The following is a 144,179-nucleotide window of genomic DNA, read 5'->3' as shown; positions in this document are numbered from 1 at the left end:
GTCATTATGAAATTCAGTTTCAAGAGAAATGAGAAGGCTTTTGTTATTCAGTTTTCAATCATGGGATTTTCTTCCATTTGTCTAAAATGTAAGGCACAATGTGAGTCTGTCAAATTTTGACATGTTTCAAAGTCCAGTCTTTTACAGACATAAAAATAACCTGTAAAATATGAGAGAGGCTGAAACTTTTCAGATATCATTTTTTGCCAAAATTTAAATCCATTGGCACAGTCTATGCACACTCGTGGCACAAATCAATGAAAAGGGCAGTTAGTGGTTGAAACGTTACAGTTTTAGACTACTAGTGAGAAGTGACTTTTGGGTATCTGAGCAGAGAACATTATGACCTCAATCACTTATTGTCTATACTGCTTTATACTATATTCAGGGTCACGGAGGGCCTAGAGCCTATCCCAGGAGACTTAGGGCATGTGGTGGGGTACACCCTGGACAGAGTGCCAATTCATCGCAGGCACACACTACGGGCAATTTGGGAACGCCAATTAGCATAATCTGCATGTTTTTGGACTGTTGAAGGAAACCAGAGTACCCGAAGGACACTCACCAAGCTCTGGGAGAACAGGCAAACTCCATGAACACAGAGAGACGAATTGAACCTGGCCAGAAATCGAACCCAGATCGTGGAGGTGCAAAGTGACAGTGCTAACCACTACACCACCGTGCCGCCCACATCATAACATCTTAAGTCCAAACACTATTGCCAGGCTTTGTTAGGATAATAAGATATGTGCATGTAGGGTCAGTCATAAAACACCACCCCTCATGACCCAGGGTTAAAGGCCTTGCTCAATGGACTTTGTGGACCCGGGACATGAACGGCCAACCTTTTTGACCAGTAACCCACTGTGTTAGTACAGCCACAAAGGGCTTGTAGACATTAATTAAAAACTATTTTGCTGGATCTTTAACTTAATCATTTTTTTTTTTTTTTTACTTTTTTTTGCCATTTTGTGATTAATTCTGCTGAATTATTTAAATGTAGATCATTATTTATTTCGGTACAGATAGACAGCACCTGAATAAAGGGAACAGGACCTGAATTTACCACTGTTAAAAGAATTTTTTCAGACTCATTTCCCTGCAAGACTTTTTTTCACTCTCACAATGGCTCCTGAACCCCCACCCTCCTGGTGTCCTTGCAGCACAAGCGTGCCATGGCCAACTTCTGCCTTTTCCATCCCTCCTGGAAACGTTGGCTTGCAAGAATGTAGAGAACAGGATCCAGACAGCTGCTTACACTGCACAGCGCCTCCAAGAACTCATAGGATGTATAGAGTGTGTTCAGGTTTTCAGTCGTTACCTTGCCAATTAATCGCATAAACACTAAAGTCACAATCATGATGTGGTAGGGAGCATAAGACAACAAGAAAACCACCAAAGTTGCCGTGATAAGAATGAGAGGCTTCCCATTTCTGCGGGGAGCCAAACTCTGCCTTTTGGAGGCCTTATTTCCTGGCATGCTCCTCAACACCTTTACCATCTGAGTGTAAAAAGTGCCCATCACCACAAACGGCAGCAGGAAACCCATCAGCGCCCGCATTATCGAGATGATTGTCACATAAGAGAATGAGGCGTGGATTTGGTCCATGCAGAATGTAATATTTCCAGGGTGACTGACGTCAAAGGTCATGAGCAAATCAGGAATAGACCCCAAAATGAGAATGATCCAGGTAAAAACGGAGCAGAAGCAGGCCTTTTTACCGTTCCACCAGCGCAGGGAGCTGATCGGATGGACCGTACCAGTGTAACGATCAAAACTTATCAAAGCCATGAAGAAGATGCTACCATACACATTGATGTTGAAGAAGGTCTTCTTAAACTGGCAAAAGATATTCATACCTTTTATATGTGACGCAGGCTGAACTACGGTGAAGAAAAGATTAAAGGGCAGCAAAAGTAGCCAGGCTATGTCGCACAGCGCCAAGTTTAGCAGGAAAACCGTCCCTGTGTTCCACGGTCTCCGACAGCATGTGTAGTTCACAATGGCCGCCATGTTACCCAACAACCCTACAGGCAGACCAAGGACAAATAAGACCAGCAGGATAGCGCAGTACCATTTACCATCGCTGAACTGACTGCAGAATGGCGTGGTGTCATTGGGGAAATCCAGGAACGCTTTCTCATCATGTTCTGTAAAGAAATATGGAGATGGAACATGTTCCCATAAGATCTTCCTCCTTCACAGTTTATTTATATTTAGTCACTTATAATTAGAGTTTTAAATATAACAATAGACTGTGATATTTTTTCCTCTTCAGGTTTTGTATCATACCCTTTTACAATATTTTTAACATTGACATTTTAGCAATTTTTCAAAATAAATCTTTATGCTCCATGTAAAATGATGATACAAACTGCAACTCACACTGACACCGATTTCCTAAACGTCAGATTAAAAAGCATACGTTATGTCTGAATTGTATACACTATACATTTGTCTATATTAAAATTTTGACTATCCATGGTCTGTTCTAATTGCTTGCGTGTTTGTAAAAAGTTGAATCCTTACCAGGATTGTAAGAGTTATTGATGAGAAAATGGATCATGCTGACAGACCGCTGCTCTCTTCTCTGTGTCTGTCTACCAGCTCCACCCACCACATCAATCAACAAAGAACTGTGTGCGCATGTGTCGGTGTGTGTTTTAAGGATATGGCACTGGTACTGTATTAATGTGTGAGTGTAAATATTGAGAGGTGTGATCTGTATGTATTGAACCATGAGCATCCACCGTGTTAGTATATATTGTACCATTTTACTCCATACTTAGTTAATCTGAATTTTCAGGACTTACGAGGCATTTATAAGTAATAATCTTGTTTTTAACACACCTCAGTAACCGATTTGTCAATTTTGAAGAGTGTGTTATAGCCAACCACTAGAGGGACCTAGTTGCAAAGGGATCAGTTTTTTTAAATCATTTATTTATTTTTCCAGTCAAGCACAGGATGTCCTGATTCCACCTGTATCATTTGTATTGCATTACAGTATACTAACTTATACTGTGTCACTGTGTCCTTTAACTCCTGTTCTATTATTTCTAGTCAAAGCATCGTCATCTGTCATGTTGTCTTTACAATCTTCTACCACAACTCTGTGCATGTGTGTGCATAGAAACCATGGACCTATACTCATGCAATATAAATATACCAATGGCAAATGAGCCATTTGTCTACCTTTGTCTACATTTCTTTCTTTCTTTTTTTTCACTATGTAGCTTAAAATGCTGATCAGTTCTCATCCTCCAGTCTGGGGTCACACAGAAGGCCAGAATGAATAGAAGCAGATGGCTGATTACTCTACCATCAAAGTGATGTTTGTAATCATATTTAAAATGACAGTGTCCAACACACACACACACACACACACACACACACACACACACACACAGTTTGCCCCCATGGCTTGTTGGAAATTTTTATTTGTTCGCGTTCCCTTCTCTCTTTCTCATCTGTGTGTTCCCCTTTTACACACATTCACACTTAGACAAGTAATCAGTCACATCTACACACATACCGTTCACCTCCACTAGAGCTAAGTCTTTGAACGCCCAAAGCAATTAAGTTCATTCATGCAAATCAGTCCAATTATGCAACTAAGACAGACCTTGAAATTACCCAAACTGGGCTTAGCATAGAATGCAGGGAAATGTTTGGGGAAAAGTTTAGAAGTTAAGAGTTTCAGAGGAAGTGACTTATTACAGTATAGATCATTTTGTTCATAGTGTTTCACAGTCAATAAAAGCACAATAAGATGCACAATTAAATATATTTGAAGTTTCATGGTTGACTAGTGGTTAGTGATGCTGCCTCTCACTTCCAGGGTTGGGGATTTGAATTTTGCCTGCTGTCAGTGAGTGTAATTTGCATGTTCTACCCTACGGGTATTCAGGTTTCCTCTCACAGTCAAAAGACAGGTGGTTGGCACCCCATTCAGGTTGTACCTGGGATAAGCTTCAGGACTCTACACAGAATAAGCAAGATAGAAATTATATCCAATCATGTTTAAAATAAATAAAAATCCTGTGTTTTAGTAAAATACATTTATTTAATACTATTTATGCTGTTCAGAAACTTCTTTATAAATTGCATAAATAAACCCTATAGATCTGGGTGATAGAAGTAATGATGATGTAATGTAAAAATGTAAAATGTGGCACCTATTGAGTTTATATGAAAAAAAATCAGGCTGTACTGTATATGATTTCCCTAAAGGATACAGTTGAACTATTTTTTATGCAAGCGTAATAGAAAATAAATACAGATATTGTTTTTTTCCTTTCTTAAGTTATGAGACAAAAATATTCGGGTAGAAGAGTATCGCAAACTGATAGAGGATATTTTGTGCATGCCTACTTTATATAATTACAAGGAGGTTAAAATGCACAAATGGCAAAATATTAAGCCAAATTGTTTGGGCTATGTAAGTCTGAATTTTGTGTGATTTTGCAAAAAGCTATAACTCTGTCTCCCACAGTTTTGTCACAATGCATAAATCATCCTGAAGTTTGGTTGTAGTTATTAAAGTATGAAGATTAGTATCAATGATATTTTGGTGAAAACAAATATAACTCATGCTTTGATGTGATTTTATAGTAAGTCAGGCAAAACATTGTTGCAGCAAATTAAATCAAGGAAAAAAGTGTTGAGTTTTTGTGCACATCAAATGCTTTTTTGTTACAAAGATGGATGTTCATGAGAAATGTTATAAACAAAACGAAACCTTTACTTTACAGCATCAACAGGACTTCTTTTCTATACTGTTAGTTTTGTTTTCACTTTAGTAGTTGACTGCAGCCTTATCATAGTGTCCTGCTTAATATCATAAACTGCATAAACTGACCGCATATGTCTCCATTTATGGAATGGAGCAGACAACCCCAGATAAAGCAACAACAGCCTCTCACACACAGCAAGTGCATCTCATCTCTCTTGTATGCAAATTGCTCATACATCTTTTAAAGTGTTGTAACGTTATTTCTTTGCTAAATTTTCTTTCGAAATATTACCACAAGTGCATCATGGCAGCAAAACCAGGACTAGTAAATGCAGGACAGGACATTACCACAGTGCTTAGGATTCAGTGGCCCATATAAAGTAACTGTAGGTATATAATATGGTGTCTGAACAACATCCAAATTGCATATTGTCCTATTTCATAAAATTTTTCATGCACATAAAGCGATGCATACCTCTCATTTGGTACTAATGGGGTGACTGCAATGGCAGTAACAGAGTGTAAACAGCTTCATCATTCTCCAAATCTTAATTAAATGCATTTAGCTCACTTACTAGTTCGAACCCACAGGGGGCGCAATCCAGTGTCTTCTTGTGCCAGTCCCAAGTCTGGATAAATGCAGAGGGTTGTGTCAGGAAGGGCATTCGACGTGAAACATTTTCCAAATAAATCAATGATGCGAATCACGAATATAATTCCCATACCGGATCGGCCGTTAACAACGACCGCCACTGGTGCTGTTGACCTACAGGGTGCTGGTGGAAATTAGGCTACTGTTGGTCGAAGAAGCATCCCCAGAGGTGAGAGAGTGGTGATTGGTGCAGACTTCAATGGACATGCTGGGGAAGGGACCAGAGGTGATGAAAATGTGATGGGCAGGTTTGGTCTTCAGGACAGTAATGTAAAAGGACAGATGGTGGTGGACTTTGCAAAGAGGATGGAAATGGCAATAGTAAATCCTTTTTTCTAGAAGAAGCAGGAACATAGGGTGACATATAAGAGTGGAGGCAGAAGCACTCAGGTCGACTACATCTTGTGTCGACGTTGTAATCTGAAAGAGATCAGTGACTGCAAAGTGTTGGTGGGGGAGAGTGTAACCAGACAACACAGAATGGTGGTGTATAAAATAACCCTGGTGGTGAGGAGGGAAGAGGATAAAGGCAGAGCAGTGGGCAAAGTTGTGGAAGCTGAGAAAGGAAGAATGTTGTGAAGTCTTCAGGGAGGAGTTGAGACAGGCTATGGGTGGTCAGGAGGTGCTTTCAGTTGACTGGACAACTACAGCCAGTGTGATCAGGGAGACAGGTAGGAGGGTACTTGGTGTATCATCAGGTAAGGGGAAAGTGGACAAGGAGACTTGGTGGTGGAATAAGGAAGTCCAGGAGTGTATACAGGGAAAGAGGCTAGCTAAGAAGAAGTGGGACACTGAGAGTCTGAAGAGAGAAGACGTGAGTACAGGGAGATGCAGAGTAAGGTGAAGGTAGAGGTGGCAAAGGGCAAACAAAGAGCATATGAGGACTTGTATGCTAGGCTGGACAGTAAGGAGGGAGAGGTGGATCTGTACAGGTTGGCAAGGCAGAAGAGATAGAGATGGGAAGGATGTGCAGCAGGTTAGAGTGATTAAAGATAGAGATAGAAATGTACTGACAGATGCCAGGAGGGTGATGGGAAGATGGAAGGAGTATTTTAAGGAGTTGATAAATGAGGAAAACGAAAGAGAACAAAGAGTAGAAGAGGTGACTGTTGTGGAACAGGAAGTAGCAAATATTAGTAGAAGTGAGGTGAGAAGGGCGTTGAAGAGGATGAAGAGTGGAAAGGCTGTTGGTCCTGATGACATACCTGTGGAGGTATGGAAGTGCTTAGGAGAGGTGGCAGTAGAGTTTCTGACTAGTTTGTTTAACAAGATCTTGGAGAGTAAGTGCCGATTTTTAAGAACAAGGGAGATGTGCAGAGATGTTGCAATTACAGAGGCATAAAGCTAATGAGCCATACAATGAAGCTGTGGGAAAGAGTAGTGGAAGCTAGGTTAAGGGCAGAGGTGAGCATTTGTGAGCAGCAATATGGTTTCATGCCTAGAAAGAGTACATCAGATGCAGTATTTGCTTTGAGGATGCTGGTGGAGAAGTACAGAGAAGGTAATAAAGAGTTGCATTGTGTCTTTGTAGATTTAGAGAAGGCGTACGACAGGGTGCCGAGAGAGGAGCTGTGGTGTTGTATGAGGAAGTCTGGAGTGACAGAGAAGTATGTTAGAGTGGTGCAGGACATGTATGAGAGCTGTAAGACAGTGGTAAGATGTGCTGTAGGTGTGACAGAAGAGTTTAAGGTGGAGGTGGGTCTGCATTAAGGATCGGATCGAGTCCCTTTTTGTTTGCTCTGGTGATGGACAGGATGACAGATGAGGTAAGACAGGAGTCTCCATGGCCTATGATGTTTGCAGATGACATTGTGCTCTGTAGCGAGAGCAGGGAACAGGTGAAGGAAAATTTGGAGAGGTGGAGATATGCTCTAGAAAGCAGAGGAATTAAGCCCGCAGTAAGACGGAATACATGTGTGTGAATGAGAGGAAACCAAGAGGAACGGTAAGGATACAGGGAGCAGATGTAAAAAAGGTGCAGGATTTTAAGTACTTAGCAGCAACGGAGAGTGTGGAAAGGACGTGAAGAGGCGGGTACAGGCAGGTTGGAATGGGTGGAGAAAAGTGTCAGGTGAGTTGTGCGATAAAAGAGTATCAGCGAGAATGAAAGGAAAGGTGTACAGGACAGTGGTGAGACCAGCAATGCTCTACGGCTTAGAGACAGTGGCACTGAAGAAAGGACAGAAGGCAGAGTTGGAGGTAGCAGAGCTGAAGATGTTGAGGTTCTCTTTGGGAGTGACAAGGATGCATAGGATCAAGAATGAGTTTATCAGAGGGTCAACCCATGTTAGATGTTTTGGAGATAAAGTCAGAGAGGCCAGATTGAGGTGGTTTGGACATGTTCAGAGGAGAGATGGTGAATATATCGGTAGAAGGATGCTGAGGTTGGAACTGCCAGGCAGAAGATCTAGAGGAAGACCAAAGAGGAGATTTATGGATGCAGTGAGAGAGGACATGAAGTTAGTTGGTATGAGAGAGGAGGATGCAGAGGATAGGGTTAGATGGAGGCAGATGATTCGCTGTGGCGTCCCCTAAAAGGGAACAGCCGAAAGACAAAGAAGAAGTTCACTTACTAGTTCGCTGTCTTGCATAGCAAGACCTATGCTTCACTGATCCCATGACAGAAAGAAGTGATTTGATTGGCTCATCACATGTCGACTTTTCCTCTAAAAGACAGCATCTACATGCCGTGGTTGTTATAGTGCACATCAAAGAATACTAATTCGCCAGAATGAGTAAGCAATGGCATTAATTACATTTTGCAACATTTTGCATAAATGCTTCCTGTAATCAATACAACATTAATAATATATGGGATGCTTTTTAATGCTCTTTTTTTCATAAATAAATAAATAAATAAAATGGGCAACTTTCAGACCAGTGAATGAGAATGTAACACCTGATGTAGTTCACTCCTGTATAAATAGTTCCATTAGTCACATTTGTGTAGTCAGTGTTTTGGTTTAATAATCATCAATTGCACCAGAATGACCTATCCATATTCTGATGAAATTATAGTTTATATTATACATATATTTTGTTCTTCATAAGACTTCTAAGTGAAGTGAGGATATTAAATAATCCTCAGTCAAATGACTCTGCCAATTCGGAAGATCCTTGCAGGAATAATAACAATAAATCCAAAGGAAGTGCTTGAAGGTACAAGAAAGATACATTAATTCAGAGGCTTGATTACTTTAGATGGTAGTGGACCCCGAGATATCTCTGGCCTCAAACCATCTCTGTAATGGAAGTTGGGTTCACTTTACAGTATAACGCTTCAGTTGAAGTCAACAGCCTCTCAAAGTATAATCCCAGTGACCTCCTTACCAAACTGTCATTAAAGAGATGGTTCAAGGTCAGTGATGGCTTATGGGACACCAGCATTGGAAGTAATAAACCTTCTGATTAAGTGTCCTTTTCTTGGCACTACCCTTAAGTACTTCCTGCACCCTTAAGGACTTTCCAAACTGACAGTTATTATTATTACTCAATTACCTCAGTTTACTTATAACGTATAATCTTCTTTTTTTTTTTGAGAAATAAAAGCCCTGGTGAGAAGGAAATGACACAAAATTCTAAGTGTTATAAGTGGTAATTGTCACAGATTTTATATATATATGTATGTATAAGGTTTTTGAGCCTCCCTGATAATATTATTTTACATGATATTGCTACTTGATGCCCAGACTTTATCATATATAAATCCAACCATCTAGAAACCTCTGTAGTCGAACTCAGAACCATTGTATTTATTCCCATTTTTACAACTGTGGCAGAACCTCCGGTCAACATTCCCAAACTACAGATGATAAACCTAATCTGCATGTACAGTGAGAACATGCACACTCCTTTCACACAGACCCCAATCGAACCCAGACCCTGTAATTGAACCCGGACCCTGGAGGTGCAAGGCGACAGTGTTAACCACTATACCACTGTGCCGCCATATAAAGCTAAGCCATGTATAAATAGGAGCAGGTAGGCACTTTGCTCTTTACAGAGGACCTACAGCATTTTCTGGGCTGAATTGCTATGCACATGACATGACAGGCTCCTGGGAAATTTCTTACTGTCATATAGAGGAAACCCACCATAATTGTGTCAACAACAATGAAATCAGGAAGGAGCAAGACTGGAGGGAGCAAATGCTGTCACCTATTGGTTAAGAAATTAGATCTATTGACAGATTGGAGCTGGGTTGACACAATTTTTGTTGGGTTCCCGGGAATTGTGTTAAAAACATTGTTGAAGAGTAGATTATATAAAACATGCTGGAAGCAGGTATTCATCACATCATTGACTCAGCACTTTGCCCTGTAGGCTGAATCAAGGAAGGGTTTGTGAGTAATTTGAGATGGACCAGTACCAAGCTGGATCCTCAGAGCCCCAGGGTCTCAGTGTAATGGGAAAATAAATGGCCTCATCATGCCTGAATGAAGGCTCGTGGGCTGTGTCTGGGAAAGAGAATAATGCAGGCTATCACTCTGACAGAAAGAAGGCCCAAAGGCTCATGAAGTTAATGCAGGAGGAGAAGTGCAGTGTGGAGGTCAGACAAGAGCAAAAGTACATGCGTTTGCATACACACATACTGAACTCGTGCTTGTCTTGTTGGCTTTAGACAGACACTTTTTCAATGTTCCCACTTTGCTCCTTGTCTTATTGGCTCTTGGAAAAGTAAGAATACACATCTAGTATAGTGGAAGTGTTGTACCACTTGTGTTTTTTATTATTAAAAGATTTTCAGATTTTCTCATAATATAGAAGTCCTTGCAGTTTTTCAGTGTAATTATGTTACTAAATTTAATTTAATTTCAATTCAGTTTTATTTGTATAGCGCTTTTAACAATTGTCACTGTCGCAAAGCAGCTTTACACAATCAAAAGAATTATTTAAATGTGTCTGTGTCTAATTTAATGCTTATTGCTTTATTTAATATTACTTGGCTGGCTGGTACTACAGTCAGATGCTAAACCCAGTGCATAAAAATATGATGTGGTTTTAAACTAACTTTAAATTTCTGCCTACGTGATATTATATGTCCGTTTTCATAATTATGCAGCCAGCTGATTATGCCCAGAAGGTGAGCCCCAAAAATACATGTTTAATTGTAGAAAATAAACATTTTGAGGGGCAATTGTACCGCTTATACTGTGTAGGGTGTTGGCAGCCCAGGGTACAAGCCCCTGGATGGAGTTCCAACCCAACGCACACACACACATACCCAATCATACACTACTGTATGTGCAATTTGAAAACATGAATCAGCCTATGAAGCTCAGGGAGAACATGCAAATTATGCACACACACACACACACACACACACACACACACACACAGCCTGGAGTCAAGATTCAAAACATTATTATTATAAGCAATATTATTGTAAAAGGCAAATATTTCATCATTAATATGAGATAAAGAACACATTTGTATATATTTTAAACTGTTATCAAATCATACATGGAAATTGTTTTCTTACCCAGAAACTCACAATCCAAAATCTGCCCCTAGGGGGCACTAACTGACTGAATGCTGGCCAGAAAAACACGCTTTTCATATCCTTAATATCATTATCATGAATGCTGTTGAAGAGAAGGTGAACAGTTTACAGAGAGACTTCTGATTACATGCTCTTCAGTTTATTTGTTGCTTTTGGATTATAATTTTGGTTATTTTAGTTGTTATGTGAGTCAGCTTCAGGTTTACATCTCTGTTGATAGAAACCTATTTGTCTTAGTAGAGATGACTTAATTTGGGTGTACACACAAAACAGGAGATAAAATCATTAAATGATGAAAATGAAATACAATAAACTTGTGTAAAAAACGTTAAAAAAACAAAACAGTGTAACAAGTTTTTGCATCACTTCAGCATACAGTGTATGTTGTGTTTGTTCTCCTTGGCAACACACTGCATCATTTAATCAGTGCATTAAGAAAGAAATCTAGTAAGAATATAATCAGTTAAGAATGTTGGAAATGTTCTGTATTCATTATTCAGTGCCCAGTAAGAGTTTCATTTTAAACGCCTACTTTGAGCTTAAAGCCAGACCCTACGTAATGGTGCGACTTAAACTCAATTTCCCTGAAACATCAAGGCAGAGGAGAAACAGAAGGACATGATTACACATTCAGAGCAGACACATTCCTATCTGAATCAATCTCATATTCTAAGATAGGGAGTGTGCGTAAGACAGAGTTATCCTGCAATGATTTGATTTTTTTTTCAATAATTTGATTCCCAAGGGAAGAGAAAAGAGAAAGCTTTACAGGTTGTGTGTGTCAGAACAATCTGCGTGAGCGTATTAAGTTAACATGAAACCCATACACCAGATTAGAAAAAGAAAACCGCCCCGCAGACTAGCGAGTAATTTATATTTTCTAAACCCCATTTTACTGCCAAGTTTTTACCATTAAAGCGCACTTAAGGTGATGGACCTGCTTTGTATAAACTTTAAACCTCTTTATTATCGCTTCTGACTCAGCCCATTTTGATGAGAAAAGCTGTGAAATGCAACTATGGTTTGTGCGTGCATGTTTTAAATATTTAGTTTGTGAGGATGATGAGTTTGTTCTTACAGCGGGCTCTTCTCTGTCTACCAGGGCGGTTCCTACGACTGAAGATGTTTCGTGAGGACCATGGCTCCTGGATGACTATGTTCTTCAGCACTATCCTTTTCCTCTTCATCTTCTCTTACATCTACAATCTCTTCCTCCTCATAAATGGAGGCATGAGGTAAGCCCACATTAAGTTATTTGTATTTTGTGCTACCATGTGCCCATATTTTCTTTCATTATGTATGTCTCCGAGAACGTACTGTACCATACTGTGCAAAAGTCTTAAGCATGTGAAAGAAATTAGCTGCTTAGTTTACCGCTTAGTTTTCCTGAACATGCTGCAGAACCAGTCACAATCCTTCTGAGCACTTTGTTGCACATTCTTCTTTTTTTATGCATGTAAAACGAAGCAGCTTGCTTTTTTTTATTTTGTTTTGTTTTGTTTTGTTTTGTCTTGTCTGACCGTGATCTTTTACAAAATATACTGCTATCTCTTCTGGCTTACAGATATTTTCCTGTAAGATTTCTTTAGGTTAATAATGAAGTTATAAAATGGACATGTATAACAAAGTTTGTAGAAAAAAAAGATACAGTGTGCTTAAAACTTATACAATACTGTACAAGGACAAATCCACTAAAGGGGACACTTTGATTAACATTCCCATTTTTAGAAATTCACATGGTTACACTCTGTGCATGTCAAAAAAAGTTTCATTTTCCAGGGCTTAACAAATCCAGGTACATTTTTCCCCCTAATATGACTTCATATAACAACCGCCCCTCTCTTTTTTTGGCTTTTTGCTCGGCTTCACAGTTCTCTGGTGGGTCGTGGCACAGCAGTATCTCATTTACATAAAAACTGATGTAATAGTGTGTTTGGATGAAGAACAGAGGCTGTTTGAAGTATGAAAAAAATGCATTATGTAAGGGGGCATTTCATCTAGAGCAGTAACAGACACATTTTGGGTGAAGACATAGGTTGTTCAAATTGCACATGTTTTTAGAGCAACTCTTCCTCTGTATAGACCCTACTTGACCTAGTCTCCATTACAAGCGATGCATTTGCACTCTTCCAATGCACTACAGAATGTTTACAGAGATGACATCATTTACAAAAGTGCACAAAAGGTTGAAGAAGTTAAAAGAAGGGTAAACTAGCACTGAAGACAAACCATGCAGTGGGAGATCATTTGCAACAAAGGAGGATTCACTTCAACGATGATGCAAACACATTACTTGTGATGGAGACCATGTTAAGTAGTACCTTTGTATAAAGTATAGAACAGGAGCTACTCTACTAACATATGCAATTTGGACTACCTACAGTATGCCAGTTAATATAAAAGTTATGTCCGATTTCTCATTACTTTTGGTTGCAAATAATGCAAACAGGTGATAATTACTGTACAGACTACTTTTGTACCTACTTCTCTGCTAACGAACCTCCAAGTAGCTCAGGGGTGCAGGTGCTTGCCCTATTATCTGAAGATCGCGAGTTCGATTCCCGGGTGATGCTGTAACCTTTCACAGCCAGAGGTCTAGGGAGAGCTGATTGGCCGAGCTCTCTCAGAGGGGAGGGATGAGAGGTACTTAGTGCTCCCACATTAATCACGGCTCTACAGGACTCTGTGAGTTTCACGTCACATGGTTTTAGAGGAAACATGTGACAGTCTTTGGCCCTCTCGACTGAGTGGTAGTAGTACTGTAGCTTCATGTGTCCAGTCAAAAGTTCAGACAAACCTTCTACTTCAACAGTTTTCCTTTCTTATTGTTTGCCCCTTTATATTGTAGAACAATACTGAATTCAGCAAAACTATGCATTAACATACATGTAATTATGCAGTTATGTAAAAAGAAAACAACAGTCCTTTATGACTTAAAGAACTGATGATTGGTTTATTTGGAAAATTGCAAGAACTATAAATGCACACTATATTTAAGTGTGGTCCAAAAAACCATCAAGCACTATGATAACTGGCTCTCATGGAGATCAACCCAGGAAAGGAACACCAAAACTTACCTCTGCTGCAAGGAGAAGTTTATTTATAATTACCAGCCTCAGGAATCACTAATTAACAGCACTTCATGAACTACATGAACACTTCACAGAGCTCAATTAGCAGACACATCTTAACATCAAATGTCTGGAGGAAAGTTGCCCTCTGTATTGTTCTACAATATAAAAAAATAATACATATAAAAACACCATTTATTACATTTTTTTTTTTTTTGCAAAACATGCAAAAAGTTATCGATGATGTTTATTCTGCAGGGAAACCCATTGAATGTTCTTTACTCAGAAGCTAAGCGGCTAATGTTGTTTACTAATATGCTAAATCACCTTCTTTTTCATTTACAAACTAACAAGCAAATATTCTTTATTCATAATTAAATGAGCTGCTACAATTTACGCAAAAGCTAATCAGCTAATATTTACTACTCAGAAGCTAAGAGGTTACGGAGGGGTTCCTTAGCTAATATTCCTTACTCAAAAGCTAATCCAGTTATTTAATTTACTCAGATGCTAATCAGAATTCTTTACTAGGAGGCTTATGACTTGCTATTATTTATTCAGGAGCTAATCAGTTAATATTTTTTACTCAGAAGCTAAGCAGCTAATATTGTTTACTCTTAGCTAATCAGCTAATCTTCTTTACTCAAACTAATCAGCTAATGCTCCTTGCTTTAAGCTACTCAACTAATGTTCTTTACTCGAAAACAATTAGCTGATATTATTAACTCAGAAGCAGTTAGCTAATATTCTTTACTTAGAAGCTAATACAAGATAAAAATTCTTGGATTTATTAAAGATTTATCAAAGTGGCATTTTGTTTTCCATGTGTTACTAATAATACAACACTAAATTTTATCTGCAGTCTGTGGTCTTGAGACGTGTGATTTTTTTTCAGTGTTACCATATGGACAGGCTTTTAAATAGATGATACAGAGTCACCTCTTAAACACAGGTCTTCATTCGATCGTTTAAATATTGCAGTAGCCATTTTGGCTCCGTATCATGAAGCAAGATGTATGTGCCACTTATGGCCTGCTGTTATGCCTGAGCCATGGTTTCACACTGATGTTTTTTGTTTCCGATGTGGGAACAAACAAGGGATTCGAAGATTGAGTGTGTTCGTGACCGTTATGACCACAGTCCATCACTCCAAGGTTACTCTCAGCTGACAGAAAACACCGGTCATTAATGTGCACATGGCCTGATAGCTGTCACCATGTTGTTTTTCAACATAAAAACACACTTAATACCCTGTTGACATGGCTTATAAAATCCCTGGCTGTGTTCATTTATCACACCTAATAATGTGATATATTTTAAATACATAAAAGAACACAGCACTATAGAGATTTTAACTCAATACCTTGTTAAGATAAAGTTGTTCACTATTATTATTATTATTATTATTATTATTATTTGCTATTTCAGTAAAACACTAAAGAAGGTGACTAAATGATTTGTTTCCCATATAATTGATACAAATGCCCATTTTGTTTTTGCCTGACCAACAAATGCCATGTTGTCAAGCTGTATTTTGGTCATTTAGTGTGAATTGTGGGGTCATTCTCGTATGACCAAATAATTTCTCACACGCTCTGAACCGTGACAGTGGCATCCATCATATGCATTCACTCTGATTGGCTTAGAAACAGGAAACGTTGCACTGCATATTATCGGTCAATAAAGAATTGATCTGTGAATGCAGAATGAAATGCATGAGTAGCCAACACAGGGTCATTTTTCAAAAATGTTTCCTCTGTCTTGTGTATTTTTTTGCAGACATGAGGTAAGTACTGTACATGTGCTCATATCTTTTTGCAGTATAGTTTTGTTGAGGTTTTTACAACAGCTCAATTGAATTTAGCACAACCACTGTTATGTTTCTGGTCCCCCTGATAGTATAAAACAGTTAATTTGTTCGGCACACATGGCTGCCAAAGGGTGGTGCTATGCCACAGCAGGCAAATGTATCACGCACAATGAATGTCTCCTGCGTTGCAGAGCCTGTACTCTTTTGAACTGTTTTCCTCCTTATCCATGGTCTATTTTCTCCACCTCCCTCTTATCCTTTACTTTTTGGTTTATCCTGTCAAGCACTCAGTGAGGAATTGTTTAGCTCTGTCATAAGAAATTAATGTTTACACATGTGTAGACAGCAGACAAGTAGGAAGCCCAGCATGCTTTCTACAGGAGGTCTGTTGCAGACACGTGGGTAGTCAGCCACTGCTGAATTCTCCTACTGACGCAATCGCTTTCATGTTACTAAAATATGCTTCTCTAGTTGTATAAAAGTAAAGCAAACACTAGTCTGACTGAATACTATGATAGTATTAATAAAACTCTTTCATTTTGCTTTATTTTATTAGCCAAAAAGCAGTATTACCTGCAATAGAAAATACATATATGTATCATTACATTTTGTTAATAGTTACATGATGGTGAAGTAAGTTGATGGTCAAGTAAGCTGCTGATATACAGTAAATCAAATTCCACTTCCATTTTAATTTAGCTTAATTTTAAAAACCTGTTCTTTTCTTGGTGACCCTGTATAGTGGGATTATAAATTGTAAGGAACAAAAGTGCAGGTCAACAGAACTACAGTACCTGGAGTTAAATCAAACATGTAAATTAGAGACGTTAAACAGGCAATGGTCATCCAGTAAGTAAATACAATTAACTAGGCCATTACGGGAAAACAGGAACAAGGTCAAAAAGTGATATTACTCAGAACAACAAGGCTCAGTAGCAACTGGTATAAACAACACAGCATATATTTTGTAACCTCAGTGTGGAGGTGAGCGTAATTTTATTCCATGACTGTGAGTGTGTGTAATATATTTCAGGTTCATGAGATCAGTAATCAGGTGACAGTAAACATGAGAAAGTTTGTGATGGATGTGAGTTGATTATATAGATATAACCCGATTCATGACTGTCCTATGAGAGGTGTTCAAGCCAAACCGGTTTGCAACTTTTAATTGCGCAGAATAACAGAATATAGTTATGAGAGTAAAAACTCCCTTTATTTCTCTATACTGTATAATTCTCTGCTACACTAATGCACTAATCCCAGCGTTTGACTAGTGCTTGGATACCATTCAAGTAGAAAGTTTTTTCAGATCGGCAGAGCCATGATCGGACTGCCTGTTTCATGTCTGAAATGCTGGCCTTCAAGGAATTGCTTAAATAACCCAGACCTATGTAAATGACTTAGAGCGAGATCAGGACTGTATGGGGGAATTAGCAATAACTTCTAGCTGAGTTCCTGTAATGTGCAGGTGGTGTTCGTGAAAGATTGAGTGTATAGAGCCCACAGATAGATGCATCTTTTTTGCATGTTGGTGACAGGTTATCCATCACTTTTCAAGGGTCAGGCATTCCACTCTCTAATTGTTCATGAGAACAACTGCAGTAGACTTCGAGCCACCTCGACTGGCATCGTCATTAAAGACATATGGCCTCCATTAAAATGTTTGCACCATTTAGATGTTTTACGGTGGCTATGTGGCTTATCATCTTACTGTGTTTAAGGTCTTGTATAAATGTCAATAAATTTTACACCTACTGTACATTTACAAAAAATTTAATCACAAGTTCCATTTTAACTTGAACACAACAAATTGAAAAGTAATATATTACAGTACAGTTAATTTATATTATTCTCAGGACCTAAAAGCTAAAAGGTGTGTAACAATTTTTGTCGACCCCTGTATCCTACTGCACATGCACCAAGGCCATGGAATGGTTGTTAATTCGATGCATCGAATTTTACTTACACAGTGCTTTTAACAATCGACCTTGTCACAAAGCAGCTTAAAAAATAGCCGGATATATATTTAGATTTATCTCTAATGAGCAAGCCAGAGGCAACAATGGGAAGGAAAAACTCCTTGAGACAATGTGAAGAAGAAACTTTAAGAGGAATCAGACTCAAACGAAAACATCAGGATGACACCGAATAGTGAGAATATAAATCATTATCTTCAATGATCTAAACAGTACACTATAGAGTCAAGCAGTTGTAAAGATCCTTATTGTAAGCACCCGGGTCATTTCGGATTTCAGCAACTTTTTTTAATAGGCACATTCATTAGATTGAATGGCTGCTAGAGAGTCTTCCTGCAAGGCAATGACAAAACAGTGATAAAATTGCTAAACAACTGTAATGCTCTCACAGCACACCGCTGCCTCGCATTTAAACACTTTGTTGAGCAAAAAAAAAAAGGTGCATGTCAGATTCCAGTAGCATTCTTATGAGTGATGAGAGAACACCACAGATCGAAGCTGCAACATTAGCAAAAGGCTTTATGCCTTTTTTGTGAAAACCATGTTTTTCATCACAAAAGAAGGATCAAGACTGTGGCTACATAAATAAATCAGAATCCTGTCAAAAATACTGTATGTTATACATGATTATGCACCGTACCATAAAGGTAATATACTCAGCAAAAAAAGAAACGTCCTCTGACTTTCAACTGTTTTTACTTTGAGTAAACTTAATGTGTAAATACTTGTATGAACACTAAAAGAGTCAACACCATAAGACATAAACTAAAAATCTTTCAAAAAAGTACCAGTCAGTATCTGGTGTGGCCACCAGCTGCTTAAAGTACTGCAGTGCATCTCCTCCTCATGGACTGCCTATTGCGGACAGTCTGAGCACTGATGGAGGGATTGTGTGTTCCTGGTGTGACTCGGGCAGTTGTTGTGGCCATCCTGTACCTGTCACGCAGGTGTGATATTCGGATGTACCGATCCTGTGCAGGTGTTGTTACACGTGGTCTTCCACTGCGAGGATGATCAGCTGTCCTTCCTGTAGCGCTGTCTTAGGCGTCTCACAGTGTGGACATGGCAATTTATTGCCCTAGCCACATCAGCAGTCCTCATGCCTCCCTGCAGCATGCCTAATGCACGTTCACGCAGATGAGCAGGGACCCTGAGCATCTTTCTTTGGGTGTTTTTCACAGTCGGTAGACAAGTCTCTTTAGTGTCCAGCATTTTTAGAACTGTGACCTTAAATGCCTACTTTCTGTAAGCTGTTAAGGTCTTAACGACCATTCCACAGGTGCATGTTAATTAATTGATTATGGTAAACATTGTTTAAACCCATTACAATGAAGATCTGTAAAGTTATCTGGATTTTTACAACATTATTGTTGAAATACACAGTCCTGAAAAGGGGACGTTTCTTTTTTTGCTGAGTATATTTATATAGTATAGTACCATTGCATATACTGTATGTAACATTAACTAAATACCATACTGTTGAAACTTAAATATTGCATATAATTACGTGTTACTGTCTGGACTATAAAATACCAGTGTTAACATATCTAATATGGTACAAATATACCATGGTACAAACATACCATTTTAGATAACCGCTGAATTTTCGTAGCCACTATGGTACCCAATAAGTAACATGGTATTCACCACAGTGTTGTGGTACACACCATAGTATTAACATGATGCCCACAGTACCTATCCTGGTACTATATTAAGACCTATGGTGCCTACCACTGTAATTTTTGAAATACAATGGTAAAACTATGGTGCAGTATATTATGGGCTACACTCTAGTTTACCATAGTAAACCAGAATACATACCATAATAAAATTGCTTATGGGTCTGTATTACTGTACAAATCAGCTTGTCATACTTTTGAGGTAAATTACATTAGTTGCTGCTTTTTAGCCTAGATAATTGGATTTCCTGGCAAGCAATACAAGCAACTGGGCAAACATATGTGGAATTCATTTCCACAGTAGGCTAGCTAATGAATTTATAATTGATTCACCACTGTTTTCACGAAATAACAAAAGGGCTGTCAATCAACACCCCTGGAATTTATTTGTGTGTGTGTGTGTGGACAGTATAGTATATATATATATATATATATATATATATATATATATATATATATATATATATATATATATTACCTTTCATGTAAGCAGGTGAACAAGAAGGGAACAAAAAGACTATGTCTTATTGGAGATTTCCGGTAGTGTTACAATTATGATTATTTCACAGTTTAGCTGAAAGTTTTATTCCTTCTTAAGGTGGCAGCATACACACCGTCACAATTATTATACTGTTCCTATTTCTGTATCTTTTTGTGATTTTTTTAATGCCTGGTATTTGAATAGATATGTATGTTATTTGTTTATTGTTTACATTCTAAAGTGCATTTTCTCGTAGCATATGCATTAGATATGTATGTGTATATTTTACAGTAAGTAACTCCACGTCTGAGGTTTTGCATATACTCACTTTTAGCAATGTTGTGTGTGTGTGTCTTCCTGTCACACCTCTCTTTTGTGTGAACGTTAGGGCTGTCTGTCTCACCTGCTGTCTTTCTGCTCAGACAGCATCTGTTGCCTCTCATCTCATCTCATTGATATTCTTTTATTCTCCGTGACCTTCCAGCCCGCAGGGGTGATGGGGGAGGAACATTCACCAAGCACCCCTCAACCACCAGCGCCGAAATCAAATTTCAGCCGAAGATGCGTCCTAATGCTTTCTCTTATATTGAATAAATCACATTACTGTCACACATAAGATTGCACTATAAATGTGTGTGAGCTAGGAGAATGCTTAAACCGTTTTAAGAAATTGTAATAAGATCGTCATTGTTGTTAAAGACCAGTCAGCCGTTTGGAACAGAAGCTTTTGTTCTTCCTAATGTAGCTTTTTTTTTTTCGATTGCATAACAAAATATTAGCAGTCATCTCAAGATAAAACCCCTTTGATCGAACATTATGAAACATCAGTGTCGAGGTTTAGCCAGGGGTTAAATTAGGGCGATCACAGAGAAATGGAGCTCCCCCACCTTTTCTTTATGTGAATGACAAGTGGAGCTGTACTAAAATCGAATGAAAATGTAAATTATAGGATGGTGTAAAGGCGATAATAAGGATGTAAAACAGCTTCATACTGGTTCATATAAAATGCTTTCATTTCTTTTCAAAACTATAGAACAGTAAAGTGTAATGGAAAATGCCATTAGTCAAGGCAGTTGTTAAGTGCTGTGTTTACGTCTATGCGTTAATTTCACTACAGTAAAAATGTACTGCTTTATGTATCTTTGCTAGAAAAAGAATCAGAAAATATTTCAATGTCAAAAATTGAAAAACACTTGGGGGGGAGGGTAGTTTGGTTAGTAGACTGAATGCCCTAAAGCCAGGAAAACACATTGTCAATATTAAGTGACCTTGCACGTACATATTGTTAGAGTCTTTAGTGCCTAATCAGACCATTAGCAGAATTACTGATATGAACAATATGAACATGTCTCTCAGTGCTCAAGCTGTCACACAGCAGCACTTAGTAACTCATTCTGATTTGAGTCAGTGTCTGAGTGAACACCATCACGGGACAGTAACCTGCACTTGCTGGCTCGTTCTGTCTCTGTCCATTTGCTTGCTCACCGAGGCTGTCATATCAGTGGTGGTGGGGGGTGGGGGGGGGGCACTGAATAGTACACGCTGCTCATTGAGTAAGCTTTAGGGAAAAGAGGTCGACAAAGGAGGAGTCTTTCTCCTTTTCCTCATCTTAAGGCATCCATTATGGGCATAAATCATTTGCTAATTAAGCAGTGTTATTTAATTAAGAACGCCCAGCGCGTGGAGATCTCATTAATCACGCCCGATTTAGAGCCATGGTGCGTCTGTGCCTGGTAGAGAGAGAGAGGAATCTGCATAGACCGAGTGACACATCTGCAAGAGGGAGAAAATAAGGTGGACGGAGGAAAGGAGGAGTGAGAGGTTGAATGAGATGGGCCTGAGTGATGGCGAGGCAGAGATGATAAGGAGGGGGTTGAGGGAAGGCAGAGAAAAAAAACACTGAGAGAGAGAGAGAGACCAATGAATAGAGGAGAAACAGATGGAGAGAGAGAGAGAAAGACAGAATGGGCTTTTTACCCACTTTTCTCAGCTAGAGAAAGGAGGGCAAGGTAATGCACTAGAAGAGACATAGCTAGATTAGTCAGAATCACAGTGTTGGTTCACTCCTTTTTTTTCCTCCCACACATAAGTCACATGTGTACAGCTAGCAGAACTCATTAGTGCTTGTATTCTGTGGTTCGAAGACCACCTCCTCCAGTTCACCATCACTCACTCTGAGAGCGATATATATCAGTTTATGTCTCCCCCATGCAGGGGCAGCTAGGGGCAGAATGGGTCAAATTTAACAAGGTCACTGCCCTGAAGTGCTGAGCTTAAAACGTCTTGACCTACAAACTCTAACACCCCATCTGGTTATGGATGCTACAGTCTGTCTCTGCTCCCACTCCTAGTGCAATAGGCTAAAAATCGCCAGTGTTGTTTAACTGCTGTAAAACAGTGTTATTTTAAAGCATTGTTACACAAAATGTCATGGATAGACAACAAATTTAAACTTACCATTGAACAATTAATGGAATTGATTTGATGATTGAATAAAATTGAAATTTGATCAAGCTTTTATTTACGGCTGCACCTGATGGCTAGGCATACATGATTTTATTGTAAGACAGAAAAAAGTCACATAACATGACTGTAGTTATGATCCTAGATATAAAAGCATCTTGTGTTCAGTGTGACTGAACTGGGACCCACATTCGCTCCTCAGGACTACTTCTCCCAACAAAACATTAGCTGTGGAGCTAACTAGGCCAGTGGGCAGGGCCAAAGCAGAGGGAGGTGTGGCTCAGGAGGGGCAATTGTTATTGTGACAACGAGGGTGGGTCCCTTGGGAACACCAGATATACATACAGCTAGAGCTATACATCAAGAATGTCGGATTGTATCTGGGTGAAAAAAGTGTGTGTGTGTGTGTGTGAGTGTTGCAGTCTACAGAATCCTGAATTACAACTGAATATTCCCATCATAGTATGGTTTTAACAGCGGGTATTGTCATAAATTACATCCTTTCAACCCTGTTTGCTGTCAGTTGTAATGTTAAACATTTCCCATAAATTTCTCTGCGTGACACTTCTAAATACGGTGCACCATCCTAGTCCCGCTGGAGAAGAGCAAAAATACATCCCTCTGTTTTAATTTATTTTTAATTTGAGTTTGGTTATTTAGTGTCTAATTGCCTACCATAAATGGTGTTAAATGCGTTTCTGTTCAGTGGCTGATTGGAATTTTAAATACAGCAGGTGTCTGTGATAATGAGATATTGATATTCACACTAGGTTCATTTGGACTTCTTCAACTTTGACGTGTTCATTTTTTTTATTACATTCATTATGCAGTGCATACTTTATGCTAAGTTTCCGTTCTCCTGTAAAGAGCTTCAAGGAGCCTGGGAGGGAGAGCAAACGAGGACTTCAGAGACTTTCTGAAGCGAAAATCTATCGGGTTGATGGAAAATGTTGTTGAATGATGGTGCCGTAGCTGCACCAGGACTCCATAGAGATGGCTTTCAGTGTAGCGGAAAAGAACCTTGAGACACCACATAACTATTATAATTAGACTCTAAGTAGTTGGGATGCATTTTCACCCATCTTCATCATGCAAATTAACCAGATGGGAAGATGCCTGCCCCCTTTGAAATCAAGTGAAGGACATTTACATTAAATGTAGAGTACATTCGTGTTGTAATGCCAAGCAAAGACAAATAACCAGAAAACTTTAATTACCCTAATTCAGTTGATCTCTTCAGCATGTGAGTAGGCTTGATGAGCGAGAGCTCTGCAGCATCAGGCATCAGGCTTGAGACTGAAGAATTAGCACATGCATATTAATATGCATGGTTGGAGTCCTCTAGGCCCATGGGCTTGTGTTACAAGTGGTGTATGATGTGCTTGGACAGACTACACAGGAATATGTTCAGATTCATTTGTAATCTGGTCACGACCATGATCTATGGAGGACTCAGAATTTTTTTTTTTCACTAATGAAAAAGTGCTAAAGAGAATGACTATGCAATTGAGCAATTTCTTGTGTTGTTGAGGCGAAAGCAACAATCAGGATCTTTAATCTCCAAAATAAACCAGAACAGTTGGGTCCCCTTTCAACAGAGCCTGTGTACTAGGCCTGATTTCCATGAGCCTATATGCTGGAGGTTCTAATTAACACAAGAGCCTTAGGCAAATGCTGCTTTGTATACACATTTTGGTACAATCCCAAAAGGCTGCTAAGTTGTTGTTTAGTGAATAACCTCAACATTATGGTAATTTCTCTTTCTCCATTCTTATTACTGGTTCAACTAACTTTAATTTTCCCAATTTTGTAATGGGAACTGATACAACTGATAATATATATATATATATATATAGGTTCTTTATTTTCCTACCTATTCTGAGGCATCTGGAGATTGTGCCAGCTCCAGTAGACAAAGGCCAACCTTGCGAGGATCCTGAGGCATCCAAAGAAGGACCAGCTCCAGCTGTATTCTGCTTCATGATGGTTTGGATCTACACATGCTGCTCCTGAGCTCTCTGTCCTCTGCACCTGCTGACTCATCCCTGTGCTGAATTGGACACCATGATAACTTAGACAACTTCTATTATACTGAACTTCCAGCAGCCTAACACACATGATGTTATATAACAGTTGAGTCTGGTTCCTCTCAAGGTTTCTTCCTATTGCCACCTCACTGAGTTTTTCCTTGTCACTGTCGTCGACACCCTTGGCTTGCTCATCAGGAACAATCTCATTATTATCTAAAACATATTTTTTTATCACTAATACACACTTCCATAAATTTTTGTTTTCATTTTGTAAAGCTGCTTTGAGACAATCACCATTGTTTAAAGCAATATATATTAAATTCAATTGTATAAATATAATTGAATTTAATTAAAAATATATATATATTTATATTTAAATGTTGCTTACTGATTGACTGACTGTTTCCTACAGTATTGCTGAAATGTCAAAAGATTATGAAATGACACCCTTTTGTAGGGAGATCCTGACAGATTGGATGAAATTACTCTCCCCTTTCACTCAGATCCTTTCTAACCAGTAATGGACACCTGTATGGTAGGGCTGCACAAATTCTTGCTAAAAATGTGAATCACAATTTTTTCTCCATTGGAATTGAGATAATGATTGTCTTACACGATTCTCATTTTCAACGAAAAACATTTATTGCACTCAAGAAAAAAAAAAACAAGTGCTACAGTATGTACACAAGACCTGAGAATTGCTTTCCTGCTGAGTCTGGTTCATCTCAACATTTCGTCCTGTTGCTATCTCAGGAAGTTTTTCTTGCAACTGTTACCATCAGGGACAATCCGATCATTTGGATTTATACATATTACCCTAACTCATTTCCCTAATTTTCATTTTAATTCTTTAAAGAAGCTTAGCCATAATGACCATTGTTAAAAGCGCTAAGGGCAATTTGGGGATGCCAGTTAGCCTTATTTGCATGTCATAGTCATGTGGGAGGAAACTGGAGTACACGGGGGAAACCCACAAAGCACAAGGAGAACATGCAAACTCCATGCACACAGACACCAAGGTGGGGATCGAACTCGGACCATGTAGGTACAAGGTGACAATGCTAACCACTTAACCACAGTTTGGCATTTAAAAATTAGCGTAGTGTGTGAATGAGCGCGAATTTGTGTGTGTGTTCCCTGCGATGGATTGGCACCCTGTCCAGGGTGTACCCCACCCTGTGCCCTAAGTCTCCTATGAAAGGATCCAGGCCCCAGGGTGCTTGGATACTGTATACAGGATAAACCACTATAGACATTGAGTGAGTGAATGAGTGTCTATACAGTACTGTATGTGCAAGCGTACAGGCATGTGTGTGAGACAGTATTAGGCATCCTAGACTAGCCTTATCTCCAAACAACACCACATAGGTCTCTTTTTTGCTTTGTCAGATTAATCTTACAGGTCATTAATATGCACATTACACACACACATATTAATGCACAACTTTGAACTATAAACTTGACTTTGCACATTATTCGGCACATTCTGCGCATTGCACATTGTCTTGCTTATGACTGGACATGGTTTCTATACCACACTTGTATCCTTTTTTTTTTTATTTACTTTATTGTTATTGTTACGGCGTGCGCCTGTGATGGCCGTGCGCCCAAATTAATATCGCTCCTCGCTCATTTCAAAGCTTACTAGCTAGGCGGCCTCCCCTTCGTATGGAAAGGAGCGGGGCCGCGGAATTAGGCAGGTGAGCTATCGCCGCTAGGCTGGTGAGCTATCGCTGCTAATAATCCCAGGCTTCTCCCCGCACTATAAAACACAAGTAGCTCGGTGTCTGTTGGGTTGCCAAGGACTTTACTAAGCGGTGTGAGTGCGACATGCGCGTGCTACAATGCAGAAGAGCAGCATGCAAGTGGAGCAATGGAACGCGCCCCAGGGACTTCAAAGAGGCGAGTCCGGCCATCCGCCCAGAGCAGAGTCAGCGCGAGCGGACGGAGACAGGAGCTGCTGTCCACGTGGGCCCACGCTTCCATTCTGCCCACTGTCCACCGCTCACCAACCAGCGGGGCACTGCCCACCAGACCTGCACACGGACATTCTTTCCTTTTTCCCGTGAGACCTCACTTCGTGTCTGTGCTTTATGGTGGTGCCCGTAAAAAAAGGGTCGAACCCGTTACAGTATATTACTATTTATACATGATGTCATTTTTTTATAGCCAAGTTTGTTCCATAGTTTTCTATATTTGTAAAATCTTTTCTCTTATTTTATACTTGTATAAGCATTTCACTGCATATCATACTGTGTATGACTGTATGTGACAAATAAAATCTGAATTTGAATAAACATAGTAAGTTTTAAGTTTACTGAGATATTGATTTTTTTTTGGAAGGGATGTATAAATGTCCCCGAATACGTGCACCACAATGTCAATAGTGGTTTAAAGACACTGATGGTTAAACCAGCTCCTCCTGCACATCACGTCTAAAACAGGATTATTGTAGCAGCAGTGGTATGTTTACTGTGTATTTACTCAGGTGATGGCTGAATGTACAGGAGTTTTACACCAAAGGCAGCGATGCAAAGGCAGTCTATGTCATTTATGCCAAGGTCTCCTTTCCTAGTTCTTTTTGTTATGGTTCATTATGGTAATATGAAAGTACCATTGATCAACTGCGGGCCTGGAGAAACTAGTTTAGTTTATTTCTCTTTAAATAAGGCAACTGGGTGGTGTTTGTGTGATTCACTTGAATAGTGTGTGTGTTTGTGTGTAAGAAAGAGAGGGATAGTAACTGAGAGAAATATTGCACTGATGTTTCAGCACACATAACTTCCTTCATTAGACCACTAGACTTGGTACTGCATTAAAATTTCAGCCTTTATGAATAAGTCAACCCCCAGGCTTTTATCACATGGGGTATGGGAATTTTTTTTTTTAAAGATGTTCAGACACAAAAAAAATGATGGGAGGGGAATTTAAGAATAAACACTGCACAGATCCATCCTGTTGTATGAAGAAAGAAAAAAAAATCAAGAATTGCTTTTCCTCTTGCTAGAAGTCTGTACGCAGTTTAAGTACAATACAGTATGTTGCAGGGACTTGGGGGAGGGGGGAGCGCTTCAGATTTATCGATCAGTATATGTCAAGGACTCCCTGTCGGATTATTATAGAGACTGGCAATGTTCCAGATGGAGAAGGTGTTCTAAAGTGTCTTAACAGTGTGACAAATCTGCATTCCAATCACACAGACTTTATGCACAAGCAAAGTGCATCAGCATCAACGCCTCTCACTTTCGCTCTAATGAGGGGCTGCCCGGTAGTCTTAAACAATGGACTATAGATGCACTTAATACATCACGCATGGACAGTTATGGCAGTTTGCCAGTCTGTTTGATGCAATATTGTGTTTGTACAGTGAGACACATGAATGAATAAAGAGAAAATGAGTGTGGTGTAAGGTGTGTTGTTGAATAATAATCACATTGCAAGCTCGTTCTTTAACATCTGAGTGTATGTTATGGCCTGCTATGTGGAGGAAATGTCAGCTAATGGAAAGAGGAAGGGACGGATAATTGGCATTCATTAAGATGAGAGCTCGGTAAAGCTGCCTGTGTTCGTTAATAGGATAATGACATTAGTACCTTAGTGCTGGGAGGGAGACAGGAGGATGCAGGGTCAGCCACGTTCCTTCCATCATCAGCAGATCCGACGCAAAACCGGCTGCCGTCACAAGTTTATTGGCTCTGGCTATTTTCAGTGTCATTTTTAATGGCCAAGATTAAGCTCCAGTCAGGGTGGAGGGTTTTGTAAGGTGTGATTATAAAATTAGCTAAAGAGCCAGTGTCTGATTCTACACATAAAATGTTTGAGTTTTTGCTTTGTGTGTGGAGGAAAGTGGAAAGGGTTCATGTACTTCATGACACTTAAAGACCAATTCTGGCCTTTTTTCACATCCTTTCATAAAACTACAGTATATTCCTCACCTCCTCACCTCCTCCCTCTCTGTCTGTCTTCGCAGCACTCACATGGTCACAGAGTACATGGGCATAAGGAATGAGAGCTTTATGAAAATGGCTGCCGTTGGTACGTGGATGGGAGACTTTGTGACGGCGTGGATGGTAATGTAGTTTCTAACACCTCTACTTCACCTACTGTACCATAACAGCTGACAACTAGATTAAATGCTAAACCACAGAAACCAGTGCACAGAAATGAGTGTTTTTGTAGTGAAATATAGTGGTGTAATACTTTTTCTTAGTTTTATAATTTATTGGATTGAAATTTAATCAGGCATTTTGATGCTAATTGAATTTAATATCTTGAAAGAAATAATTACTGAAATTCATAAATAAGTGAGCAAAGATATTCATATAAAATGTCATGACATTTCATTTTATTGCAATTTTTTCACATAGCACATTTTTAATAGTATATAATTTTTTTGTTTATCAACTCATTTTATAGATTTTTTTTTTGTTTGCTTTTTTTTTCTTTCACCCCCTGAGGGACTAAGAACAGGAATTAGTTTAACAAGCACATATGGGCATGATGGCAAAGTGTTGTACTTTTGGCTGCGATAGTGTAGTTCAGATTGAAGTAATACAGTACTGTACATCTTTGTTTAAAAAAAAATAAATGTTTCACTAAAATGTGAAATACCCTCATTAAGCACTTTTTAAAGAACACTATACTTACTGGGTAAGGCCTGCCTTTGCTCTCGAAACAATTCTTTCCTCAATTCTTTATGGCATTTAATTCCATGTGATGTTGGAAACATTCCTTTGAGACCCTTGTCCATGCTGACATGATTTTTTCACACAGTTCCTGAGAATTTTTCAGGAACATCCCCAGCTCTATCACATCCCAAAGTTACTCTATTGCAGGCCCATAGACAGGGGGGTTCGGGTGGTTCGAACGACCCACCCCCCACTGCCAAAGGTCCTGAAATTTTTTTATTATAATTTTTTTTTTTTGAGACAGATTAAAATTGTTCGGCATTATTTAAAATAACACTTTATTACAAAACAATTTACAAAAAAAAAAAACGCGACATGTGACAAGTCTGCGCAGCAACTGGCGTTTTCTAAATCTGTGAGGCGGCATCCAGCGGTGTATAATATGGGTCGAAAAGAGCAGGAGAGACTGAAGAGAACGCAGGCAGCAGCGTCATTATCACAGAATATTGAACATATGTTCAAAAAGACTGCCAAACAGAGTAAGTCTGTTACTACCTCAAGATCATATTGCTAACGCTAGTTAAGTGGTAGCTAATCGTCAACCCCACATCATTCACAGAATAGTTCTCTTGTGTCTTTTCTTGAGCAGTCTGAATGGCTATGACAAGTCTGTAACATCTTAAATAAACATTAACAGACAGTAGCCTATCTGATGGATCTGTGAATTTATTATGTTAAAAATGTTAATCCATCAAAAAAAAAGAAAAGAACAAACGACGAGTTCAATGCGTAAACAAACCTGCTTGAGCATGCATAGTATTAGAATTTATTAACATTTTATTTTGAATTAATAAATTATTATATTAACCATAGGCGATGCTGTCTAGTGTCTATACGCGGTGTAGACAGCATTCAAATGAAGTTTATCATGAATAATTGTTACATAAAACAAAATAAAAGAAGCCCACAAAAAATTTTTTATCCATCCCACAGTCTTGTTATAATTATTGGTAATATTTCTCAAAAGCATGCACATTATGATACCAGCAGACAAGCTAATCCCCCCCCCCCCCCCCACGGATCCAATTTGAAACAACTTTCGCTTTGTGACATGCTGCATTTTCATGCTAGATGTGGCCATTAGAAGGTGTAAGTTGTTGGCCTGAAGGGATGCACATGGACAACAACAATACTCAAATAGCCTGTGGCATTCAAGCTATGATTGATTGGTATGAACGAGGCAAAAATGTGCCAGTGAAACATTCCCCACACCATTACACCACCTCCACCAGGCTGGATTGTCAACACAAAGCAGGGCAGGTCCACTGATTCATGCCTACCATCTGTGAGCCTCAGCAGATTCATCACATCAGTCCTTACTGCAGGCTCAGCTTTCTGTTCTTGGCTGATCAAAGTTGAACCTGATGGTCTTCTGCTCATCACAGTTGTACAAAGTGGTTATCTGAGTTACTATAGCCTTTCTGTCAGCTTGAACTGCTCTGACCATTCTCTGATGACCTCCTTCATCAACAAGACCATTCTGCCCCCAGAACTGCTACTCTCTGGATGCATTTCCCTTTATTGCACCATTCGGAGTAAAGACTAGAGACTCTAGAGACCTTTCTGAGCGAAAATCCCAGGAGATCAGCAGTTACAGAACTGCTTAACCCAGCCTGTTTGGCACCAGCAATCATGCCACAGCCAAAAGATTCTGCCACATTTTTCCTCCATTCTGATGTTTGATGTAAGCATTATCTAAAGCTGCTGTCCTGTATCTGTATGATGTTATTCACTGCACTGCTGCCACACAATTGAATGAAATAGATACTTGCATGAATGAGAAATAAAGTGCTATGTGTTTGTATGATGCCAGTTGCCATACATGGACATCACATGGTGTAGAATTGAGCTCGAATTAATAGACACATTATAGACATTTATTCAAAACCATTAGGTCATGTGTCAGAATGATTTCTTTATTCATGCACCTTTTTTTTTATTTCTTGTTTAATAGACAAATGATTTAAATATATAGTCAAGTATACATTTCTGTGATGAAATTAGGATCTAATACGACGAAGTCTGAACAACTCAGGATAAAAGATGTTTAATGAGGCTTATACTTGATCACGAGCAAGGGTCATTCTTAGTCACACACGAGCATGACATGCTCATGTCTCCCGTCTCATCTCGGCTGAGTTAGGGATCCTAGGGGACAGAAGTGTCTGTAGAGGATGAGTAGCCCTGTCAGTTTGGACTGTTTATGTGTATGTTCGTGTGACAGTGTGTGTTTGTGTATGCATAAATGTGAATGTGTGGGTGAGGATGGGGCTCAGCTTTGACAACCCTATGCTGCCTACATTATATTAGTATGCCTGACAGGGAGGAAAAGAAAAGAGTTTGAGAAAGAGTGAGAGATACAGTTTGTATGAGAGAGAGAGGAGAAAGAGCAAACAGCCCCTGAAAGTGCTGAATCGAGACGTTACAAGGCTTTTTTCATTCCATTAATTCAACACAGCTCTCTCACAATGACCTCCCATTCTCCTCTGTGGGGCTTTGGCTTTTTTAATGGGGGGGGGGTTCATGGTCCAAGAAGGACACACACACATACACACACACAAACACACACACGCAAGTGCACACACACACAGACACACAACCACATAAACACACACACAGTTAGTTTCACACTGTTTGCTGTAGCACAGAGATTTGATGCCAGTCTCTCCCCAGTGAGAAGACATGCTGTGCTCTTGCCTGAGGGCACACTAATCTATCGACACACTAACCTTGGACAAAATGTGTCATCCTGAAAAGGCCAGATTTGCATAGAAAAAGAGAGAACCAGAGGGAGACAGGACCGGAGAGGGATAGAGAGGCGGCTGAGTTTAATTACTTTTACTGATTCCTCACGGGTGATATTTTTTCCCAAACAGCAGTAAACTTTTGACAGCAAAAGCGTGCTCTGACTATGAAATCCATCTACAGGGAGCTCGATTGTCTGTGCGGCAGACTTCAATACAAACAATTAATTAACAACTACTGTAACTTTTATTGTCTGTGATTGTAATATTCCAGTGGTGGATGCAACAATAAAATGTTTTATTATAATATTCCAAATATGCTTCCGCAGGTTCAAGTATTTGGGAATTAAAAAAGCAACGACTCCAAGTTGAAATAAAACACAGTTTAACGGCTTTTATATGCCGATACTTGAAGCAGCATATGGTATGGTTTAAAATTGGTTTTCCAGGCATTAACAGTATAAAAAGGTGCGCATGATGTGTATCTATAATGTCAGGGTAAGCACTAGACATGGATATTAAAAATAAGCAACATTTTATGTCAAAAAACAGATACCATTTTTATTTAATAATCTTAATCTGATGATAGAACATATTAGATAATCACTGTTTAGAGTTAATATGTTTATAAGTTTAGACATAGTAAATTAGTATGGCCAGTATTAAGAATAGTTACATCACATTTGCACAGAATTACCATCACAGATCTCTCTCTCTCTCTCTCTCTCTCTCTCTCTCTTTCTCTCTCTGTCAGGTGACAGACATGATGCTGCAAGACTCGCTGTACCCGGACTGGGGACGAGCAGCTCGGCGCTTCTGGAAACAGGGCAACAACAGAATCGTGCTCTTCTGGTGAGCTACAGGATGATTCTCTCCCTAAGGTGATGGATTTCTGGGGAAAACATGACAGCCGTGTCAAATCAACAGGCAGCAGTGTGTGAGATACTATTATTTCTGTAAACCAGTTGGAGGATGTTTGCTGAAAAGTGGCCATAGTAGACTGTAATAAATGTTAGGTGCATTTGTGTGTTTGTGCATGTAGCTGTGTCGAACTTTACTGGCAGCAAATCAGCTTACGGACTCCATTCAGCTGTACAGAAGTTTTTCTTCGGAAGTTTAAATGTGTTGCTTTAAAGTATTAGTTCAAGGAAAAGTAATTTCTTATACAAGTCTTTACACTAATCATGAATCAAATAGAACATGGTGGTATTTTTGCTATAGCCAGTGTTAATAAGAAGTACACTTTAACTAACCACAAAGGGGATGTCACAGCAGACAATCCGATCCACACATTTAACTTGGCACAGGATTTACAACAGATGCCCTTCCTGGGGCAATCCTCCAATTTTATTCAGGCCTGGGATCAACACCAAGGATGCCCTGCAACTTAGTGGCTGGGTTTGGGTTTTGGAACCGAACCCGGGCTTTCCACACGGCACCCAAGACGCCTAACACTAAACCACCAATAAACTTAGAAGCTATGACCAGTAATTATCTTACATCATGAAATGGATAGTTAAAGTTCACACGTTTAAAGTCACTGTAAAATAATATTTGCACGCCCATGACCATGTCACAATAACTGGAAGAAAACTGGAAGAAATGTTTTCTGTGAATATTCTTAATGAATGAATAAAAATGGATATTATCATATACAGTAGAACCTTGGTTTGTGAACAAATTTTTAAAGAAATTTTACCTTGATAAACAAGCTAGGTCTTGAAATGCGAGTACTGTAGTACACATGCACTTTGACTATATATATATATTGCAAGCGAAAAATGCTTTGTAAATGATGCCAGCTAAAGATTTTTTCCCTCACTATGCGCCAGTTAGTGTGTGGTCATGTGACTACATGTGGTTATTGTTATTGTGGTTGATTGGTCAAACAGAGTCATGTGATTATTGTTGCTGCCTCTAGTTGGTGAAAAAGTCATGCAGTAGATCTACTGGCTGCATGTGTAGAATAAATAGTTAGAAAAGTAACAAATCAAGTGTAGCCGAATGTAGAGGAGTAAGAGTAGCGTTTCCTCTTTACAAATCTACTCAGGTAACAGTAAATAATATGGTACAGTAAAACTACTTATAGAAGTACTTTTTTCTTCAAAAATGTACTCAGGTATATGTAACGGAGTAAATGTAACTCACTACCCACCTCTGGCACCGTGTGCGTGTGAAAGTCGTCCTACACAGTAGCGCCCACTCCTCCTCCCTACTTCAGCCATGTTTCTTTTCAAAAGTAAAGTGCAGGTTAATTTGTTTTATTTTTTTACTTTATATTTTGTATTGATTGTTTTTATATGAATATTCTTGGGTTGTGAGATGTAACACTAGATTTTCCATTATTTCTTAAGGGGGATTTGTTTTGATATACAAGTGCTTTGATGTACAAGCATGCTTCCTAAATGAATAATGCTCCCAATTCAAAGTAAAATTCACTGACACTGTATACAGATATTTTTTTATCATATAGCTACGGCGGGTCCCAACAAGTCTACAACGGGTACCAAGCCCAAATAAAGTGGGAAGGTTGTGCCCGGAAGCGCATCCGGCATAAAACTTGTGCCAAGTTGTTATGTGGGTCAGATGGTCCGCTGTGGCGACCCCTTGATGGGAGCAGCCGACACACTAACAACAACAGACAGTATGACTACAACCATGCAGTGAGAGTTATTAAGTCTTCCATGCTGCTATGTGATGCTGTGTAGCTAATCAGATATATTTGAAAAACATGGATAAATTGTACTAAGTGCTGCTTAATTTCAAGCATTAGTTATTCTTCATGCCATTCTAGACTTCTCGTACCATCTCACTTACCTCCTTAACATCAGCTGCTTACAACAGGGAAGTGCAGGGTAGAAGAAGGAAAGCGGTGAGGTGTAATGTTAAATAGGGGGACCTTGGATTTTCTCTTTGGATATTATGAAGACTTTTATTTCACTTTAGAATAATGCTAGATCTCAGTGTGAAAGGGAACTAAATTGTGTCCAAAATTGATTGTTCAGCATCATAGGTTATCTCGGCATACTTGATAAAGACACAGGGCATAAAAACAAATGACTAATTATTTACTTTTATTATTCTCTTTACTTCTACAGATTTGTTTCTAAACTACATACTGTACATACCCAAACTTGGCCTTTTGTCCAGTAACTGTTAATTTTGCATTCTGATGCATTTGGCAAGGAATGAGGGGTAAAGAGTGTATTAATAGAATGCCTAATTAAACATAAATGATACTTTGAACAAACTGAACACTTATACTTAATAGAAAAATTGCAAATTGTATGCAAGGATAAATAGCTAATTTGTGTTTTTTCTAACAATGTCTAGTTAAGATCTTATTTCTGCTAGCTTTTATTTTTTTTAACTGTTGCATACAAGATTAATTTAGCTCTCTTATTTCTAATGAACAGTGAGAGATCAGAATTTATAATACTGCATATAAGTTCTCTTTTTTTTATAAGAACAACTGCATAGTACCACAGATTACCATGTCAGCAGAAAACTTACACAATTCTCTCTCTCTCTTTGTCTATATATCTCTCTTTCAGGACAGTTTTATTTTCCCTGACCTCTGTGGTGGTATTGGTTATCAGTACAGATTGGATTAGTTGGGATAATCTGAACCGAGGGTTCTTACCCAGCGACGAAGTCTCGCGCGCCTTCCTTGCCTCCTTTATTCTTGTCTTCGACCTCCTCATTGTCATGCAGGTGAAGCTCTGTCCAGTTAACTCTTATGTTTTTCCTTTTTCATGCCTTTTCCTTGACTTTCGTTTCCCCCTTCCTTTTTGCTTACTCTCTCTCTATACACTCTCTGAAACAGTTATAGTTTTTGCATTATGCATGTATTTGATGATCTCAAAGTTATAAGAATCCTCTGTGTGTGTTTTTAGGTTTTCTCCAAATGATTTATGCATAACTGTGGAACGCTATAATGTGTCACTAATTTATGCACATGATAATGTTATCTTTTGCTTTTAAGTGTGCCCAGTCCCTTAAGAGAAGAATACTAGTATATGTGAATATTCACCTTATGTTTCTGCAAGTCTGTATTATAGAATTAACTCCCTAATAATTGTACGCACTTTTCAAACTTTAACATTTTAAAGTTTTTGGTTGAGCAAATTTTATTCACTATATTATATTGAAAAATGTGTTCAACCTGATTGCGCCATCTCTACCAAATCTGCTAGCTAATGCTGTGATGCTTTTAATTGCTGCTTAGCATTCCACAGAAAATAAAGGGAAGCTTATGCTTCTTTGGGTTGTTGCACCACCACATGAGAAGTTAGAATTTTATATGACTGCATTTCCTTTTATATTACAAATAAAAAAAAGTTTTCACCATAATGTGACATTTGGAACCATTGGAAACCATTTGGAAAAGACCTGGTTTGTTTGGAAGTGTCGCCAGCAGAAAGTCTCTTGTCAAAAAGGAACATGGTATGGCTGTGATTTTCTGCATCTGACCAAACCACAAGACTTCTGAAACAATGTCCTAACGCCCAGGGCAATGTTTGGTAAAAAAAACACAAAAAAATGCTGAAAAAACAGCATTTTAACAGGAACACCTATTTTGGTTGCAGGGGTGATGATCTGGGCTTGTTTTGCATCCACAGGACCTGAGCACCTTGCACTCACTGGGTCGACTATAAATCCTCTGTGTACCAGAGTATTCTAGAGGCAAATGTGAGGCCATCTGTCAGACAGCTAAAAAATGAAAAAAATTAAGGTTTTGGAATGGCCTGGTCAAAGATCTCAACCCAAATGAAATGCTGTGGTGGGACCTTGGAGAGTTACTGTATTACTGCTAAAGGTGGATCAACAAGCTATTGAATCAAGGGGGTTTGAGATCCACTATGATCTGATATTTATTATCTTGGATGTGCCTCACCATCCTTTCTCTTTGCTCTCACTTTGAGGTTAATACAAAATACTTATCATTATACTAATAATTGCAAATCATGTCATCCTTTGTCCTGAAGACTCTTCTCTATTCCCCTTAAAAATTACTTCATAACAATAATTATTCATGCTGTATTTATTCATTCAAGTTCATTTTTATCTAATATAAGGTTTAGATTATGTAAGGCAACCTCTACATATCCCCGCAGTAAGTTACATAACATTTTAAAACAAGTATGTTAATATAATACTCTGATTTCTCTTACTGTCACAGCTGCTGTTTTGGACATCTTTACACCAGTCCGATTAGAGCATTTAACAGCAATTTGGTCTTACATAAAATAACATACTGAATGCCTCATATACATCACCAGTCAAAAATATGAAAACACCTTTCAATTTTTTCTACATTTTAAAGTGATGTTGAAGTAATCTAAAATCTGCAGTGACCTCTGAACAATTGATATTGAGATGTTTTTGCTTCTGAAGCATTGGTCTTGCCATACTGGGAAAGTTTTCATGGAAGCCATTTTCTTCTTCATAGTGCTTGATAAGTTTTACAAATGCACTTGGAAATACTGTTCTTGCAAAAACTATTCCAGAACTGCTTAACTCCATTTCTTAAAATAACAACTGATTCTTGTTGTTGTTGGTGGTGGTGGTGCTGTTTCTTAATTACCTAATTCCATTTATGTTATTTCATAGTTTGGAAAATCGGTAGTATTGTTTTAGAATGTAGAAAACTAAACCCTAAACTGTCCAATCTATTGACTGGTACTGTACTGTATGTACAAAGCACTGATCAAATCTCAGGGTAAAAAGTTTAGAAAAAACTATTATATATAAAAAAAATTTGCATACTTTAATTATTACACTACTGTATATTACATTGGATATGCACTATATTAATTATTGACCTATACTTTATTGACCTATGCACCATACATAATGCCTTCACTATTTTAGTCGGCCATTAATTAACGGATTAACATCATCTTGTTGCAAATCAATTCAGTGTAAGCAGATTTTAGTTGATTAATGCGATGATGCATTGCCAGCCCAGATCCATTTCCCAGATATTAGTTTAAAGCTATTGTTTCATTCTAATTTATTTCAGTTCATCAGTAAAATTTGTTCTTAGTGAGGTTCAGGTCATCTAATTTATTTATTCAATGAAAAATATTGCACTACTTGAACCTGAAAAACTTGGAAAAAGTGTTGATATTTCAGGTTCTAAAAGGTTAAACTGCAAGAAGCTTTCAAGTTAAACCGAGACTTTTGATTGATACCATCAAAGTAGAAAAATTAAAGCCATGATCAGACTGCCTGCTTCATGTCTGGAATGTTGGCATTTCCAGGAACTCCTTTAATAGCCCAAACACGTGGGTGGCTATAACTTTCAAACTCTGCAAGTGGTGTTCGTGAATAATGTGCATATGATGAATGCGCAAATGAAGAATGTGTGTAAAATTCCCGTGGACAGATGTGTTTCTTCCACAAGTTGGAGACGAGTCAGCAGGTGATTTTCAAGTGGCAGGCGTTCCACTTACTGAATGTTCACGGGAACAACTGCAGTGAGCTCCGAGCCACCTCAGCAAGGATCATCACTAACGGATGTACTGTAATGCCGCAGATATCCGATCAGGCAGATCCGTAGATTCGTTGCTAGGCGACGCCGTGGTAGAGGCAATCAGGTGAAACACCTGGGCACACCTTTATATAAGCTTCCTAAATGCTTCACTCAGCATGCGAACATTTAGTCTGTGCCAAAAACAAGGGCAACTCCACGCCGCTCCAGTATAAGGAAAAACGAGAAATGATATTTAAAAAGAGAAAAGAAAAAGGATATATCTAAAAAAGAAAAGAAAAAATTTACATTTGAAAAGAGGGTAATCTTTTTGGCATACCCACAGCATCCACAAAGATCGCGCTTATGTGATTACCATCTCACCGTTCCCTCTAAGTCTGCATCGGGCTCTTCTTATACTATCGGTGATATTACATCCTGTACCACCGATCACATAACACATTTGGCCTTCTTTAAAACTTTTGCACTATTCAAATGTTTTACCGCGACTAAGAGTCTTCTGCAAATTTCAACCAGTTTTACGCCCCATATAATTCTTCTGAAGCACTTGGGTCGATTTTGCTCCAGAATTTATTCCATCATCAAGATCTTTTATGTATTATTCTTAATCTGCAGCCTTTCAATTCTGTTCTGAAGGCTGGTGCTGAACATGTTGTGGTAAATCGTCTTGTACATTTTTTTAACAGGTTAGTCAATCGTTACTTACTCTTTAGTAGATCTTTCATTCTAAGTACAAAACTCACTCCTGCCTCTTTCAGTATGGGGTCTCATTTTCCAGCTTCAGGATGGTCTGCTTTACTGAGCCTGGCACATCTCTGGTCCTTATGTTCAGAGATAACGGCATGCCAATCCACAAAAGTGTGGCACTGGCCTATTACTCAGACACTGCACTGTACCTATTAGCCTTGAGTTATTATGCGCCTCACGGAGCCATCTCACTTTGATTTGGCGTTAAGTACAGTCCACCCACATAGGACCTTGAATTCTGTTTGAAACTCCACAGTCTTTTTAAGATTCATGTCCAGGATAGCCATTTTTCATTGGCAGCAATGGGTACCTGGCAAACGTGTTTATTAGCCTTATTTATGATTTCAATTAGCTCTTTACTTGTGGAACGTACATCTCCTTGATCCATTCTTTCCCTGTCAAGTGCAGTCAATAAATAATGAAGTCTATGAAACAGAGATGTCTTACTTTAACTTTGCCTGTGTTCACCATTTGTGCTGGTTAATTCCCAAATTCTGTATGACATCCCCTGATATTTTATTCAAATAGTAATTAATTTCCCCGTTTGTTGACCCTGATTGATTTTTTTTTATAACAGCAGCTCTGATAATAGTGTTAAGTACTAGGATTATATTAATAAACTTAAAGTAACATGTTATCATTTCCTACACAGGTGGTTGTACGATGGACACCTGTTTAGAAAATACAAAATTGTAGGTATAGTGAAGTTCTGTTCCTGTTTCTCTGGAGGGAGTCACCAGTTTTAGTTGAAGGGACATTTTTAATGACAGACGATTTTGCGGTCTGCTACGTTTTTATTACTTAACTTTACGAGAAAGAAAACAAAAAGAAAGATTTTTGAAAGACTCATTTGTATAGCTGCTGTAATTTAATTGATGACAGAAACTATCTTAATATCTAACTAACTTACTGACTACTGAACTAGCTAACTAATACATAGGCGTAATAAAACATTTGTAAACACCATTTGTGCTTTGTTTATGAATGTATCAATGGGATCTCTCGTGGTTTTCAAATTCAAGTTTTCTAACGTCATTGTTATTTTCTTCTAAATTTTTTCCTTTTCCACTCCAACCCAGAAGGAAGAGCCTATGGCATGTTTCATATTGAAATATGAAAGCTATGGTCATGCATATATCATCCACATGCTGTGTGAGGTTTGATTGGGTTTATGCTCCCCTCTATCAGCCGCACTACAGGCAGATAATAGGCAAATCTGACATCTGCAGAACTGATGTTTAATGTCACTAGTCACTGTAGAGCCCAGCAGGATCTGGGCTTTCTGTCTGATTGTGACAGAAATAAATGTCAAAAGAATTCATTGATATCTAAAGGTTTTCTGAAATGCAAAAGTCAAAAAAGAGCTTCTAAGGAATGTGTGAAAAACTTTCCATTTACTCATACTGGTGTAACCTTTTTTCTTTGCAGCTACAGTAGTTCTTGCTCTACACTGCTCTGTAATTAGTTTTCTTTTTTTTTTCTTCAGCTTTTGTGTACTCTTAAGTGATGCATTTCATCATCCTCTGCTTATATAACTTTGTTTGGATCTTTATTCCTTCAGGACTGGGAGTTTCCTCATTTCATGGGGGATTTGGATATGAACCTTCCTGGCCTGTCTACAACGCAGATAAAATTTAAACTTCCAGTCTGCAAGCGAATCTTCAAGGATGAGTATCATATACACATCACAGGTACGCCTATATTCATTATCTGTTTATGTATTCATCCACAGCTTAAGGGATTATTAAAATATAATTAAAGCAGTACAATTATATGCTCATTATATTCTTAGGCTTCGTTTAAGGCACATGTAATAAAATATTTTTTCCCATAGGACAGACTAAGAATATTTCACTTTGTAATTAAATATTTGAATATCATACTAAGATGCACCAAGTAGTAGAGCTCTTTAGTAATGGCTGCCAAGGTTATTATTGTCCCTTTGCTGGGCAGATCCTTTTCATCTTCCAGCCATCATCAACGTCAAGTTGCCAAGTTGCTGAACCAAAAAGTTCACCTTGTTCTACAGTGTCTCAGAAGTAACTCCCCTGGAGTTTCCCTCTCTAGGCTGTCAACACTTTATTTGCACTTTTTTTTTGTGCCAGGCGTTGTTCATATCCTATCTATCAGTGTGATCAAAGTAAGCTTGATGTAAGATTTATTCAAGTAAAATTTTAAAAATAGACATTCAAACACAAGGACATAAGCAGCTTACTCCAAAGCGTGGTGACAAAAGAGAATAAAACTCAAAAGACACTTTTCCTAATTTTCCATCATTCTAAAATCTGCATATTTACAAATGGGTGCTTTCCAAAACACTCATAGTTGTACGCTATACTATTCATATGATTATTGCGTGCACTAAGAATGTGTTATCCTTTCTTTCTTATCGAAGTAGTAATAATCTTACATCTTTGTGAATTGAATCTGAATCAAATCAAGAATCACATTTTATTGGCCATGTACAGTAAAACATGATTTCGGTTCTAAAATTTTTGGCCGCTTTTCAAGTCGTTGTAAATCCCTCGATCCGCACCCACCTATGACCGCATCACAATAACGAAATTCTGTATTAATGCCAGGAAAACCTTTACACTTGGCAAGCCATCGTTCTGTCTATACATTGTGTCCATACATCTGTCCTTTGATTGTTCATATATCTGACTGCATGTGGAAAGAAGCAGTTGCAGTGTCTGGTTTGTGATGCACATTGATCTAAAGCACCTGCTGGAGGGAAAGAGTTCAAATACAGTATGTGGAGGTCTGGCTGCAGGGAGTCAATAATGATTTTTTTTTCACTCTCTTTCTTGTGCTGGAGAAGAACAGGTCCTTGTGGGAGGGCAGGTTGCTTCCTGTGAGTTTTTCAACTGACCTGAAAATACATTGCAGTCTCTCTAGCTCATTATTGGTTGCAGAGCAGAGCCAGGCTGTTATCGAGGTGGTGAGCACACTGTCAGTGGTGGCTGTGTAGAACTAGGTCAACAGCTCCTGTAGTAGGTTGCTACAGTACTTCAGCTGTCTCAGGAAGTGTATCCTCTACTAAACTTTTTTTTGTGTGTTGGCTTAAAATGTAGATTGTGCTTTCCAGGAAGTTGAAAGTCTTCTCAGCCATCACAGTATTGTCCAGTATGATAATTCGAGGTAGTGATGGGGCAGCTTTATAAGCTTTATAATTCAGCTTTACCATTTTGAGCATGTTGAGCTCTATGCTTTTGTGACTGCACCAAAAAAATCATAGCAGTATCAAGTGTTGAGGATTAGGGTTTCAGACACAACGGTCCTGCTGCATCATACCAGTCAAAAAGCTTACAATCCAGTAACAGGTGAAGGCAGCTATGCTGAGAAAGACAGTTGGATTGGATCAGATGCTAAATTATTGTATTAAATACCAAGCTTAAGTACCTCATAACATAGTAAAAGGAAATAAATCTAAGCGGCTCACACCTGTCTCTGAGACAGTGTGGGATTTCCACCCATAGTATCTAGAGTGGCAGTGATTGACTTTAATCAATCATGTGACATTGGTTAATATTTTATCTATCTTAGTGTACTTTTCCTGTGACAAAATAAGGCCATATGAGAAACTGATTTTAAGGATGATCTCTTCCAGAAGCTATAGACACCCATAATTCATAAGACCTTCTCTGAGATCTAAGGAGAAACAACTGAACAGACACTGCAGATAGTCCTCACACTCACCAATCGAGGACACGCTATCTGAACCTAACCATAATGCTTCTCTGCTGACCTTCCCCAGTCCTGGTATAGTAGTGTAGCTATAATTACCTCATTTATCTTCAGTGTCTATATTACCACTGCTCACCGTGCTCCATCATATAATACAAATACACAGAGAATACTATACAGTATTTGCTATGCTGCCTTCGTTCCCAGCTGCTGTCCTATTTTCCATTCTACCATTTGAAGACGTATTTTCTACAGTATGTATAAATAATGTTTTAGCAAACCAAAAATATTACTGTAAATTATGACTATCATTAGGTTTATTTCATCTGAAGTACATTGGATTAATCAAACATTCATTGAAACTGGTAAAAAAAAACAAAAAAAAAAAAACTTGAACACCGGTAAAGAGATGATCATATTGTTTGCAAACCTCTCCTGAAAATCTGAGCCAGTTTAATGAAGAATACCTGCAAGAGGTGAGGAAAAACATGAGCATTAAGGGGGAAATCTAATTGGCCAATTGGTTTAAGCCCCAGCCCATAATATGTTTTTTTTCTCACATTTGTGTGTGTGCATACACACTGAAAACCCATCTGAACATCTAAAATGACTAAAGGACAAATTTTGCATAAATAGGGCTATCTTCCAGTCCTGTAGTCCAGCTTCCTCAAGGTTCAGCCTGCTATGGATTCTGAGATGCTTTTCTGCACATCACAGTTGTAAAGTGTTTATTTTGGTTTTTGCTGTTTTAATGTTATCTAGAAACAGTCCGGTCATTCTGCTTTGACCTCTCTCCTAAAACTGTGTTTCTACCTGAACAACTGTTTTTGTTCTTGTTGTCCTCACCATTGTTTGTAAAATCATAGTTTGTGGACTTTTGTGAAAAAAATCATACATTTCTGAAGTTGTTGACCCAGCCAGTTTGGCATCAGCAACTTTTCCCCATTCTGCTGTTTGATATGAACATGAACTGAAGCTCTTGACCATCATTACACTGCTGCCAAATGATTGGCTGATTCAATAATTGCATGAATGTGTATGTATACAGACTTGTCGCAGTAAAACTTTGAAGATAATGCCATAATTTTCTGTATTGCAGGTAAATGGTTTAACTATGGCATTATCTTCTTGGTCCTCATTCTTGACTTAAACATGTGGAAGAACCAGATCTTCTATAAGCCCTATGAGTATGGCCAGTACGTTGGTCCAGGAGAGAAGATCTACACAGTAGAGGAGCCAGACACTCTTAGCAACTTCAACCGCAGCACATTAACATGGGAATGGCGATCGACTAATGTTGACCCGCACACCAACCTCACTTACATCAAAAGAGACATGTTCCTCCACAGTCGCTACATCGGTGCTAGTCTAGATGTCAAATGCTTGGCGTTCATTCCAAGCTTAGCTGCCTTTATCCTCTTTGGCTTCTTTATCTGGCTTTTTGGACGTTTCCAGGAGAGCGAGACGTTTCTGGAGAGCCAGGACAAGACGTATGAGCGAATCAAGCGCAAATCACCCTCAGATTTGGGCATCACACCTGAGGAAGTGCATGTATCAATGAGCGAGACTTTAAAAAGGAGTGCCACTCCAATTTTGCTGCTAGTGGACACTCATCATTTCGGGTCCTCAACTAACTCTATATCCCCCTGTTCTAATGAGACTCAGGAGACACAACCTAGCAGTTCTGTAGATAAAGTAGCATGTGCCGAGGCTGCAGATGTTAACAAACTAACTCCATAACCTTAAGCAAAGCTAATATAAACTCTGGAGAGTTGAGATATGTTTCTGCTGAGCTCCTCCAAATCCATCTTTGCCTTGATGGGATCATTAACGATGACCAGGCCAATATCTGAATACATGCCTCTAACACAGCGCCAGCGAAAAGACATTGTAGGCTTGTTCAGAAACCTGCTTTGAAACTTCTAATACAGGAGATTGCACAGTGTGTTTTCTACATTTAGTGGCACCCAGATTTTGGTACTTAGTTTACATTTCTTTTCATTAGAGTATTGTATACGGTATGGTCCAAAGGTGCTTAACATTTTATTTTTTTATATATTTTTATTGAGCTACTTTGGTGCCTATATGAAAAATCTGTTTATATACCAAGTGCATGGCAATGTAGTCATGAGGAATATTCAGCAGAAAGATCTGTGCCTTTAGTAGTTGAGTCCATTATTGGGCAATAGAATTTAAAAGTCTTTTAAAGCATCATTACATTATATTAATCTGTTATGCAATACAGTGTGTCCATAGTGTGTCTTCTCATATAATTTTGTAATTTACTATAAAAGAAATCATTTTATTAAATAACTTCTTACCAACACCAGTAGAAAGCTGAAAATCATCAAGTGTGGAATTTTCTCACAGATCCTGACTGTTTGTCCTCTAAAAAGAACCCTTGGCAAAAAATAACAAAATTACCGCCCTTAGAGATTTCTCATGCAGCATTGTAACAAATAAAGTAATTACAGATATGGCAAAAAGGGTGTTTTCATTTAACATACTGTACCTCAAACAAATTAAATGGTGTTATTTTAATTAATTCCATATTTTTCCCAGAGAACGTAGAGAGGACAAAATTGTGGAATCACTCAATGTTCAGTGTATATATGGAATTGCATTGTCATTTGCATTTCTAAAGCATATGTTGGCACAGGTCTAAAATGTAAATTAACCTGCAGGTAAAAGTGAGTGCTTAAAAATCCAAACATGCTGATGGATTTGGCTAATTAAAAGGAAACATAACCCCAACAAGAGAGTTATTAACTAAAACAATAGAAACAAATTATGATCCTCCTTCAATAAGGAAATCCAACACGGAGTGTAGCAAACCATGTTGGTTGTTCCCAGGCACCTGTGTCTAAAATTTAGTGCACGTACAAACAAAACGGGATTATAAGTTTCTAAAAGCAGGAGGTCTAAGTGTCAGGATAAAAGAACTCAAACCAATTTTCCTTGATAATAGAAATTGCACAACAAAACCAATGAAAAGCGAACATGCGGAAACAGCAGTCACAGAACTCTTTGTGACAGAACTATAGGAAATTAGCTAAACGTAATGGGATTTACAGAAAAGCCCAAAGAAAAAAAAAACACCTCAACAGAAGTTTACAATGGCCTAAAGAGAAGCAGTCATGTAGTGTGGATGATTGGAAGCAACTAATGTTCAATAATGAATCACAAATTTGCGTTGGTCCAAAAAAAAAAATATGCCGAAACATTTAGAACTCATGAAGATACTGAAATACAATCAAATTTCCCCCCTCATTTATGATCTGGAAGTGCATGTCAGATAAAGGACCAGGGCAGATGGCAATCATTACCCCAACAGTCAATGCACAGATGTACATTAAGATTTTCTCATTTCATTGATAGAAAATAGATTTGACGATGAAGTAATTTATTAGGTTGATAATTGCATCTTGCCACAGAGCAAAGAGCAGTAATGCTTTTCTTCAGGAAAAACATATCAACTCTCTAATATAGCCAGAGAACATTACGGGTCTTTTTTTAAGTGAAAATTTATGGTGAAAATGTAACAAGGCTTCATCTTACAAAAGCTGATCTTCTAACCCCTATTGGCGAATGTTAGGATCTGCTGGATGGAGAATATTGTTTTTTAATGGTGATGTAATTTCTTTATTAAAGACGAGAAACAAATAATTTTTTTGTAATGATTCCATAATTTTTGTTCCTCAACATTTAGAGACTCCATTTTTTTTCTTCTTTACTTTAACTGGGAAAAATATGCCATAAAGATTTTTTTTTTTTTTTTTGGGTAATTTTAAGACAGCCATCTAGTATTTATCTAGTACTTTGCTATGATTTATTTCTTTTTGTTCCTCTTGTGTTTTGTGTCTTTTTTATAATGTTTCTAGATTAAATTTTACAAGACTGCCATTTTGACTTGAGATCTTGTGGCACTTAAAAAGGAGTTTGGCATGACCAAAGTTTTTGTCTGTATGTTCGCTTCTGTATTTGCTTGTTTAACATTATGTGTTAAAGTGCTTTTCTTTTCTAATAAAGTCTAAATATAAATATGGTGGTTGATTACATTTAATTTACTTTGTCAGAATTAATGTAATAGACACTGTAAATGACGTTTTTCAGCATCTGATCAGTAATGCTTTCTTGGTGAAGTCTGGGTTGTTGTTGTTTTGTGTTTTGGTGAAATTGATGCAGCTACTCTTGAAACGCTTCCAGAAGACCAACTGTTTCCATTTCAAATAGGCTCGGTCCACAGTGACCCTGTTGCCAAGCAACTCTTCAGGGCCGACCTCTTCCAGCTGCTGCTCCAATTAGTTCATTAGGGAGGGAAAATAACTTTGTGCAGCCAAGGCAAACCAAGTCGTTTAGAGGAAAATTTGGTAAATGACCATCCACTCCAATTAAATCCAGTATACAGTATAAAGGCTGCAAAAGGATGCATTACTAGACCTTAGCATAACACGTTCAAATATGGAATGCTTATTCATTAATGCTGGATTTCCTTTATCAACACATTTTATGTATTTGATATCAATAAACAGTTAATGATGGACAGTTAAAGCAACAATTTTCATGAGTACATTTTTTAAGCCGAGGAACAAAAACAAAACTTATTCTTTGCTTATGTAAGACCCCAAGTACAAAGAAGATAAATTCAGGGAATGTAGTCTCAAGATGAAGTTAATGAACATTATTGTACATAAGACAAAAAATATCCAAAAATGAGTAAGTTTTAAATGATAAAAATACATTTTTTATAGCTTTTTTAACCAGGCTCTTTGTCATGAAAAGGCATAATTGACATTTTTGGAAAAGAATCTACTTTGCCTGAAGTGTAGGCCATGAAACAGAGACAGCAGCTGCAACTGGGATCAAATTGAGTTGTTCTCTGTCTGGCCATCGTCTAAATTTCTCCCAGATCAGTTGTCATGTCATCCCTCTCTCCCCCATCTACTAGATCACAGTATCGTTTGATAAGTCTGCCATCAAGTCTCGGCAGAGCTTCAACTCTGAGGGCTCTCTGAATCTGTCAGACTTCCATCATGATTGCTCCTGTGAGATTGTGGTAAGGATATTTTTGTCAGCTGCTGGTGTGTGTGTACGATTGAGTTCCGAGATTGCCTTTGACACTCACACAGCAAGGGTGGACCATTGGACAAATCCCAGGGTAGAGTTCGTCACTTGTTCAGATGTGAAATACAAAGAGACTTCTCTTTTTTTTTCATCGCTTCTCTCTATCCCTCTTCCCCTCCATTTACTTTGAATTGCTTTCTCCACAGAAATGAAACTACATTTTTTATCAGTCCTGCTGCAGGAAAAGGCAAGACAATATCCGAAGGTCCTTGTTCCAAAAAGAACTGGAAAAATGAGAAATTACAGATTGAGACCTTATTCCAGTGTAATAGCCATCTTCCAAATTTAGACAATCTAAATATTTTATCATGATGGCACTGAACAGTGTAACATATCTTTCAAATTACTTTTGCCACAAAAATAACTCACTGTGGTGATGGATAAGGAAAATGATCATTTATTATTAATCTTTAGTCACTGCTTCATCCCGGTTAGGATCGCAGCAAATCCAGAGCTTCTCCTGGAAACAATGGGTGTGAGCCAAGACCACACCCATCACAGATCACCGTACACATATTTACTCAGTCACTCATTCAAACACTCATTCATACACCGGGCAATTTGGCATAATCAGTCCACTTATAGGAATGTTTTCTTTGAATATACTTGTTAGGGTTTTTTTTTTGTCTTTCTCATATGCCAGTAATTCCTGTTGCTTATGTTCAGATGGATATTGCAACTTTCTCTCTCTTTATTCTCCAGGGAACATGTCCATTACCTTTGTTGGTTAACAACTTAAATGCTCTAATAATGTTTTTAATAAACCAGAGACAACATTTACCATCATGTGTAAGTGTGGGTTAGAGAAAGCTCAATTTGCTTACACATTAAACTTTTCAACACAAACATAATAAATGCCATATTTTATCATACTTTGTAAGTGATTGCTTTAAAATACATTGTTTGCCCTTGATTTGTTCATTAATCTATTCATTTATTATGTTTTTTTTCTTTGAACTAACTCATCAAAATTGTTTTTTCTAAAGAGAAAGTTTGGAGATTTTAAATAATGATTTCTAACATAATTAAGGTCTTGTAAAAGTTCAAAGTTAAATGGATGTGTTATATGGTTGTTGTTCTTATTATTATCAGCCTAATGCAAACTTCTGAAGTTAATTACTATTCGACTCTAAAGGCAGACTCAGTAGTATTAACTTCCTTCAGGTAGAGGCATCTGTTGCACTTCTCTCATCTCTCCAATAGAAAATTGGACATTTAGGAGCCAGCTGGACAAACCCAGCACGCCTGCTGTGATTCCACTTTCAAGCCTCTGGCAAAAAGCCGCCACTCACTGTGAACTGCTGAAGCCAGTCGTGCCAGGAGATACTGTTGCCAAATCCATCCCAAACACTCTGAGCAGGGTGTTATCCTACTGGCATTTCACTGATAACAAGTTCATAATGATGAAATATATTGCACTGACCTTAGTTCATCCTACTCTAACGTCACATTTTGAACCTGCATTGCCCTTTTAAACAAGTGGTGAAATCAATTCAAGACCTTTTCATGGCTAATACAATTTTTCTCTGCTTCTGGATTTTTCTTATCTGTATTTTGAAAGTTCGATTGTAATGCAAAAATGTAAAGGGGAAGAGAACATACCTTTACCCCAAGTGTGCATTTTTATAGTTTTGCTGTTAATGTAAAAGCTTACCTTTTTTTAGGTCTTGAATTTAGTGTACACAGAAAGGTGTTTTATTATGCCATTAATACTGAATAGATCTTTTAGTAAAAGAAGGAAAGGCAAAAGCAGTGGTACGTAATTGGTAGCCTAAGAGATTGATTCCTTTATTAGTTATGACAAAGGTTGCTGTTAATAGACAAATGTGTGACAAATCCTCAACACTTTTTAGTGTATTCTGTAAATCCAAACTGTATGAGGATCGGGATGGGGGTAAAATAAGTGTGCAGAAGACCCTACATTATTTTGGTAGTTTTTAGAGAAAAAAATGTCATAGGATTTTGCAAGATTTTCGTTAGATATAGTGTTTATAGAACAGCATTAGATTGCTTTTAACACTAGGCACAATTGATTTGTACAATGTCTGTGTGGTATAGGTTCCACTCCCCTGCTGGCCAGCACTTACATCATTAATATTGTTCTGTACTCGAGTTACTCTTGCATATTTGCACACTCTGATACAATAAATGGCAGTTTGCAAGCTTAAGTCTATGACTAATGTTATAGATATTTCACGAGAAAATGTCAAGAAAGACCCTCTCATGATCTGTCAGCTATGGCGGTGTAATGCAGAGGGTGAGATTGAGTTTGTAGATTCAGTCCGGTGACAAATAAAAATAAATAAATGAATGAAGTTCTCTAAAAGGGACCAACAAAACTGCATCAGTAAGCCGTCTGAAATTTCACTGATGGGATGAGCACCGTTATTTCAAATAATTTCAGATATTACCCCAATTGTGTTTTGATGGTGGTGAATAACACTGTCTATCACATCAGTCTAAAATCTTTTAAGGTGTTAGATGGCATTGAGATCTAGCTACTGCCCGGGCCATAGCAAATGATTTACATCATTTTCATCCTCATTAAACCATCCACTTAGTTCTTGCACTCTGTAGATTGGCAATTACCTTGGATTAGACCACTCCCATCTGTTTAATCATGGGATAAAGATCCTTAGTCAGAACATTTTACATATATTTTCAGTGACCCTCCTTCTCAAGGGGGAGTGTCCTGCGTAGAATAACAGAACCAGTGTAGAGATCAAGGCCTTCAGCAGGGAACCTCTTATGCTGATTGATTTCTCATCTCATCATATCACATTTTTCCATCAGCTGTCACCTAAAGAACAGTTCTTATTCTGTTTCCATATTGCAGTATTGCAGAGGCAGTAAATGGGTGCTTTTAACCACAATTCACAGGCCCATTTACTGATGTTTTTTCTATGGTTACAAATGATGAGTCTTTGTGACTGAAGCACATGCTATCCAGTCCCAATAATGACCCCTTCTTTAAAGTCAGATCTTTTTACATCTTTTTAAAATCCATATTCAGTCTTGATCTCAAATTGAAGTTAACTGGAGCTAACAGTTAGCATGGTAGGAGGTTAATAGCATAATTATATTATGCTGTATAACTGTCTATAAGCATCTGCGCTCAGTATGTTTCTTATTTATTTAAGTTTTTTCTTGTAAATCGTAACCCATCTGTATGTATTTAAACTAAATCTGTTGTTTTTTTTTTCTTGACAGAGAAAACCTGCCTTTTGTGTTTAAGGAATATATCAACTTCCATTTTTCAAAGACATGTTATTTCTATACTATGTACTATACTGTATACTTTACTTACTAAAGTATTTATTTTTTATATATATACTGATACTAGAACTTGATGAAAATAAAGTCCAGGTTGAGTCAAGGCTTTATTTGTCAATTAATTTTTTTCAATTCAATTTTATTTATATACTGTAGCACTTTTAACATTGGTCTTTGTCTTAAAGCAGCTTCACAAAATACATATACACATATACATTACTGCATATTTAAAAAAGAAATCTTGCCCTAAACCAACTTCAGAATGCAGAGTCAGCTTACCCCTGGAGCAGACAGGTCCAACAGTGGTACTGCAGCTTGTTGGAGTTGGGTTTTGAACTGCCAACCTATTGATCAGTAACTCAAAACCTTAACCCCTGAGCAACCACTTTCCCAAAGACATGCTGAGATGTGTTGTAAATAGATCATTAGTTTCTATGGTACATTAGGCATGTTGACATTATAAGCCACATTGTTCAATTCTGATTTGACGGTTCACATTCATAATTAAAAATGACTTTTATTTGACTTCAATGTGGATGTGCCTGTCCCCTGATATGGTATGCATGCACTCGTCGATATGCTGATGTTTTGCCTCCTTGAACTTAGACTTAATGCTGGTTACTTTTCACTAGCACTGCAGCCACATTCGTTTATGGCCACATTTTTATATATTTTTTTGCAATTACATTAAACACTGCTCTGTGTCTGTAGGCTCCCTCCAGATTTGCTTGGGCAACCTCATTGCCCCAAATAACTACTAAATCACCAATTTCCCTTTCCCTCCACGGCCGCTACTTTGTCCTGTGTCCTCCACTATTGAAATTAAATCCCCACTCCGCCGGTGCTGACTCAGATCTGACCATTCTCATTTGAGTTGTATGACTATGTACTGGATATATATTCAATCTATGATCACATAAAAATATGAATCTAAAAACATCTGATTTAATTTCAGCTGTTAAAATCAATGCTAATTTCATGTCCGTCAAATTTAATATTTTATCATATCCAATATCTATTTTTGGATTTGATACTAAATAATGAATGTGCATCACAGTTCTTATTGCATACCCTTTGAAGGAGCTACAAGGCAAATCATTTAGTTTATTATTATTATTATTATAATTATTATGTTTATTATGTTTATATATTAATTATTTTAAATTTAGAACTGTCTGTTTGTTATTCAGTTTGTAAGCACATTCCCTGTAAAATACAGGCTATAAAGAGGGTAAATGCCACTGGTAAAAGATTTTTAAATCATCTTTTCTGTTAGTTTAAAAATGTACTCCATGAGCTTTCAGAAACTGCTCCAAGAGAAACCTAATGGAAGGGTGTCAGATTTACATTTTTTTTCTTCGAATAACATTGTGTGTAAATCATCAGAATTGGGTGGCAGCAGACTGATGTAGGAAGTGGTTTTCCATAACTACACTACAATAATAATTTATACTTTTGCCGCAAAAAAAGAGTAAAACTAATGCATTGGAAAGAATAAGGATTATGATTGGAAACATTCTTACCCTTCAAAAAGGGATGATTGCAAAATGGCTGAGATACAAAAATGAGTTCATGTCCCCTACCACTTATCTGAGCTGGTTATCAAGGTTTGTCAGGGATTTGAAATGCTTATTAAGCAAATTATTGTAATTCTAGTTGGAAGCATATATACTTGTTAGGATTTGAGCTGTATGAAATAAAGCCAGATACTAAACATATAACACAGTGATCTTTCAGATCATTGAATCACCTCTGATATTAAAAACATTTATCTATTAACCTTGACTAACTGACAATTGAGGAGACTGTTACCTTTCACATAGCTGAATCCCTGCTATTCTGGCTGATAAAGTTAAGCTGACAGCTCATCCTGCTTAACTTGACACCCAAAGATTTTTTTTGTACATTAAGACTCCTAGAGCAAATTTCAGTTATCTCCAGAGACCGCAGAGATATAAAGCAGTCATCCTTATAAGATTAAACAATTCCCAATTCCCTGTAATATCTATGTACAGAAACATTAAATGCAGATGAGAGCACACGACAAACAGGAAAAAGGGGGGGGCGGGGGGGATTAATTCAGCTCACATTTGCCTAGTGGCTTCTATTAGACGTTATCCTGTAATTGTTGTAATGGATGGATGACCTCTAAGAGTCCACTCATTCCTGAATCATTTACAGGATATGCTCAGTGTGAGATTAATGAAAAGGATGTGTTGTAAAGAATAATTGCCCATTCTTTCAAGAGGCCGATGTACACAGAGACCCATGCAGGAATTATGCGCTATACACAACTACAAGATGGGAATCTCTCAGAAGTCATTTAGGTTAATCGAATTAAGGTTCTTTACCACTGTTTAAAATATAACTCCCTCCTGTGTAAGTAAATACACTGCCTGGTCAAGAAAAAAAAACGTTACATGCTCTAAGATTTCATTCAGTCACCTTTAGCTTTAATTACATGTTCATGTGTGAAAATGATTCCTCATGCTGCATGATTCCAATGAGTCCTGGAGTATGCCTGTGCTATCGGGGAGAAAAACTTAATTGATTTGATAAACTGGTCATTCAGTACATTCAGGTCATCAACTGCCTTTATTTCATTGCCACATAACATTGCTGAGCCTAGTAACCCCAGATGATAACATTTCCTCCAGAGGTTTGTAGAGTAGCCACTATGCATGATGGCGGCATCGCTTCAATTCTTGCCCTGATGTATCCATCGCTCTGGACTCTTCAGGCCACATGATCTTTTTTCTATTACTCCAAATTCTATTCTTTATGCTTCCTAGCAAATTAGTCTTACTATCGTGTTTTTTTATGACCACAGAGCTGTTTAGTCCCAATCTTGTGAGTTCTCCTTACGTTGCATGCATATGGAAATGCACTTATTTTTACTTTTAAATATACAGTAACCTTTTTTTTTTTACCATCTAACTTTACCAAGTCTGTTCAAGTGATGTCCATTTATGATTTTTTTCTGACTACATTTCTTCCCCAAAGTTCACAGTTTAGTTCCAGGTTTTGATGACGTGTTAAAGGATTCTTAACCAGTCACAATAATTTTAAATTTACCTTAGTTGTTTTCTTTTCTTGATGCAGTCCAATAAGTTTACAATTTATGAAGTGGTGACTTTTTTTGGCCAGGTAAGACCATTGCAAAGGAAGACTGTAGGTCTGCAATGTTCAAGACCCTATTTATTTCCCATAAAGCAGAGGAAGAAATTCTTTATCTACTCCTATTTTCCAAGAAATTTAAATTGCTGAGTGCAATTTGAATTGAGCAAACTGGCCTTTGTGGAGTATTAAAATTAGTAACGTGAGTTAACATTTCCCAACCTTCGTCATGCGAAGCTAGTTTGTACAGTAATGGATGACTACATGACTGCTGTGGTGGAATTTAGCCTACGGCTGAGTTTGTGAACAGTAGTTACTGTATAGACACATCAGGTCACCACTGGCTTTAGTGTACTTCCCCAACATTTAACTAATAAACACACCCTAAGATGACTATTCAGTTAAAATATTTTTTAAGCCTTTAAAAAAAAAAAAAATCAGCCCTTTGTTCATCAACTATACAGTACACTAAAGTGAAATAAAAAGTCACCAGCATTAAGACTAAGTTCAAGGAGGCAAAACATCAGCAGAGTCATAACATACAGTGCTTCACAAATGTCTTGAATCATTTGACATTTCTTCATATTTTGCTTCCAAAGAGCCAGGCTTTCTTGTATTTTTAATGTAGTCCTGAGGAATAGTTCTCCAGGCTGCCTGGAGGATATTTTTCCGTTCTTGTTTTGAGAGTTTTTGACTCTCATTTTTAGTCCAGTCACTATAGCTGACCAACATCTACTGTAATTTAAACATGAATCAGTAAGAAACAGGTGCAAATGATGAAAAATGATCAGGCCGGTGATATATAGTATACTGGTGATGCTGAATGCTGAGTGGTTGGAACAGACAAGAGGGGAAATGAGGTTGCTGTATACAGCCAATTTTTTATACAGGCAGATTGCATCTTGTTGCAGTAAAACATTTGTTCCCATTTAATTTTTTTTAATTATTCAAATAAGATAATTTTAATAGGAGGTAATGAGGTGTGGGTCAAGGCTTTTGCACAGTACTGTATTTGTTAGGGCCAGAGTACAGGGTGCAGCCATACCCTGGACCCCAGGAGTAGATTAAGGGCCCTCCTCAAGGGCGCAACTGTGTAGTTTGGCAGTGCTGGGGTTAAACCCATGACTTTCCAATCTAAAATTCCATTCCAAATTCCAAATTGAAGTTATTTTTGTTATTATTATTATTATTATTATTATTATTAAACATGTTAAAGGACAGAACACTAAAATGGATTTAATTAAAACAAAGGCGAAGTCATGCACAGCAGTGGAAAGAGTAGAAAATAGCGAAATAGGGACCTGAGCAAAAGTACTACTATTGTGTATTTAAATTTCAATAAAAGTGAAATAAGTGATCAGGAAAATGACTTAAATAAGAGTAAACAGTTTGTCTGGTGAAAATCTACTTAATAATTGGTCTCTAGTTCCCTTCTTTTATTTTTTTTTTACATTTCTAAAACTGAAGCAACTAATTTGTCTGGGGACTGCATATTTAAATAATTATGGGTTGGGATGAAGTGAAAACCACATTGATTATCAGTTGCAGTTTTGTGAGGATTATATTAGTATGGTCAGGTACTTGCAGTATGTAGTGTGAGGAGGAGTGTGGTGCAATCAGTGTTCCAGTTAATCCCACGGGTGTTGAATGGGGTGAAGGCTCTGTGCACCGGGGCACTGTCATGTAGGTTTGGGACTCTTGTTGCAGGTAGAAAACCATTGAGACAGAAAGATAGTATTACTTAAGTGAATTTTAGGTATTTGGTGGTGTTGTAAAGTGTGAACTGGGCAGCCTTTTTTATGGTAAAACTGCACTCTAGTGAAAGAATATATTTTCTGATTATCATGTTAATTACTGTGTGACAGCCATAATTGTATTTTATTTAACAGTGAGGTGGGACTTATTGTGCAAAGCTCAGGTGTATGGGTTATGAGCTGAATGAGTAAAATTTTGAGAAACCAATTTAACCCCATATTATTAATTTAGTCTGCTGTTGGTTAAACAATTATTTTCAGCACTTGGTTATAGATGGTATTTAATATTATTATTATTATTATTATTATTATTATTATTGCAGTCATGGTAGAATAAGACATTAATACAAGATAAGCGTTTAACAAAAGTAGTAATGATTCTTACTTTTATATGAGCTACTGTATATTCTATATTATACTATAAGAAACATTTTATCAAGGCAGTCAATAAAAAATTTATGTCCAGTTAATTACATTTGTTGCAATCAATTCTCTGTACTTTAATTAAGCATTATCACTCAAGAGGGAGTGATGTGCTGAATAACATGGCTGTGATGCAGTCAGAGGGATGAAGGCGCAGCCCGTGTAATTAGTGTAATAAACAGGGGTGAAGGCGGTTTTAAATTCGTAATTATTATTATGTAGTCAAAAGGTGAGGAGAATAAATGATGCAGGTGGTGGATAATTTTGTTCATCTCGTAAGTTGCTATTTATATTTTCACTTATTCCCTTTTAGCTATCAGCTAACTTCTCATTTAGCTATCAGATAACATCTGCATTACCTATCGGCGTACCTCCTGGCAGTGTTGCCAACTCCTCAGTAAGGAAAGTAGCCATTGGCTGTCCCAAAAGTTACCAAAAGTCGCTAAATGACATCATCGAGTCATTTACATAATGTCATGACAAAAAGTGAGTAGGTAAAAACACCCTAATTACGTTTAGAGTTATACAAATTACCTTTTTTTTTTTGTAAAATGATATATACTGTATGCAGTATATAAAAAGCAGGATATTTTACAGAAAAAATAATAACAAGCTAGTGTTAGAGGCCTGTTTTGCCTTTGTTAATTGTATAATAAAGAAAAATAAATAAATAAATAAATGATTAAACAGATAGAATACAAAAGAAACATAGAAGCTAGTGTTAATTAGCTAATGTTTTTTATTATTTATTTAAGTTAAATTTGAGTTAAAATTATTATTATTTTTTTTTATGTCACAATTCCAAACCTCCTCCTTTATCTGGGCTTGGGACCGGCTATAGTGACCCAAAAGAGAGACTCTGGCGGAGTTAGTTTTTGTTTGTTTATATACTGTATAAGAAGCAGCTAGTGCCGGCATCGCGCACATGTGACTCATTTGCAGTCAGGACACAGAGGCGTGAACATCTCCTACTGTGACTGCAGCAGTTAGGAGTTTATTCGCACTTATTGTTACTAAGGTTTTTGTAAATTAATAAATGCTGACCGAAATTATTGAGAAACTACACTATTTAATGTTATTAGAAGAGCTTCAAGTATACAAAAAGTAATAAAGCTTTTCCACAATAGTTTTTTGTGCTCTAAGTTTTCATTTTCCTCAACGTTAAGGCTCATTCATGACAATTTATGCAGAAACTCAAATGTTTCGGTCAAAGTAAGGAAAACGGGTTAAACTCACTGTCAACCGAAGTCTCAGCACCAAGGTAGCATGGATTTATGGGCGTGGAAAGAGTGCAAACTTATGGGACTGCAAGTTGAGAAGTCTAAGAACGGTACAGTACAGGCACATCAAAATCTCCAAAAGTCTCTAGTAACACCAGAAAAGTCGCTAGATTTGTCACTAATTGCTTTTTTTTTTTTTTTTTTTTTATGTGTCGCTAGAGGGGTCGGAATACTCGCTAAATATAGCAACAAAGTTGCTAAGTTGGCAACACTACATCCTGGTCCTGGGGTAAAATGCCAAATAGCAGTACATGGAAAGCTAATGTGCTATGTAGGGTGTATAATTCCTTGTTTTACACACCAAGTAGTGCCCTTGATCACGGGTTAAAGAGGGATTTGGGATTCAGCCTTGTGTTAGAAGCTAGGTAGCTTTGTAGCATATGTTATCCGTAAACAGAAGAACATGTACTGTAGGGTTCAGAGGCAATGCGGAATGACGTATAAGCTATTACAAAGGAGAGAAAGTGTCGAAAATCTCAACACCTTCCTACCTTAAATAATAATTAAGAAGCTTCAAATACTGTAATAATTTGGAACCTACAGGGGTTGGACAATGAACCTGAAACGCCTGGTTTTAGACCACAGATCATTCATTACTATTGTGTAGGACCTCCTTTTGCAGCCAATACAGCATCAGGTTGTCTTGGGAATGACAGATACAAGTCTTGCTCAGTGTCCAGAGGGATTTTGAGGCATTCTTAATGTGGCCAGGTCACTAAGTGATGCTACGTGGAGGAAAGCGTTTCCTGACTCGCTCCTCCAAAACACCCCAAAGTGGCTCATTTGTGACTGGGCATGCAACAGTCTGGGTGGTACGCTTTTTTGGGGCTTTTCCACATCGTAACTTTCCCGGATGTTGGAAAGACAGTGAAGGTAGACTCATCAGAGAACAATACATGTCGCGGTCACCATTGAAACCGATGTTTGGCATTGGCATGAGTGATCAAGGGTTTTGGCAGCCCAGCCATGTACATTGACCCTGTGGAGCTCCGGAGCTTTTGTTGGAAACAGGAGAGTTGAGGTGCACATTTAATTCTGCAGTGAGTTGGGCAGCCGTGCTTTTATGTTTTTTGGATACAATCCGGGTTAGCACTCGGACATCCCTTTCAGACAGCTTCCTCTTGTGTCCACAGTTACTCCTGTTGGATGTGGTTCGTCCTTCTTGTTGGTGTGCTGACATTACCCTGGATACCATGGCTCTTGATACATCACAAAGACTCGCTGTCTTGTTTGCCAAGATGCGCCAGCGAGACGCGCACCAACAATTTGTCCTCTTTTGAACACTGATATGTCACCCATAATGTTGTGTGCATTGCAATATTTCAAGCAAAACTGTGCTATTACTAACTAAACTAATTAAACCTTTCCACTCTGCTTTTCCTGGTGGAATGTGCAATCAATGAAGATTGGCCACCAGGCTGTTCAAATTTAGCCATGAAACCTCCAACACTAAATTGGCCGGTGTTTCAGTTTCATTGTTCAACCCCTGTAGATAATTCTAACTAGTAAAATACCTTATATTTCTTACAGGTAGGCATGCTTAATAAAAGGCAGGACATGTGCAGAATATATAGTATGTTTACACTGAGGTCATTTTGATCTTTATTAAAAGACAACGTAATACACAGCTAAAGGTTTCCAAGTACCAGGTACGTCATTCTCTTATATACTGTAAGATGTGACTGGTCCAATTTTTTTTAAATATTCAGATTTACTTGTATTATAAACATGCAGTTTCAAACATTAACATTTAACAAATGTTAAATTAACAACTTAACTAAACTTAACAACCGAAAGCCTAAGCCACCTGAGGCACCACTCTCACAACTTACAGTATATTGAATGTATTCTTTCCAACAATAGTTCCCCCTGAATGTAGCTCAAGTGCACAACTTTCATCTGGAAGCATTTTACAATGGAACTTGCTGTTTAGTACACTGGGTGATGTTTCCTCAGTCATCTTATTATCTGCACTAACCATGCATTTATCACATACAGCTGTATGCTGTAATGCGCTGCAATTAGCGTCCTTGGTCAGATGGTTACTTTAAAAAAAAAAATAGTAACACATGAAAATTTCTAAATGAATCACATGTGGCACAGTGATTGTTCGGTTCCCAGGTGATGCTGTAACCTCTCGCACCCGGAGGTCTAGAGAGAGCTGATTGGCCGAGCTCTCTCAGAGGGGAGGGATAAGAGGTACCTCGTGCTCCCACATTAATTATATTAATCATGGCTCTACAGCCAATCAGGGGCTACTGTGAGCTCACGCAAGTGGAAGGAGCGGTCGGCTGGCTGGTTCGGAGGAAACACGTGATAGTCTTCGGCCCTCCCGACTAAGTGGTAGTAGTAGCCTTGATGTGGAAGCCCTCTGGTGACGGGGAGGAATTGGACACGACTAAATTAGGGAGAAAATCCGGAAAAAAATAAAAACATAATAATAATAATTTAAAAACAAACAAACCTGTTGACAGCCCTAGTTTTTTTTTAGCAAGACTGAACCTGACTGCATGAGTATTAGCTTGCTGTCTACAAGACAATTCCACTATATATATAAATTATAAATCTTACGTCAAAAATAGTTGCAGCTACAAAATATTCAGTGCTGGTTGGTGCTTTGTCTGCCTTTATAAGCTTTTATGATGGGAATGGAGCTCTTGAGGGATTGATATGTAAACCCTAACAGTCCATACCAAATTTTTTTTTTTTTTTTTTTTTTTTTTAGCAAATCCTAACATCCACATCCATACACTTACTTTTCTTTACTTCACTTGTAATAAAAACACATATTTATATATTATGCTTTATATAAAGCTTTTGCAGGCACAACCCCATAAATAACCTTTTAAGAGTTTTTCTTTTTAAGAGTCATTGTATTTTAAATCTACTGAAACATAAGACAATCTAAATTCGCATGATATAAGCAGACCTGCAGTCTTAAGAGCTAGAAACAGATCTGCAAGTCGATAAATCCATAAATGAATTTCAGATCAAATGCAGGTGTAGAGAAAGCGAGAGAGCAGGGGGTTTTGGACTGTATCCTGGGTGCTGAGCATATAATCTACAGGATCAGCTCCATCAGCAGATTCTGGTCCAGGGGGAAAAGCTGCAGCCAGGGAGCGCATTACCACTCAGATTTGAACCTACTGAAAGGATGAAGAACAGAGCAATTGACCTATAGGTGACTAAAGACTAAGAATAGGGTATACATGAAATTATTGAGATAAGAAGAGTCTAGCGTTGATGTAGTGTAGTGTATTTCTTTAGTGGGGGATATTTATTAAGGGTCCAAGTTCTTTGGATGAAGAAATCAGCAGTGGTTTCACAACAACAAAAACACAAGATTTCTGATTTATTATTGTGCAAACTTGGTGCTCCCGAAAGCACTTTACATTTCTGCATGCTGGACATGTAGTGAGTAAAGCAAGAGAGAGAAAACAACTGCAATCCAAATGTGGAATGACCTTGTGTTTTCTGTATAATGTAAGCACAGGGTGCTGCGTTTACATTTAGGACGTGCTCCTGTTTCCGCTGCTCTGCCTAACAACTGCTGAATCCTCATACAATATTCAAATATAGTACAAGGAGGTGGGATGATGTTTAGCTGTAAAATATGGGGGAAAAAAATTAATTCTTCAAAGTGAAAGCAGATCCACCGACACATCTTTAGTTTATGGAAAAAGAAAAGTTTACTTTCAGAATTATTTTCTGCAGAATTTGAGGTAAAAAGTCCTCTGAGTGATAGCCACACGTGCTCAACCATCCAGTTTAAAATGGTGTGGTTTTTGGTGAGGTAAGTCCTAAAACAGAGTGCATTTGAGCATTTATTTTAGCCAATATTTAATAATGTGATAACACAAACCTGAATATTACTGATTATATTTCTTTGGGTCTTTAGTCAACCCCACGAGGTGGGGTGCCAATCCATCTCAGGACACACACACAAACATTTACATTACATTTACATTTAGGCATTTGGCAGACGCTCTTATCCAGAGCGACTTACATTTTTTTTACCTCATTACACATCTGAGCAGTTGAGGGTTAAGGGCCGCGCTCAAGGGCCCAACAGTAGTAACTTAGTGGATGTGGGGTTTGAACCTGTGATCTTCTGAACCGTAGTCCAATGCCTTAACCACTGAGCTACCCCTGCACCCCTGCACAAACACACACATTACAAAAAATTTTGGAACCCCAACTAACCTAATCTGCAGGTCTTTAGACTGTCGGAGGAAACTGGATTACCCTAAGGAAACCCAACAAAGCATGGAGAAAACATGCAAACTTTATCTTTAAAACATTTACTGTACATCATAAGATTATAATAATACTGTGCTCGCAGATCGCATTCATGCCAAATACTTGTTCCACAAAAATATCTCCTCACTTGTATGACCAGTTTTAATTGTTAGAAAGTAATAAGTACAACACATCTGGAAATGAAAATGGAAATACTTTATTTCACCATTAGACAAGAGCAAGCGGGATAATCTTTTAAAATTGTGAAATAAAACAAAAGGGAACAAACATACAAAAAAAAAGTGTTATGGAATCACAAAATATAGACAACCTTTATAATGTGAGGGAAGAGAAATACAATAACATTTACATACTATCTAAGATCCCTAATTCTTTTTTTACTGGTTTCATAAACAGTTCTAAATGAAAAGATATGATTTTTAACATCCATTGTGGTCATGCCTGTGTATACAGTATTCTGTACAGAGCTGTGAGCTTTCACCCCAGTGTGAAAAAAAAGAAAAAGATTACTTTCTGTAGCAGATATGACCAGCGACATTCTCTGTCATTAGTTTGGTATAATACATAGTTTGCATTTTGGTATAAAGATGTCGATTTGGGACAGGGTGATAACAGTGGGTTACGTTTAAATGGAGAACAACTGTACAAACGCCTTTAGGAAGATAGACTGCAGCTAAAGGCACAAAGGATCCACTGAGCAACAGATGTGTCCGTTCTGCAGGAAAAAGAAAGTAGAGCGATAATTAAGGTTGCACAGTGAGAAAAACAAAAACATAAATTATGTTTATACATGACTAAGTAATAATTTGCTCTCGGTGTGAGTGCATGTGTGATGTAAGGACCTTGCAATGGCAAAGTGTGCACTCTGTGCCATGTTTGACCCAGGAGGAGCCGCTGAAGCGCGTGATACCGTGTTCATCCTCGCAGGTTTTGGTGATGTCATTGCGAACACTCTGAGCCAGGCATGGGTCGGTGACGCAGCGTGGGCAGCATTCGCCCTCGGGTACCATAGTGAAGTCGCAATGTGCCGGAGGGCACAACAGCGGCCAGCAGTCCACCTCTCCCTGCTGCAAACAACACATCGCTCTCATTAGATCGCTTTTATTAAACTAATTGCTGTAAGGATATCAATTTTTATGTTTGGGTCTTTACTTCTATATATAATATATATTTTACTTCACATTTTTTTAATACATCTTCAGTTTACAAAACATTCTCCAGTAGTTCTGGATTTTGGTTTTCTTTCCATAATGGCCCCGGTTGCCTTCACTATAAATTTTGTAATACCCTCAGCTACAGTTTGTTTACTCATATAACAGCAGAAAGAGAAGAAGAGAATTTTGCACCTCTGTCAAAACTTGGAAGGACTGAAAGTGCTCATTTCTGTGAAGCCCCTGGAGCACACTGCAACAAATAACTGAGCCCAAAGTAGACCATAATAAACAATAGTTACTGCCTCTGTAATGAGAAATGACCCTGCCTGGCCTGTACTGAGAGACTGTTTTCCACAAAAGAAACACTACCGCTGCATATTAGCGTACAATCTATCTGGTAATTAGGGTGTGGATCTACTTTAATAGATCACATGGAATCACCTACAGGCTTGATGGTGCTACCTATATTTACAATGCAGTGCTTTGTGAGAAAGCGAATGGCTCTCTGGAGCAAATGCTCCCCTCTTCATTTCTCATAAATCACATGAAAGCAGCAGCACAGAAAGCTGCACTGCCTGCACCCCTGCTGCTCTCAGTAAGTCCCTAAAATACAGGTCATATATTTCACCCGACCTTTGGGTAAGCAGTGGCATAGTTCTGCCTGACCTATTTCAGATAAACCTTTCATTTTACCAGGTTTAATGCTAACCCCACTGTGTGTGTGTGTGTGTGTGTGTGTGTGTGTGTGTGTGTGTGTGTGTGTGTGTGTGTGTGTGTGTGTGAGAGAGAGAGAGATGTGTTTGAATGCATGTATCTAAGCATGTGAGAAGAAAATAACTGTGCTTAGCTTGTTATTTGTTCATGCACTCAGTCATTTTTATTAATGGAATGTTGTAGAGCAGGCGGGCTGCAGTACAGATTTTGGACCCGGCAATTTATTTTAGCAGACCTGCACTGAGCCCTTCTGTACAACCCATCAACATGGGGCAAAAATAGCTAAGTGACTCAAATGATTTGACTTATGAACCACTGTGGCTACTGTATCAAATTCTTGTTGTGACCAATAACAAAACATTTTTTAAGGCAGTTTATCAAGAAAGGGAAAAGTTTGAACAGACTTTATCATTTGTACATTCATTTTCCATACCACTTATCCTTTATAGGGGCAGGGTCAGCCTGGAAAGGGAGACAATTCATCGCAGGCCACGATCACACACTCAATCATAGATTACAGACAATTTGGAAACACCAATCAGCCTACAAACGCAAGTCTATCGTCTGTGGGAGGAAACCAGAACAACCCCCCCAAGGACGGGGCAAAACATTCAAACTTCACACATAAGCGAGATACGTATGACCCCATCCAACCCCCATATACAGTATTAACAGGTTTTGCTATTTCATTTGCCCTGTCAGGTCTGAAGGCTTTATTCTCTTCTTCGACTTGTTTGTCAAAAATAGAAGTACCAGTGTCAAACTAAATAATTTAATATGGTCTTGTCAATAGGACAACACATTATTGATTAAGAATTGAAAAAAATCACCACTGTTACTCTTCATCATAGTTATCTAGACTTTTGTAAGCAATAAATCAAATGAAGCTAAACTCTTATATGTTGTAGTGCCCCACTTCACTCTGAAATACCCACATTTCTGATGTTAGAAAAGTGAAGTAACAAAACAAGGTTTAGGCGCAACCTAAACTAAAGGTCATTTTAGTATTCAGTATTCTTAGTAAATTCAAATGGGGTCGATTATTTTGATAACATTAAGCGTTTAGATCTAGAAATGTGCTTTAAAAAAGAAAGCTTGAAATTAGTTTAATTCAACGGCCTTTAGGTTTGATTACAGTGTGCAATTTGGTGTCTAATTCATGTCTGAAAATGATTTCTCGTGCTCCCAGAAGCACTCTTTCACAATTTGAGTCGTGGAATATGTCTGGAAATGCCATCAGGAAAGAAAAACACTATTGATGTGATAACCTGGGCATTTATAACATTCTGATGGTCAGCTTGCATCATTTTATTTGCCACATACAGTAAAATTGCTCAGTCTAGACCTGACCAACTGAAGCAACCCCAGATCATAACACTTTAACAGTGGCCACTATGTATGATGAGTGCATCGTTGCATCTGCCTCCCTTCTTACCCTGACACGCCCATCACTCTGGAAAAGGGTGGATCTAAAGTTCCCTAAGTTCCCAAATTCCAATCTTTATAATCCCTAGCAAAGTGTTTTTTCTTTGATTTGTCTCACTAACAAGTCGTTTTCTTATTCACTAACAGCTGTTAATCTCAATTCTATAAGTTCTCGTCCTGCTTTGCATGTGTAAATGTTCTTTCTCTTAACATTAAACACAGCTGTGATTATCTAATGGAATCTTTTTATGACGCAGCTTTAAGTGTTTAAGTGATCTCCGTTTTGTTTTGTTTGTTTGTTTTTACCATATTTCTTGCGCAAATTTGATGGTTAAACACTATACTTCCAGTATCTTATGTCTTGTTTATTCTTATGTCTATGTCTATTTTAAATCTATTTTGTTTTCTTTGCTTTATACAGGCCAAGAATTTGACCCCTTCGGAATTTTTTTTTGCCAGTCAATGTTATGTTGTTATATATGATATTATTTTGTGGTATCAGTATGAAATAGTAGATAACTTTGACTAGGTTTCATTTTTACTGCAATGCTCAAGTCTTTCATCCTCAAGTCTTACTTTTCTTCTAAGTCTAAGTCCCTCTCCCTTCACTCTCACCCTTCATCATCCTTCTCTCCTTCCTCCTTTGATCCCTGCAACATTTCTTCTCATCTCCTCCTTTCATCCTTGACTTATCTCCTTCCATTACTTAAAGTCGGCTGTCCTGCCATTGAAAAGGCAATTAAATATCCTGCTTTCTCTTTAGAAAGTTTACCCTCCTGCCAGAATGCAACCGCATATCCTGCAGGAGTAGCCAAGAAGGCAGAAGAAGCATTTTAAGTATTAAGAACTAGTTTTGGCACACATCTGTGTTCATATGCTAATGTGAAGCCAGAGGAGAGCTGAGAGAGTCAGGGATGCTGTGTTTCACTGTGTGTTTGATCTGTATAGAGCCTAATAGGAGCAGACACACCTCAACCCAGACAACAGTGAAGGGAGTTTGTAGGAAAAGGTGCTACCCAAGAGGAACCCATAATAATTTTTTTTGGGCCTCCTGAGACGCAGAAACTCATCCTCATGAATGGCATGTAGTGCATTTGCATTCGATGAACATATGGATGGGGTGGATGAATAGCTAAGATATGGAGGAAAGGAGGACAGTGTCTTGTCAGAAAAAGTTTAGTGAAATGTATTGCTCTTTCTTTGCTCTGCAGGAGGGCTGAGAGCCGGGGGAAAGGAAAAAAGCAAGAGAGTGGTAGAAAGAAGGACGAATGAAGGGAATTCTGATTAATGCATTTGTTGCTCCATAGAGATCGTCACCGTGTATGATTTAGGATGTAATGTATGTAGTTTCTTAGGATAAGATCCATAACAAAATCCTCAGCTGACTATTTTCCAAAGCAATCATTACTGTTTTTACAACACAGTTACATCAGCTATATCAAACTAATCAAATAGGATATCACACTACAGCTCATCACTACTGGCAGGCTTTCTGCTGTTTAAACATCTGGCGAGACAAAAGAATGTAATGTCTGCTTATAAGTTTCTCACAGCACACACTATAAGAGTTTGCCATTTAGGGGCAGGTCAGTAAAAGGTAGGAGATTGTAGGTGAGCTTCTTACTGTATAAATGAGAATAAAGGATGAAGTTAGTACCTTAAGTCTGTCATTACATTCTTGAACCTTGTGTATCACTTGCTGGAAAAATACAATATTACAGAACTAACCAGAATAAGTTTCTTTTTTCATTTAGTGCACTTCTGAAGCAAATGATTTAGCTTTTCCCTTCAAAAAGAACAGATAAAATTCTTTTGGCTATGATGCAACACTTTAGCCTTTTTTAAGGCCTAAGTACAGTAAAGCTCATTTCTGAACACCAGAAACATGGCAGAAAAATACTGTATTTCTATACATCTATGGATACAGTATATTAAACATCTGTACTTCAATGTATATTTACTCTAATGTAACTTGCAATGTTTCGAACAAACGATTAATAGCATTATAGATGACATTAATAGAGCTCTTGCATATAACATCAAACCTGATGTAAAACACAACAACTGCCATTTTGTCTGGCAATCTGTCTGTGCTTTTATAATGTCAGACAGTTATTTAGTATGGAAATGCCACAACATATAGGGTCAAACTTGGAGGACAGTTCTATTAGTTTCCCATTGACAAAAGGAAAAGAGATTAGTGGTTGTCAGCCATCCAGTGGGTGACAGGGCTAATCCTGGTCAAAGATGAGTCCCTGCTGGTGATTACTGTTGCTTGTGAGGTAACCAATGTCATCCCAGATAGCGTTATCAGTCAATTTAACACAATAAATAGCCAATATAAAATCATGTGCAAAACTTAGTACCCCCTCTTTTAATTCTGTGTGTTTTTACTTAAAATAATTGTAGTGGGATTCAGTATTAGGCATACACAACTTCAGATGAATATCATATAACTTTTTTATTTTTTTACCATGCCATTATTTATTTAACAAAAATAAAAAACATATAAAACATGTGGGCAATACTAAGTGTTAGCAGCAATAACTTAAAATAATAGATTTTATCAGTCTCTAACATAACTGTGGAGGATGTTTGGTTCATTTTTCTTCAAAACATTGTTTTGGTTTATAGAGGTTTCTGGGCATTCTCTTATGCACAGGAAGTCATGCGTTCTGTTCCCTCCCCTCCCTGCTCTCTAATGTAAAAACAAGCCCAAATCCACACCCTCCACCTCTGTGCTTGACAGTGGTTATGAGGTGTTTCTGCTGTGTGGTTTTCACTGTCTGAGGTTGTATTGGCCTATTACTAAGACCCGCTACAATTAAATGATTTTGTTATGTTTTTACACAAAAACACACATAATTAAAAGAGGGGGTACTCTCTTTTACACATAACCGTACATCATGTACTTGTGTTACATTTGTTACTGTAGAGTACACCGCCTGTAAATTGGGTCAGGGCTGGTATTTAGTTAGCACTTGCTATATTTTTTATGTTTAAGTGCTGTTTCCTTAAAACGTAAATTATATAAATGTATTGCAGTCTGTTTTTTTTTAATGCACTGGTTTTACCGTACATGCTAAATGACTAAATATACCAGTGTGACCACATACGTGGCAACCTCAGTAACTCACAGTTGAAGTGACAGATGAACAGCAAGGTAGAAGAAACTAACATGTTGAATAACAGAATGTAAAATATGCTAATATTATACTTAAACAATGTTTTATTGTATGAAATAATAGTTGAACATGAAATTCCTGATGATATACAGTATCTGTAAATATCATATGCAGACCTGCCAGTACGGTGGCCTCAAAGGTTTTGTAAAGAACAACTGGAGCCTGATAAAATTGGTAATGTCTAACGACTTAAGTTTCTCAACATACACCATTATCTGGTCTCTTATCATGTGTTCAATAAAATCCTTGGGGGTAAATTTAGCCAGCGATTCATCATTAATTGGCTTGATGCTATTATCTTTGGCAGGCAAACAAAATGGTGAATGTTTTACTGTAATTCTGCATCACATAACTACATGAGCACTATAACTTTAGATTTATTTGTTAGCCCAATTTAATGAATAAAAATAATACATATTTCCAGCTTATATTCCAAAGACAATGCTGATCCCATCTCGCACCACTGGAATTGTACATGAAAAGATTTTAACTTCTAATGCAGAGTTATAACATATTTGTGAAGGTCCAGATTTATAAATTCTTTCTTTAGAAAAGCAGTCATCACGGCTAGCTAGCCAGGAGCTAAGAGATCAGATAGGCTGTGCTCTCTCAGGAAGAAGGGGTGGCGTACTCTGCGTCCTCCCACATCAATCATAGCGACACTAACCAATAATGGGCGTCTGTGCGCTCACACAAGCGTAGGGGGCGGATAGCGCTTTTCTCCAATTGAGTTATGCTGCTCTCTAAAGATACGTGAGCAGCAGCTTGAAAGGATGCCATTGGTAACTCCACGCAGGGCTGCAGATTTTAGCCTACACTCTCCCTGGCTGGTAGCTCTCGCTGATGAATGAAACAGGACAAAAAAAAAGAAAAGCAGTTTCTTGTCGGAATGAATGGTGACAAGACTTACCTTTTAATCCTTAATCATTAGTAATTAGTTTATGATTATAATTAGAACAATTAATTTAAAGTGAATCTGTTTTTCTTTTTTGCACTAGTGCTTCACTTTTGACTAATGCCATGGACTCTGAACAGATGACACATCTATTCTGAACACAATAAACACATATCTTCCTGCCCAGTCATACTTAATCATTCTGCTGTCCTGGTCAGCTTTTTATCAGGCCATGTTCTCACTTCAGTAATTAGACAAGAGGGAATAAATCTATCAAAGTCTGGAAAAACTCTTTTATTTCTCATTGAGCTGCCCTCAAATGAATCCATGTGATTGGCCTGGAACAGAGGATCTGCTGCAAAAGCTGTAATGGCTCGTGGTTAAAAAGAGAAGAAGAAAAAAAAGTTGCTGAACTAAAGCCATTCTTTTTTTTCTAAACATTGATCGGTTCTGCTGCAGTAATTTTTGAGTGCCCGGCTTGATCCTCTGAAATACTGCATCCACCTTGGGGCCGTGGTCCGCCCCTGGTCTAATATCTCTTATCAGACACGCGTAAAGCTGCCACCTGTTATAAGACCTGTATGTATTTTATCTTGATCTTTATCTAGATCTATATCGTGTGTGTGTGTGTCTCTCTCTCTCTCTCACCAGACACTGGCACTGCTGGCAGTTTTCTGTCCAGGTGTCTCCACTGCTGTAGGTGATCAAGCCATTCTGGTGCAAACACTGAGAGCTGAGGCGTGGGTCACACTCCGGACAGCAGAACAGATCCACAGTTGGATTCTCACAATCACACACCATACGCCTACACATCACCTGCCCCATCTGAGGATAAACAGACAGCAATCATTTTCATTAGCAGGTACAGTACATGCGTGCATTTATAACTGTAATAGTATTATCCATATCATATTACTGTTAACGTTAGTGATGTCAGAAAATTCAAAGCACGTCTACTGTAATAGCATCTTTGGCTTGACCAAGATGCAAATGACTGAGAAACTTCACAGACAGCTGTTATAATACAAGCCGAGCCACCCAGCTCTGATCCCCAGTAGCCACATTTGCAAGCCTTTGCTTTGATCATGACCAGTTTTAAGAACATATCAGATAACCTTGATCATGCGACAACCTGCGGATCTCAGAAATGAGAAACTTTCCACTTCACAAATACAATTATATGTTTGTGCTTCTGTTCAGTCAAGCACAGAAGACCTAATTTTGACTGACAGTTTCCCCATTTTCAAATCAATTAAAATGAGTCATCTAATTAAAACTGATTTTCTTGCTCTGTCCTTCACCATGAAGTGACTAATAGGAAGGCTGATTATTTAATATCTAGAAAGTCATCTTCTTCTGTGCCACCATCAGACACAAGAAAAACATTTCAATTAAGGAGGTAATTACTGAACGTGACCAGAGAAACGAATGGAGGTCAGCCGGTTTAATGAAAATACTATTCTTAAAAGCCTTCGAGGTGTCGGTCAAATTAGCAGCAATTAACTGCCATCATTACCTAGTGATTAAGAGAAAAGAAATTTGACAGGTACAGAATGCTACTGTACATACTGAACTGATATGCATGTATTTCTATTAATTTATTTATTTTTTTGTATCTCTTGATGTTATATAAGTAAGAATGCACTTGTTTCTATAGTAATAATTTAAACATGGCACTCAACATACATAGATTTTATAAGAAATATAAAAACATGCATATGGTGTACAGACGGTACATTAACATAGTGGTTAGCACTGTGGCCTTGCACCTTCAGGGTCTGTGTGCGTGGACCTGCATGTTCTCCCCGGGCTTGGTGGGTTCCTTCCAGGTTTCCTCCCACAGTTCAAAGACATGCAGGTTAGGTTAACTGATTTAACTAATAGTCGTAAGTGTGTAAGTGCTTGTGCCCTGTAGCCTACTGGCACCCCAGCCAGGGTGTACCCCAACTAGAGCCCTGAGTCTCATTGCATAGGCTCCAGCCCTACCAAGACACTGAACACTTTCCAGTGTACAAGTGTAGTAGAGAGTGATATGGTGAATAATGAAAGTCTGTTGAGAAGGCTGCTGTTTATAGATGCTATAAAGTAAGTGACAACACAGGATAACTTGTTTCACAGATTTAACTATAAATAAGTTCAAAATGTGTTTTGAAATGAATAGAAAAATTGAGATAACAGAAAATACAGTGGTAAAAGTAGAATCTAACACGTCACAATGTACTGTTATTTGGAAATGAATTAACTTTAAGCTTGCCACATCTCATACACACACACACACACACACACATCATGAGATTATATCGCTGTGTGTGTTGTGCTTTACTGTGGATATGTTCCGCACTGGAAGTTCATCTATCTGATCAGTGATGTTTAAGTCTGTCCTATCCAGAGCTTCTTACTCACTTGGCATGAGCAGACAGAGCACCTGTCGTTGTCCAGGACCCAGATCTGCCCGTTGTGTTTCACTTTGCTGTCATAGATGCAGTCACCAGTGCAGTTGTGTCCATGGGGACACCTGCAGTCATATCCACCATCCAGATTAAAGCAGACAGTGTCATTGGCACAGGTATTTCTCCCTGTCTTACACTCATCTATATCTATAAAAAGAAAGAAAGACAGAGATACAGTCATGTGAAATAGGGATTGGATTTTTATTGGGTATGAGATTCCTCACATAATGATGGACTTGTTATTTTTAACAGCTAAGAATGTGTAATTTGGTCCGTCTTCTATAATTACTCTCCTAAAAAGTTCCATACAGTATATTTTGTGCTCATCATTTGAGCTTACTGATGAACATGTAAAGTGTTTGAGAGTTTAGATTACCTTCACATGACTCTCCGTTGACAGCAAACATGCCGTTGTCATGGTATCCGTCACGGCACTCGCAGTGGTACCATCCAGGTAAGTTCACGCAGGTAGCACGGCAGTCACACTTCACAAAGCCCTCAGTGCACTCATTAATATCTGCAGGAAAAGCAGGTAATATTTTAACAATTTTACTAAGTAATATCTAGTGTTGGGGGACGTTACTTTTTTAAAGTAACTAATGACATAAAAAAATTACTGTCATTAAAAAGTAATCAGCATTACCTTCTGATAAAAGTAACTAGAATACTTTTCCATTGCAGAAAATTAAAACTTCTTTGTGATTCCTGCATTCCATGCATGTTGTTTTAGTCAAGACCTTTATAATTATTCTACATTCAGTCTGGCCTATAATCTGTTAACACCTAACAGCAGGAATAACAGGGGGGGGACTTTCACACAAACACACTGACGGAATCTTTGCTGTCTGGCTCACGGATTACATAAATTGTCTAAATAACGGATTACATTTTTGAAAATATAACTAAACAACTGAGGACTTAAATGACGAACCTAATGCATTAGATTCCTCGTTACATCTCTCATTACATTACTTGTTACAGACTCTAAACACTTGTACTGTAATATCCTGTTTGCCAGGTTTTCTTTTTTTTGGAGATCGTTCTTATTCAACTTATATTAACAATTATTCCAAAGGATCCTAATCACTCTCTCATCTTCTATACCGCTTTATCCTGTATTCAGGACTGCGGAGGCCTGGAGCCTATCCCAGGAGGCTTAGGTGGGTACACCCTGGACCGAATGCCAATTCATCGCAGGCACACGCACACACTCTACGGGCAGTTTGGGAAGGCCAATTAACCTAATCTGCAGATCTTTGGACTGTAGAAGGAAAGCAGAGGAAACCCACCAAGCACGGGGAGAACATGCACACAGAGACGGTAATCGAACCCAGACCCTGGAGGTGCAAGGCGACGCTGCTAACCACTACACCACTATGCCACCATTAAAGGATGCTACTTATTAAATAATGAATCCAGGAACCAATAAGGATATATAAAACAAAATCCAATCTTGCTTATTAGGGTGTTATAAAAAATGAGAAAGTAAAAAAATGGGTACTCTTTTCTACAGAGGGTCTGTGTGGCTTCCAGGCAAATGAAAGACACCAAATAATCTTCTGAAAATGAAGAACAGAAAAAAAAACCTGCAGCCGTGCAAGTCTTACAGTACTTCACAAACCGTAAAAGCAATACTGTATTTGCAAAGGAATTTGCAGAAACAAGCAACAATAACAGCACAAGAAGAAGATCAATAATGTTGTCATTTCGTTTTGTCTTTGACTAAAATACTTCATTAGTTACCATATTAAACTCACCAGAAACATCAGCTAGATTGCTGCCGATAAGCACACTAACCAGGTATGGCTTCTCTGAATGTTCTGATATTTATTTACACTTTAGAAAAGAATTGTTGCAATTCAGCTTTTGAATAGTGAAGACTGTGTGCTATTTTAAACTGTATTAAATTCATACAACCACTCGAGCTATAGATTAGCTTCACTAAGCAAGGCTAACCCTTTCGGTATAAAGGCTAATGGACAGAATCCCCTCTATGGGTGGATGGATGGCATGTGCTGCTGGTGTTCATTACATAAAATTTTAATCTTTTTCTCCCCAGTAGCTGCCTTTTAAAGCACCATTTACTCCCACCCTTAAGAAGGTTATTGACTAGCTCTCTGCTTAGCAGTGCAATGGCGTTATGCGGTCTCTCTCTGAAATACAGCATATATAACTGCGTACAGGAACACTGTGATAGAGTAATAGACAGTCTGAATTACACAGGAACTGGCCTTATGAGGCCGATGTTTGGCTTGATTTCATACGCCATATCACAAGTGCTGCTGAGAAGAAGTCTCCAGTGTCTACTGTGTCGTTTTTTTTAATTCATTTTATTTCACGTTATCATTTGCAAATTGCTCTAGGGTGTGCTGTTAGTGGAAAAATAATCAACTTCATGTTTATAAGCCATCACACCACCACAGCAATATGTTTTTCTATAACAGCACATCCTGTCATGTTTTAATACTTATTAATATCACTGCAAACACAGAACGAACGAATTAGTAAAAATTTTAAATTACAGCAATGCTACACACAGAGTCATGGGTAAGATAAATATCAAACCATGTACATTAACGTTTTACAGATGCATCCGCTTGGAAAAACAAACCTCGTCTACAAAGGGCATAGCCGCAGTCCATTTCTCATAAATGACACTGTCTAGATTTAATAGCACAGCCACACAAATGGGTTTTAATACTTAGAGGAAAGGACATTATATTTCAAATAATATTTCATTAGACAGCTAGGGGCTGGGGGATGGGCTAGTTATTAAAGAGGAGGGATGAAAACAGAGGCACTGGGAGGTTTTAGGATGATTAAACGCTCCCACTAGGGCCGTGATGGGCTCATTATGATTGCCACGGATGCATCAGGCTCTGTCATCATGGAATTACTGTTGTATTCTGGGCTTCTCACTCTAGAAGCTGCCACTCTGTTTGTCCTGATGATTACTTGAAAGAAGACGCACCATTTTAGAAATTCTTAGGACCAAACCGAGGCGTGATTGTAATAATCAGGATTAAATGTGAAAGCGGAGCTTTGAGTGAGGTGAAAATGAATAGTTCTTTTTGATAACAAGCTTGAGGAGGAATAATGTAAGCTGTTAGACAGAAAATTACACAAACCGCAAAAAAAATTTGTCTTCTCCTTAGCAATTTTTGCCTGTTGAAAGTTGCTATATACTCTGAACCCAATAGAAGGCAATGCACTTCTTGCATACAAAGATAGGAAAGGGTGTTTTTTTAGCAGTAGAAATTTTAAATGGGAAATCTAGACATTTCATCCTGCAGTATTTTTATTTAATTTTTTTTCGAAATAAAATATACATTTAAATCAAGTGTTCAGTTTCCTATAGTGTATTTGTAACTAGTTTGTCATTACAGAGGAAGGTTGAACTGTGAGTAACTTGGTCTGCAAGCGTTTTGCAAAACGAGCAACATTTTAAAATCAATTTTAACGTGCGGGGTCTGGACATACGAGTACTACGCATTTGCTTTGTCTGCCGAGCATTGTGAACATGTTTGGTTGTGTGTGCGTAAGGCTTTTTTTTTTTTTTTTTTTTTGTCCAAGTGTAGTGACTGTTCTTCAGTAACTGTACTGCAACAACGGCCCTCATAAAGAAAAAAAAGTCTGTTTCATGACAATGCAATGTCGCATTTCTTCGAAATCCTAAAAAGGACGCAAAAGCAAGTGTAATTAGAGAGGTTCCTTGTTAAAAAAGTTTGCCATCAGAGCAGTGATTCTGTTAATGTGTGTGTCTTTGTGTGTGTCCAAGTGTGTGTTTATCGATGCAGAAGTGTGTGTTCGTGCAAAGTAGCCCCCCTGCTCCTGCTTCTTACCTCGTCTAACACCAGCCATGATTCTTTTTAAAGGTAAAGTTTAGGTTAATTTGTTTTATTTGTACTTTATATTTTTATTGATTTGTATTTTTATGTTAGTATTTTGGATTATGGAACTAATCATCAGAGTTTCCATTATTTCTTATAGAAAAATCGCTTTGATATACTGTGGCGCAGCTGCATAAATTTTTTTTTTTTATATAGGCTTTGTATAAGCAGATTAGCAAAAAGAGGAAAAACTGCTCTGCCTTGTAAAAATTGCACCCTATACAGTATGTTTGTCTGTCCCAAAGACTGTGTTTTGGTTCCAGGATAAAGTTTTGCGAGAGTGTGCAGCCGCATCGCGAGGTCATCCCGATGACATAACGGGGTCATGAGATCCTGTTAAAGGGACAACTGGGGAGAAGCTCAGGGGGGAGAGAGTTAGAAGATGCAGCGCGCTGTTTTTGTGAGCGATATCAGCGGATATCCATGTCAGTTGGATTATTCCCCTCCGGTCTGCTTCACCACCTCACTCCAGCTGCAAAATCATGCTCCCAGATTATTACCAACACTTCCAGTAAGGCCGATCCAGCTCTTCCATTCCATTCATAAATAATCCGGACTTTGGACAATCATTCCAATTTGTAAATATTATTATTATTAGTTTTTTGTTGGTTTTGGTACACCGCTTTTGTTTAGTTATTGTTTAATACACTTTTTAGTTGTTGTTTACATTGGTTGTGTCTGTCTTTTCTTGTTTTGAGCGGCTAGCGCTTCATTAGAGCCTAGATTAAAGATCCTGTTTAGTGTAACCAGATTATTGAATTATCCAACCATTACAACACGATATACAATATTTTCTTTGTGTGTATGACTATGTACTGTAACATTGCTGGCCTTTTACTTTTTATAGTGACACAGTGTTGCCAACTAATCAGTAAGGAAAGTAGCTATTGGCTGCCCTAAAAGTTGCTAGAAGTCGCTAAAGGACATCATCACCTAATTTGAATAATCGTCAATTTGCTTGCAATTTGACAATTATGCAAATTAGCACGAGAAAGGAATAATGTCATGGAAGAGTGAAAAAGTGAGTAAAAGATATTGTAAATGTGTTTAGAACTGTAAGTAAACCAAGTAAATACAGTGGTGTTAGTCTCCTCTCTGCTCTGACTGCAGCTGGGACTGCCACACGAGGCTATGTTGAGACTGACCGTCTGTGACTGCTTTGGGTCGGGGGCGGGACTCACGCTAGCACCTGCTGCTTGTTGAGAAAAGTAACTGCAGAACGATACATTCACTTCGGATTCTCCAAGAACTCTAAAAAGTCTCCAATAACACCGGGAAAAGACACTACATTTGTTACTAGTCACTTTAGACAAAAAAGTCGCCAAGACCAAGCAAGTTGCCAACATTGCAGTGACAACAGTACCGGTTATTTACTGCATTTTTATCTCAACTGTAAGCAATTCTTTTGTGTTGTACCTAATATCCCACTCACAGGTTCATACAGTATAAAACATAAATAAAATTTATAACATATAAAAAAACAGTCTTTCATAGCTATCACTCACTTACTAACTCATCGTCTATACTGCTTTATCCTGTGTACAGAGTCACAGGGGGCTGAAGCCGATCCCAGGAGACTTAGTGCACAGGGCAGGGTCCATCACGTGACACACACATACTCAAATGTTCATTTACACACAATGGTCAGTTTGGGAACAGCAATTATCCTAACATACAAACTCCATGCACACAGAACCAAAGCAGGGATCGAACCATGGAGGTGCAAGGCAACAGTGCTAACCTTCCTTGCTATAACTTTGTCTCAATTATGTCTCTCATGTACTGTATATTAAAGAGACACATGGCCATATTGTTTCACTGAACATTTGCTGAATGCAATTTCAGTGCTTAATTTTTATAGACCTGTATGCTTACAAATGGCATGAAGTCAACAATGCATGATCACAGCTTCTGTGGCTGTCAGTCTCCACAGTGTGTGCATGTAATATTAGTAACCTCTATTTAATGACAGAAACCAAGCCAATACTTGGCAAAATATACTCTTTAGGCACAATAGGTGCATTTTACATGGACCCTAATATTCCATTAATAATCAGAATAATGGCCCAATCAGTATAAAAACACATGATGTAAACACTTCAATCGAACAGTCTGACCCAATCCGGCCCGATCAGAAAGAATTTTCAATCAAAAAAAGAGGGGTCTTGTAAACCTTTAACAATCTGTATCATAAGCTGAATTTTAGCCATGTAAACACTTGGTGGAATAAATATATTCTTTTTGTGCAAATTTTGCTATTCCTCAAGTGTTTGATAAACTGTGTAAGAACAACTGTCTTTAATTTAAACTTTCATCCAATGGGTCTCTGGCGGGGCACTGTTAGGCTCCAATAGACTGAATTCTTACAACCAATTGCAATGCAATATGCGGCATTTATCAGAAAAGTTAGGAAGTCTGACCTATCCTTAAAGTTGGACAAAAATTCTTTTTCTTATACATTTCTGGGGCAAAAAAGGTTTTATTCATGTCAATAAAAGTTCTATTCTGAATGTTTATTCTATGCTTTGAGCATATAAACACATCTCATCAATCAGTGTCTCTGTAAACTGTTAATTTGTACACTTTACTCAGAACAATTTCAGAGTCGGAGTGAAGAAATATTGTCCGTGTAAACATAGCTAAGTCTTAGATTTATAAAAATAGCAAATATTCCAAGTATCTGGAATAACCTGGTGCAATTTCTGAGGAGTTTTGCTGAAACATTTCCAACAACTTTCATCATGGTTTTCATATTTCTGTAACATTAATTAATTTAGAAAATGTATATCAGAAAACCTACGTTTTTCTCTACTGTTTTTCACAGTCATGCAGAAAACACATTTAATTTAAAATTAATTTCTATAGCTCTGTCAACAAAAAGTAAATAAATTTAATACTCATATGAATAAGCAAACGCAAAAAAACACAAAATCTGACACTTTCAATTACAATTTGGGCCATTTTTTCACGTGGTCCTGAAATCCAACATGTGACTTTTCATGTGACAATCCGACTCAACATTCGTCATAATCTTGCAGCTACTGGAAAGAAAAGATAAAGGACAATGAGGAAGTGTTTCAGTGGCAGGATACTAAAATAATGTAGCTGATATGAAAATCATTATCATTATTATATTGGTCAATATGCAGATTACATTTCATGTAATTATTCATTAACTTTGTTCAATTTAAAAAGAAATGTGATTTAATTATTTAATAATCTTCAAATGTAAACATATGTCATAAAATAAAACAAAAAAAGCTTAGCTAAAGGGAGAGACAGTCTGGACTTTTATTCCGGCCTTTTAGTCAGTATAGTAGTATACTGGTTTTGAGTCATGAACTTTGTTTTTTCTTTTTTAAATCTGCAAAAAAGGGGAGACAAATATGAACCTACACAAAATTTGAAGCAAGAAGGGAAAAACCATGTTTTAAACTTGTTTTAAATTAATCTTGATTTCAATTAAATATTATTTAAGCTCAATAATTTATTAAATCTTATAATAATAATAATAATAGTAATAATAAATAATAATAATAATAATAATAATAATAATAGTATTCAACAACCTATAAGCCATTCAGCGTGACCTGGCTGCTCCATGCAAGCAAAAAGCAATGGCGCAAGAGACCATGGATTTGTTGGACACACAAATTGGACGTGTGTGTGTGTGCTCAGGAAAAAGAGATTGAGCTTTTAGTAAGGGATGGACGCTCAAGATTTATTACACAAAATGCGAACATAACTGCGAAACGGAAAACAAAACAAGAATCATTTAATCTTATTTTCGAAATCGTAATCGGAAGCCAAATTATCAACTGAATGTAAAATTCATTTAACTGCACAGCCCTAGTCTAGACCGAACAATAAAATTAAAATTTTAATTTAAAATTGAGGGGGGGTGGGGGTTGTAATCCTCCCAATAAGAAAAACGAGTTAATACAACCCCCCAAATATTATATCATAATGAAGAAATTTCTAGCTGTTATGAAAAAGAATAAAGTGGTCGTCTTTCTTGATTCAATGTAATTGGCAAGCAAAGAATAACATTTTTCCTGCTACTGTGTGAGACTACGTTGCGTCCAACCATTTCACTGAACGAGGCAGTAACTGCAGGCATGAGCAATAATAAGCACACACACAATGAAAAGAGGAAGACTAATCAACAACTGACTTAGCAACAGCAACCAAATGTAACCAAGACTTGCTGTTAGCAAACTACAATATTAACCACAATAGTAATCTAGATACAGTCTGGATACACGTATACATAAAAAATATAAGCATGTAAAATAATCTGAATTAAAAAAATTCATCAAACTAGGGCCATGTGTGAATATCATTTTTTTCTTTTTTGAAGAGAGCTTGTCAGACACATGCTTCACTTACACTAAACAAATCACCTCCCTAGAGAAGAGAGAAGAGCGTACTGTACACTTACTCTTATCTAAAGCTCCTTTGTGAAAACCCATGTACTGCCTCTGTAACTGCCAGTCGGTTCAACTATATGCAAGTATAATGCATGCCACGGGCCCACTGTAATAGCCTCTCTTTTCAGTAGCTCACATTTATCTGTTATCTTAGCAAATGGATTACAGAATTTGTACTTTTCTCAAAATGCTGTTTTTCTCTTATGCACACTGTGTACATCAAACAGTTCTGGACGACCGAGGACGGTCTCACAATCTCACATAGAGCATTTATAACAAACGACACACAGCAGACATCAGCATTCATTATCCAGTCATCCAGAAATATTTCACTTAAAATCTATATTTCAAAATCTCACCCCTCTGGGTAAAAAAATAAAATAAAAAATCTTTCAGGATCTTTGTGCAGGGTGAATTTGCACTTGGCATGAGTTTTGAAATTAAAAAGCCTTTTGACTGCAATGCCCTCTATCCGGAAAGAAAAGACCAAGACGCCTGAATCCATGCCAGCTCGTTCTGCTTGTATGGAATCTGAAGGCAGACAGAAGGCATGCAGTCTATTTATACCACCCGAGGTTTCTGACAGCATGTTTATCAGAGGATGGATGTACCACCGGAGCTAGCAAAGCTTTTACATTAATACATGTCATTTCAAAAAAACGATTTTCAACCCTAAACTTCCCACACAGAAAAAAAAAAAAGATGAGATACAGAGAGATGAGACACAAGAGAACTGTGAGAAACAGTAGAACTAAATAGTTATCAACATTAGCTTGTTAAATTACGTGAAAGTCTGCAGAGAGAAAGGGACGCTACATGGGGGGACTGTATTGCCATGACAACATGGGAGGACTAAAGACATCTCCATATTTTTACTTGTTGTGCTGTATGACATTTAATTAGAATTAACCATAGAATTTGAATTAAAGTAAGATAAGAAGAAAAGATGACTCGCATGAATCCTATGAACTGACATTTATATTTTCAAGTAATAATGTAAGTGTAATGAATGTAATGATTATCAATCTGAGCTGTAACAAAGTGAAACAAAAGTTGAGAATAGGATCACTGAAAGAACACACTAAGTGGAGGAGAGATGGTGGGTGTGTGGTGTAAGAATGACAGCAGGACTGAAGGAGTGAAGTAAAGTAATGCAGAACAGGAGAGCAGGTGATGCAACAGCCACAGCTGTTCCCCTCATTATACTGAGCGACAAGCTGGAAACAAAGGCTCTATTAAAATGGCCCTCAAAGGGCAGAGGATGCATGAGTCTACCCTCGTTCATTCTGTCACTCGTCCTTCCTCCTGTGCTTTACTTTCAATCCTGTCCTTCCCTGTGCACAGGAAGTCTAAGGGCAGCATGACCAGAGCTGAAACGACAGCACTGAATGACAGACGCGGCTCACACTGAGACATGAGGGCAGAAGCTTTACTTTTAAAAAACTAAAGCCCTATTGATTTTAAGTAAAGACAGGGTTGTAATATTTCAGCACATTCCACGTTGTCCTTTAAAAAAAAAAAAAAACACTGATCACTCAATAAGTATATTAAGAATACTTTTTAAATGGAGGTTCTAGTATTAAGCAGTTATATCAGAGAAGGCTGATAACAAAATTGTTGATGATACATATTTTGTCTTATGTTTACATACTAAGAGGTTAAGGTGCAAAATTTATAATTGAATAAAACAGGAAAAAAAATGCATATTACTTGTTTTTATTAAATACAGTTAATCATTATCCAGGAATAAGCTATGGTAACACATAAAAAAATTAAAAATACATAGGAAAAAAAACATTTGCAAGTCTGGCTATTGGCTCAAATTAAGGAAGTAAAGTCCTCATGTGATTCCAGTACAAGTAAGCAATATTCCTTGAAAAAGCAATATTCCTTGAATTCCTAGGTTTACTAGTTACTCGATACAGTAATGCATCTTCTTGGACACCACAGGTTTACAAATACGCTGGACATAAAAAGCCTACATGTCTATCTCCCGAGGCCCCCGCTCATTGACAAAGTAACTAAAACTTTATTAAAGCAACTTTTATTTCTAATGCAGCATTCAGTCAATAGTGTCACTCAGCATATCTTGATTTTAATTCACTCTTTCTTGAAAAAAGCCTCCAGATCTATTACATTGTAAGGGGACCTCCTGTTCACAGCTCTACTCAAACCATTTCACTGCTTTCAACAGAGTTGAGATCGGGTTCTTCCCAAAGTCCCCTTCCAAAACACTGATACTGTATATACAGATCTTTCCTTTGCTAACCTGAATTTGTGCTTTGCATTAATATTGTCCTGGAAGGTTTTTTCTCCAGCTGTTTACAGAGGCCTGAACAGATTGGAGATCTCCGCTGTCTTGTTGTGGAGTCAAACCTTTTAGAATTAGCCCTTAAAATGGTCTACCCTGGATTTCAGTACCACATGGTTTCAGATTACTTACAGTAGGTGGGATTGTTTTTTGTTTTTTTTGTCTAAGAATTTTTTTGTATAACCTTTTGTCAGGTAATTAAATGTTGCCGTAAGTATATTGGCAGCATTCCTGTCCATTTTCATCTCTTTCTTCCATGGATTTTGGAGATGTCAATGTAGTGCCCTATTTTCTCCACTTATAGATGATGAGCTCTACAGTTTTGTAAACTGTTTTTATTTCCCCCTCCTGATAAGAAAATATTCTTTTGATAGATCCAGACAGATCTAAGCTCTTTGCAGACCGTAGCTTTATCACTCCGATGTAATTTTTAAAAAGCTGATGTTTATTTGGGGGTAATCAGAATTTCTTGTCAGATGTATGATCTTTACTTTTGTCATGACTTTGAGTATTGCTGGTTAATTCTACGCACAGTCACATTATAAGGTTGCCTATTATAAAAGAGTGTACCTATTTGTGCTACCAGTTTGTTGTCATAAAATGATGTATATTTTTTCCACCTGCATTTTGTTGGTTACTGTATCAGACTAAATGTGGAAAATGATCTGACATGATTTGAGATGATGAATTTAATATAAGCATGATTATTGCTCATGGAATCACTCAGCAAGTCATACATGGGTATGTCACCTGGTACAGAGAGCTCATTAGCACACCTAAAAACATAGCAGGAAATATTAACTTTATTATAAATAGTTTGACCTTTAGCTATACCTTTGCACATTCTTCTATCGCACTCAGGGTTATTCTGCTCGAGTCAGTCTCTGAACACTCTGTATTTGTGCATCTCTGTTTCTCTGTGAGTAATTGAAGAAGCTTGTGAATAGGGCTTTAATGAGGTGCATTTGCACAGAGCGGCACTTTAGGTCCCAGCTGTTATTAAGGCAAGTAATTACACAAATCTTCAGGAAAACCAGGGCCCAATCTATACAGGAACCAGACCAATATTAAGAGCTTACAGTCAATAACAGTGTCATGGCAAGGAGAAAAAGAGAGAGAGAGAGAGAGAGAGAGAGAGAGAGAGAGAGAGAGAGAGAGAAGCTTCCCTCTAGTATTATAGTTTATTTATATTGCTCATTAATATATTTATAATATCAGATAATTAACTTTCATGACATATGGCATGTTTGCTGTATATCAATTTGTTCATCAATTGATCCTTTTTTTAGCCTTTTAATCTTTTCTTTTTATATCTTCTGCTGTCTCCTGATTGATTTAATTTATTCCAAGTTTTTGTTTCTTGGCCAGTTCTTTGGAAGTCTTGCATATTCACAGAGTAATTCTAAGCTGTCGATCCTCCAAGTCTTTTTTCGTGTCTCCTTTCATTTTTTTCCAATGTTCTAGATCTATTTTTAAAACTTGCATATCTAGTTAAAATAAAACTGCAGATTTGCCTTTGTTTACTGGTAGGTTGACCTAATAGATAAAAAGTATGCTGAAAAATCAGATTCTGACAAAATCTTTGTTTTTCTGCCACAAACTACTCAGTTATGAAAGGTTTTAATTTTTACAACTTTCTGTTCAAACAATTTGTGTCGACAACATTTACTCCCAAGCTGTGTACAAAGGGTGATTCATATTGTAAATATCGATAGCCATGAATGTATAATATCTCTGCAGTGGCTGTGATTTTTATGCTCTCCTAGAATTCCTAAACTGATAAACTGAGGTCTTGCAAGATATACTATAAAAGTGTATGAATTATTTTTCTTCTGTGCTCCAGAAGCCACTGAAATGACAAACAAAATATGTGAACTCCTGCTCCGCGTGATTGAACTGGGTCACAATGCTGCAGAAGCAACTAGAAATCTCGGTTGTGCCAAATAGGAGGGTGCAGTGAGTCACATAACTGCCAAAAGATGTTTCCCGAAATTGAGCTGAAAACCTGGAAGTGGAAGATGGGCACATCCTGGCAGGACAACGACAAAACACAGGAGCCCTACAGCAAGAAGTGGAGGTTGATCCCACAACCAGCACTCTTAGAGTGACTGTGGAACTTGGATTAAAGCTAACTTAATTTTATTAAGAAAATAAATGTTTTTACAAAATACACTGACATGGCTTTGTCCAAAATATAACATTGCTTTGTTATACATGCAATTTGTGAAAGGCTATTTAAATGTTCATTTTTTTTCTTTTCGCCCAAATTAATGACAGTAACAGGGTTGAAGTCATGGTAACAGGACTGACCAGAGTAACAGGGTTGATAGGACACATGTTATACTATGTAGTTTATCCACTTGATTTCACTTACGTACAGTGTTCCATAACATCATATTTACCAGAACACAGTTATGAGAGGAAAAACCTTTATTTCTCTGTATAATCCCCACTACACTAATGCACTTATTCCAGTGTCTCACTCGTGCTTGGATACCATCAAGGTAGAAAGTTTCCCACAGATTTGTCTCTAGTGCAAGATGACAAGTTTTCCATCATTTTCCATCAACCAGGTGTTCGACAATGTTTAAAACTGCAACAGTTTGTTCTTTCGAACTATTTGCCCATTTAAGGATCAACTTGGTTTAGGTGGGGTCAGTTAATGGCAAGATGGCGATGATAAGAAGTCTCAATTTCCACTTAAGATTTGGGAAATTCCCATTGAGCTTAACTGCTCTTTAAAAAACCTATGGGTTACATCATAGAGGGTTTGTCTAGTTCTTATGCAGGCTATAGGTCTCCACCACCATTATCAAAATACAGTTGAACCGTGGATTGTGAGTAACTTGGTCTGCAAGGGTTCTGCAGGACAAGCAAATTTTTTTAATTAATTTAAGTACACTACTTTGTAACGTGTCACACCCAACACTGCACAGTACACAGTCTGTGTACTGTGCTTCATCTCCATGGCAGTTACATAAGACACATTGTGGTGCCACTGCACCTATACATTTTAGTTATTTTCTTCTTAAATTTTCATCAAAAGGTTAAAAGGATACTAACTGGGCCACTGATTAACAATATATAAGCACGATAAGCAATGGTCCTCATTATAAAGTCTCAGTTCATAAAGTGCAGTCTGTAGGATTTGCTTTTCGGATACTGACTACATATTCAAGCAGTTATGTTGATTTAAAGCTTGGGGAAATAAACTGCTCTGCTTCGGAATCTTTTGGGTTTCTCCTGTTCTCAGAGTACAGCAGAATGGTCAGAGTGCAGTCTATGCATTATACAGTGCTCTATGCATCATTACCCACGAAGCGGACTGCAGCACTGCATTAAAAGGACATGTGTGTGCTGCAAAGTCCATTCCCCAGAGAGGGTTATGCCACGCTACTGGCTGTAGCTGCAGCCTAACACCTGGGGAAATGACATCATCACTAGGACTAAGCAAATGGTTTGAGCACGAACATCAGAATAGCACATTTTAGTTCCGCTCTATATGATTTGATCAGATAGATACTTCATGAATCTGTGTTCATAAGGGAGTTTTTTATTAATAAAGAATGCACCATGCATTTCCATGATTGTAACAGTAGGGGGAGTGGTGTGTTTTGAAGTGTCTCAGCACTGGTGGGAGGTGTTTGGGAATGAGCCCAGTTGTCCCAAGTATATTTATATAATCTTTCCCTCTCACTTGTTCTCCATAAATACAGTCATCCAATTCTAAAAAAAAGTTTTTAAAAAGTTTTGCTAAAATGGACACTGATTGTGCTCTCTTGTCGGCCAAGAGGAAATGATCTGTCCAAGATGTTCGTAAGAAAACTGGAGGGAAAAACTAATCACAGTTGTCAGCAAACATTGATGGATAAACTACCCAGTGCTAAAAATACAGTATATAAAAAGCTCACCCTGAGCCATGGCTCTTCACACTATCAGCAGGAAGAAAAAAAAACATACATTTCACCTAATATTGATCTCCATTCATAGGCAGACTTTGCAAGACAAAACATCACTAGAGTTTCTGGCCATGTTATGAAGATAGTCTAAGCCTTCCATATATGTGAGTAGTAATCATTCTCTAGTATTGCATTGTAGACTGAGATTGCATTTTTCCCTGCATTAACTTTCTGCCTCTGCTTAGAATTACACTTTGTACTTGCACAGTTATTGCTTCTTTTCTTTTCAGCTTATTCAATTCGCTATAAACAGTGCCTTATAAGGCTTCCCTTCTATCCCAGTCTCTCTCTCTCTCTCTCTCTCTCTCTCTCTTTCTCTCAGAGCTGTTGCTGGGTAGCCAGTGAATCCCAAAGGTGTTCCTAAAAGCCAGTACAGAGCTGCTGAGAGTGAGAGAGAGTGAAAGCATTTCTGTGTTCACTCCATCCTTAGTCCTGACCCCAACCCCGTTAATTTTGTCTCTTCTCCTCTCTGTGCATCCCCTGAACTCTCAGCCCGGCTAATACGAATAGAAAACCGCTCATCATTCTTTTTGTAATCAATTTTCTTGAAAAAGTAAAAGCAAAGTAAACCCCAAACGTCTTTCGATGCTTTGACACACGTGACAGTCAAAACAGCTTTTTTAATTACTGTGCACAATCTCTATTCCAGGTGCATGCTGGGAGCCATCAACGCACTCTGATGCATCAAAAACACGACTAAATAAGCGAACGCAGCAAAGCAGCATACACAGAAGACACGGAGTGATTCATAGGTGACATTTGCTGTAGTGTTCTATTGTATTGCTTTTTCCAGAAATGCCCTCACTCTCCATGGGCACCTGAACTGTGTCTCTGTCTTTTTTTTCACCATCCATCTATCTGTCAAACTCTTCGTCTGCTGCTTTGTACAACTCATCCAGTGAAAAGTTTTGTGCCTCTACACATTAAAATAAAAAGTGCTTCACTGATTAATGTGTACTAAGCGCCAGTGAGGACAGCAGCTTTCAGAGTAGTAACAGGTTCAAGGGAAGTGACACACACAAATACACACTTTTTTAGCTCTATTTTTATCCCTGAACAGATAAGAGTTTACTTATTCAAATTTTCAAGTAGTTTTTCCTGGTTAGGGTCATGCTGAAATCACAGCACGTCATAAGAAGTCAGGATAAAATCATATGGCACAATTCACAGTCTCACCCTAGACATAGGGGCAACTGATCTTTGCCAATTCACCTACTGTAATTTTCTGAGGCAGGGTATGAAAATGCTGCCTGCTGCATAACCGCACCACTGTTGTATCTGTAGTATCTGTGTAATCTGTAGTATTAAATTGTGCAGAATGTATTCAGAGTCAATGATCAATAATTTCTCAGAATACAGAGTTGCCTTATGGCCATCTCAAGGCTCGTATTCAACATCTCATATTCTAGCAAATAATGCCCTAGAATTATGCACTCTGACCCCAAATTGCAAATGCAATGACATGGCCCATATGGCCTTGGAGGAGATTTAATGCATAGCTTGGTGTGGCGAATCAGCTACACTCACATATTGATTTCTCCACACATTTAGATAATCTTCTCGAGTACCACAGGCGAATTTAGTCACTCATTAACTTCAGACGAGCGTTCAAGCTCTTGCATCATTGTTCAAAACTATTGGCAGGTTTCAATTCTTCTCCAGAGTGAAGACAACAGCAATACAGAGATATTCTGCTTGTATCTTGGAGGCCAGCAGTTGCCAAACCCACTCCTGTAATCATACAGTAGCATGAGTGACACTTTGGAAGGCTAATGCAGTGAGTGTGACATCTGAAAACCTCTGAAAACTATTTCTCATCCATTCTTTTCGGATGTCTGCATCAATCACTGCCTACTTAGATATGGAAATCACAACCACAACAATATCTAGAGCTCTAGAGACTCAAGCCCTCGAGGCAAGACCAGTGAGATCAGACGCCATCATACACACACACACACACACGCACACCTCAACAAAACACCACACACCACTTGATACCACCTCCTCATAGTCAGCCCTGAGGCAAATTCTCTAACCTGTTATCTTAGACTGCTCATGGCTCCATAAACACAACTCTGGCATCAACTGGGAGACCCTAGACATTGTTTCATGGTCTGACTTCTGTACTGGAGCTGCATCTTAAACTCCCAGTTGCTACTAACCTTCACTTCAAGGGAACGTTCATCCAACTTCAGGCCAATTTCTTCTCAATCTCAGTGCTTTAAAGGGCATTTTCCAAGACTTTTAACCAATGGTAAACCATCTAGACCTTGATCAACGTACTACCATCATCTTTAAAAACAACTAAGGTTACCAAGTAAACTAGACCTATGCAGAGTCTATAACCTTGTCTGGCTAAGACACAGAGTAGGGCAAGCGCTAATTAAAGACATTATGAATATTTAGTAATGCATTGTGGCTTGGTCTTTAGTCCTTATTAACAATTAAAGAATAAAAACGATAATTTTGTTAGAAAATACATTGATATTTTCTGCTATCTGTCTAAGCATATCATACATGTCAAGATTGCATTTGACACTTAAAAAAAAATTACTTGTCAGAACCAATAAGTGTAAAAGGCACGAGCAAAGGGTTTAGATTAAGAGTTAAATATTTGGGTGCAGGAGGTCACCATAAATGGCATTACGATTGAGATAAACCAGTTTCATTCAAGGTTACTTTTTCATGGTAAATTAGACCTAACCTTAAAGTAACCCTGACTATAATCTTCCCAGTGTTAATCTAACTTGATGGCTTAATCTAAATTTCCCAATAACATTAATCGTAGCCAACACCACACTTACTTTTCAAAAAACTAAGAACTAGCCAGGTAGGTTTCATAAACTCCTTTTATGCTGCCGGTAAAATAGCAAAAATATCTAAAATTGTTTGTGTGCAAAAAAATAAATATATATTACTTATTACAAAGTTAGTTTTTTTTTTTTACTTTTTAATTGTGCTTGTGTTGTTGGTGGTGTTCCTTTTTATGCATTTCTGTACCCAATTTAAATGAACCTTAAGTATTACGAATCGTTGCATATTCAGTCAATTGCCATAATTTATGTTACAGCATGCACTAAAAAAAGAATAAATAAATAAATAAATAAATAAACCAAAGCAGCTTAATAAACTTTAGAGATATTGTATCTGTTTTCTCTGAGAAGCTTTACACTGCCTATAATAAACATGATTGTAACGTTTTAATTAAATCACTAGCAAAGTTGATAAATAAATCAAAGTTTTATGATTCACACTATGTGAAATCATTTTTATAGATAGAGTCTCGTAAATTAGAGACTGTAAGTATATACTACATGAAGAACAAGCGGCTGAAAGTGTGGGTGTTGCTACAGAAATGTTATTTTTGCCAGTATCATTGTGATCAAGTGTCTGAGGGCTCTTCAGCAACTTAAGTGTCTATCTCTGTACTCTGGGAACGACAGCGGGTAAAGGAAAGCTATTGGGCTTCAATCGGTTGCTGCACAGGGACACATCGTAAAAAGGCTCGTTTATGTGGAATCGATGCAAAGCTGGATGAGTAGGCGTGTCCTGTTGCAGAGAGAGGACGTTTAAGTGCATTTTTCTTGCTGCAGCTTGCTTTTGTCTTAGCTGTGTTCAGCATCTGCTGCTACTCTTAATTACCCAGAGAGGAGTATCAGCACTGCTGCATTATGTAATGTTGGGATTACATACACAGTCTGAGCTTTAAATCCGCATTTTTGAATAAAAGGTCCCTACAAACTCAGCTCGTCTCGTGGTATTTCATTGCCAAATTAGATGTGAACAGAAGCAACTTTATTACAAAAAGTCAATGGGAGTGTGTGGAGGATGGATTGCGAAATGAATCTGAATCTATTCAGCAAAGCATAGAGTCTCCGATGCTGAATGCTATATAATACAGCTCTCCATCTGATATACAGGTGAGAGAGAATTAAATCTGTATCCTCTTTCTCTTTCAGCTTATGGAGTCAAATAGGTATGAAAAGTCACGTGTAAATCAAATTTTATGTAAAATAAAATTTCCAAACCGCATCAAAGATTTGTTTATAGGGCCCTGTTATTCCCTAGATATTTCAGATGACTGAGTTTGGTTGGGGTTTTTTGTATTTAGGACAAAATGGTCAAATGCACCCCATGCATAACCTAGTGCACTGCTTTAGCTGTCTCAGTCCCCTCACCAAATTTTCCGGGACACCCGAAAGTTTCCTACTTTCACTGCATCACACCTGTTTCAATACTGCTAGCAACAACTGTGCATGGTGAAACGAAAGAAAAGTAGTGTGATAAGAGCAATGACAGGACAAGAAGTACTTCTTACCTGTTTCACACTTTTGCCCAGTGAAGCCCTGCGCGCACACACACGTGTTGGGCGAGATGCAGGTGCCGCCGTTCAGACAGAGACCATCGCACAAGGCTAAGGGTTGAACAGAGATTGTAACACATAAATGATAGAATAGATGGATGCAGTTCACACCTATAAAGTTAATATAAAACAGGAGTGTACTTGGAATTCTTTAGAAATTTCTTCTTTTTTAACCAAATCAATGTAATGGAGGTGCAAGGCCACAGTGCTAACCACTACACCACCATGACAGTCAAAATTCTTTTTATGTTTATGCTCTAAATCTGAGGGCCTTTTGCTATTTCTAAGCTGTTTCCACCTGTTTTCAGCTTCTGCGTCTGGCACATGACAAATGGACTTCTCCTCCTCATGTGTTTAAGGGACAAAGGTGGAAAAAAGCTGGTATAAATGGGAAGCTAATTCTATATTTGTTTCTGTGTTATAAGAATAAATACATATAACAGTTTCTTACCCACTAGGAAAATGAAATCAAACACTTATTATAACTTTGGATCTAAAAGCAACGGCATAGCGCTTCACACAGTCCTTACTCTCACCTTTGTTATTAACACATTTGTCGTATTCTTTATGCATTTCAACTTTAGTCCTGAGCTTTTTGTCAGCACTATACTTACCCATGTCCAGGACGTATGCTTGAAGGGCTTCATAGCACAGTGCAAGCTGTTGATGTTTTGTAAGTTGGGTTCCGTTTTCTATTCTGTTCTCTCCTCCTCCTCCAATTATTTGGCCTAATTAGCATTTCTGTGTCTTTCCATCATGTTCTGTATATGTTTATTGCCAAAGTCATGTTTTGTTTTTTTTTTCATTAAATTTGTTCCTGCCTTGGTCTTGGACAATTAGCATTATACAACAGCCACTGTACCAGTTATACAGGGTGGCGTCTTCCTCCAAGAAACATGTAGCCAGCCAACCACATATTTTTGAATTGTTATGTCATAGGGCCGTGTAACTCCCTTGGCAGAAAGTGCCATCCACCCCCTCTGTGTATACATGAGCTTACAGATGCCCATGTTTAACTAGTGATGCTGTGACTCATAAGGGAAAGAGAATATGCCAGTTTTACTTTTTTGGACTCTTAGACACAGATAGCTGAGACACTGTGGGGATTCGAAATACAAATTGCTGGACAATCATGCAAACTCTATTAGAAACTCTATTTTTATTACGCTGTTCAGGAACCCCTTTCTGAGTCATATGCGTCTACATTTCCTAAGTCCTTGTTTCATGTAATTCTGTTTTGACTTCCTATTTGTTTATGGCTGAAAATGTGAAAAATTCCAGCCATAAACAAATAATCTATGCATAGATGCATAGATTAAAAATCTATACAAATGCATAGATTAGAAATCCCTATCTATTGTATCCTGTCACTGTTCAGACTTATGCCATGATTTATAACTGATTAATCCTAATGAAGGGACATACAATTTACTGTAAGTAAATAAACCTGCTAAAGATCCATATTAAGCTTGAGCACATAAAGTATATACCATAAAATCCTATTTTTTATTCAATCATTTAGAAAAACCACAAGAATATGCTGTATTCAAGAAATTTTTGCCATGTTTAAAGTGTATTAACTAAATTATTGTCTGTCACAAACACAAAAATAATGTCAACTGTTCATATTTATTGTGGACAAAAATCGAAGGCCACTTAAAGCCAAAGATCAAATAAACAAGCTTTCCAATAAACTATTGAGAGTGTGTAAAACAAAGCAGGTAGACTCAATTATGCAAGGCAGGTGTTTGTGCGTGAGTGTGCATTAGTGTGCGTGTGTAGTGAGCCCGTCCTCACCTTTACATATGGTGCCGTTGCCTGTGTAGCCAGGTTTACAGGAGCAGCTGTGGCCTCCTACAGTGTTAAAGCAGAGTGCATTCTCATCACAGCTGTGCATCCCCGACACACACTCATCATGCTCTAGAACAAAGACAGTGACAGAAAGGAAAAAATCTGAGACAAATGTCAGAATAATTGCTTTATGTGGGTGTTGTTCTAAGGTTAGGAAGGCAATGATGAAACGTAGGGAATTATGACCAGAGCCTCATTTAAAGTTAGAAATCTTGGACTGGAATGACTTTTCAGCCTTCTCAGCAAACATTATGAGAACTGCATGTGCATATATTGTACACTGAAATGGTGTAACGCTGTAGAAGCAATTTCTGTCGGCACTTCAATAGACCATGAACCCAAGCGGAGATCTTTATCGGCATGGGATTGCAACATAATCCTCTTTGATTCTAACAAGGTTTGGTCCAGCAAGATCACAAATGTGTAATTCCCAAAGAAGGAAAAACAATACCTAGATAATTAGCCTTAGGTGTAATAAGCAAGACTAATAGTCATTCTAAATGAGACTTCCATCAAACTAGTTTGGAATGTTCAAGATAAACAGTTTGATTGCAAGATGAGATTTCTTTCAATTTCTGCAGTTTTGAAAAACTTGCATGTTTTCTTTGACTCGCATAGATTTTAAATGCACAAATAACAAACTATTATGTGAAATTTGTTGTGAAAATTTCGTGATTTTTCCAAAACATATAACTCAATCTCTCACAGATTTGGCACAATAGATATATCAGTCTGCAGTTGTGTTCGTGGTTAGTTAGGTATGCAGGTTAGTTTTAATAATATGTTGGTTAAGTTTTTACAAAAATATATAGTGTCATGCTTTAAATTTTTTAATGTGAGTTGAACAGAAAGTAGTGGCAGCAAATTAGATCAAGGAAAAAGACTGTTAAGGTTTGTTTCACACAAACCATTGTAATTAGAAAGATGAATAAAGATCATGAGAAACATTATAAACAATATACAAACGTTGGTTTACAGCATCATCAGACTCCTCGTCTACAAGTTTCACTTTCACTTCTATACATGATGACCTCTCCCTAGCATTTTACAGGTATGCACCATTTAATCAACAGCTTCCTGCACACACAGCACACGCCTCATGTCTCTGATATACAAATCAGTCTTGCATATTTTAAGTTTTGTAACATTATTTAACCAAAATGCATACACTACTGTATCCTACATTGCTTTGTTAAGTTTATAGAATGGTGGTATAACAACAAGTTTAAAGCTTCTAAAATATATAGGTTATGCAGCAGTTTTCAAATTAAATGTTCTTTTATAGACAATAATGTGGGTCACAGAATAATATCTTGCAAAAAGATTGTTTAAAAATGTTGTTAAGTGCCTTCTGCACTCAAAATATACCACAAAATGACTCTGATAAAGAATGCCCTGTACCCTTCTCCAACTCTCATTATCACTCATGAAAAGGAATCAAATAATGTCCTATTATACAGAATGCATCATGGACATCATTTTTTACTGAAGAGGTAAGTGCAACGGCAGTAACAAAGTTTAAACATCCTATTTTGGCTTAAACATTATCTGAAAACATTTAAACCACTTGTGGGAACCACTGCGTTGCACGGGAATTGTCTTCTCTTCACCATCATGTGACAGAAAGAAGTGACATGGTTTGCCTGTTACAGCAGAACAGCTTTTAATGTCAAGTAGCTACTGTACTGCGCGTGTCATGCTTTGCTCAAAACGTGGACGTTTAAGCTTCCAAGATAAAGTTATAAAGCAGTTTTCAAGGTACAGTAAAGCCGCTACATACAAACATTCGAGTTACGTACATCTGGAGATACAAACATGCGTTCGCGCATGTTTAATCACGGAGGTTAGATACATTGTCACGTGCAGCGTGCATCCTTTACAAGTGCAGTACAAGCCATCTGCATGATTCCAAAGAACATTGTACTGTAATATACCCTGTATGGTCAATTGTGTTAGTATCCTAGTACCTAGACCATGTTTGTTGGATTTATAAACAAATTAGACTTACGAACAAGCTATCGAAACAGAACTCAGTCTCAGTGCACGTTCCTATGTAGGGGACTTACTGTATGTAGGAGACTTACTGTAAATGTGTTGTTATAGACAACCTTGTGTTTTAAAAAATTATAATTTGCTAAAAGAGTGAACATCCTTGTGCTGTAAAACTGTTTAAATGAACCACAAAATTGCTTTAAAAATGATAGAATGCCTTGTACCAATCTTGACCTTCCATTGTCACTAATGTAAAAGAAAGAATAAACAGCCAGTGAAAGAATTATATGATCATAATACGAAAACCAGATTCAGAGTCAAATGTCTGTATTGATTTGAAGACTGGTGGTAAAATGGACAGAAAGAGAAAAGGAATCGAGAGAGAAAGAGATGCATAGATGTAGGCAGGAGATAGAAATAGATAGAGAAAGGAGACATAGAGAATACAAGGTGACTCAGTGACTTCTATAAAGTCAGAGTATGACTCATTCCTGCATGGATGCCCTTGGACTGAAACTTTAGTGAACAATGCTTTCACTTATCTCACTCCACACACTTGCCAAAAACTACTTTCACACTGAACAGAATACTTGATGAGATGATGATGATTTCCAGAAGCTTTTCTTTCGCTTGTGGATATTCACATGTAATTTAAAAGATCAATTTACCTTTTCATCAGTGGAGAGTATGGAATGTATCTGAACAACTGTCAAAAAGCATACTCACCTAGGCAGACTGATAATACATTGCTCGCTTTACGACATGTACTGTACTGTGATAGTAGTGATTGTAGATAACTACTGTAGATTAGATTATAGGTAGATAGTAGTGATTATACTGTAAGACATTCAGACATGCATGCATGTTCACCCTGCCCCTGTGCAGTCCTGAATTAGGCACAGGAATCTGACTGCAAAGAATCTGAATAGAGGCAGGAATTAAATGTCAAGTAGACGGGTGAGGAGATTAACCCAAGGTCACTATGGCCCGCTGGCAGTTGGACCTGCATGCTGTGTGTTACTGCAAGCATATCGACAGGACTGCGGAGACGCTGTGACACTTTCTCACCTCCTGCCACTCAAATCTACTCCCTCTCCCCCTCTTTCGTTCTAGTGTTGTTCATGCTCCTGTCAGATAAACAATCAATTATGTACAGGCAGTCACCAGGGGAATGCTCTATGTTATTTCGCTCCTCTCCTCTTCTCCTCCACTGCTGTTGGAACATCTGCGCAGAAACAGAGCTGAGCATATGAGACCCAGAGCTACATGCTAATGAACTGCTTTTATTTACAGCATTAGGAAAAAGCCTGAATACAAGCTTTATTAACATTTATAAAAAAAAATTAATAAAAGTCCTGTGCTATAATGCCTGCTTTTTAGAACCTATTTCTGAACACATGCACACTTTTAAAAGCAACAGATGTCATGTTTGTATATTTGGATTTCATGCACATATCGCACCAGAGGAGGGAGATACAGATTTAGAAAGATGACATCCACTAGCAGGATTTAATACCTTAATTAACCCTGTCTCGTTTGAACAGCCACAATCATCGTGGAGACACTTCCGTAAGTGAATATAAAAGCTAAAAATGCTTATTTTGTGGAGTATTCAAGTCTCAGAGACTGTCAGGAAGCTGAACAAGAATTATAACGCTATTCATTTCCCCACTACTGACAGGTGTTTTATTCACTCACATACATTTATATTTGCAAACCGAAAAATTCCAGTCATCTGTAGGTTTTTGGGGTCTTTAAAAAACCCAAAGCTTCGAAGGAGGCCTCGGAAACAGTGCTGATAGCAACATCTTTGAACTGGCTCACTCTAATCCCGTTTCCCCTGTGACACCCCCGTGGGTAAGTGAGGTAGTTGATGCACACACCCACGCACAAATCAGAAAAAAAAGTCAGACAGTTCTGTTATCATCAGATTAAAGCCTTCTTACTGACCTCTGGAGAACAACCCACAAATACACACGTACACAAGGATGAAGGGAAAGAAAAGGGGAAAGAGAGCGAAAGAGAGAACGTTCTCTTCACAGGGATTAAGGGCTAATCTTCATCATTGTTGGAGCACTTGAAGACCCGCCTCACTTCAGTAAGAAATGAACTCAAATCCTGACCTTCAAGAGCAACACAAGGCTGCTTATGCGTTAGGGCCAAGCAGAAGTTGTACTTTCAATAAGCAACAAGTACTGTAATACTTGAATAGTTTGACTGCAACTCCATTTTCGAAAGTTTGAGAAAAACTTTCTGGAGAGGAACCATGAAGTATTGCAAGTGCTTGAAAATATTTTAAGCATGTCTTTTTTGATTAAAACAATTCAAATAAATTTTATTTGCATAGGGCTTGTAACAATTGCCATTGTCTTTAGCACTTTTAACAATTGTCATACAATAATACAGTGAAACCTTGGATTGTGAGTAACTGAGCATTATGTAAAACGAGAGCATTTTGTAAGATGAGCAAAACGTTTAAATTAATTTTAATTTGATAAACGAGCGAGGGTTGATATATATACGAGTAGTACTCATGCACTTTGCCTGCCGAGCATCACGTGATCAAAACCGAGTCAATGGTTCTTCTCCCTCGCGCACTGTCGGATTGTGAGTAATCGTCTCTTATGCTCAGTGTTACTGTACGAGCTTCACTTGAATAGTCAATGTCTGTGATCTCGTCTCTCACTCTCTGTCAGTAATTCCGTTAGTAAAATGTATTGCTTTAATATTCAAGCATGCTTCTGGAACAAATTATGCTTGCAATCCAAGGTTTAACTGTATAACTAAATTTATATATATATATACTGTAAAGCACTTGTGAGTCTTTTAAGTGTTGTAGTGTTCTCTCTTTCTATTAACTTTTTTCTTTAATTTTTTACAGTGAAATGCACCACTAGTTTAAAAAAAATTTCATCAGTGATGGTTCAAAGCTTCAAAAAGAAAAATGTTTGATTACATGCATGTAAAAAAGTCAGAAAGTCATTTTATCTCATTTTGTACTTAAACTGTTCATATGTCCAAAGTTTTTGTCCTAATACTTTAATACTAGCCTATACTGTACCATGCTTACAGTCATGTGAAAAAATGAGTACCCCCCTATTTTAATTTTACAGATTTTTTGTGTATAAAAACATAGCAAAAAATCATGGCAGGTCTTAGTATAGGCAAATATACCTCAGACGAACAGCATATAACTTTTTTCACTGTGCCATTATTTTTTTACCAAAATAAAGCACAAAAAATTTAAATAAAAACGAGTGTGTAATACTAAGTACGCCCTTTCTGGTTTCACAAGATTTAAGAGAGTAAGTTGTAGCCAGGTGCTGCCAATCATCAGCCCATAATTAACTGACCATCAGCGGGTGTGCAGACAGTTCTATAAAAGCAGACGTTTAGCAGTTTGCCGGTCTGGATGCCAAGAGGGAAAGTCATAGGCAGTGGTCTTAGAGAAACAATTGTTGCTGCTATCAACCTGGAAAAGATTGTAAAACCATTTCCAACGATTAGGAGTTCAACACTATACAGAAAATAAGATTATTCACAAGTGGAAAGCATCCAAGACAGTTGCCAATCTTCCCAGCAGTGGACATCCCAGCATTTTCACCCCAAGGGCAGACAGTGCAGTACTCAGAGAAATGCAAAAACCAAAGAGCTACATCTCAGACCCTACAGGATGCACTGAACATGTTAAAATGTTCAGTACAAGGTTCGCAAAACTGCATTTGAACAATCCACAAGGCTCCTGGAACAAAGTCCTATGGACCAAAGTGGAGATTTTTGGCCTTAATACCAAGTGCAGTCTGGTTTAAACTAAACAGCATTTCAGCAGAAATACCCACTGTCAAGCATGGCAGTGAAGGGGTGATGATTTGGGCTTATTGTGTAGCCCAAGCCAGACCTGGGCACCTTGCAGTTGTCGAGTCTACCTTGAATCTACCTCTGTGTACCAGAGTATTTTAGAGGCAAACGTGAGTCATCTGTCAGACAGCTAAAACTTGGTCGAAATTGGGACAGGACAATTATCTGAAGCACACCAGAAAACCTACGTCAGAATGGCCAAATAATAAAATAATCCTGATTTTTAAATGGTCTAGTCAAAGTCCAAACCTCAACCCAAAATGCTGTGGCGGGACCTTAACAGGGCAGTTTTTATGTTTTGTTTTTCTTTATTATTATTCTAGGTTTCTATGTCTTTCTGACATTTTAGGTTTACCTTGGCCAAACAGCTTAGTCAATCTTCTTCTGTTCTTCTCTGTATGTCTGTTCATAACCTTACCTTGGTGTCTGGCTAAAAAGATTATCCTGCGTTCGGTTTTATAAACACAACGGTTAATGCAGTCAGTTTGAATAAAATGTCTGAGCCTTTGCTAGCTACAGTAAATGTAATTCCCTCCCACAGTAAATATCAACTTAATGTTAAATTTAGAATAGGCTATCTATGTACCTTATCAAAATGGACAAAAGCCTAATTAATTTGGCTTCTGATTAGGAAATAAATGCAACACTCCCTGCACCATTACATCAATAAAACAGAGAAACATGCTTACAAATCATTTTAAAATGTTTAAATAACCTAAAAAAAATTAAGTAAAGTAGGTGTAGACTGTAATTTCTCGGTATTACATAATGTCTGATTTTTTTTTACAGTAACGCGAATATACAGTGTGTATATATATATATATATATATATATAATTATTATATACATATAAATATATATATATATTTTTTTTTTTAATGAAGCATTACGTATTGCAAACTGAGTACATTTAATACATTCTTTGAGACAAGGATGTTTAAAGGTAAAAAAGAAAAAGAATATTATTACAATTTTTTTGGGATATAATTGTGAATTTTGTGTGATTTTTCAAAATGCTATAACTCTCCCACAGAATCTCCCACAGTTTTTTCCCATGTAATGAATCAGTCTGCGTTTTTATTTATGGTCATTTAATCATGCATTTTAGAATAAATAATATGTTGATGTGGCAAAGTAGCTAAGTGGTTAGCACTGTTGCATTGCACCTCCAGGTTCCGGGTTCAATCACTGCCTTGGGTCTGTGTGTATGGAGTTTGAATGTTCCCCCTTTGCTTGGTAGGTTTCCTCCCGGTACCCTCGGTTTCCTCCCACAGTACAAAGACATGCAGATTAGGCTAATTGGTATTCCCAAATTGCCCGTAGTGTATGAATGAGCGTGTGTGTGTATATGTGTGCGCCCTGCGATGGATTGGCACCCTGTCCAGAGTGTACCCTGCCTTGTGCACCGGGAAAAGGCTCCAGCCCCCTGCAACCATGTATACAGGATAAAGCGCTATAGATGTTGAGTGAGTGAGTGATATGTTGGTTAGGTTTCAATAAAAATATAGCAAACTCATGCTTTGACAGTGAGGGTTTTTAGTGAGTCAATCAAAAAGTAGTGGCAGAGAATTAGATCAAGGAAAGAAGTGTTGGGGTTTTTTTGCACACAAAACCTTTTTAATTGCAAATTGGTGAAGATCAAGATAAACATTATAAACAATAAAAAACTTCAGTTTACAGCAACAACAGCCTTCCTACTACCTTCCTCAGTTTCCCTTTTGTATATGATGACAGCTCAGTCTCATAGCACAGGTAATATCAGACAGAACTAGACAAAGTGAATGCACCAGCTTCAGACTGCGTGCTGACAGCACATGCGTTTCAAGTCACAAAATCGCTCATGCGTATTTTAAGTTTTGCAACATTTGCTGTAGACAACTGCGTCTGTCAGAGAAATAATAATTTGCCAAAATAAGCAAAAGGCAGAAAACTGAAAATGAAATTTGCTATTTATGAAATATATTTTGTGAAATATATATTAATGTAACTGTACATTCACTAGCACCAGCCTGGTCGCATGGTCAGCTCAAATACAGTTATAAATCTGTGTCTCAGGGGCCAGAAACAAACACACTGCTCTGCAGTTAATTGTCTGTGTCTCTTGGGAGGACAGCGAATAGTGTTTTGTCAAAGGCTGGTATAATGGATAATACAAAGTGGAGAAGTAGAACAGGATTAAAATCCTTGTGTGTGTGTGTGTGTGTGTGTGTGTGTGTGTGTGTGTGTGTGTGTGTGTGTGTGTGTGCAATTAGGGACTAGAAATTTTCTGTGTGGGTTAACATTCAAAGCGAACAGATGTTCACTAACTTAATTTCAACATCTGTGATGAAGATATATAATAGCATAGAATAGTCAAAAATGTAGATATTCTGCACCAGTGTGTGTGTGTGTGTGGGGGTGTTTGTGTGTGCACACTTACAAGTCTGTGTGCTTTTCTTTCTTTGAAGCAAAACCACACAGAACTAATCCAGTCATCAAATAGAACCAGGGATATGTCTAATTAAAAGTTTGACTGTTTTGAAACACCTCAACGTGGAAGCGAGTCTGTTTCTCCCCCCTGTTGGCAGACTGTGCTAGCTGGGAGAGGACTTTTCTCTTATCAAGAGGGACGCGAAGCATGAGACAAAAATAGCATGCATGGGACAACAGAAGAGCGCTATTGGCAAACGAGCGTATCTGTGTGCTGCCAAAGCTTCAGTGAAACACTTCAGACTGAAAAAGGGGCTTGTGTACTTCCTGTACTGATTTTTAGAAATCAAGGGCTCTCAGTTATAGATATAGGGTCCTCAACATTTTTGCGATCTTCATAAAGCTATTCAAAATAGAGAAATTAATTAGATGCTTAAAATAATATTTGAGCTTTTTACTCATTAACTTGTTCATATAACACAATTTCCTTTATATCGTTCTTCAATTCCAGTTAGCAGTCAAACAGGCTAATAATTATACAGTAAGTGCCTTAGAAATAGTGAATTTTAATCCCCACCACACTTCTGACCAGTCACATCAAATCAGGTACAGAGAGGCGTTTTGTGTGGTTCAATAAGCTCCATGTGGATACCATTTTGCTGTATCATATCCGGTTACAGAGATTTAGCCAGTGCGAGTTTGTTTACGTGCAGCACCTCAGAAAACTCTGTCGAAATCCTATGTGTAGAATATTTAATTTAATAATTCCTTAAAATATTAGGAAAGAGGGAACCTCAGCCTCATTTTGACACCAGGATTTCCCTTCTACCCCTAAGAATACCTTCGCCAACAGAGTGATTTTATAGAGCATGTTTTTCTATGATAACTGGAGTAACCAGCTTCTACAGTGTTCACTAGGATGCTTCAAAAAAACGAAGCATCCTAGTGCAGAAAGATAAGTTACTTCTTTACTGATGTTTTCCAAAATTGAAGATTTTATATATTTCACCTACTGCATTACAGTATATCATCCGTAGTGAATAACGTGTGCAACTTAATACTTGACTTGATTTTTAAAGGCCGAATTTTTTTTGTTGTACGTGCCCCAACCCCCTCCTTCCCCCCCCCCTTCCCCCACTGTGCTTTGAAACCCAGTGCTTCAGGCAATCCAGCAGAGAAACAACACAATAATGGCATCGATATTGTTCATCTGTCAGATAAATTACACAAAACATTCCTTTAAAATATATCACTTAGTGTCCCTCCACAATAAAAATAGCTTTTGTATCTATAGCAGATAGAATAGCAGCTTTTGTATCTTACTATACTGAAAATAAGCCTATGATCATCAGCGGTATCTTTATTAGTTTGCACAGGCATGCTAAAGTCTACACAATATTGTGGGAGAAATGCCTTCTTAGTCACGCTGTACCCAAAACAGAGTCGAAGAAATAAAAATAAACTATTTCACATGATCAAAAGAGTAGGCTGCTTAGAATAGCACTCATATTTCACCATTCATCCATGACGCATGTTGTCTCCTAAAAAGCTCTGTTGTCAGCTTTGTGATAACAAGCAGCACAGGACAAGTCAGAGGAAAGAAACTGCATGCTTCTGGGCCTTAAAGATCTTCCTCACGCTCGTCATATTTATCCTTCACATTGATTCCGCAGCGTAAGTGTGCAACACGATAGAGAAAATACTTCAATAATAATTAATTATATAGTGTACTGTAAACACAGTCAGGTATAATGCTCACCATGCCTACAGGCTTTATTTGAACCCGTATACCGTATAGAGATACTGAGTACAATATTTCCTGCCCATATTAATTCAAAAGATCTCAATATTCACATCTAAAAACAAAGCAGCTCAGCACTGAAGCAGTAATATAGCTGCCATAAACCAGTGGGGTTTCACCTACAGTAGAATAAAATCAATAAACCAGCCCACAAAATCCTACAGCGCTGCAAACTTTACCATTCTACCTCACTTAACAACAGATTCACTTCATCAGGTAATTGCCAAGGCTTGCTTGAGATGAATGAGGCATGTTAGAGGGGGAAAACCTTCCTTTGGACTGGGGTTATACACTTCAGCATTAAACACTGCTGGTTTCACTTTGCATCACATCACATGACACACGCACTAACTCTAAGCGCCACTGATTCAATCCGTTCTTGAGCAAACTTTCTTCATCCATAGCTTCGATATTACCTTTTCTGCAAAAATTGACATCTTAGCAAGTGAAATATTCTTAAATCTAGCCAAACTATCTATGATTTTTAAACAAAAATAAGATTACAACAAACCAAATGTAAGAATATTAAGCACAATATTTCTTGTTCTATTTGCAAATCATTTAAAAAAATTTATATACACATATATACACATCTATTTTTTTCAGCCTTCAGTTTCATTTAGAGATGCAGTGCATGCAAGTCCATTTACAAACTCACAATCCACTAATTCTCCACACTGGTCGATATACATGGAGGAGTGTACATGTCAGAAAGAGTTATATCCCACTCTACATGCGAGGTGAAGATTGTACATGTATAGTTCTATCTTCATAAGTCAATAAAAGGACGACAGGCATTTGACTTTAGTAAGCACCTCTTACAAGCAAGCTGCTACAGCCGAGCCAGAGAAAGGCTGACTTAATCACACAAATTGACTTTTATAGAGGGATGCAAAGCTCCAAGCAGGCGCCCCCAGCTCCCAAACTGTTTAATCATGATCTATGTGAAAGCACTGTGGCAAAAATTTAATCCATCTCTTTTACAATATTGATATTCTGCGGATCAGAAAAATTAAATGCTGTAAATGGTTCATCAGCTGTCTGGTAAATAAGGTATTAGGAAATTATGTGTAGTCTATAATCAAACTTGTACAGCTGGACTACACACACTGAGGTCAGAATAAAAAAAAAAAACTCATTGCACATATAAACATTGTACAAATGTATTATACACTTATTGTTCAAAGCACTTTTGTAAATCACTCTGGATAGGAGCATCTGCCAAACGCCTAAATAAAAAAGTACATAAAGACTAGCAACTCATACTTGATTAATGGTGGGCAAGGTGGTCTACAGTAGCTGCTTGTAAAGTGTTGGTTTTTTTTTTTTTTTAAAAAAGGGCTTCATTAATGATTTGTCAGGATAAAGCTTTTAGATTTTCTTGCAACTGTAAAGCATTTAACATGTACGATGAATGAAAGAAAATAAACTATTGCTCTACAAACTGACACTGAGCAGTTACATTTACACTTTAAGTGGTTTTACAGTTCTGGTCAATTTAATCACTGCATTTCAACCCAATAATTGAGGAAAATGCACACGTTGCTGAACCTCACCCCAATTTCTAGTGAGCCGTACTGCAATAGGGAGAACAGCTTTTTAATTATACCTAAGGCATTGTAGAGTCACTTTTATCAAGTCTATGGCATGAAGGTCGTATTTGCCATCACCATTACCTTACATCATTGAATGTAATCGACCTCCTGGACATTTGGTGAAGCTGTTTATTGCATTAAACATTCAAAACAAAGGATCTGTTGCTTACCGGTGCAGGAGTAGTCATCAATGCGGATGTAGCCTGTGTGACAAATGCACATAAACGATCCAGGGGTGTTCACACACATAGTGTTCTCTCTGCAGTAATGTTTCCCCTCTGCACACTCATCAATGTCTGCCAGGAGAAAAAAAAGACAAATCACAAAGTTTTCAGCACAGAATTTAGCATTCACTATACCATTTTGACCTCTTAAAAATATATATAATTGTATAGGTTACAGCATAAATTGCTCATTACTGGATCAAATATTACAATTTTGTCTTCGGCTTATAAGACCTGTGATCTGCAATTCAAGCACTATCATTAAATCACACTGATGTTATCACTCCTGTATATTAAAGCTGTAATTAAACCGCAGAATTTGTTGGAGCTGTAGAAGAAAGTTAAAGATTTGCTTAGCTAAGGGGGAACAAGTAACCATAAACCTGAGACAGGGACAAACACTTCATAGACCAAGTCAGAGGAATCAAGAGGTCAGGGACACTGGGAAAAGCTGCACCCTAATAATTGTGAGTCAAATGCAGGGTCTTAAATCTGATGAAAAGTTAACATTTTGCCAAATACTTGAAAACATTCCACCTTTTTTTCCTTGAACACGTTCGATGTCTTCCTGCTTAAGCGAGCATGTTTATTATTCAGTTTCGACCTTCTGTAAAGCCATTTCATGTTATTTTATATAAGTCACTGATTCAAATCTGGGGAATAAAAGAGTAGAATATTAGAAATTTCTCTATTCACGTCTCTCCTCACACACCCTCAAGAGAATCATATATCCTTGAACAGAGCTTTAATCCACTCTCAGCTTTTTACTGAATAAATGAACACCTATTTGGAGGGCATCCATACCATAGATAGACAAACAGACAGACAGACAGACAGATAAGAACTGTGCTAGACAAAGGAGATTATTTTATTACTGTATTTTACCAGCTGTCAAACAATCCATCCGTGCAACGCAGCATTAGCTGTTTGAAATAATCTGACTTAAGTCTAATATACTAGCACAAAGGCTCCTCAGATACATCTCACCTAAGTGATTACAGCAATCTCTAAAAGCAATTCTCACAACAGGGTGATGCATTTATCAGCGAGATTACTCAGGTCTCACAATCAGAGAGTCTCTTTCTCCATTAGTAATTCCATTCCCTTGATCGTCCTGTCACGATGTCAGCCATAAAACGAGAAGAAGCATTGTGAGCACAAGGCTTGAGAAATCAATGCACACTTTTATTCCAAGAGTGATCTGGGTCAAGAGACTCGTTCGCACAAAAAGATAAATGAATGGAGAGATACTCCTTTAAATTTCCAGTCTTTTTTTCCCCCCCGATTTTGATGGCACCAAAGCAGAGACTCACTAATGCACCTGGAAGCTCGAGACATGCACGGTTTTAAACATCCCAAACGATTCCAGTAAGTTTAACCATATGACCAAGCAAAACCAGCTAATGCAGCAAATGCAGCTTTGTGCAATTTACAACACCTATTACAATCATATAGTACATACGGCACTTTTTGAGCAACATATGTACACTGAATTTATACACTGCCTGGCAATTTATTTGAAAAGGGCACATCTCACCTAAGTGATTACAGCAATCTCTAAAAGCAATTCTCACAAAGCAAAAGCAAAGAAAACAACCTGGAAGAGTAGTACTAAACCATCAACTTAATTAATAAATTAATTAATAAGTTAATTTTAAAAATGACCAGAATTGGTCTAGATGCCTTGTTTCATTATAAAGAAAAATAATAATCAAAAGTAGAAATCAAAGCTATGTTTAAAAGTAATATTAGGAGCATTTCCATTTGTACAAAGATTGGGACTAAACAGCTGTATGGCCATAGGAAAAACCACGTAAGTGAGATTGATCAGTTTAATTTGCTAGGGAGCATAAAGACTGGACCTATATCAATGAATAAAGGTAATATAGTCTGACGCTGAGTCCAGGTTGATCCTATCTCAGAGCAATGGGCGTGTCGGGGTAAGAAGGGAAGTGCATGAGGTGATACTGCATCGTGCCCGGAGCTGCGGAGGCTGTGTTATGATCTGGGGTTGCTTAAGTTGGTCAGGTCTAGGTTTAGCAACTTTATGTGGTAATAAAGTCAGCTGACTACCTGAATGACCAGGTTATCCTGATTTTTTTCTTCCCTGATGGCACAGGCATATTCCACGATTCAAATGATCAAAGAGGTTCTGGGTGCATTTATCACCCTTTTTTCTCCTGGAAAGGAAAGGAAAGAGTTGAATTTGTACTAAACCTACATTTGAAAGATAGCAACTTTATTTAGATCAGTAGCATCTTATGAATCTCAGTTGAACGTTTTACTGCATTTCTGCAAAGAACCAGGATTGTGGAATTCGACCCGATTACTTGCATTGTACTCGTGTTTCAGGTGACAAACCCCATGGTCAGGGAGCCGATCAGGAAAAATGATAATGACCAAGATTTACTGTGACTATACTTATATGCACATCAGTTTTTATTTAAAATAGACTATATAGTCCAGTAATGATGCAGGCCATTAAATAATGTCAGGAGCGTCTATTATGGTCTACAGGATAAATGCAACCATAACAATTTGTGGTGAGTTATTTAAAATTTTACCTTTTCCACTGATAAGAGGGACAGAGGGAAACAGGTCTAGTTGTTCTATAAGGATTTCTTCTGTGAAGCCTGTAATACTAAAATCATGCCACCCACTTATTATTTGTGTGCATGTATATAAACTGTTTATAAATAAACAGGGCATAAACATGGTGCTGGAGATGTTGAGTGCTTCTATGTTTCATTCTCACTGTGTTTCACACACACAAGACCATATCCAAGTGGTAAAACAGTACAGCAATTTGTGTTGTTATAGCCTAGATTAAGAGCCGGTGAACATGTTCTTATGGTTTATATTTATGTACATTTTACCACCTTACTGTAACAAATGGCAGGGTATGATGACACTCAAATTTATTATTGTTTAAGAGCAATATCTAATTGTACAGATCAAGAATTTAAAAACAAAAAACTGAACCAAGTTGCAAACAGATTTATGTTTGCGACTGTGTGCAGGACGATTCGAAACCATTCCTAATAGCTAATCTGATTTCCTGAAGCTTCCTGATGCAGTCAGATTATTATAATATATTTTATACTTGCTAAGAAGTATTTTTCAATTTCCAAAACTCTTCACGTAACACAACATCACTCTATGTGAACCAAACTGTGGATAATTAATTGCTTTGATAGTGAAATGTATTCTCTCAACAGGCTTCAAAATTCCTGTATTTGTTTCTCGCTCTGCTCAGGCACCAACATCACTGTTTGTGAACTTTTCTGCCATCAGTATTTCCAATTATGTCAATCCTTCGACACCAAAACCTAACTAAACTAAGTAACAAATGTGAATATTTTCATCTAAAAAAATTTCTATTCAATTCAGTTTTATTTATATAGCTCTTTTAACAATGGTCATTGTCACAAAATGAAAAGAAAGTTTATGGAAGTCTGAATAAGTGAGAAATAAATGTGTTTAGATAATAATGAGATTCTTCCTGATGAGCAAGCCGAGGGTGTCGGCCACAGTGGCAAGGAAATACTCCCTGAGATGGCAATAGGAAGAAACCTTGAAAGGAACCAGACTCAACAGGGAACCCATCCTCATCCCCCCTCATCCCCAATTACTGTGTTCGCAGACCTGAAGAGAAATTGTACGTTCGGGTTAACAGGGGTGCCGATATTAAACCACTTTCACCAACATCATTCAGTGAAATGGTGCAACTCAAATGCCAAATTGGACCATACACTACACTATAGATCACCTAATTTCATTCTTGAATAACCTTCGTGGCAGGACAGAGCCATTCAACAATACAGAGTATTTTTTTTTCCTATGAAAATGAAAGATTTATAAAAACTGAGATATAATGCATGATCTAATGATTAAAGTGTTAATACACTTTATACCCTCACAGTTTTATATGAATGAGTTCGTATTAATGATGTTATCAATTCTATAGTAACCACCATGGCACACTGGCGAAGATGTTGGTCTACTGATTGAACTCGCAGTTGAATTCTGTTTCAGGTGTAAATCGCTCTGGATAAAAACATCAGCCAAATAAGATTAATGTAGCTGTATAGTGGATACTCAGAACCCATGCAGTTTAAAAAAAAAAAAAACATGGCATTCACACACTCTGCTTGCTAACAATTAAAAAAACAAAGCTAATAAATTATGGCAGAAGTCTCCACATCAGTGCATTGCACATTGTTTCCTCTGTAAGAAACTCTCCAGGGAGGAGGACTTTGTGGTTTCTGTAGTTGTATGACAAATTGCATTTTTGTCTTATTAACTTGTAGAAAGAGAAACAAAAGGATGGTAAGGAGATACATGTTTTTAGCTGTCATGACCTGTGTAAAAACTGGATATACATGTGACTTTACTAAATTATTAATCTTTTAAATAATTATAATTAAGAAAAATGCGATCACTTGCAAACTGGTATGAAAAGAAGTTCTACCTAGATAATAGCACCCATTAAATGTATGTGTGTGTGTGTGTGTGTGTGTATGTGTGTGTGTTTGCTATACTGTATGGGTGTACTGCAATAATAAAAGTGCACTGTGTTTAAACTACAGGTATATTGTGCTTCAATACAGTAGAATCTGATCTCTAAACGATATAACCTGACTTCATCACTAACACAAATTCATGCTTCATAGGGCGTACAAATCTTTTGCCTGATTACCTTAATCCTGTCTGAGTTTTTTTATTATTCCAATAAAGTATTTTACATATCAAGGAACAACCCTGCGCTCTTATTTTGATGTTTAAATAAGTGATTAAACCCTAACTAGATTTCAAAAATGTATTTAAGTATGTACTTTTTCCAGCAGGTAAAAGCAGTGAGCCTTGATTTGGATTACAGCACCACTTCAGCTGCCTTGCTTAACAACCACACTACACAGCTAATAACGAGTCAGGCTAGCTCATTTTAATTAGCCTTTGTGAGTCACTGGCTCTTAAAGAGTGCAAGTCCACAGCAGGGTCCCAGGCATTGAGTGGCTCTTGAAAACACTGCCTTAATACCCCTTTCTAAGGGAGTTTTGAAGACAAAAAGACAGAATACCTTGAAAGCACCTTGGATCATTAGCAGGGTTTGGTGAGGTGTCAACAAAATTGAGATGGCAACAGTGCATCCTTTTAAAGCCGTGCCGTTGCTATGGCCTCATTAACACAAACTCGCAGGCAGTAAATCATCTCACGATATGAGATGCCTCTCGTTGCAGAGTAAAATACGAAACAATAAAGCGAGTAATGCTGTGAATGCTCGGAGAAGAAGAATGGACTCTTTTAAGCCTGATTAATGGTAATAAATTATGCTGTCCCGTTTAAACTCCTCACTTACACAAAGTGGTGCTGACGGTTTGCATGCGTGTGTGTGTGTGTGTGTGTGTGTGTGTGTGTGCATGTGTGTTTATTGTAAATAAAGAAGCTCCTTAAAAAGCTCACATGCATTTAATTGGAAGTCTCTTTAAATCTCAGCTTTTTCTTATTCAGTTATTCATCGTAAGCCATATTGTTCATTAAACTAAAACATATGTTGTGAAAGAATATTGAGAGTTTAAGGGTCAAAAATTAAAAAGTCCATTCAAGTAGTCAACTCCGTCTAAATCCCCTCTAAATCACTAATGCCAGATTTTGAAATAAAGCTGCATAGCTAAGCTGCAAAGCAGAGCGAAGTTGCTTCCTGGGTGCCTTTAATTAACATCTTAAATTCTCTTATTATTCAGTTATTCATCATAAGTCATATTTTTCAAAAACTGATATAAAACTAACATAAGAAATATTATTAACAGGATTAAAAACTTTGAATCCTCTGTGAATCCAAATAGTGTACCTGTTTGCTTATGTCATGCTCTGGACGGCAGGCGGTACTTAGGATTTCGATCTCTGTGTGCTAGTGGCTTAGAGTGATCTCTTTGCCCACACGACGGATCTGTGTACGAATGCCCTCGAATGTCACTTCGGAAACAACGGGTGGGTCATCCTCTTCATCCACTCGCCACTCACTTCCTGACATCACCTCAGCTGTAATTACATTTGGGGTTTGGCTGCTCCTCTTCAGTCAACGCCAATTAACCTTCCTCCACCTACTGACATTTTCCACTCAAACTCAATCAAACAAAACCTTTCAACAGGTTCTGAGACACATGCTCTAAACCATTCGACTGGAATCCCCCTCGGAGACCAGATATCGATAAAAAAAACAACATCCATTAGGTATTTTTAAAAGTGTTTACATCAGAAAATGTAACCATCTGTAGACCAACAGTTTCCTTAGAATGAAAATGGTCCTATTGTTTGTAATTCATGGTGGCAATTAAGACACATTAAGAGAACATCATTTATCTTTGGTAAGATCAGCAGCGTTCTAAAAAAAAAAAATGACACCCCATGATATCAAACAACTGTTCTTGGAGGTTGTTGCAAAGTTCCTAAAAATGCAACAAGAAGACATACCAGGATGATTTTGTAACTCAACACACTGGGTGAACTCATTATCTGTCCACTCCTGTTGCATATCACTGAGCATCACAGCCCTCCTGTAATCCTGCATTCCATATCCCAGTTTATCCCATACACACACGTAATGATTGCACGCCCACCCCCACCCCAATCCCAAGCAGTGTTTGCTGTGTTGGAAAATTCAGCTTCTATTTGAGTGCACCCAGCAAGCAGAGGAATTGAGGCCCCCTGCTTTTCTGTCTGACAGAGCAGCACTCTGTTTCTAAAGACTATCCCCCTGAGTCTCTGCCCTTCCACCAACCACATGAAAAATTGAAAGGGGACTGATCTCATCGTCAGAGTCTATTTCGAGAGCAGCGATGTGGAAGACAACTTTAAAGAACTAACTCTCCCCGTTGTCTCTGCCACCCACAAAAAAGTACCACTGCATCTCAGAGGATGCTGGGGAACTAGAAACAACAAGAAATTAATGAGGTGAAGGTTTTTTGAAAATTGAGTAGCTCGCTGCCTCTAGGTTGAAAGTTGCCTGAACTTTATTTCGGAGAAATACCATTTTAAAAAGGTTAAAAAGGCATTAGGAATCCTTGTTGCCTTTAAACTCACAAAGTAATGTTGGAAAATAGCTGCTCAACTCCCGACTTAAAGGAAAGTTAAATGTCAATGCAATGAACGGCTTATGGATGTGTGTTTACTCAAACTGCTTTGCTGCATGCAGTTAATATATCAAATGATCTCAATTCAATAGGTCAAAGTTTCCCGAATTCCATCTTGTGTTAGATTTTAATCATGCCATTTTAAGCCATTGTTCCAGATGTTCACCATAATCACAGTTTTTTATGCAGCTCTTTTAATTAGATTCACTTTACCCATTGTGTTAAATTAACTGTTCTTATGAATGTTTTTCTGTAAATCCATACAATTCATACAAAAACCTCTTCTCATAATTTAAACTGATAACTGATACATACTGATATTCTATGCATGCAATTAGGAAAAAAAAATCTGATGAATTGGTCTTCTAGATAAGCATTAAGTGGGGATCTATCACTTTCACCAATTAAATATTTCTAGTTTACACATTGGTTCGTGTTGTAATCTCTTTAACTTATAACAAAGTGAGTTAGAATTTCTCAATGACGAAATATTTAGCGGGCGTTATGTATAAAAAGCATCCGGGGCTAAACACTGCAGGATAAAGGACTCATTTGCAGCCAGTCCATTAGTCGAAATAGAGCTTAACCGAGTAAGGATGACTGAACTCTCCATTAATTTTAAATCAGTGTGGGAGATAGCATATTTAATTATGAATATTCTCCTGTTCTTGTGTAATTACCTGACAACCATTTCCAGGTGTACATAAAAGCAGCAAGGGATGACTGATGGCCCGTGCACTTGAGTGCAGGTTTATTTTTGGATGAGATGAATACATATCTGTCTGATCTGTGCAGTGGTAAAGGCAAAGCAGAGAGAAGCTCTCCGAACCAATCGTCTCAATTTATTAGCCTAAGAAAGTAGGTCAGACAGTCTGAGGACTGAAAAGGAAAATATGGACAGGTGTAGGTGAGCCAGTCATGACGCACTCCTGCTGATGGTGGCTATTAACTGCGGCCAGGAGGAATATGTCCATCACAACCACACGGGTTTGCTTTGTAGCTATTGGTCAGAAAAGGCTGTGCATCAGGGTAACTAACCTAATTTTTTAATTCCCCAACAGTTAAATGTTACTCTAGTGCAGTAAGAGGAATGTAGAACATATCTTTCAGCGTTAATGAAAGAAATCCTGTCTGACTGAATAAGGAAACCCCACAGATAAAATGTAATCGCCACTTTGTGCTCATTAGGACTTCACAGAGCATTTAAAAGCACAAGCGACTCCCTTAAAATAACTCAGGTAAAAATGGAATTTGAGGTTAGCCTACTTTATCCCCTTTATAGATTCATCTGTACCAGCCTCTCATCTCATATGATTTTAATTGGTAAAAAATCCAATTAGTAAGAGAGAAATTATCTGAGAATGCCCTTGACATGCAAGATTCGGTTTTATACTATATACAGTATATTACAATAAACCACTGCCAATGGTTAGTAAGCCAATAAACCTTCTGGGTGATATCTGAACAGTATATCATTTAAGTCATCTGATAGTATATCATTATGTAAATGAATCTAAAACGCCTGGAGCAGCTGCCCAACTGCTCACCTTCACAGTATGCGTTGTCTGGGCGGAGCGGGCGGAAACCCTCTTTGCAAATGCAGATCGCTCCTGCGTCCAGATTCTGACAGTCTGAGTACTCCATGCAGGGGTTGCTCTCCGCACAGAAATCATGGCCTGTTGGACAGAAAGGAATTTACTTTCATCACTACTGACAATCCAAGCCAATTTGATGAATAAAATAAAGAAAACTAGAAATCAATGGCATTTAACCAAAGAAAAAAGAATTTTAAAAAATAACAATACCCTAATCATTCTAAAAAGTTTTAAAACAGAAACATTCATTTGACATTGCTGGTAATGTTACATAACAGTATTTTTGTCAGTGTAGCCCATCAGCTTTTTATTTATCTTCAAGTTCCAAACTCTTGAATTAACGTTATGGATAGTGGGGTTTTGTTTAAATTGCATTGTCTTTTCTCTACAGCACAGGGAAGGTTTCAAGGCATTTCGTAAATAAATATAAATTACATTGACTATAAAAAAAATCCTTATATTGTATTTTCACATTATGCGAATGGTAATACAGAGCATATAACTAAGGTTGCTCAGAGAAAAGCTAGTCCAGACTAGACACTGGCATTTTGCTCCCAGCATGTCTATACAATATTTAATGAGGAGTCACATACAGTAACTTGATTGAGTATTAAAAAAAAGTTTAAAAACTTTTGCAAATTATTACACAAATCTGTGCATTCTTCTAAGCAATTAAAATTTGTACAATTTAGACACACAACAATAGAAAGGTTTAACTATTGGTGCTGCCTGTCTACTTCTCAGCTTTGGTCTAAACCATAAACAAGTAAAAATGTTCTGGAAGTTACAAGGCCTTAAATTAGATCTAACATTTAATCCAGAAGTTCATATATTCTACAGTTCCTTGCAGTGATTCGGCCGTGAGTGCTCATGATACAGTACACTGCATTAAACTCAGGAAGATTTATTACCGTATATGGGTGGCATTTTAATTGAAACAGACCATCATAGGCAATTATTTCTCTCATCATAGAGTTATTTTCTTTTCTTCCTTATTTATTATTGCAGCATTTAGGTCTTGTCATGTACAGTATTTACAGATGTCTTGTGTTCTCTCACTAGATCAGCCTCACCTCTACACACTTTGCAGCATCTGTCGGTAAGAGTCACCTGCTGGGTTTCTGGACAGCTGAGTTTGGGGCACTCACCGGGTGGAACTTTGTGCATCGTACGGTCCTGGATAAAGACAACACAACTGTTTAAGCTGTCTAGTAATTCTGTACCACTACACAATGAACATACGGTAGCTTATAGGGTGAGCTTATTGTGAGACTTTGAGAAATTTTATTTGGAAACAAAATGAACAAAATGAACTAATACTAAGGTCACGGTTTCCATTTGGTTGGTCACAGCTGCAGTAACCACGGCATTACCGTTTAGAGCTGTCAGAATGAATTTGCATGATATGCATATGTGGTTAATGTAAAACATATTGGCTAATTGAGCCGTGATGGATAATATGGACTGGTTAAATGAGCATAGAAAATAGTGTACAAATGTTTAAAATCCAATTAATGTCACATATAAAATCTGTCGCCTAAAATTGACATTATATGTAGATATTATGAGTCCTAATACAGCAACTATAGTATATGGCCAAAAGTATGTGGATACCTAACAACTGACACACCCACAGTATGAGCTTTCACTGCTATAATAACTGCCACTCTTTTATTAGCATTAGTGAGGTCGTGTACTGATGTCAGGATGTAAGGAGGCCTGGTGCACAGTCAATGTTCCAGGTGTTCATTAGATGTTCATTAGGTGTTCATTAGGGTTGCTAGTCTAAAACAAGTTTGGAAATCTTAATCCTCTGCTTTCAACTTTGTGCCACCAAATTGGGAACGGCTTACATATGGGTGTGAAGGTCAGAGATACACATAGTTTTACCATATAGTGTAGTGCACCATGTACATAACAGCTCCAAAAACATTTTGTATACACTACCCAAAGGTTTAACCTCATGTTATTACCCAATGTTCAGTCTAGCTTAAAGGCAAAAAAATTTGACTTGACATGACATGGCATGTTAAAAGGGTAAAATGAATGATAATTGCCTTATGATTTTCTTAGTAAAAAAAAATGTAAGGCTGGTGCTGAAAATCTAATTAAAACACATTAGGATTCAATTTGTGACCATAGAAGCAACACAACTGCTGACACTAACAATAGGTCAGTGTTATTAACAAACATACTGTAGTACTGTTTCTTGCCTTACAAGTCAGGTTAATCATCATTACTATATATATATATGAATATAGAATCATTTAATGTAAAAGCCCTATGAAAATACAAAGCAATGCAATTTTATTTGCAAAACAGTCTATATATGACTCTATAATAGCTCTAATACTAAATACAATGCTAATGTTTCTATCCTGTTCTTCACTTAAAAATATCTTAATTTATCCATCTGTACACTAAAAATAGGGTGGGTAACCTACCTCGTGCAATGCATTTTAATATTCTCAGCAGTAAAAGGCCCTGATCTCTCACCTTGCACTCATAGAGTTGACACAATCCACTTGCATGATGCACAGCTTTTCTGTCCCCTTCCACCAACTCCTGCCCAAAAAATATGCACATAACTGCACACACACACACACACACGCACACACACACACACACACACACAAAGGAAATGTGTACATGTGCTCTAATCAGTGATATATATGTAATCAGAAAATAAGAATAAATTAATAACCTTGTTCTGGCAAAGCACTGCAAGTATAAAGGCCTTCAAAAATCTACTATTTTATGGGGTTTATGTGTCAAAGCATTAAAAGTCTAACTGAAGTCACACTTTGTTAGCTGTAGTTATGTGTGTTATAGATTTTTGTTTCTAAAAGGCACCACCTTCCTGGGTCACCAACCAGCGGATGTTTATCTGTCTATCAATCTGACAGCAGTGAAACCAACCAACCTCTGGAACTGAGCCCCACCAGTATCAGTACTGTACAGACTGTCTTTTTTTTGCAAACATCAGTTCCTTACAGAAGCCGGTCAAACATACCTGGGACTTCTAAATGCGCTGCCACTTAACTAAACAAATGCATGGTGTCAGGATTGAGAGACAGAGAGGATGCCAGCAATGTCTCTTTGATAGACATAATGAAAACACACATGCAGAACAAAATTAGAACACCACAGCAGGGACTATGGTTACCAGGCAAACAAACAATAACAAGAGCTAAGTGCTAACAAGCAAAATATACAGCAAGTTACCCAAGATAAAGGCACACTGAAAGCCGGAACAATAATGCATAAACAAGATTCAACAGAACATAATTAGTGATGTTTGTCTTGTGGTGACTGAAGGGAGCTGTACTCCAGTGACTGCTTGGCACTTCCTTGATATCTCTATGGGGCAGCTCCCGACAAACCAAAAAACGTCAGAGAAGCAACATTTGTAAATGGTGTGCCCATTAACATAATGGGAGGGGGCAAGAAAGGGCAAAGTTGCCAGATGAAGGTGGAGTCATTTCCTGAGCCAGGCAGGAAGCCACAGTAACATCCCGAACAGCCACAGATGCCACTGTGACCTCAGAGGTAGTGCAGGAATACAAGGTAATTTTTTGGTGGTGTTGGGTGCCACAAATGGTTGAGCAGGGTGGGGGACAAGGCCTTCCTTGCCTGAGTCAGGGGTTGAGGGTGGCTTGACACAAGAGGCCTGCTTCCTGCCCTGTGCCTCAAATGACACTGGGGAACCCATCCACCTTAAAATGGGTCTTGGGCACCTAGCACCTTTTGCCTGTGGATTAGACTCCTCTGGCACGGCCGCTCCTTGGCCTCTGGATTGACAGCAGTTCAGAACCCCAAAAAACATTTGGATCTCTGGATCATCTCCTTCTGTTGCATGCTTTTTACAGTCTTGTGTTCTCTCCAGATTGAGAGGTGGAGAGAATGCAGGTGCAGACTCTTTGATAAGCATAGTGTATGTACAAATTAAACATACAGTAAATAAAGCACCACAACAAGGATAATAGTTATCAGGCACAGGAACAAAATTGATGAACAAGTGCTAACAAGAGCTACTACACTGAATGCAGACAAAACACAAACGTCTAACAGCATAGGATTGTGATGCAATATGTTCATCAGCTGTCCCATGAAACATTTGTCCTTGCTTCCTATTGTGTGCAAATGAGACATATGGCCAAAATCTTGCAAAAATCACAAAACTTTTTATTAGTGTGCTGTTTTTGATAAAAGTTTCTGCAAAGATTTAACTGACAACAAACTATCCAAAAAAGATAGAGTTCACAAAACTTTATGAACAAAGAAGCTGACAAGAAAGTAGTAATTGGAAATCATGTCAGCAACGGCATTTCGAAACCCAACAAACATTTTTTGTTCAGGTGCCTTACTTTTTTACTATTCAAGGGCTTGAGAATAGATAGCGATGTGTGTGTCTCTCTCTGTCCATGTTGCTTTAATAACAAAAAGCACTTTAGCACTGTCCTGACATATTGAACCAAAAGCTCAACTAATTAGTGCCTTGTTTGTCTTCATGTGGAAGCCACAGACAGCTGCAATACATCCCAGTGATGGGAGGAAAAGATTATCTCACAAAAGAGCTTACACAATACACTGGGTGCATTTCAGTCATACTCTTACAAAACCCCTACTACTAGCTGAGTCATAAGAGAAATGCTACTTCAACCATTTAATCCGACTAAAACCTAAATTATTAAACCCACTGCAGTGGACTGAATCCCTCTTGTTACTGGCTTATGTTCACTAAGAAAATGATCACAAGGTTTGGTTTAAAGTATTGTGTGTGACTGGAATAGTGAATCCAGATACTGCCCGGGGTGTGGTATGCCTTTTTGGCTCCACACAAACTACTGAACCCCTCAGTCCTTATTTTTTTGCTTGGCTCAATATGACTTCAGGTTTTAAATATTTACTAGAAGGGAACAATATTTGGATCATTTTAGCAACAAAAGTATTACGTTTATTATTATTACCAGCCCCTTAACCTCACATAACATTAAAACATCCTGGTGACTAAGAGTACAATTTTTTTTTCTCTTCCATCACTTGAAAAAAACACTTTGTGGCAGGCATCGACGGGGTGATTACCGAGGTGGAACTTTTCCTCAAGAGCCAAAATCAAGGCTTCTTCAAAAATCTTCACCAGCTCATCCATTGTTTGGAGACGTGTGTCGCCTTAGGTAAAGAAGGACTAAACTCATAACAACAAAATGCAGCTGTTGGAATCTGTGAGCTTCTGAATATGGAAAAGCACAGGTAGCACCTCCACTAACTTCTGACATATAACATGAGCAGCAGTTAAAGAGAATGAAGAGAATGGCTTCATGTGTCTCAAAGGAAGCACATTTATATGCTGTCACATCACAGGGGAGATCTAGCTCGTGTGTGAGAATGTGTGTGAGCAATACATAATGGGAAAATGGGGTTAACGTTTTAAAATGAAACTATATATTTTTATTAAGTTTTTTTAAAAAAAGGGAGGCGATCTGTAGTATAGTAGAGTATAATAAGGCAACTTTAAAGACTAAAGAAAAATGCAGAACTTGTGTATAACTGAGTATGAAGTTGAGAAAAAATGCCGTAAATAAACACTTGACTAAGCTCCAGGTCTATGCTGCTTTATGGTTTACATGTGGCTTTTTCGAATGAGATAATATGTTCACCGGCATTTGTATGCATTGGGAAGTTATATCAAATTGTTTCTGATTGCATTGGAGTAGAGATTACAGCCAGAGACTTGAATAAATCCAATATCAAAAAGAGCCACTGTTAGGCCAAGAGGTTTAAATTCAGGTTTCCATTTGCATATACCCCAGAGGGCTGCACTTTATTGCCTGCTTGTGAATAATTTATTTGGATATGTATATGTACAGGAGGACACCTCTGGAGACACAGTGAGCATGTAGCTAAGCAACGGGGAGATGTGGTCAGTTGTCAGGCAACCCTGTGGGGGCGTGAGATGAAAAGCTCTGCTATAGTATCTTTTGCTTCTATGTGTGTGTGCACGTATGTGGGAGTGTGAGGGAAGAAAAAGGCAACTTTGGCAGCAAGGAGTGGATGAGTGCATGGAGGAAGAAGTAGGAGGTGTTTGTGTGTGGGGGTACTCACGCTGACATTTTTTGCAACACTCGCCCGCCACATAGGCAGCAATGAAACCATCAGGACATTCCAGAGGGGGACACACGATGGCTTCGCATTGGACCGTACCATTCTGAAAAGGCAGGAACATGGAGAACGTCATGCAAACGCTTAAAGCTTAAATAACAATCCACACGGTTGATTGATGCAAAGGTCCCCAACCTGTTTGTCTGCACTAATACATCTGAACCAATCAGGCACCTAATTAACAAGTTGTTGTGGATGTGATAGAGCTGGGAGAACAGAAAAAATAGACAGAGCAAGGGTGCGCTCCAAGGCAAAGGTTATCAACACACATGCTGGGAATATGTTGAGGGAATCATGTTGAGAGAATCATGTTGATTCGACTGCCTTACAGCAGCAAGCATTTACTTCTGATCAGTTCACTGCCTTGTGTTCTTAGACTTCTTCAGTAATATCGCACTGGGAACCTTCCTGAAAGCAAACCGAATAGCGGCAAACCATCCATGTAAAAAGAAAATTACGCTGCTCCAAATAGAAAACAACATATGTCATCTTTCACTGTACACAATGTCAGTCACAAGCTGTGCTTATAAAAGTATTAAGAAGCTGATCACACTGCATGCTGCGCGAGAAAACTAGCACAAGAAAATGCTGTGCTAGACTCTAGGAGACAGCTGTAATTTCTGGATATGTACCGGTAAAAAAAAAAAAAAAAGAAACTACGGCATATAGTAATGAGAGAAGAAATGACCTACTAATAATTAACGTTTCATACCATGGTTCACATCAGAGGTTTTCTGTAAGTGGTAAGTGGATGAAAGCAGCTAATTAGGTAATTGCAGATCGCTCCATGCTTGCCTGGACATGTATATTAAAATTTACAGCTTTGGTGTAGTGAAATTGGTTAGATATACAGTAGTTAGTCTTTTTTTCCTCTCACTCATACACAGTCACACACAAACAACGAACGAAAAAACTGGTGGCTCTCATGCTGTAGGAAGCACCTTAATGAGACAATTTATGTTGTTGTTGTTGTTTTTTTGTATAATGTTTTAGCAGTATGTGAGTGTGTGTAATTGTTTTAATAACTGGCTCGGTATTCAAAACTGCTCACGGTTTGTGTTTACAGCCAGTGTGCAGCATGCACTGTCAGGATGCTGCTTGTAGGTGAACCTCATTATGTGGCCTAATCCAGCCATTGTACAAATTTCCCAGCATTTCTTGACAAAGACAAACCATTTCAATCCCTTTTCTGTGCCTCTTCTGCCATTATATCCCCTTTCCCCACTTAGCACCCTCAGGGGTGGAACTGTCACCTATAACAAAGGCAGCGAGGCCCTGCTGGGAGCTTCATACACAGAGGACTTTCAACGCACCGAGCATGTGCAGTTCTTGCAGCCATCTGTCCAGGACTGCTCCTCCCTGTAGGTCACCCCCTTCACGCTGCACGTCCGCTCACAAAAGCAGTTATCCAGACTGTTCATCCTCTCTTCTGCTAGTGACAGCTGCAACAGAACACAAACACACACAATAAATCGCAAAGATACATGGCTGGACAGGTCACCCCGACACATTATAGCCCCACTTTTAAACATGTATGCATGTAGCTGTATAAGGTACAAAAGCTAACATGACAGAAAAATGAGTGGAGGAAAAAAAAAATCTTTCAATCATCTGGCAGCATGACCTTGATACTGTATAGAAACGTGGTTTACTGAATGCACAGCTGCTTATTGTGCTCAGAAAAGTCAAACTGTAGAAAAAAATAAAATAAAATCAGATGTTAGAATAAAATGTAGGGATACATTGAGGTTGGTAGCAGGGACTTGTTTCTTACTGTGCTCAATCAGTCACTTAACCATACTCGTGAAAAATCACATGCAATCTTTTGATACCATGTTATTTCATGTGATTTAGGCCTACTGCAAGTTACTGTGCTAAACTAATGTCACAAAATGACAGTTTACTGTCAGTATTTCATGATTTCTGCTGAGTGAAAATATCAAGAGGAGAAACTGAAGCATCTGCCTACACAACAAATAACCTGATAAAACATCTCAGTATGAGAACTTCAATACTAGCTGGATATGAAACCGACATTCAGAGCAGCAAATTCTGGGTAAGCAAAGACAAAATTACATTTGGTGATGGAAATCTCTTAGCCAGTATATTTTTTATACTAGTGTTTAGCCACTACTGGTCATAGACAATAAAAGATCCAAACTTAATGAAAACAATGAAATCTACTGTATTATACAGAAATATAGTGTAGCTGTACAAAAGCACTTCTCTGAGGAGAAAAACAAATTTGTTCTCCATCAATTACAACCTTACTTAAATCTAAAATCTACTACCTTATCACCAACACACCTTATCTAAAATAATACAAAGCATAGTGGTGTATGTACTTGGACATGCATATATATTTTTATTTTCAGCAGTACGTATAAAAAGCACTATTTTTTTTCTTCCATGATGCCCCTGGTATAATGCATAAACCTCCCGAGAGGTTTCTCATTACTGTTGCTATTTTTCAGCACCTGATAACCAGGAACTTAATCATTGATTTTAATCGGAAGAAGTTTGCAAAAGAACCATACCCAACCGTCCTCATGTGGAGCTCTACCCAAGCAATAAAGACAACAAAGTTGGGAGAAAATGTTATGTGTTCATATGAGAACATTCAGATCTCCAGAGGATAATAGGAAGCACCAAGTCATGTTTGTACCGGCATCAATAACATTAACTACCAAAAATCTCCTTGTCCTTGTACGAGGTCTAAAAAAAATAATATTGATTCATCCCTAATACAAGCATATTTTATCTTTGAAATTTACTGTTTTCTTGAAGATATGTGAGCATACATTGTTAACATTAAAGAGCATTTCATACCCAAAGATATCCATTAAACTCAATACAGCTGATTTATTTTACCTTGCTGGATGTTTTGGCCAGGATATCCTGGAGTTCCATTATCTTCTGTACAAGTCCATGAAAGTCATTGCATGTCGGACACGCTAAAATGCAGAAATGCAGTAAGATGAAAGGATATGTACTGTGTATTGTATCACTACAGTAGCTTCAATGCAGCTCAAGTGCACTTACTACGATTAAGATCTGGGCACTGCGTGATATAACCTTGAGGCATCACGATTATATGAAGATCTTGCATTATCCCCTGTAATCACACGAAGATAGCAGTCAGACATTGTCAATAACCAGCTTTGATTTAGATTTTAGGTTTGTATCATTTGTGTACATTAGCCTTGTTTTCTCTTCTTTGTTCCATCTAAATGTAGAACTGGTCCATGTTGCTAGATGGTTGCTTTAACTTCATGTTATGCCTCTAGATCAGTGGGAGCATTCGGATTCAACTACCTTATTTGTATAACTCTATTCCTTCCCTTTCAACATCAGTTCCAATGTATATAATCACACATTTCATTCTGAATACATAAAACTGTTCAAAAGGTATTCATGAGTTAAATTTGTCAGGCCTGTTTGAGACTAATATGCATGTTGACACCTGATAATCGTATATAATGTAATATAATATAATGCAAACTTCAGCAATGATGGAAAAAACATGGATGCAAGGTTTCGTTCACCATCTCACTTTAATAGGCACAACTATAAGATCCAAATTAAATTTACCTCATAGGCATTAATTTGATCAACTTCTGTCCTCCAGCCAAGTTACACAAGTGCAACATCACGCATAGACACTCTGTATCCATGGCAACCCAGCCACCTCTCTTCCATCCCCCCTCGAAGGAGACGAATGGTGCGATTTATGAGAAATTGTTTTTGAAATTGTCTTGCCACTTCAATTTAAAAACCATAAATTCAAAACCCAACAAAACTATTTGCGAATTCTTCAAGGCACGGCGAGAGGAAATGGAGGTGAGCGGTTCAACTCTGGCAAGGCTCAGGATACAATTTAGTGTTCCCGCATGCAGAACGAAGAGAGGGGACACATGCGCTGATCATTTCCATTAGAGTCAGCATGCAGGGTCAACAAGTCGAAAATCGTTTCTGCATAGACCTGCTGCTAATGGTACCCTCTACAGTTCTGCAATTATAGGCTAAACTTGTTTTTCAATAATTCATCACTGCTGTATGTCAAAGATTTCAAGTGCTATCAATTTTTTTTTACATGTTAATATTGCTTGCTTTTGAGAAATATTCAAATATTATAATATTTTGAGAGCTGGTACAAAATAAGAACCGCGACCAGTAAACATAGTACACAGGAGAAGCTGAAGTTCTTCAAAAGCAATTCAGAATAAAGACTTTGCATATAAATATTCTAATATTGTGTTGCTGTCTTTTTCTCCTTGAAATGAAATGGGATGAACATCTAAGCGCTGTTCAATGGCTCCGTGGAGACGGAGAAGTGGGCGGGGGCTGTGGAACACTTGTTAAGATGTGAAAATGACCTCCCAGACTCCCTTCATCTGCCAATTAACGCTAGAGAAGCTTAACAACCTGGAGCAACAATTATCTCAAAAAGACTCCTGCATGCACACACACATACACACACTCACACACAACAGCAGCAGTGTGTTTGAATGGCTGAAAGTCTTCATGGTGTTGGTGTGATAGACTCATTTATCACTGTAAGGACGGGCAGCCGAGAAATGGAATCGACTTCAAAAAGCTGCAGCTGCACGACCAAAATGCTTTCTTTCCATCTGATAGAGATGACTGTTTTAAAGGCTAAATAATGGGTGTATGTCAAACTAGGGGAGTAGTTATTAAATCTTTTGCTCAACACTGATGAGACTAAAATACCTTGAATAGGCCATGCGCACTGTTCCTTTGTCCAATCCAGAACGATGCATCTTCTGGGATGTCCATGAGAGGCACAGCCACCACCCGCTCATAGATTCTACACAAGAGCAAGGACAGTTCAACTTCCTTAACTGTTCAATGGAGAATAATATAAATGATTCAGAGTTAAGAGTTTAGGGATATAATATGAAACTCATCCTTACGGAGATCTCCAGACACACTAACAACAACCTTATCAGAGTATAGTTTAGTAGCAGGTCCTGTTTCTGACGCAGGTGTGATTTATGTACCTGTTGCAGTCTACATAAAGAGTGACATGGGACGCGCTGATGGCCACCGAAACTTTGTGCCACTGATTGTCTGCAAGCAAGTAGGGGAAGATCTCAGTGTGTATCTGTCGTCCTTTGGCCAGGAAATGCAGACGCACCTCACTCTTCTGACCGCTGCTCTCCAGCTCTAAGAACCTAAAATCAAAGACAAATTTTGGGGTTAAAGAAATAAATGCATTCAAATTACACTAGCTTTCAACAACAACACATAAATAGTCACAAAATAGCATTTCAACATTAGACTATTAGAAATATATGTTCAGCCATTCGGCCACATATACTGACCAAACACGATAAAATGCCTTACAGGAAAGCAAACGCTCAATGTAATTTACCAATCAGTCATTGCTAAGCATAGCATTTCTTTATAATAATCTTTTTTAATTCATCATTTTATTTTTCAAACATGGTCAGCTGGATTGCCATTGCAGCATCCCCTATCATATTATATACTCACAGAACATGTCATTAGGAGCACATGTACCCCTTATCATTTATGCAATTATCCAATCAGCCAATCATATTTCAGGAACGAAATGCATAAAAGCATAAAGACACAGGTCAGGAGCATCAGTTAATGTTCATTTGAAACTTATTTCAAAATGATCATGGATTCTCCAGTGTCAGCGAGCCTTCCCTTCTACTCTCTTTGATTGTAAAGAGTGAAATGTTTGAGTCACCGCCTTCCTGCTGCCAATACAAAATAGTTTTTAAGGGAATTTTTCTTTCGCACAATTCCAAAAAACTCAGAGACTGTGGAAGGAAATTAGCCTTTTCTAACATGATTGATGCATAGTTACATAAATACTGTAATTGGGTGTATAGGTAATTCTAACACAGATTATGGTAATAATTCGAATTGTTTAACTCTGATATATCACTAACATGGATAGCTTGTCCTTCAGGCTACAACCTGAGTCAAGAACAAGATGAGTCTACATCTACCAGAGGCGATGCATGTGGCTTATGACATTGGGAGCATAGAATTCTGCACAGAATATTCTTGTACACTGCTGTGTCTCGGTCACTCTGAAATTACATCAGCAAACCGTTTAGATAATGGGTAATATAAACAGACCTACTTATTGACCCTTGCTTAGGTTTGTTCATGTTTAATAAGACATACACAGCCTTCTATGGTACCTAAAGAAAAACACTACCTAGATAATATTTTTTCAGCTTTTTAGTATTTTTGTAGTTTCAAACCAAAGCTACAGGAAATATTCTATGTTACATATTTCTTCACTTCCCAGCAATAAAGATTAAAAAGAATGTTTATATTTGTAGTCCTTTAATATTTGGTAATATTAAATATTTGATGATGGATCAGAAAAGAGAGGTGTATAACGTTTAAACAGTCCTGAAAGAGAGTTTAGATATTCTGACTACATGTAGAAACTCCTGAAACATCTGGGAATGCTTAGTACTGGTATATAGGAGCATTAGTTTGATTGCTCTAGTAACAGGTTATATGATAAAGAATAAGGCAATTATTATTAATTTTAAAAGATTAGCTAACCTGAAGGCTAGTTTTTTTATGTATATGGTATGTTTGAAGGTTAAGGAAACACAGAAGACAGCCAAATATAATAACAAAATCATAAAAATCATGTCTCTAAAAGAGGTTTATAGGGAAGTGAATATACAGTCATACAGCACACACTGTATTTTACCTTATCAGCAGTAGCAGGGGACTTGGACATGCGTCCCTGGTGTGTAGCAAGCAGCTGGAGAACATCACACTCTCCTTTAATGATAATAAATGTGTCCATCTCCTTCCTAGATATGCCACGTAGTGTAATAACTGCCCAAGAGATTTACAGTCTACACTGGGAGACTTCACCGCTCCTTCAGACTCCTCACCACTGACAGTGCGGTGGAGGTGAATTAATACTTTATGCTGTTTTTAACTTTTACGTGAAGGTGAACATGTGCACATTTTAAAGATGAATTTACCCAAAGCTTTATAAAATAAACCGCTGACACTCACGCTTAAAAGATGCATTTATGTGAGATGAATGGAAAATACTAATTCTCTAAAAAAAGCCTTGCATGTTGTTATTCAGAAGCATTACCTCTCAGTCGCTCTATTGAGATTCTGTAAGAGGAGTGACATTAATGGAAAAAGCTGCCAACACAGTCATCAGCTGCACTGCCTATGCAGACCAGCAATTTTTAGTTCTCTCTCAAGACTAGTCTTAAGAGCATTATTCGAAAGAAGCCAATTACTGACAGGCAAGTGTTGATTTATCTGCAAACCAGATCTAATGAGTTTTTTTTTTTTTACATTGCATTTTCTAGCAGCTTAAGTCTGACTACAAGGAGACATATTACCGCAGGTGTTAAAATTGTGTAGCTTTAGCTTTAGCAACAATGTATATGACCAGCAATCATGCTGGTAAAGATGTAAAATGTATGCTGTGGTCTAATGTTTGCCAACTTTAATATGTAAATCAATGACAAGTTATGCTTTTGAGATTTAATTTGAATATTGTGAATCATCCATGTCTTCTATCCTGGTTTAGAGAAAACATCCCTGCAATTCCCACCTTCAATAATGCTCACAAAAAGCTTATAAAATATTCATTTAAATAGATTAAAGATTGCAATAAAGATGTTTGGGTGAGAATATCTATAATGTAATGTTTGTAAAGACATTTTCTAGTTCATGCAAGTTGTGTGAAAGTTATTTAAAAAAATAAGTGGATATACATCAATTCTAAATAATAATAATATTAATAATATAATGCCCGGCAATAAAAAGTCATCACATGGATTTAACTACACGAATAAGTTAGAGCCATCCACTTGATAATTGCATTAATATGGTTCAACTGCCAACAAGATATTTAACCCTAACTGATGCAGTTTCTCATTTCTTAAACAACAACGTCAGAAAACACATCCTGTGGTCATGGCAAAGATGTTAAAATCAATGTCAAATTATTGGCCTGCATCAAGCTTGTAAATAATGTAAAACGCACTATTAAAACCTGGAAGGAAAGTGACGAAGCATCGTCTTTAAAGAAGGAATGTGGTTGGAAAAACATCCTGAATGAGTTCACTTGAACACATAGTGAAATAAAAAAAACTCCAGAAATACAGTATCTCACGGCTATGTTTAATAGTGAAAGTAAGAGCATTTCCACACAAACAACTAGAAGAGAACTCAAGGGATTGGTACTAAACAGTTGTGTAGCCTTAAAAAAAACACTTATTAATGAGGCACATCAAATGGAAAAAAGGTTTCAATTTGCTAAGGAGTATAAAGAATGGACTGAGGAGCATTGGAATAAGATCATGAGGTCTGATGAGTCCAGATTTACCCTGTTCAAGAGTGATGGGTGCATCAGGGTAAGAAGAGAGGCGGATGAAGTGATGCACCCTTCATGCCTAGTGTCTACCATACAAGCCTGTATAGGCAGTGTGATGATCTGGAGTTGCTTCTGTTGGTCAGGTCAAGATTTAACAATGTTATGTGCCTAAAAAATGAGGTCAGCTGATGACCTGAATATACTGAATGACTAGGTTTTTCCCACAGTGGATTTTTCTCCACTGATGGGCATATTCCAAGATGACAATGTCAGGATTCCCTAGCCTCAAATTGTAAAAGAGTGATTGATTCAGGGAGCACAAGACATCATTTTCACACATGGGTTGGCCACCACAGGGTCCAGACCTTAAATCCCATAAAAAAAATCTTTGTTAGATGTGCTAGTAATCAAAGCAGTCCAAGGAAATATAAGCTTGCGTGACCTTTTTTTTTTTGGTTTGGTTGGACAGTGAAATAATAATAATAATAATAATAATTATCATCATCATCATCATCACCACCATCAACATCATCACCATCATCATCATTTTCAACAAGTATTAAATGTTGTTTATTGTTGTTTAAATAATTAAAACATGTTTGTAAATCATTCTGAATAAAGCAGAAATATACTGTACAAACTGAAAGCTGCATCCTATTGGTAAAATAATCATCAGTTCAACCCCGCACCCGGGTAACACAGGCCCCTGGTAAGTGCAGGTTCCTGGTGCTTCTAAGAAGTTCTTTAAATCCTACTTTTAAGGTTATTACTCTGCTACCTACAGGAGTCGTTCAAATGAAACAGGGATTTATTGTGTTATAAGTAGAATATGCAATCTGAGAGCATCCTGTTAGTCATGCAGTGGTATCTTGTAGCTCAATACAGATGTTCCCATTAACATTCAGTGCGTGGAACGCCTGATCCTTAAAAATCGACAGATAACTTGTTACCAACATGCAGAAGAGATGCATCTGTCTGTGGTAACTGTACATAATCATTCAGGTATAATTGCATTTCTAGAAAGTGAGTGCACATTGGGTACAGAGAAAACTCTCTGCCTTTAAGCAGGGCAGAAGATAATCTGGAGTGAAGTAAAGAGATGATTTGACAAGGAAAGCCAGAATTTTGTTTTTCCCCACCAGTGAATGTACACCAAAACAGTGGAAACAAACAGAAAAAGAGTTTCTGGGAAGTCTGTGTTTCAGAAGTGAAATAGGCAGGCTTAACAACTTTCTACCTTGATGGTATCCAATCACTAGTAAAATGCTGGGATAAGTGCATTAGTGTCGCAGGAGACTATATATAGAAATAAAGGTAGTTTTTACTCGTATAGCTGATGTTATGCTGCACATTCAAAAGTCCTGGTTTGATTGGAAAAGATGGGGCCAAAGTCAAGACCAGCACGCCGTGAATGGTAAATAATTGAAAAAGCAAAAACACACAATGTTGATGGTAAATTCTACTAAAACATGCCCTGTTGGTTACCGTAACAGGGTCATGGTGGATCGACAGCTTATACCGGGAACACGGGGAATAAAGTGGGATTACACCATGGATAGGTTGCAAGTCCATTTCACACACAAACACACATCCATACACTTATAAACAAGTATAGCGTAAGCAGTCCAGTTGCATGCATGTTTTTGAGAAGTGGATGGGAACCAGAAAACCTGGAGAAGTCCACATGAAAATGTGCAAAACCCAACAGACAGCAACCTGAACTCAGGATCAGACTGAGAAACGTGCAGCTTTGAGGCATCAAACCACCGTGCTGCCACAGATGAACAATATATAATAGCATTACTAATGAAAGACATTTTATTTTATCATCATGTAACATGATTTATGTGTCTTTTGATAGGATATAGAAAAACCAGATCAGAACAGTGTTTTAGTGATTTTTAGTCAAGCCTGAGGAGAGTCTACGAGCCTTCTAACCTAGGCTTGGTGAAAAGAATAAATTCTAATCAGCCTTTTGGGTACAGAGAAAATGATCACTGTGCAGAGAGAAAAGTCCTGATGAGGAGCCTGAGCTAGAGAACAACACAGCAGGAGGAGAGAGTGTGTGTGTGTGTGAGAGAGAGAGAGTAAGAGAGAGAAAGAGAGAGAGAGAGCAATACATACTGCTCTACAATGGGAAATAAGCTTTCTCAATTGTTAAGAAGCATTCAATATGAGGACTTGCTCTTTAGCCCTGCTGTTCGCCATCCATAAATTATATACAGTACTGTGTACCCTGACATTATCCTGGCACGTATGTCAAGTTTATGTTTCTAGACTATACAGTACAATAAACCGTAATAAAGAATAACATTTCCTTAACTACAATATTAAACATTACATCAGCACTCAATTTTCCACTCCTGGTTAGAGTTGCCATCATTTTTATGTAATATGGATTATTTGATAGTTAAAGGAAAAGTGATATTTTTCAAAGAGTCAGAAGATCATGCATCACCTCTGTTCACCATGGTGGATCGAGAAGATAGCTCCAGAGTTGAGCAGCTTCTGTTTCAGAGTAACAACCATGGTAAACTCAGTTCTGCCTCTCAGCTTCTGCAGCATGTGCTGAGTCGTCTCTTCGGGCACCTTCACACTCCTGGACGAGCCTGCCAAGAGCCAAGGAACATTAGGGCAAAGTGCATGCTTAAACCAGAAGGCTTGTAAAATGTGTGCATGAACTTTAGTAATTGTGTCCCCGTAGACAATATGTTTAATAGGACATTTAGTAGTATCAGAGTCAGCCTCAGCAGACTTGACAGACTAAGAAAATAACATCACAAAGATATGAAGGTCAAGTTTGTAATAAACAAGATGCAGCACAGATTTTCTTATGTACTGTATATGCAGAGAAGCGCACAGAAGGGAGACAGAGGTAAAAGAATATAAAGTCTCTTCAGTGAGCCTTTTTAATCGAAGCAGCTGAAAACTAGGAATATATAAAAACAATTTAAAAAAAACAATAAAAAGAAATTAAGAAGTAAATGAAACAAAAACTGTTTTGTAAATTGTTACGAATGCATATATTTGGTTGTGTTCGTTTAAATGTAATTTACAGTGGAAATAATTTATACTTAGGGCTATTAGGTAAAATATATGTTGATTACTTTTTTAAATGTTGTTTGTAAAAGTTACAGGAAAGTTACATCATCCTTTAGCTGGAACTGAGAAAGTTCTAAAACCGGGAAGAATAGTGTGAGTGTTCAGAGTCTACTAAGGCAGTACTGTGTTTGAAGAAAACATGGCATCAATTCAAAGCTGAATCAAAGGTTTTGCACAGAATGTTGCCTTCTGAGATACTTGGATGATTTTTCAAGACATATATCCTACATATGCAGTGTCCCCTGTGCATCATCCTGCCTGTTAAATAATGATAATAATTACCAACAAGTAGAAATGGCACATTTTATGGGGAAAAAACTATTCATTCATTCATTCATTCATTCATTTACTCATCTTTTATATCACTTATTCTATATACAGGATCGCTGAGGGCCTGGAGCATATCCCAGGAGACTCAGTGTACAACCCTGGACGAGGTGCCAGGAACACAAGTTACCTAATCTTTATGTCTTTGGACTGTAGGAGAACCCCGAAGTATCTGAAGGAAACCCTCCAAGCATGGGAGAACATGCTTGCACACAGACAGGCAGGAAGCCAACCCTCAACCCTGGACAGGCCAAACATTACCCCACTGTGCCATCCAGACAAATAAAACTTGATTCTGGGTTACCTAACAGACTTTTAGGGTTAGTCTAACCTGGCAACATGATTAAGTAATACTGTCTTTGAAACCGCACTCACTCAGTCATCATCTATAGCATCCTGTATTCAGGGTCGCGAGGGACCTGAAGCCTATCCCAGGAGACTTAGGGCACGAGGCAGGGTACAACCAGGACCAGGTGAAAATCCATCGCAAGGCACACACGCTACGCCAATTTGGGAATGTCAATTATCCTAACCTACATGTCTTTGGACTGTGGAGGAAACCGGAGTACCTAAAGGAAACCCACTAAGCACCGGGAGGACATGCAAACTCCATGCACACAGAGACAGGAATCGAGCCTGGCTGGGAATCGAACACCCTGGAGGTGCAAGGCGACAGTGCTAACCACTTTACCACCTTCATTTAAACCTTACCTAAATTATTTATTTACAGGATCCTTCATAACATGCAATTCTTACAAGTAATAACTAACTCATGAACTAGCATAGGTGTCAGGGCATGTGTTATTTATATATATTTATGGCAACACTACAGGACAAGCAGCACATGCTGAGATGGATTATGGTTTTTCCCATTTAATTCAAACAAACATAAGCAGAAATTTTTATACCGACTGTACACCAAGGCAGCAGTTATTTATTGGGGGTCACTTGTACTGTACATTGTTGTTATTAACACTATAGATTTAGCAGACATCCAAATTGATTGGGTGCTCGAGGATTTTTATGCAAGAATGGAGCAGAGAGATTTTGGGTTGTTGTTTTTTTTTCCTCCTTTCCTTCCTCCTGAACTTAGCCTCATTTCCAGTAACACTGAGCAGAGGCACTGCCACTCTAATGGAGGCATCAATAAATTATCAGGTTCCTCAGATGCGATCACATCAAAGAGTTCACTGTGGCAGCTGAGGGAAGCCATGACACACTTTTGAGATCCAGGCAGCCCACTACAACAGCACCGTCTCTTCAGTAATAGTCACACTGTTCCAGATGGCGAGGGGATCCAATTAACATAATGCACAATACAAAAAATTGTAAAATATTGGCACTGATATAGATAGAGAGAAAGAGAGAGAGTCTTGATGCTAAGACCAGCAAACAATCATTTTATAACACTATTTACTGTCTTCTGGATTGTTGGGATAAGCATGACTCAAGCACAACGAACATCACAACACAGTCTGTTGGGGTTTTGGAATGCTTTTTTGCTGAGGGCTTGAAAAGAGAAGCAGTGGATATAAGGCTGAGGAGAGTGATTATATGAATCATGATCAAAACCAAAGTAGTTCAGACCTACTGGCACTTTAATGGCACGTTCTGACAACAGTTTAACTAAGACATTATCTAGGTGACAGCTGGCTTTAATTTCCATGGACCCAAGATCATTTGGAGGTGCTTTCTTGTTATGATGCTGACCAAAGCAGTAGTATAAAGCATATCAGAGATCAAAAGAGATAGAGAGAGAGAGAGAGAATTGAGGGATTGTTTTTAACAGAAAGAAATGATACTATTTATTCGAACCAGGGTGGTAACTGAACGTGCATAATGCTCTGAAAGACAATAAAAGATTGCTGTTCGATTTAGTCACATAAGGGCTTTATTCCTCCTGCATTTCTGCCTTTAGAGAACCATCTCCAGCCTGCCATAAGAGGAACCTTTCATCTTTACACAGAACCACAAGGTCTACAGGGGGGAGCAGGAAGAATAGCGGACAACGGGGGAGACAGGGGTCCAGCTGCTCAGGAGTTCCAAAGTGCATCCAAAAAATGACTGTAGCCATAGAAACAGCTCCTCCCATATGCTTTAGACCCTCCAACCACTCCTAGTCTGGAAGATGAGTCAATTATCTTAGTAACATGACAAAAAAAGACGAAAACTGAAGCTGTACAGATGGATGAATCCTCCCCTGTGACGGCCCATGCCATGAAACTCGCTTCCTCTCGCTGGTCAGACTCACCAAGGTTAAGTCAATAGTCTCACTGCATGAGACACAGGTCGATTAGGTATTGGCAAGCAAGTATAGAAGGTGACCACCTGCTCTCAATGGGAGATGCTTCATATGCCACTGAGAAAAGCCAGAGACAAAAGCTCACAGTGCTCACTGCTCATATGGACAATCAGTTCTCTCAGCAGAAAACAAGACGCTCTAAATTCTATAATAAAGCAATTTCAATGCTTCAAACAGTATTTGTTTATAACTAGGGAAGTAATTACATTTCTTTAGCCTCATAATCCAGACTAAAACAAAATGTAGTCCATTTAGACTTCTTTCCATAATAATTCATTCAATTCAATAAGACATCTGGAAGCATCTGAGGAATAATTCATAGAAAGAAAGCACAGGAGATATTGATATTATTCGTGGGAAAATAATGATTTGAACAAGAAACTGACATTTTATTCATATCCTCAGGACATAACTTTTATGTCGATTATCTTGCAGTTGTTATTCATTTTGTGGGAATTATTATTATTATTATTATTGCAGAAATAGTAGCAGTAGTATTGTTGCTATTATTATTAGTTCTTACATAATGACACAGAAAAATGTAAGTACAACTAAATAGGAAATAGTGTTTTTCTTTTTTTTTTCAGGTGTGTTTTAGATGAACTTAAGAGCCATATGGTGTAGTAACACAACACATGACTAGCTCCTAGAAGATAATTAATCTAGGAATATTTAAACCAACTGTCTAAAATACTGAATAAATGCAGTGGCATAAATGCATTGGGTTCTTTCTAATTAATCTTTCTATCTTTCTATAATATTATTATTCATTCATTTATTCTTATATATCTTCTATGCCACTTATACTGTACTTATCGTGGGGTCCTGGAGCCCATCCCAGGAGACTTTGGGCATGAGGTGGAGTACACCCTAGACAAGAGGATGGTTCCAATCCATCGCAGGGCACACACACGCACATACGCCCTATGGCCTAATCTGCATGGACTGTAAGAGGAAACCAGAACACCCAGAGGAAACCCACCAAGAACAGGGAAAACATGCTTGTGCGCAGACCCGAGGCGGAAACCTTGATCCTAGTGATGCAAGGCATTAGTGGTAACTAAGCCACCGTGCCACCTATTATTATGATTATTATTATTAATAATAATAATAATAATAATAATAATAATAAAATTTAACGTCTCATACACTTAAATGAATAATATTAAACTAGTGATGTGTCAGTTACTTTAGATTTATCTACGGAAAAGAAGCAGCATAATCTATGCCAACCCCTATCCTAGATTCCAAGGACTCCTACAAAGCTAAAAACTCTCATTACACAAACCTTCCCTTGGGCAATAGAAGTAGCATATGGAGTAAGTACTATATTCAGCTTGATTATACAAATGAAAAACTCTGTGCAGACCCTCCATCCAGCTATCACATGCATTCGGACTGCCGCAGTCTTTAATGCCACTTTATAAGAGCAGCTATTTGGCTGCAACTGTCATGAATCCCACACCAAAGGGCACCTTCAAATCTGCTGGGATGGCACTTTGGACAGCAGACTCCGACTGACTGTCGTGTGGTGGCCTTTAAGGGTAAAGAGGACAATAGTGTGACTGTAAACAGAGTAAATAAACTGGGTAAATAAACTGGTCAATGCACTCGACCGTCATACAGAGTCAGATACGACTGAAAAGATGTCTGAAGCATCTGAAGTACAAACCAAATGCTGCAAATCAGCATCTTGTAAAAAGTGTTGTTGTTTTTTTTTTTGCTTGAACATCAGTGGAGTGAAGCTTATAAAACTACGACATGTCCATATGGAGGCTCCTTGGTGCGCAACAACATGCCGAATGAAAAGTGAGCGGATAAAGTATCTAACATTTGAGGATGCTTTTACCTCAAAGATGTCAAACTTACCACGCTACTTAATTTAACACAGTTAATTTAACTCATCGGCTAATTATCATGCCTTTGCCTCGTGCTAGATTTGGTGGGATAGAAACAGGGAAATAAATCTCTTTAAGGTTTTGCCCTCCCTGACCACATTTTGGCACTTCTGTGTTTCATACATAACCATGCACTGGCAGTTCTAACAACATGACAGTTTACACTCCCCTCAGTTCTGCTTTTCTCCTTGCGCATTCATGCCACTTGTCCCAATTAAGAGAGGTATACATGGCTGAGGCTCTCCAATTTTATCCCATCAGTCCCTCGGGCCTATCTAAATGTCAGTCAGAGCAACACCCGTTGGTGCATTTACATATCAAGCTTGTTTTGTGGAATAGGTGTAGGTGGTGTGTATGAGTGTATTTGCGTGTGGGAAGTAAGAGCTAGTTTGTATGAGTCTTACTCTAGAGAGACAGAGCAGTACAAAAAAAATGTGAGAGAAAGAGAAAGACATGCAGGTAGAATGAGAACATATGAAGCGAATTGTGTTCCATTTGCAGTACTAAAATGCTAAAAGTATAATCTTTAATCATTGGTGTTCCATTATGCTGGAAAATAAAACGTGTATTTACTTTAAAATGTATGTATGCAAAACTGTTCATTAGAAAATGGTATGATACAGGGGTTAGAAACAATAACACAGATTTTTGCTTAAAATGTTTTTGTTATTCGTTATATCCCCTGGTTTTTAGTTAGAAAAATGATTAAAATATCTTTAATACTAAGCAACGGTAAGAATAGCGATACACACCACAAAGGAATATACAGGCTGGTGTGTACTCTTTGAAGGGTAGTGTTAGTATATTGCTTTTTTTTTTCTCCTGTGCCTCCCCCGTCACAAAGAAACACAGTCTTTTGTTTGAATACGGCTCCATAAGGCCCAAGTCCCTCCACACAGCAGGAATATTAGCCTGCTCAAGAAACAATAATGAGAATACTGATGATGTGTTACATACATTTGCAGTCCAGCTATGTGATTTACTGAGGTGCAGGAAAGAAAATCTAATTTATCTGTGTGTGAGTTTCTACAGAAAATCATAGGCCGTAGTTTAAATTGTTTTTGTTGTTTGTTTAGCCTTTTCTGTGATTTGGTGCAATCTAAAAGAACTAGCCATGGAAGACTAAATATATATACATAACAGTAACAGAAATTACATTAAATATCCTACACAGACTATTCCCCCAAACTACATTATCATTGTCATCTTTCAAGATCTGCATATAATAATTAGGTATAATAAGCACTACACAAAATGGTTAAATTTAATTGCAAAATTACTAAAGTTCCCTCTAATGATCCTTCTAATCATTTTTGAAACAATAAAATTTCAAGTGTTAACAATTGCTTTGGGATGCCACCTCCAAAGCAACAATCTCTTTATAGGACATTCATCATTTAAAGAAAAGAAAAAACACTTTCCAGAGGGGACAAAAATATCCAAATGCAGTGCCTGAACTTTTCCAAGTGCCACTGAATCTACACCCTAAATCATGCACTGCAGTCTTGTAGTATAAGACCTGGCCACTGATAAATATTTCAATAAGATAATGATATACGATAATGGCCATCGTAAGTAATGAGTTATGTTTTGCAAAGTGCAAGGTCCTCCAAAGGTGTCCACTGGTTAGATGTTTCATTTACATTTACTGATTATGTCTAAGACATTACAAATTGCATGGTATTTTCGAATTCATTACGCCTGTTCACAAATGTTATGAACGGCTGTTCACAGCATTTAAGAGGAATCCAAAACGGGGGAGTCAGGCGCCAGTCCTACAGGAATGTCTATTTTTTTTTCCTCTGAATGGTCCTGGTCATTAAGATATGATTTGAATCTGGTGTAGTACATGAGATAGACATTATTAACTGTGCCATGGCCCTCTGGGACTGCAATCTGACACCTTGTACATGGAAAAGAATAATGATCTTTAAAAAAAAAAAAAAAAACTTCTCGACATACCAGGTGTTAAAATGATTTATTAAAATGCTGTGTGTATGTGTGTGTTGAATGCCCAAGTGTAAAGTAGGATATGATATAAAACCCCTCACAGGCTTCCATAGAGCAAAATAATTGCATCCATTTTGTGCAAAACATGTCGTTCTTGAACTATATAAGTAAGTTATTGTATGTCTTAATCATACACACCACAATATCTTGCACTAAAGCTAAACTTATTATCTTGGTAATCATTAATAGACGACAAAGATTCCAGCTGTAATACTTTCATTTGGTTCATTTCTTAACCATCAAAGGAAGTAGTTGGGATTGTTCATGAGAACATTATGCATATTTTAACAGTGCATCACTACAAAGAGTGAAAAGGAGCAAATATAACACAAGCAATAAATAATGAGTTAAGTGTTTTGTTAACCGCTAGATCCAATTATTCTGTGCTTTATAAAGTTGATCATAATATGGAAATAATTGCACATCTGTTGGAGAGCATGGATCACTGCATTGGCAGTGTATTGTGTCTCCAAATGTATAAGCCTGTTGTTTCCTTGGTGTTTAAGTCTTGATCGTAATGAGCAGTTGAACATATTTTAAAAGCCATGCATCCCTGGACAGTTCAATGTGCAATGAAAAAAAGGATGTAATGAACAGCACACAACATATGCCTTGGTGTTACCTTGGAACAGGAAAGCTCTGGACTCGTCACTGAAGCCCTGAACCTGTGAAACTCCCTCATGCTGCTCTCCAGGGCTGAAATCTTGGAACACACTGATACGCAGCGCAGGGTCCACACCAAAACCTGCAACTGCAAGTCCAACATAACACAAACAGCACATTAGCACCAAAGCTAATTCCTCTGGAATGCCTCTAAGAACTCACTCGGTTAGGATGAAGTTGCCTTGTGGCTGCTGTTTGGAGCCACAGAGCATCACTCGGCTCGCTCGCCGCAAAACCGCACAATAACACCGTGTCTGCCTACCTGAGGAGACGGAAAGTGATCCGAACGCAAGCAGGAACTGTATTAAACCCATGGTGGATGGAATTTAGTCCATGTTTTGTCTTTATTTCTCTTTCCAAAAACGAGGCGTTTTGTCCGTGTTGCTCAGCCCAGTGCAGCCTTACAGCACATCCCGAGCTGCTGAACACCGCATCAGCGCAACACCAGCTCCCAGCCACACGCAACTGGAAGAACAAGAATTACACTTTATTACAATAGTAATATTAATAATTGTTTTTTTTTTTTAATCCAAGAGCGTGTAGATTTTATTCAGAAAAGCGTAAAAAAACTGCGACACACACTGCTCTACACACGCTTGAAGGTGGACTGATGGAAAGCAGTTTGCGGAATCAAACACTATCCTGTTCATGAGAGAGAGAGAGAGAGAGAGAGAGAGACCGATCTGTGTCCCCCTGCTGGTGTCTCGGTGTCTGGTGTAAACTCTGACAAAGTCTAATATACAATACAGCCATAACATAATGCTTAAACTACATGGTTGACTGTAATTTCGTGATCTGCCGACCATCACACCCATATGTGCTTTTGAACATCATGACATTCCAGTTCTTTCTAAATGTGTTCAGTGGGATTAAAAGCTCTGTGCAGGAGTTCTCCCACACCAACCTTGCCAAGCCATGTCTTCCTGGTTATTTATTCAATGTTATTCTGGAACATGGTTGGGTCTCTGTCCCTCTAACTTCAGTGAAGAGAAATCTTAAAGGTCCCATATATTCAGCTTTTTCTCACTCACTCATTCATCATCTATACCTTAGATACTTTATCCTGTCTTCAGAGTCGCAGGGGGCCTGGAGCCTATCCCAATAGACCTAGGGCATGAAGCGGGGCACATCCTGGACCATACCCCCCACCTCCCTCTAGATAATACATTTTTATACCACAAACTCTTTAAACATGCATTTCAGTGTCTATGTGAATGAACAGAGATGAGCAATACACCAGGGGAGAGTATCTTTTACTTGACCTCACATTAGGGAGAACTGTGATTTGCTAGTTTAATTCAATTCAATTCAATTTTATTTATATAGCGCTTTTAACAATGTTTATTGTCTTAAAGCAGCTTCACAAAAATGAAAGAATTTTTTTTTAAAGAAAATATTTGGAAGTGTGTATGTGTGAGAAAAATGTGTCTAGATAATAATGAGATAAATGAATGAATTGTCTCTGATTAGCAAGCCAAGAGTGACGGCAACGGTGGCAAGGGAAAACTCCCTGAAATGGCAATAGGAAGAAACCTTGAGAGGAACCAGACTTAACAGGGAACCCATCCTCATTTGGGTGATAACAGATAGAAATGATATAACATTATGTGTGTTATGCAGGTGAAAGTTCAATATAACAAAAGTTCTTTAAATTAACATAAAGTCCAGTTCAGCACAGGGATGAGTCAGTAGGCAAAGGGCAGATGGGGTCTGGATCACTGGGAGCACAGGAGCAGCATGTGTAGCTCCAACCATCATAAAGCAGAATCCAGCTAGAGCTGGTCCTTCTCTGGATGCCTCAGGAACCTTGCAGGGTCGGCCTTTGTCTACTGAAGCTGGCACAATCTCCAGATGCCTCGGGATGGGTAGAAAAATAGAGAACAGAAGAAGAAAATTAGCGTAGTTGCCATTCAGGATAGATGTACTGGAGTATGAAGGTATGGGATGAGTTACACGTATGCCAGAAATAAAGAGATGTGTCTTGAGTCTACTTTTATACTGAAAAACTGTGTCTGAGCCCCGAACACTGTCTGGAAGGCTATTCCAAAGCTTTGGAGCTAAATATGAAAAAGCCCTACCCGCTTTTGTAGATTTTGATATTCTGGGAACTACCAGAAGTCCAGAGTTTTGTGATCTTAAGGAACGTGGTGGATTGTAGCGTATCAGAAGACTGGTTAGTTATGTGGGAGCTAAACCATTTAAAGCCTTATATGTAAGTAATACTACTTTGTAATTAATTCTAAACTGAACAGGTAGCCAGTGCAGGGATGATAATATTGGGGTTATATGATCATATTTTCTGGATCTAGTGAGAACCCTAGCGGCTGCATTTTGGACAAACTGAAGCTTGTTTATTAAGGATGCAGGACAACCACCTAGTAATGCATTACAATAGTCCAGTCTGGAGGTCATGAGTGCATAAACTAGCTTTTCTGCATCAGATACGGATAAGATGCTCCTATGCTTGACAATATTTCTAAGATGGAAAAAGGCTGTTTTTGTGATATTGGAAATGTGATTTTCAAAGGACAAGTTACTGTCTAATATTACACCCAGGTCTTTTACTGTTGAGCTAGTAGTAACAGTACATCCTTCTAAATGCAGGCTGAATTGTGAAAGCTGTTGTGTACTGGTTTTTGGGCCAATAAGTAATATCTCTGTCTTATATGAATTTAGTAAAAGTAAGTTATTGGTCATCCAATCTTTTATGTCCTGGACACACTCAGTTAGTCTAGACAACTTAAGTATTTCATCTGGTTTTGTTGAGATATATAATTGGGTATCATCCGCATAACAATGGAAATTAATCCCATGTCTTCTAATGATGTTACACAAGGGAAGCATATACATAAGGGATGTATATTGGGAACAGAAGTGGTCCTAAAACTGACCCTTGTGGGACCCCATATTTCACTGGCATTACAACAGACTACAAAATGGTATCGATTGGAAAGGTATGATCTAAACCATTTTAATGCCTGTCCCCGAATACCTATATAGTTTAAAATGACACCACCACCACCACTACCACCCAAAAAAAAAAAAAACACTCACTTTTTCATCATATACCACATTATTCTATATATATAGTCTATCCCAGGAGACTTAGCGGAGAAGGTGGGGTGTACCTTGGACAGGGTGCCAATTCATCGCAGGGCACACACACACACAAACTACAGGCAATCTGGGAATTCCAGTTAGCCTAATCTGCATGCATTTGGACTGTGGGAGGAAAGTGAAGTACCCGGAGAAAACCCATCAAGCACAGGGAGAACATGCAAAGTCCGTGCACTCAGAGGCGGGAATCAAACCTGGCCAGGAATCAGAACCTGGAGGTGCAGGGTAATAGTGCTAGCCACTAAGCCTTCATGCCGCCACAAAAAAAACAGCTTAAATCGTTTCCTACATAATGGCGTGCATGCAGTATGTGAGAAGAACCACATATGGGTGTGATGATCAGGTATGCACAAACATTTGGCCATACAGTGTATATACAACATGTACATTGTCAGTCAAATGTTTGAACACTACTGATTAATTTTTTTAACTGTAATTTTCTACATGGAAAACAATACAGAAGACATCAAAATTATAATATATCCCATAAAACATCATGTGGTAAAGAAGAACTATATAAAGGCATGTATGTCTGTAAATACTGTATGTATGTATGTATGTATGTATGTATGTATGTATATATGCATGTAAGTGAGTATGAATGAATGTATGTAAGGGGCATTCAAATCAAACTGGGACTTTTGATTGTGCAGAATAACAGTTATGAAAAAAACTAACATTATTTCTATATATAGAAATACAGTATGTGTGTGTGTGTGTGTATATATATATATATATATATATATATATATATATACTATATATATATGCAATCCCAGCATTTCACTAGTGCTTAAATACCATCAAGATTGAAAGTTTTCCCAATAGGCCAGTCAAACTGTCAGATTGCACAGAGTGGGAATATAAAGTAGTGTTTAGAGGTAGCGGTGGTCATTGTGTAAAAAAATTCCAAGGACCTAATGTAATAAGATTGCCCATGGAAAAAAATTAAAACAATTCTGTGTGTCAATTTAGAAACACCAATTTGCCTACAACAAATGCATTTGTACCATGAAAACTAGCAAAGTACTGAGAGAACTCAAACTTAAAGCAAACAAACTAGAGGCAAAATTTTAACTCTCCCCCAGAGCTAAGATTCAAACAGAAGCAATATTTAAACCCTAGAGCAACGAGATGGTGCTTACCAATAAGCTACTTTGCTCCCTATACTGTATTTAGTATAGTGAAATAAACTTTTTACATAAAAAATAATTTATTTGCTGTTGCCCAAACATCTCTAGCTTATATCTATTACATACTACTTAAAAACCATGATTTGCAAAGCACCAGTTTTTTTACAGTGCATTTTGATCAGTCCTTTTCCTTCTCCCTCTTCACCCATTAAATTCAGCTCTAAAGAAGTTTAATAACTCACCCAACTCTCCTTTCTCACTCTGTATGAGGTGCGGAAACACTTGACTAGCCAGACTGGGTTGTGGGGGAGTTTCAGCTTACAGTTTACTCTGCTTCATCTGTAGCTGTGTTGGTTAACTTCTTCAGAAGGACCAAACATCCTTTGAAGAATAATTTTCAGGCTGATATCAGATCAGGGTCTCCTGCCAAGCTAGTGCCAGTTGATCCTGTCATCTTCATGTCCACTGTCTCTGCTCTGTTCTTTGATCGTGTGTCAAACCAGTCACTCAGGCAGATGGCTAATGAGACGTAGAAATTCTGAGCAATGTCTGAAAGGGGCCCAATGAAGCAACATGCTCAGGTGCTGTTGTGAATCCAAAGAGGTTCTTACTTGCCCTGGTGTCTTGGCAGTCCTGGAAGAGGTAGGAGTCCTCCTTATGAAGGAGCTAGCAGCCTTTCTTTGGATGGTACATCATTTTCTGCTATAATGCTGCTGTCCAAATCCAAATGAAACCCACACAAACATTGCCTAATAAGAAGAACAAATCAGACAAACAGCAACAGCCTGTTCTATGTCTGTTGTATTAAATGCTGATACTGGAAATTCATTTTTATCCTCATGTTCAGCTATGATGTGGGTGTTCCCTTACAAAGGTCAGTCTATGACTCCTACATACAGAATGATAAAAATCAAATTCTGCTTCTGATATGCAGCTTCTCTAAAAAAGTGAAAAAGAAATTGAACCGATTTGAATTCTGTGCAAAGCTACGCACAACCTGAAATAATTCAGCTGGAATGTGACATACCCAAGAATTTATATTTTACCATTTACACCTTACAGCCTTCTATGAATCTTAAATCTTATTATTATTTACTACCCACATTGAAACTAATGGCAGTGAGGGATGACGTCTGGATCTGCTAAATGCTAGAAAGTTAAAGATTCTATGTAGCATAAAATCCAAGCAACTTGAAATGGATTACATTTATTTTTATTTATGTTTTTACAATTCATAACAATGTAATCAGTATTACAAGACATGGCTGCTGAACGCTTGATTCAAAAGTTGAGTGTTGAGCAATTTTCTATGACAGCAGCTCTGTTAGTATTTTTTGCTGCAATGAAGGCTTATGTTAATGTTTTTGTCGTAATGCTTTGTCATTGTTATAGTAACAACTTACACAGGGACCTGCATCGTTTTAAATGTGACATTTATGCAAGTCTCCAGCATCAGCACTTTGTAACAGTCATGGAAAAAGTGGTAGTATTACATTTTCAGACAGCCTTCAGAACTTCAAAATAAATAACACATTACAAATATATTCACAGAATAGAATATTATAACATGCCGTTATTGTGTCTAAAAGATCATGAGTTACAAGAGTAGTTGTGTGAATGTGAAAAGAAAAAGTTTGACAGAGTTCACCACAAGCTGGAATTTGCCAACATGAAATGGCTAAACAACACAAACTTGTGACAAAATGATCATTTTGAAACATTGCGGTATATTATTTTAAATCTGAAATAAAGAGAGCAAATTGTGTTTGATCACAGATTAAATTATGCCCCATTGACATAGAATCTCAGTCCATCATGAGGGCAGTCTGCCTTTACACACGGGCCTCTTCACTGACTCTAAAG

At 37.9% G+C, this 144,179-nt stretch overlaps 2 protein-coding genes across 2 annotated transcripts in view; one reads left to right on the top strand and one right to left on the bottom strand.

Moving 5' to 3' along the window:
* The window catches only part of tmem117 (transmembrane protein 117), a 60,184-nt gene extending 13,713 nt beyond the window's left edge, over nt 1-46,471 (top strand). The window contains exons 2-7 of the mRNA XM_053514008.1: nt 11,994-12,126; nt 28,372-28,471; nt 32,588-32,685; nt 35,388-35,547; nt 40,638-40,767; nt 43,863-46,471. Coding sequence (XP_053369983.1) covers nt 11,994-12,126; nt 28,372-28,471; nt 32,588-32,685; nt 35,388-35,547; nt 40,638-40,767; nt 43,863-44,503 — 1,262 coding nt within the window. The 3' untranslated portion in view covers nt 44,504-46,471. The remainder of the gene's footprint in view (nt 1-11,993; nt 12,127-28,371; nt 28,472-32,587; nt 32,686-35,387; nt 35,548-40,637; nt 40,768-43,862) is intronic.
* Nucleotides 46,472-62,068: 15,597 nt separating this feature from the next.
* On the bottom strand, nt 62,069-138,719 carry nell2a (neural EGFL like 2a). Its single transcript, XM_053491085.1, has 21 exons — nt 138,649-138,719; nt 138,329-138,531; nt 138,026-138,154; nt 130,223-130,373; nt 124,412-124,585; nt 124,122-124,218; nt 122,433-122,505; nt 122,262-122,344; nt 120,704-120,832; nt 119,334-119,436; nt 115,725-115,816; nt 114,302-114,404; nt 113,181-113,309; nt 104,447-104,572; nt 92,568-92,690; nt 90,726-90,821; nt 72,194-72,334; nt 71,771-71,964; nt 70,016-70,192; nt 62,837-63,061; nt 62,069-62,709 (listed from the first exon to the last, which is right to left on the bottom strand). The coding sequence occupies exons 2-21, from the start codon at nt 138,378-138,380 to the stop codon at nt 62,668-62,670; spliced, it is 2,439 nt and encodes an 812-aa protein (XP_053347060.1). The 5' UTR covers nt 138,381-138,531; nt 138,649-138,719; the 3' UTR covers nt 62,069-62,667.
* Between the last annotated feature and the right edge of the window lie 5,460 nt (nt 138,720-144,179).

This window comes from Clarias gariepinus, chromosome 2, assembly GCF_024256425.1.
Source record: "Clarias gariepinus isolate MV-2021 ecotype Netherlands chromosome 2, CGAR_prim_01v2, whole genome shotgun sequence".
NCBI classification, from domain to species: Eukaryota; Metazoa; Chordata; class Actinopteri; order Siluriformes; family Clariidae; genus Clarias; species Clarias gariepinus.
The sequence above is the reverse complement of the archived record's forward strand: the minus strand, read 5'-3'. Positions and strand labels throughout refer to the sequence as shown.

Coding starts and splice junctions, on each gene's coding strand:
- nell2a (XM_053491085.1), bottom strand. CDS start 138,380: ATGGGTTTAATACAGTTCCTGCTTGCGTTCGGATCACTTTCCGTCTCC. Junction 124,586..130,222: donor ATCCACCATGGTGAACAGAG/GTGATGCATGAT, acceptor CTTTGATTTTAG/GTTCTTAGAGCTGGAGAGCA. Junction 114,405..115,724: donor GTCAACTCTATGAGTGCAAG/GTGAGAGATCAG, acceptor GTCTTTATCCAG/GACCGTACGATGCACAAAGT.